The sequence below is a fragment of the Leptidea sinapis genome, chromosome 4, assembly GCF_905404315.1.
Source record: "Leptidea sinapis chromosome 4, ilLepSina1.1, whole genome shotgun sequence".
NCBI classification, from domain to species: Eukaryota; Metazoa; Arthropoda; class Insecta; order Lepidoptera; family Pieridae; genus Leptidea; species Leptidea sinapis.
This window is the reverse complement of record NC_066268.1, coordinates 14,798,443-14,931,280: the sequence shown is the minus strand read 5'-3', so window position 1 is coordinate 14,931,280 and position 132,838 is coordinate 14,798,443. Positions and strand designations below refer to the sequence as shown.

General features: G+C 33.8%; 1 protein-coding gene across 1 annotated transcript; it reads left to right on the top strand.

Annotated features, from left to right (window-relative positions):
• The first annotated feature begins 30,560 nt into the window (after positions 1 to 30,560).
• LOC126979921 (homeobox protein aristaless-like) lies at positions 30,561 to 128,879 on the top strand. Its single transcript, XM_050829515.1, has 5 exons — positions 30,561 to 30,904; positions 107,717 to 107,984; positions 112,323 to 112,368; positions 122,876 to 123,069; positions 125,783 to 128,879. Exons 1-5 carry the CDS (start codon positions 30,736 to 30,738, stop codon positions 126,099 to 126,101), a joined length of 996 nt encoding a protein of 331 aa, XP_050685472.1. The 5' UTR covers positions 30,561 to 30,735; the 3' UTR covers positions 126,102 to 128,879.
• Positions 128,880 to 132,838: the final 3,959 nt, after the last annotated feature.

Sequence of the window (132,838 nt, the reverse complement as noted above, 5' to 3'; positions counted from 1 at the left end):
CAAAAACCTAGGTATGAGTCGGAATAAATGGACCGTGAAACCGTTTTTGAAATAATTTAGTGTCCAATAGTCTCCTGTCAAATTTGTTCCGTTTTTTAACGGATATTAATTAAAAAATATAATGTGTCATGATTTGCGTTAGATTGTATTGTCATCTACAGCAATAATCCAAATTAAGAAACAGTTCACAGGTAAATACTGATACTTCTATACTACGTGCCCAACTCCAAACAATTATAACAAAAATAGTAGTGAACCAACCCCGACTCATGGATTCACCTTCACCATTATTGCTCCATGTTAATGCGAGACCACATACAGCATGAGAAACCGTTTTAACTCTTAAGGAACTGAAATTAGAAGCCATTCGTTACCCTCCGTATTCGACAGACCTTGCTTCAATGTACTACCATTTTATTCGTGATTTGGACAATTATCTAGATGATAAAAAGTTCTCTTCTCAGGAAGCATACCAAAATACTCAAATCACACAGTTTGTCGAATCTAGATCACCACAGCTCTATCGCAAAGGCATAAATGACCCTCCTATTAGATGGCAGCAATGTATTACATTAGAGTTTTTGTAATCCCCATACATAGAATCTTAAAATCAGCAACACAGATAAATAATTACCTCACTTAATACAATGAAAGATCGACGATGTGGAACTACGTGCTGTGATTATTGCTCACTTTTGAACTCTAAGGAATGTAGGCGATGCCATTTCATATTGTGCTTACAATAACACACAATCCAAATCAATAGTAAGCTATGATCCAGATCTTAATGCAATATATACCTATAATTATTTGTTTATAGTTACTTTATTGTTTGATACTAGGAAATCTACAAGAAAATATAAGTTTTAACTTCTTATGTGTCCCCGCCCCGATAGCACTACCAACCCATTAAAAACCGACTGTCTGCCTCAGACATGAAAACTGGCGCAAGAGACTCAGCAGGTTTTTTTTAAATAAAAATATGGATAACAATGTAATATCGTACAATAAACATTTATAATTAAAGAGCCTGCGGGTGTTCGCTTCATTCCCAGTCTGTGGTATCATTATGAAAATAGTTTGTGTTATAGAAACCTTTCACTTCACAAACGTTTTACTTTGTTATTACTTCCCCCTATCATGTAACTCTGTAGTGACAAAGGTAAGATAAAGACAAAAAGTTTTAAATTTGGAATAACTTAACTTTACCTACAGTGTCATAAGATTTGGCAGTTTTACCACTTGAAGTGTAGTTACTCCGTGTCGTGAGGAGTAATTTAAGCTACAATTTAATGGAGAACAGCTGCAGCAGGTTCTGAACAGCATTGTTAGTGAAATGGAGGATTTAGGGCAGCTCTCAAAAATCTAACCTCATTAAGTTCAGCCTGGGAAGGGGAATCTGCCCCACAATCCAAAAATTTTGCCACCACGTGAATGTATCGAGTATCTAGGATTTCAACAGCTGGATCGCTGCCTCACTCAACTTACAATTCAAGAACATGTATGGCCTAATGGGATGGAAACCAATTAAAAGAAATTAAATTACTTCTGTACAATCCAGTCATAAAACCTGTGGAGACTCAACTATAGGCGATTGCCAGCGACAGCTACATTATATGTTTAAATTGTCCAAGGGTTCAACTTATATGTTATATGAATAGCATATTATGATATAATTTAAGGATAAACCTACAAAAGTGATAAAGGTAGTAAACTAGATAATTTACCAGTGGGCGGCTCCTTTGCACAGGAGGCCGGCTAGATTATGGGTATTATTCTGCCGTGAAGCAGTAATGTGTAAGCATTATTGTGTTTCAGTCTGAAGGGTGCCGTAGCTAGTGAAATTACAGGGCATGAGACTTAACATCTTATGACTCAAGGTGACGAGCACAGTTGTAGTGCCACTCACAAATTAGGGTTTTACAATAATCCTGAGCGGCACTGCATAGTCATTACAATCGTATCAATTACCAGTTGAACGCCCTGCTCGTCTCATCCCTTATTTTCATAAAAAAAAACATTACATATTTGTCTCTGGGCTTACGGTGAAATAAAATATACAGCTATGCTTAAATAAAGCTAACTTATGAAAATTAAATCTATTTGTCAATTGAACTACAAATATTCGAAAGAGTGTGACTCAAAATAATTGCAATAAATGTCTATGATAATTCAATTAATAAATTCAACCTTCAGTAATTAAATATCAAAACAAGTTATCACGATGTCAAACTAGAACTGGTGTGAATTAAATAAATTATTAGGATTTTATTGCACTACTTGTAATAAATCATAATATCCTAGTGTTATATACCTACATATGTATATGTAGTCGTCAAAGAGATATATGTATTGACAAGTCGATTAGTAAATTAGGTTAAACGTTATAACAGAAAAAAATTACGGGTTGCACTCCGGGAGTGCCGGCACAAGTGAAAACTTGAACATTTTGGAATGGTTAGGGAATTATTTCGCACGGATTGCTTTCTTTATTTATTCAGTATAAAATTACAAGCAATAATGAGGTTAAATACAATATTCATTTATTGCGCTATCGTATACAAAAATGACAATTTATATTACATAAAAATTCAGTAAAACTTCAAAACTATTACAATTTTTTACATTGAAAAGTTTATCTGTCTGAATAATCAACTTTCATCCATATTTTCAACCACTGTCTTACGAATTTTCGATCAGGTCACGTGTCCTGACGCGAGTTTAACATTTTATACCCATCCCAAGAAAAGTGCTCAACGCCGCTAAAGAAATTTCACTTCAAAAATTGAAATAGGCGTTATTTTGAGGAAAAATTAAATAAAACAAAGATAATTAAAACTAAAGATATCATTCATTCACAGACAATTTAAAAATTATTAAAACATTTTTTGCATTGACCATTTCTTATCTTTGTACAAACAACACTAATTGTAATAGATTTGATTGTAACCGATATCGATGTATGAGGAAATATTTTATCATTTACGAAGATTAGATCTAACTAAGAAATATATATTCAGATAATTTACAAATGATTTTATATTTAATAATACTCTTCCTATAAAAATAATATAATAGAACTTATATCATCATCAGCCACACAACTCCTGTTGGACAAAGGACTCCCTCAAAGATCTCCACGATGATTGGTCCTGCGCTGCCCTCATCCAACCTATCCGGCGATCTTGACCAGAACTTAAATAATCTACTAAAATGAATCAATGACAAATAGAATACGTCGCGAAGATCACGGTCGGCAGGTAAGGTGCCCATGAAGCTGGGAACGTTACCTCTCTGTATAGCCAAAATTATCCTCTGACAGAGGTATTTGCCAGACATACGAACAGTCTAACTAAAACTGATTATATTAAAACAGTTGATCGCCAGTATGGGTGGTGCTAAATATAGACAGGAATCGTGATCTTCAGATTTTTTATTACCTCGTCTGCTCTGTTGTCTTCCACATTTCCTTTCAAATTGGATGACTTCAAGAAGTCGCATGACACGCCACAAATGAGGATCATCCTCACCACTTGGATGTGTGGCGGTCCTCCACAGTGAGGTTTTCAAGGAGCTTTCTTCAACGTATTACAAAGCTGATGAATGAGTTTCCTTGTGCGGTGTTTACGGGACGATACGACATGGGTACCTTCAAAAAAGCGCGTCTACCTTCCTTAAAGGCAAGAGGACGTCGGCGGCGGTGATCACTTAACACAGGTGACCCGTACGCTGGTTTTTCCACCTATTCCATAAAAAAGTCACCATTTCTGTGAGCCACTAGGCTTAAGCTGGAGGGTCTTTTAATTACTATGATAGTCGATCTATTATTTTCAGCTTATTATTATTTCCAGTAAGGAAGTGGAAGTGTTAGTAGGGGCGAACTTTGGTTGCTATACACACCCCTATCTTCCATCAAATACAAATATTTCTATTCAAAATAGGATATAATATCACTTATTGAAATTAAAAACTACCCATTCGAAAAAGTATGCCTCAGATCTGAGAAGAACGGGCGCAAGTAACACAGCGGTCGTTTTTTTTTAACAAATTCAATACCTCCAAAATCAATTTTATGCACCATATCACAAAATGGAGACGACAAATACATTTACGTTTTAAAATTTTAAATAAGCACCCAAAATATCAAAATTTATTTGACAAAAATTACATTACGTCTTTTGTTCAATTCGCAATATTTTATAAGTTTCGATCATTTTCGAGTGTTGTTCTTACTTGAAAATAAGAAATCGATAATTTTATGTGATTATGAAATTATGATGTATTATACCAATACTTAAAACATAAGAAAAACATAGTCTAAGTTATACTAGAACAGAATTCTATTAAGTTTGTTTAATCGGATTTTTTTTTTGTTTTAATTTCAAAAGCATTTTTAGGATAGTCCTAGCTTTTCTTTTTTAATACGATCATAGAAGCAGTATTACCGTATTATAGTAAAATATTGTATTTTTATTAAAAAGAGCGCAAAAAACGAATGCTGGGAGAGTTTCTTGCACCACTTCTTCTCTCTCAGAGCGCCATTTGTTTTCGAAGCGATGGTAGTGTTAGACGTGACATCAAAAATAATTCTCAAGGAAAGAAGTTTTAGAAAGTAAATGCCTTTTATGCCTACCTAATAAATTGCTTTTCATTTACCGGCAGTACCAGCATACAGAATAGACTTTTTCTATACTTTCTATGCTAAATATAATTTTACTGTTCTATTTTAGTATTCGGCTTTATTTTAAAGATTTTGAAGTACTATTTATTTATTAATATATTTTTTTCTGCGGTAACTAGTCGACTACGTAGAAGAATATGATTTGATTTTCGAAGACTGCTAAGACTTATAAAATTATAGCCTTAGCATTCCTTGCATAACAATCAATGTAAAAAAAACTGCACTGATAAGACCTAGCATGTCTCAAGTGACGAACGCAAATGTGATGCCGTTTGGAATAGGTATCATTACTATCAAATTTTTTTTTCGAGAGGAGAAAAATACAGGGCCTATAAATCGGGCGCGACAACCACTACCGACAAACAACCTCCTCAATGCTTGTAGCTGGAATTTTTTTCCAGCAAAGCCGGGCGGAGGTCGTGGAGGCCAGACAATTTACTATCAGCTGGACGTATTGCTCGCCTTATAAAAATATAATACATTATCAAGTTTTTTTAATTTTTTTAGGTATAGTTAGTTGGCATCGTAAAACGTTAAAATGTAACAACGTGAGCACATCACTAAACCTGTTCACATACTTTAGTACATCCACGCACAGATTGAGTCCGAGTGTATATTCACCAATATTTAGGTACACCACTTTATGGCCAATCGTAAATTAAACGAAGGTATGAAGACGTTTTGTTGGCGATCGTTGGATGTTTCCATTAAAATAATATTAACAAACAATTTTATGATACTTTTAATAGACTGTACATAATCAATTCATGTGATGTTTATTACTCCATCGCTTAGATATAATTTATATGGGTCTGGGCGGTACTGTGCTAATGATCTTATTTTTTTTTTATGGAATAGGAGGACAAACGAACGTACGGGTCACCTGGTGTTAAGTGATCACCGCCGCCCACATTCTCTTGCAACACCAGAGGAATCACAAGAGCGTTGCCGGCCTTTAAGGAAAGTGTACGCGCTTTTTTTGAAGGTACCCATGTCGTATCGTCCCGGAAACACCGCACAAGGATTCCACAGCTTTGTAGTACGTGGAAGAAAGCTCCTTGAAAACCGCACTGCGGAGGACCGCCACACATCCAGATGGTGGGGATGATATCCTAAATATCTTAATACATTTATACCTATATCTATCCATCTATGTTACAATATACATATCTCTGTACATTTATTATGTACTCCAAAACAAGTTGCAGAAATTGTTGCAACACAGTTGAACAAATTTTTACGAAAATTTTCAGGCAACATTTAAAATTTAGCATGCAAGTGATCTTGTGAAGCCAGCGGAGGAATTAAAAGATTTTTGTGAAATATATTTTAAAGAAATTTGTTGTTGAGGTTCTTGTTCATTCATCTCACGAGCTCTTCATCTTCCGAACATATGGTAGATTCAATAATTGAAATGAAATATTTATAATGACGATTCAAAAGCGATTTTGAGTTTGACTCTAACTTTGACTAACCAAGGTCAGTCTTAAATTAACAGTCCTTGGATTCTTTATTTGGTTTGGTTTAATGCAGTTTTTCTTTATGTATTGTGGTATGAACCCCATAATATTCATCGATTTACAAAATACAAAAACAATATTTACGTCGAAATCTACACGGAGCATTGTCGCGACTCGCGGGTTATTTATATATTTATACTAACTAACCCGACAGACGTTGTTCTGTACATCTATATATATAAAAATGAATTGCTGTTCGTTAGTCTCGCTAAAACTCAAGAACGGCTGAACCGATTTGGCTAATTTTGGTCTTGAATTTTTTGTGGAAGTCCAGAGAAGGTTTAAAACGAATTGAATAAATATAAAAATGCTCGGAATTAAATAAAAACAACAATTTTGTTTTTCCTTTGATGTGTCCCCCGTCGCGACGTTCAGAATTCAAATTGAAAGAATGGTTTAAAATGCAATGTTGCAACCGATAACAATCGAATATAATAATCATTGTAGTACGATATATTTTATGTTCGATTTAACATTTGGTAGGTCTGAGAATCGGTCGTCATCTATTTTTTACACCCTAAAAAATTAAATAATTATTTTTTTTCTTATTACTTTATATGGAAATACAACGTTTGCTGGGTCTGCTAGTAATAAATAAAGTATGATTTCTATATTATGAATAGAACGTCATTGCTCCCTGTTGTCAACTATAATTAAATTGTTTCACAGCAGAACTGTCAAATTGTGCGTTAATAAATTCTCTCATAGAAAATATGTCCATACAAAACAAATATTGGAAATAAAAACAATTATGGGTCCAAAATCGAAATAAAAACAATCTTATCACTCAAGTTGGATCAAACTGCACTCCCTGAAGTAATCCCCATTAAAATCCGTTCATTAGTTTAGGAGTCCATCGCGGACAAACAATGTGTCACGTAATTTATATATATTAAGATATGAGATATGATTATATCTATAAGTGACCATGTTTTACTTGGGGTGATCTGACTTTATGACTGAAATGCTAGATAACGAACTGAAACTATACTATAATTCTAAAATGATCCAATTATGTTAAAAACTCATTATATTTTATAATGGTAATTCATGCAATAACAATTAGTTGTAATAGTACATTGTGATATAACAAGGGTGGACAGTAATCACAAAAAGCTACGGTAAGAAACTCGTGAGATGAAAGAAACTGCCTGCAAGTTTGTTATATATAGCCTACTACGCACCGCTGTAGGTATCACACGACGTTTTTCAATACAGTTATTGGAAATAGTAAAAAAACAAATCATACCTAGTATTTAATGTGTTTATTTCAACATAGGAACATATATACCTACATTGGTAAATGGAAAGATAGCAAAAAATCAATTCTGAAAATTAAGTATAAACATTTGAAAAATTAGTAAAATTCAGCGAAATTTGCTACTGTCGAAGATTGAATTCGTTGACTTATTTTAAAATTACTAAAAAAGCAATGGTCGAGCTTGTAAAAGAAAGATATGCCTATGAAAAGCCTATGCGAAATATTTAATTTCCTTGTCATATTTCTGGCCTCTCAAAGTACGTCGTGCTTAACAACTGTATTGTAAAGTTATATATGACTTAATTATTTTCATCTACTAGCTCTTACCCGCGGCTTCGACCGAATTTACCATTGTAACCATATTAGTTGCTATTGAACACTGCATTCGTAAAAACTTTTTCGTTCGTTTTTTCTCTGACTTACTTTGCAAATCCGACTGACACGAAAAGGTCTTTTATTTTTTTTCTAACTCACAAATAATATGGCTTTCTATAATTTTTCAAAATATTTATCTTCACAAAGTTACCTCTTTAATATATTTGTATAGATTAAAATATTCATATATTATGATACTATGTATAATGATTTATTATATATTGATTAGTAAAACGACCGTGCCGACTTAATTTACATTTATAGAAAATTAAACTTAATTGTTGACTGTCATAATTTAGATGAATAACCGGTTTAAGGTATTTATTAGATATAATGATTCGGTAAAACAAAATTGGTAAAATAAATATTATTTTGATACGCATACAAAGATTGAGGATATTCATAATTAAATGATAATAATTTAAAAGACGAAGAAGCAGAAGAAATTATCTAACACCTGGAATTCAATAATCTCAAAATTAAAACTCAAAACTACACATACCAAGAAGGAAGAGGACAGTTTCAGTAAATTTTGCCAAAAACTATGTGTACTAACTATCTCTACAACAATTACCACCTTCGAGGCAATAAATGGCGTTAAACTTCACACGACTACTAAGACAAATACTATCTTGTCTCCCGTCAACCGCAGTCCCCCTGAAACGTGCTCTGAAAAGGTCACAAAACGTCGAGATAAATTATACAGTGCGGTTTTCATGGAATTTTCATCCACGTACAGTATGCGGTGTTTTCAGGTCGATCTGACATGAGCTCCTTCAAAAAATTGTCATTATTTACCTAAGATTCCTCTGGTATTACAACAGAATATTGGCAGCGTCGCTACCAGGGGTACCGTCGCTACTACCTGGTATTTCTTTTTTTACGAAAATAAGGGACGGACGAGCAGGACGTTCAGCTGATGGTAATTGATACGCCCTACCCATTACAATGCAGTGCCACTCAGGATTCTTGAAAAACCCAAAAATTCTGAGCGGCCCTACAATTGCGCTCCTTGAGACATGAGATGTTAAGTCTCATTTGCCCAGTAATTTCACTAGCTACGGCGCCCTTCAGACAGAAACGTTGCAATGTTTACACATTACTGTTTCACGGCAGAAATAGGGTACCTATAATCTAGCCGGTATCCTGTGCAAAGAAGCCTCCCACTGGTTCCTTTTTTGTCTAAGAAAAAAAAACTCATTAATTAATTTTTCTCATATGTGTGCATCAACTCTTCTAAAACTAGACGCAAGGCTTTCTGTCTGACCCTAAATCTATAAACAACACAGGTAATTATGTAAACATAGATAATATTCGAAGAACTGATGGATCATAAACATCTTGTTAGTGCTAATGATAACATATGGCCCGCCGATGGGAAGCGGTAACGATTATGATTATTCCGAATAATATTTCCTGTGTATTTTTAATTAATTTCCATTTAGTTTACGTCCAGTTTTACGACCTCGTTTCGATGATTTGTTCAGCTTCATTTGTTTTTGTTTTTGAAGCGGTCTTAGGATGAGTTTGCTTTGAGCATTTGAACCAAAAACTAGCAGAGTTATATATCCAAAGTGAGGGTATTAACAATATTTATAAAAAATACTGTTTGCACTCCGGGAGTGAGAAGTGAAAACTTTAACATTAACGGTGTGCTTTTATTATTTTATTTTTTTTTATTAATATAAAAGTAATTATGTGGTTAAATACAATATTCATTTATTTCGCTATCGTACACACAAAAACGACAATTTATATAATATAAAAAATTTAACACTTTTGAACTATTACAATTATTTTAGAAATTTTATTGAAATTTTAAAATTATTATCATTTGAACAATTATTTTACATTAAAAAGTTTGTCTTTCAGAAAAATCAACTTTCATCCATAATTTCAACGGCTGTCTTACGAATTTTCGATCAGGTCACGTGTCCTGACGCGAGATTAACATTGTATAACCATCCCAAGAAAAGTAGTTGAAGTTTTCACTTCAAAAATACTGTTTGTCGTTTGAATTGACACTTTCTATAAAATATTTATTTATTCCCAAAATTCAATTTCCATGAATTGTGTGAATATTCCGCTATTCGTTAATTGCAGTTCGCTGAATATAATAAATATTAAATACTCTCATAAAATATCGCTGTCAAATCATTCGTCATTAATCGAGAAACACTCAAAACATTATTATGTATTAATACAATGCGCTCGAGCTCTTTGAGAACTCGATAAAAGGTTCAGAGCGAATCGAAATCTCCAAGCAAATACAGTTTACTGATAACGTAACCACGATATTATTTTAAAAGGTCTTAATTGTTTAACAAACCAAACAAATTGCTTCTTTATTGTAACTAACACATAGCCTAAATTCAAATGGGTTGCTTTTAACTGTCACTGCATACTTTTTTCTAAAGGAATCCGCTTTCCATTAGCGGGCACGTGCCGAAATCGGCAAACAAATGACATTCAGAAGGAACACGATTTGAATTCGTTTGAAATTGGAACGTCTTGTCAGACGATATAAATGGCGTCTAGACTCTCTGTCGATAACGTATTAAAGTGTATTTGATTTACGTTTGTACAATATCTAAAGTAGTTTTAAAGTTTTAGTAGACGTAAATTGTGGCAACGAAATATTATTAAATGCAAATAGATAGTAGGTAGCGTCGAACACACGAGACTTGTTGTTAATATTAAAGAAATACATTTATACCCGTCAACGAACGTACTGTAACAAATGTTTGTCTTGAGAATGAGATACTACTTCATAATAAATTGGATTAAAGTTGCATAATTGATATATATATATATATAAGATCTTATAAAAAAAAATTAATCATGAAACAACTTGTATGACAATTCAAAATTTTGTTCGTTCAAAATAGCACACGTTAAGTAACCAAATTTTATCTGTACATACTTTTTGCCAACCCTAATATATTTTGTGCAAAAACACACATTATAAGCAAGGCAAAAAAGGCATAATTTCAATTAACAAAACAACTTTTTTTGAGCAAATTCACGCACAGTAAGTAGATCAAATTATTTGCGCAAAATTGTACAGCTTAAACTAGATAAATTTATTCGGATAAAGATACGCGGCAATAACCTTAAAATGTAACTGATGCTGTGCGTTCTGTTTGTTCAATACAAAGATAGTTCAAACAATCTCAATTGGTAACTAGATTCGAGTAATTTTCGTCCAATTGTCCGATACCACAATACCACAGATAATCACGGAACAAAACAAACATGTTTTGGTTCGAGTATCTAGTCGATAGTTGTTAGCAGTTAGCACCAATTTACAACGATTGTGGTCGCGGGCGCGTGCGATCGCAATTACTATTGTAACGAGATCATTCCGTTACGAAATATTTTCATTTGACAGTTAGTATAAACTAATGGAAATTGTGAATTAAATGCCTGAATACGAAATTGTTATGAAATCCCTTTAAATGAGACAAATTTTTGTTAGCGACGAGACGAAGATTTCAACTACTGATACGCAACACTAAAATGCAGCCTTGCGAAACTAAAAAAAAAACTAAACCAAACTAAAACTTAAAAAAAGAAAAAAGCGATTATATGAAACGTGCAGTGATAAATAGATCGACAGATGACGGCTTTAATATTGTAAAAAACGGACATAGCTGAAATCCACTACGTTTTAAGTAACTGTGTGCTTTCAAACTTAGCCGGAGTATACTTCGTCGTCATATTGTAATTAATATGTCAAAGTTATGTAAAAATTTCACTGCACGTTTCATACTCAGCTGTATTTAAATATTTACTTAGGCAGTCCCGCTTCTTATTAAGTATATTTACATCCTTTTTGGTCAAATGTAGTGTCGTTATGGTTTTCGTACACAGAAATTATTAATGTAATGCGGTACAGTAATTATTGTAAGTTTAAAGAACTCAGCAATTTCAGCAATTACGAATTTACGCCCCGAACATCGTGTGTTTGTAACGCACTAGCACCATCAATTTTTTTTAAAGCAAAGCTCTAAAGTAGACTACAGATGGATTGAATACGGTCGTGAGTTGAATAAGTTTCACGAGCCCGCAAGCCGAGTGCAAGAGTCACTCACTGAAGACTAACATGGTGGAATGGATTAGAATCAGATATGTTAATGAAGTGGTGAATAATGAAAAAAACATTGAGAAGATTGTCCACTCAATTTTCCACCTGGACTAGATTGGCCAGAGATCGAAAATAATGGAAATATAATATGAGGGAGGCGTTTTGCCAGGAAAGGGCAAACACACGAAGATTCATTTGCTATATATTGACCAGATGAGATAGCAGAAATTGATTTCTTATATCATAACCATAATAGACTTATATACTTGATATAAGAAGTTACTTGTACTAACTTCTGTCAGACATAAGTAACAGGATCCGCATAAAATGTATATTCAGGTGAAATGAAAACTCACCATCGATCTTAGACGATAAAGTTTATAAAAAAAAATTGTCAAATTCAGAAAAATGATAAACAGCCTCGGACTGTAGCAGCTTCCAATATTTTTGCCACAAATAATATTAATGTTTGATTTATAATCCACAAATCGATTTAATTCAATCATATTTCACATAAAAAGTACAGTCGAAAGCGATCAACACAAACCAAAATATTAATATTTATAATACAAAAGGTACAAAGGAGCGGTTCCTCGTGAACATTAATTATTCAAGAATCATTATATATCGTGAGTAAAAAGCTCACAAACGGAATGACGAGGCTGGATCAACCCTTTGTGGAGCAAAAAGTTAATGAAGATTTTGAGATAACTCAATTTGGATCAAGTTTGGAGCGGCCGGTAGCGATATAAATATCATTTAGGAATTTAGTTAGGTTATGTTTTGCCTTGTCTCTGGTTTATAGGACGTCTTTACTTGCTATTCCCAGGATCTTGCTTTTTGCAACATCTCCGATAATCTAAGCTGAATGAGAAAGAATAATATTAGCTGTATGGTATTAGTTTTGTACTAATAAATGCAGGTTGCGTATGTAGGAGCTTTTTACTTATATTGTTTTAAGAGATTTATCATGATTTGATTAAGTTTCCAATAAATGTTTATCCAAATGAAATAGCAATACATGAAACTGACGCGCATATTGTGGGAGAGCAGCAGAAAATTTGTAAAAAAAAAGGGTAACGTATTACTTTTACAGTGTCTTTTACCGTATTTATCATAGGAGTGTTCCGAAGAGCTGTTTCACCTGACATCTGCCGCTGAATTCAACCTCTTTTAAACACATTTTTCTGCTGCTATCCCTAGTGCTTAGTCAATTATTCCGCTTTTGGCGTTTAAACGCTTTATAAAAATTTGCGTGCTTAATATACATTGATTTAAAAAAAAATCTATTCGGCAGTTGAGTTATTATACTTAGCTAGTAATATTAACTCATCTTAATAGTTAACAGCTACCAGCTGCGGAGGTGGCGGTCAGGCGGGGGCAGGCATTTGACTCATACATTGTGACTTAGCACTCCTCTTGTTCAGAGGAACAGAGAAATAGTCCTCTATTCCTATTTTTAGTTATAATTTTTTTAGTCCTATTTCTCTGAAGCTAAAAGAGATCTTGGATGGCAGTTATCACTTATCATGAGTTAACCCGCAACCGCAATCCGTTCGTTTGCTCTCCAAACAAAAAAATACCTACTAATTAAATTGACTAAAATATTTCTTATAGGTATATTAATTTTAAACGTACACTTCCAAGTTGTTACTAATAAAATTTCGTTATGACATGAATTACTTTTTTTTTAAATTAATCAAGATATTTCAATCAGCTATCAAGTGGCATAAAAATATTTTTCTTACCAAGAAATTATGTATACTTCGCTTTATAAGCGAATACAATTCACATAATATTCAAATAACGTGATTGCTCAAATGATTATAATTAATATGTTATTACTTTACTGAGTGAATGTACAGCCTCCTTTTTATCGTTTGTTATTTATTTACTTAGTTGATTAATAATCTTTTATAAAATCGCCTATTTAGTAACTGACAATCGATTAGTTGAGTCAAATAAGGCTTGAGTCGGCAGCCTGTTAGTGTTATTACAAAATTTAATATGACCATACAAGCTCCTTGTTTCGCAAATCATCTTACTCATTAATTTTCATGAGGTAATATCAGTGACAAAAGTTATATAATTAATAATTAAAGATTTTTTCAGAAGGATATTTTAATTTATGTATTAGTAAAATATTTAATTTTGTTTGCTATTCATTTCGATATATGTAACATAATTGATTCATTTAGTTATAGGGAGGAGGCCTTCACCTGAAGAGGGGTTCACTAACATATTGCATTGAAATACTAAATACTTATATATAATAATTATAAAAGGGTAAAATTCAGTTTTTTGAAATTTTATTTATTTAGTTTAATTGTAATATAATGTAATCTTAATTCTAACTGCCAAGAAATAAAAGGCTTTTTATTTATTTATTACCATGTTAAGTAAACATTTTATATAGGCAAAGTTAAGCCTACGGTATTCCACTCTATCTATCAACCCCTTACACATGTTCTTGTACTTTAGGTGCCTACACATATTCAAGCCCCTTTCCAACACACATAAATATGATTGTGTTAATGAAACAAAAAGTTCTTGAAATGCGCTGAGCACTTTATTTTGTTTGTACTTATATGTCGCGCTAGACTATTTAACGTTCATTATGTTTTAATATAGAACAATTTTTTTTTCTTATTTGTAATACTGCATTACCTTGATATATTTCTCTTTCTCGTGTGGTGTAAGTAAACACTTTTTATTAATTAAAATACCTAGATGGTTTTAATTTATAAAATATCGCTACTTACATCTCCACTCGACTGTACCAGTACTGAGAGCTATGTAAATTAAATTAGAGGGCGTGTTCACAGTGAGTTGGCGGAAAGTGATGTTACGAATATTCCTCACCGGGTATACCTTCATTGTCTTTATGAAAGCGAAGTGACTAATTGTTATCATGAAAATCTCAACTTATATCAAGTATATATCAAGAGGCATGTCACAGTCATACTACTTACTAATTATAAGTATTTATTATACTATAATAATTTGAACGTTTCGTTGCTAACGTTCGAATCATTTACTTCATATTCACATTAGATTCTTTGAATGCTGGGAGAGTTTCTTGCGCCGCTTCTTCTCTCTCAGAGCGCCATTTGTTTCCGAAGCGGTAGTAGTATCTAGTAGTTATTAGAAATGACATCAAAAAGAATTCTAACGGAATCAATTTTTGAGAAAATAAATGCCTTTTATGCCTTTTATGCTACTTATAGCAAAAATAAGACACAAATCCCACACGAACACAGAAGGAATGCCGTGAAACTATAATATGTACCCTTCAAGGTAAAAATAGTAGTCCACAATTCTAATTTCGTTTACATTTTCGTTGTTACATGAGTATTTAAAATCTGTAATCATTATCAGCTTTAAGTTGGATCATTAATAGCCAGTTGTAGTCTGGGACACTACGTTTTCAAAGTCGCGGTCCTCAGTCATGAACTCATCGACGTTGCTTCTAAACCAGGGACGATATCTTTAAAAACAAAAAAAATAATAGTAAGATGAATCGGTTTCCCATTGGAAAATGAAGAGAGTGTAACGAAAAAAGGGGTGTTTAAGGGTAGAAAACGGTTTATCTCGATTTCCGGCAAAACTACAAGTCCTATGGAAGAAAGCCAATTCGCAAAGTTGTAGGTAATAAAAAGATCTACAACTTTTGCATTTACACTTTTATAACACAATCTCAAAATTTATGTGAAAAATTCAAAAATTTTATATTTTTATCATTTACAAAAAAAAGTATTCATCAACTTGCTTTTTGAGTTATTACATAATTATATAATATAAAGGTTCACTTCAGCTGAAAGACGGCCACTGCTGGAAAAAGGCCTCCAAAGATCTCCACAACAATCGGTCTTGCGCTGCTCTCATCCAACCTATTCTGGGGTTCTTCTTCTCCGTCTCTTCGCTATTGATAGCAATACCGCGTTATCCAGTCCGCCGTCGCACCACGAGGACTTACTACCTGATTAGTATTTGTCCTTCGAGCTATGAGCCCTGCAACCCGCCACTACAGTTTCGCAATGATCCGGTATTATATGGTTATAATCTGTCATGATTCTTAACACGAAATATATGTTATGTTTTTTATGAGTTTTAACTAAAGATTCGTATAAATTTATGATGCATATAGCGATATGTTATTCGATATATTATATACTTACCAACTAAAGAAAGAAAGGCTTTCATCTATAGTCAGAGCCCGTATCCTCAGATACTTCAGACATATCACGCGACGTGGAGAGCATGCCATAGAGAGACTTGTTGTTCAGGGAAGGGTCAACGGCAGTAGGTCAAGAGGACGCTCCCCTATGCGCTGGACAGACCAGATCAAAGCCCTAACCAATACTCCCCTCAACACATGTGCCAGGGAAGCAACAGCCAGGGATAACTGGCGTAGAATCGTTCGTCGTTCGACGTGACCACGACTGCTCTGTCAAGAGTAATCCGACGAAGAAGAACCAACTAAAAATGTCTCGTTGTGGTAGAATAGGATTTTAAACCTATCCGAAATATTGCTTGACCAAAACGGGGTTAAGAAGCTCTTGATAGAGAAGCTAATAGACGGCCAGTAATTACCAATATTTAATTTAGAAGTACAATGAGTCCGCCATCGCTAACAGCGTTCTGGGCTGCGGTTGGCGGTGTCCTTTGAAACAAAGCATTGACTGTTTCAGAGCTGATTGAACTGGAATGACTTGCGGATAACTGGTATACGGAATGACCGAAAAGTTGGAACTTAAATTTAAAATGGTTCCGTAGAAAAAATACTCATACTTAATAAGAAATTAAATTTTTGAATTTTTTTTAATATGATATTAAGGGATGACACGAGTAGTATGTTCAGCTGATGATAATTGATACGCCCTGTCCATAATAACGCAATGCCGCTCAAGATTCTTGAAAAAAACAAAAATTCTCGATGAGACCTATAATTACGCACGTCACCTTGAGATATAAGATGTTAAGTCTCATTTGCCCAGTAATTTCACTAGCTAGTCTATTCTGTAACAATTCTAAAGAATAGGCCAATATAAGGATCGGCAACTACTTGATTCCTCAGTATTTGCGAGAGTACTTGACAATCGTTCCAGCTTTCGGCGAGTTAACAACTCCTGAGGATGGCTTGTGTAGAGACGAGACATGTATGATGTATCTAAAATGTTCACTGTTTAGCCGATTCTTCGGTGAAGCACGCGTTTAACTCCTTAGTATGCCGCGCGGTCGGGGGGTAAATTCTGGTGAGTAACATTTTAATATATATAGAATTATACAAATAATATAAAGAAATTATTACTCTGCAAAATGTTGTTTGAGTGATCGCTCCCTTATTTGACTCGAGCCGACTTTACCCAGACGAGCGTTACATACCTGAGCGTCACAGGTCAGTCTCATTCAATGCTCTCAAATAAAGTGCTTGGCGCACCCAAAGAAGTTTTCACTTCAATGATATTCTGGTGTTATATTATGTAAATAACCATTACATATCGATCTCTAAAATCTTAAGCCCGAGTATCACTTACAAAGCGGTATATTTTCATAATCTATTTAATATTACAATAGCCGTTCTGGCTTCAATCTGTTCATCAAACAGTAGATAAACAGATTCTATAACGGGTTCTCTTATTAAATGAATGATGACTTAGCCAGTTTGATTTCAGGGGCTATTTAGACATAAACTTATTTAAGTTATACTTCTTTAAGCGCGTTATGAATAAATGATGAGAGTGAAATTTTAAGATGCGCGCGCATCACTGTAACACAAAAGTAACAGGTTGAAGTTGGTTCCTAAAATTTTCTGATGATTGCGTCAATCGTTAATTTTTTTTGGTTTCGTCGTCCATTATTAGGACAGGCAAGTTAGGATATCATCCCCACCATCTGGATGTGTGGCGGTCCTCCACAGTGCGGTTTTTAAGGAGCTTTTTTCCACGTACTACAAAGCTGTAGAATGAGCTTCCTTGTACGGTGTTTCCGGGACGATACGACGTGGGTACCTTCAAAAAAAGCGCGTACACCTTCCTTAAAGGCCGACAACGCTCTTGTGATTCCTCTGGTGTTGCAAGTGAATGTAGGCGGTGGTGATCACTTAACACCAGGTGACCCGTACGCTCGTTTGTCCTCCATTCCATAAAAATAAAAAAAGGCAAAGGGTTCAAGCCCATTCAGCCGTATTCATTATTTAATAATTAAGTGTCGAAGCCATCTTTGCAAGATTACAAAATTGTTCTTTCTAAAAACGTAGAATAGCACGAGGAATAAATCAATTTAATGATTTTTGCTTCATTAGGCCAAAGAAGTATAACTTCTTGCGTGCATACATAAGTACACACACACTTTTTTTTTGTGAAGAACGCAAAATTTTTATAATAAAACATAAAGTATTGATATTACATTAGGAAACTAACATTAAAAAAAAACTCATAAATGGTGTATTATTAAAAAGAGCCGTCGGAAATAGCTCATAAAAATTCTTAGCTGAAAATTAGTATACAATTTAAATCCATTTTGCAACTCATACCCAGATAGGAGAGCCGTGTTTTTCCTTCGGTTATACTAAGAAAACTATTGAACCAATGTAAATAATACTTAAACCATATTATGCAGCGTGTTTTGGAGATGGTTTTGATATATAATAGGGTAATTCCTTATTCGGAAGTTATGTTTTTTGACAGAGAAATACAAATTTGTTGCCAATACGAATAATTCAGTCAATGACATTTCATTACATATAACAATTCATACAAAGAGATACTTCATATATATGGCAAAACAACGTTTGCCGGGTCATATACTAGTTGAATATAAAATAATTGATAATAATAATAATATTGACACACTCTTACACAAATTATCATGCCCCAAACTAGGCATAGCCTGTACTATGGGTGAGAAACAACGATATATTTAATACAATATACTTCCTTAAACATACATAAATTAGTTATTTATGCAACTGTTGTGTAATAATTAGGTATTAAAACACGAATGTGGGTGTCACATGAGTACCTAATTATCAACAGTTGCATACAAGACTTTATCTACACCCAGAATATGAATCCTTTATATCAGGCGGTGTGCTGTCAAAACTTCAATCGCTAATTTTTTCAAGAAAAATGGCGGGGTTTCGCATAACCTACTTTTTTTTACGGCGCGCCAGGTTCTGGTAGTGTGGAACGCGCGTAAACGAAAATGTTCTTTTTTTGAAATTCATACAGATACCACGCATCGAGCAATAAGAATGTGGCTTTTTGTTGATACTCTTTGCGCATGAAGGGATCGAAAAAAAAACCAAGGAGTGTTGTTATGAAATTCAGTACAACACTGCAACACTCGTTTGGATGGTGGAATGGTTATTACGACATTGGGTGTTTTAATGTTGGTAATAAGCTAATTGTTTCAGAATCTTTAATAGAGGATTTAAAGCATGAGTGTAGATAAACAAATAAACATCCTTGACGCGCATTTTATAATCGTATAACCGTAGTATTATCTCGCATATTCATCGTATTAACGTTTGCACCTACCGGAATTCGAACCCGGGACCTCTTGCTCAGTAGGCACGGTCACTAACCACGGGCTATAGGGATCATCAAATATCAAATAATAATGAATTCATTGGAGTTTTGTGATCGAACTCCAATTCAGCAGCTTTAATGATCAAAATTACAAAATTTTTAAAATCAGATAATAAAAAGACCTTTATAATTAATTTGCTCGACTCTCAAAGTGAATATTAGCACTTGAAAATTAGCACGCTAACAGCCGCAATACTCCAAAGACAAGAAAGTCTAGAGTTGTAATAAAGATACATAAGTCAACCCTAATCAACACTCATTAAACTTAAGCAATTCAATAAAATCTAACGACGCAATCGAAAGAGCGAGCCTTTCATTATAATCCAACTTTTTCGTCCTCTCATAAATCGGTGTGCGTTCCACCCTTTTTGTATTTAGTAATGAGAGGATTACCATACAAATAGAATAAGTTTGAGCATTGGTATAATTGAGACCGGCGTCCCGCTGCGTGTATACCTTTGTATGCGCCGGCGCCAATACAAACATTATTTTGTGAACCCCGGCTACTTTTTGTTGCACGATCTTGCGATTTGACATCACGACTTTCCTGTCAGTAATTGGTTATGTTGCTATTAATGACAAATTTGGTACTAAGCTTTAGAAAAGCATTCTATCAAACTGCTGCAACATTGTTACTTTTAATTTTAATATCTTCCTTAAAGGTTGGCATCGCTCTTGTGATTCCTCTGGTGTTAGAAGAGAATGTGGGCGGCGGTAATTACTTAACAGCAGGTGACCCTTACGCTTAAAAAATAATTTCGTGGTAAATCCTTAGTATGCCTTTGAATATTATTACCACAAATAAATTCTATTAAAATTTATTGCTAAAAGAATTATCGGAGTGCACATTTAGGAAAATCAATAACTTAAGCTTGTTTATGCATGGATAAAAACAATCCTGTAACGTCGGTCGGTGTTTTTCGATCGGAACTTAAACGAAAGGTCCAGTACCAGAGGGAAGTATACTGGGTCCACTTCTATTCATAATCTACATAAACGACTTACCTAGCATTACTACTTATAACTGTTAAAATTATTTACATCTTATATATCATAATATCCTTAAATTTTAATTTTATTAATATTAATGAAGAATTTATCCGACATGTTTCATTATAACAGTAGTGTGTTGGTACTAAGACAATAACTCTATAACATATTTTGCATGTCAATTGATGAAACACATTGGATTTTTTATAATATTCTGTTAATATTTTAACTACAATGTTTCTTTCAAATAAAATTTCATTTCATTTTATTTCATATCTGAATTCCTAAAACATAGTTTTAACTAAGCTAAACAATCGTTTTAGATTTTAGCACTGTGGCTGAAAACAAAATATGGTGATGATCTTGTATTTATTTAATATAAAAATTGTTAACCAATTTTCTGCCAATATTCATTTATAGTGAAATTCCATACTCGTAAAAGAGGTAAAGAAGAAAATAACAATGCGAAGTATACAAAATAATAATACCGTACAAGTAGGTGGTAGTAACATTGGCTATGGCAGAAGAAGACCAAAAGTAGAATAAATGCGATAGGAAGAAGAGTTTTGCGTGGTAAGAGTGGAGTTTATTTGAAAGATTAAGAAATCACTGTCACTACATAAGAGGGATTAAGCCTGTCTACAAAGCTTCTATGGATGAAAGTAGATTGACTGCACATATTTTTTGATTGTTACAAATTGCGTAGAGATGTAGGTTCTCTTCCAAAGCAGCTGAATTCCACCACCGGACATTAAGAAATTCGTCGACATGCAGACGTCTGGCTTTTTACAGCCGAGTGTTTGGCAAGAAACTTCTTGCCTAAACGCACAGCCGCTTTGTGGAATCAATTACCGTCTGCAGCTTTCCCGAAGAGATAACACATAGGGACCTTCAAGCATAGAGCGTACGCAAACCTTAAAGGCCGGCATCACATCTCTTGACATCAAGGTTGCGGATGTCCAGGAGCGGCCACCTCACCACTTCCAACGCTTTAGTTTCTTGATTATTTATTTATTGCTCCAACAGGGTGAGCACCAATACAATTCCATAACTAACGCAGATATATCTTTTTCGGTGACACCCCAATTATAGGACATTATTGACGTATGGTATTTTTTGTAGCATCACTTTGCAAATATTGTAATTGAAATGATTTGTAAAATTAAATTGAAAATTAGAATCTGTAATACTATTCTGTTTTGAAAAGAGCAAGGAAATCTGCCTTCCGAACGAGCTGAAAGAAAAAAAGACATGATACAATTTACCTACGAAATAAAAATATTTTTGTTTGTTTAGGTACAAAATCGAGATCAAGTAAGAAAACGGACATAAACAGAGCATTACATACAGTTTAGCAGATTAATATTAAAACATTATAAAATTACCAAAAAATATTGAAATAGGGGAATAAATTAAGGGTATGACATCAACATCGTATTTCTTCTACAAGAAACAATATAAATATAAAAAAAAAATATATAAATATACAAACAAATAATTGTTAATACATTAGTGACTAAATAGCAACATAAAATACAACACATATAAAAAATATACAACTAATGTTATGTTGGAAAAGGTTGAATTTAACGTAAATTCCTACATCAGGCTGGAGACGTATTTAAAAGAGGCCAGGTCGAGAGCTGAGAGAGAGAGAGAGAACAAGAGATTGTGCATGAGAGGTCAGAAGAGTGGCTAATACAAGTCCGTAATACCTGCCTACTCCTTTGAGGTACAGACTGTATGTGTGTACGTAAATTATATTCATTATCTTTTTATTCCAATGGATAAATATATAAATATGTTTAAATATTACATAGGTAATTGTTTTCTCTTAGATTAAAGCGAGCATTACATATGTTTATACAAAATACTTCTAAAGTCATTAAAACGCGATTAATTGTTAATATATTTCTCTATCAATCGCAGTCCCTGTGAAAACGTGATTCTGCAAAGGTTCCGTACACGAAACGGTTTGAAAAGAGTAACTATCGATGTAGGTGGAACACCTATTCCTGGCTTTGATGACAAAGCTGTTTGATTGAACAAAGGAAAGAAAAAGCTGAATTTAAAATGCGGAGTCTATTTTATTTTAATCTTCTCTCATTACGGAGCGTGAGGTACTAAGTAGAAATGTTAAGAAACTTGGGTTTACTATTTCGGCAAGTCTGCCTTTACTCAAGACGTGAGCGGAAAACATTTTAAACCTATTTGATAGCTGCGTTAAAGGCGGTCAAAACCGCAGAGTAAAGTATTAGTACAGTATGTGGAAATATTTGGATAACCGATGGTATTTTTAATTAAACTACGTTTAGTGCACTTAAGTCGAACATCATATATCATGTTAATGCGTCTCTGATGGATACTGCACGCTGGACGCCTTTGAGTAAGTAACATTTGGTTTGAGCCCATGAACAGATAACACTAAAAATTTTATATGGCTTCGTACACAATAATTTAAATCCGGCCATGTAAGTGCCTACTAGATATGTTTATTCTATAATGAGGCTGAACTGCTGACAATATATTTCTTTTATATTCATTTATATTTTTCATTATGACCTTCAATATACACTCCTCCTGTATCCACCTTCTTTCTACAAGCCTTCTTCTTTAAGCTCGTACATCACACGTACTTTTTCAATTACAGCTTCACCGTACTCAAAAAGCCTCACCTCTTTAATACCTATGTATGTATGGGTACATACAAATAGTAACTCTCTTTAACATGGTCAAAACGCGCCTGTACTATTGCTACGAATCATTGAGCATTTAAGCTAATTAATTTAAGGTAATAAATTCAGTATTAAAAGAAATTTCGAGTTTTTTTAAATGTTTCGCTTCTATATTAAAATTATTCATTACTGTTAGTGAAACGCAGCCATTTATCTGTGGCGCAGATCTTCGTGTAATATCAGTTTTCAGCTACGCATTTAAAATTAAAATAAAATTGTGTGGTGTGTCGGACTGGTGGGCTTTAGTATAAAAATATACGGAAATAAATGAAAAACATAATCAAAAATTTGCCAACTGACTATACTACTATATATACTTGATCAATATTACCTATAGCCATTAACACAGAAAACCATGAAATCTTGTAGAATTTTGTAAGAATTTTACAAATATTTCATTTGACATCGATTTTAAAATGTTATACGAAAACGTTTGTAGCACGATTAGCTACTCATATGTCAAAGATTATGGTAAAGGCTTACTTTTAGGAAAAATTAGTCACCTGTCATCTGAAGCAGATGGGGAGCATATGGATGGAAGGTAATTTGTCTTCGTGTGTCCTTCGTGCCTTTGATAAACAAAAACATCGATTTGAAACTTCCACGAAGGAACATGATGAATTTCGAAAAATTGATAATTTTTTAAAAGATTTTTAAAGTCCTTAATTTTTTTGATAGAATTAACTTTTTATGTTGTTAATAATAATGTGTTTGCATTTGTTAGATGAATATGAATGTTTTTGCTCGAGTCATGAATTTTTACATACATATATGTATGTTAGAGCATATATTTTGTATTATTAAATATAATAAATATTGTACATGATTTGGGACTAGATAATACTATGTTTGGAATACGTCAATTATTTAATATTATATTTTGATAGATATTTTATTTTACCATATACATACATACAACGGAATACATTGGATGAGTTCAGCGCAGGACCGATTGTCGTGGAGTTCTTTGGGGGACGCCTTTGTCCAGCATCCAGCTGATGATGATGTACATACACACTGTAAACCCATATTGTAAACAATTGTGTGTTCTTCTCTTTCATACAAAAAACCTCTGAATACAGTACTTCAAATAGAAGTAAACAAAATAGCGACAAAACAGTCTACTACTATGCTGGATTGAAATAAAAATAAAAATTAAATTCCTTTACTTTCAAGGCAGAAAATGGTCATCCTCTATTTTTTTTTTAAATTCAAATTACTAGACAAACGCTCTGCTCTGCCCAAACCAAACCAATTCATCCCTGGACGCTGGCTTACCATAACATTAAGGACATTTCATCATATTTGTCCCACCTTAAACTAGCTGTTATACGGCCGTTTTCAATAACCTATCTATCCTTAGTTTAACTTACGGATGCATTGCTGTCACCGTTTAATAATAAGATCTTATCTATCCATAGTTATAGTCCAATGGTATCTGTCAATAGGTTATTGAAATGTAAGTAAGCGTAAAAGGATAGATTTGTTTACCTCTAGTAAGTTAAACTAAGATAGATAAGATAGGTTATTGAAAACGGCCGTTAGACAATGCAAGTTTATAATGTTCAATAATGACGTTCAGCTGATGGTAATTGATACGTCCTGAACATTACAATGCAGTGCCACTCAGGATTCTTGAAAAGCCCAAAAATTCTGAGCGGCACTACAACTGCGCACTTTGAGACATAAGAATTTAAGTCTCATTTGCCCAGTAATTTCACTAGCTACGGCTCCCTTTAGACCGAAACAGTAATCCTAATACATTACTGCTTCACGGCAGAAATAGGCGCCGTTGTGGTACCCATAATCTAGCCGGCATCCTGTGCAAAGGTGCCTCCCACTGTTTGTCTCACGAAAGTTTGAATAATTTGACCAATTATCATATTCATTTAATTGAATTGGATTTTACTTCACACATCTTTAGTGATTTTAATCTTGCATAATTTGTTACCATCTAAATACTCCTCTCAAAATGGCGGGGTTGCATCATATTAGCTATTATAGTTTTAATTTAATTTAACATGAACAGTAACGCTGACTTTAACAGATTGCAGAATATGTTTGCATTGTATACCTTTGAATTTCCCATTCTTTGAATTTTGCTCTCAATGATTCAAAAAACCATTCCTAAACAACCTATTAAAATTAGATTTGGGGCATCTTGCTTGAAAAGGGTCGCGTTTTGAATTTGATTTATAGTTTGATTTATTTGATTTCGTGTATTTGTCTTAACGCTTCCAATTTGTTTTTTGTTCTCCGATTTTAATTTATGGGGTGTTCTATTTCATTGTGTAGTTAATTGATACCAAGAGTTATTTAGTAGTTAATTTGATGTATTCTGCTCACATTATGTATTTCAATTAATGAAAACTTTTTACAAATATCAATATTGACTTCATATATGCGTAAGATACAAATGTTCATAATAAAATAACTCTTGCGAGTGGAAAATCGTACAATTCGCTCTTACCTGACCTCTACTTGGCGAAAGGAATATTCCTACCAAAGTTTCAGTTCGCCTTATGGTTCCAGATTATATCGTGATAACTTAATACAGTGGGAGGCTCCTTTACACAGGATGCCGGCTAGATTATGGGTACCACAACGGCGCCTATTTCTGCCGTGAAGCAGTAATGTGTCAGCATTATTGTGTTTTGCTCTGTGTGTGAAATTACTGAGCAAACGAGCACTATTGTATTGCCGCTCAGAATTTTTTTGTTTTTCAAGTATTCTAAGCGGCACTGCATAGTAATGTGTAGGGCTTATAAAATACCATTAACTGAACATCCTGCTCGTCTCGTTCCTTAATTTCATTAAAAAAACATGGGTGGAAATATCTTATTATAATATATATAAATGTGCCTAATTTGTTATTTATTAACATGGTAAGTCTTAAGCGCGAATAAATGTTGTAAATGATGAGTTTTTGTGATTTTTGTATATGAATTTATTATATTCTCTCTTTTTGACTAAAATTTTGAGAGATCCGTATTAAGTCTAGTCCTGTTGAAAATTTATTTGTGAAATGAAGAAATATGTTCTGGGCTGGTCAGGGCACATCATGCGAATGAATGGAGAACGACGGTGACATTCTTCTTCTTCTTCTTCACAGTCGTTCCCTCATTGCTCGTGACTCCGCTTAAGTTCATCTTCAGCTTTCCTCCATCTATTTCGGTCTGTCGCATGGTGGAGTGCGATTCTGATGGGTTGATTAGTCTGCTCGGATATTTGATCAGACCAGCGTCGTGGGCTCCGGCCTCTTGGCCTCTTCCCCTCAATTTTCCCGGTAGGGAACATAATAACAGTTATTATACTGTTGCCCCACTTGCATTACAATCTAGCATTAACTTAGACTAATAAGTAATTCCACTTTAGCTTAATCTGCTAGATAGATTAAACAAAGAATCTGTCCATTAACACATTTCTTTATGTCTCTATTAAGGGGAAGTTACTTTGTTCATGTGCCTTTTATAAATGAAGATGTATTCTAAAAAGATAATAGACTATAGGTCTTCACATATCTGCAGATCAAGTGAACTAATGATTTTGGAAAGGCAGAGCAAATATTATAGATTATTACATTTTCCTTGTTGTTTAAGTGTCAAAGTGAAGCAATTTTATAATGATATCATTGTTGTAACCCACATTGATCCATTTGAATTTAGATGGCAATTAAATAAAAACGATTAATTTCCAATTTATTTCTGTAAATTTATGTATAGGTTTCTGTAATGTATTAACTTTAAATCTACTTAAATATTTAACTAGCTGTATTTAAAAGTGGTAAAACAAGTACAATTTACCATATAATAGGTACTAGAAGAAATTGTTGTCGTCTTTTTAACTCACAAACTCTCGCAGCGTCATTGGCTTCCGAAGACTACCTTGGCCTTTTTAATGTAATAAAAAAAATATAAGAAATAATTTTGAGAAAATAAATGCCTTTTAAACCAATAGCGTGCCTTGAATACATTTATTATGCTCAACGCCAGTGAACAAGTCATTTGATGAACAGCAACACTGAAAATACAATATCTTGAGGTTAATTGGTAATAAATATATTTCTAGCCTCTGGTGAAATCTGGAAAATACAGACTTAACTAGAATTTATTATACCTATCTGTGATTATTTATATTAATATTCGAATAGATACTGGTAATAACATAGAAGTGTTTTTGAAATTATCAAAAGTCAAATAGATAGATACTAGTGCATCGTTAGGATAATTTATTTGTTTTGTATTTCATAAAATCTACAGCACTTTACATCACTTATTAGCTACATAAAATAACAAAAAATATTGGCCAACAATGATTTTATATAACACTAGCTGACCCGACAGACGTTGTTCTGTATATAATAAATAAAATACTGTTTTTTTATGAATTAGTCAATAATATTTCGTAAAATATGCTCCCTGTTGTTATAATGAAATTGTTTCATACTAGAACTGACAAACCGTGCGTCAATAAATTCTCTCATAGAAAATATGCTCCATGTTCCAGTGAGGTCCAGAGATAATGTGGCTTTGTAGTAAATACCAAAAACCCATCTTCTCAAACAACTCATGAGCAAAACTATGTAGAGTCGTTTATTTATATTATTCATATTGCATCGACTGCACCAGTGGGAGGCTCCATTGTACAGGTTGCCAGCTAGATTATGGGAACTACAACGGCACCTATTTCTGCCGTGATAATAATGTGTAAACAATACCGTGTTTTGGTCTGAAGGGCGCCGTAGCTAGTGAAATTACTGGGCAATTGAGACTTAACATCTTATATCTCAAGGTGACGAGCGCAATTGTAGTGCAACTCAGAATTTTTAAGTTTTTCAAGAATCCTGAGCGGCACTGCATTGTAATGGGCAGCACGTATCAATTACCATCAGCCGATCGTCCTGATCGTCTCGTCGTCTCGTATCATCTACTAATTGTACGCTGTGTATAGTCTGTAATGTCCCTCCCCTCTTCTCCGTACTGTCCGCCTGTGAGACCAAAACTTTTACTTCTGCGTTTTCGATGGCGCCACTAAATATTTTAATTCTTAAATAGTTGTTATTGTGAAAGCTATAATTATTTAATAATTTTGATTGTTCCTTGTTAAGCATGCGTCATATAAACTATTAATAATTTAATTGTTAATTTAATTTGTTTGATCTTTTGCATCAATGTGCATAATCAAATTAGTTATTTCTGTGAATGTTTGCGTTTGTGACTTTTTGTATTTTTCTTTTTGTTATTCATGTGTCTGTGAAACTTGTGTTTGTCTATATTATTTATATTTTGTATCTCTTTCTATATAGTTCAGTTCTTGTGATGTTAGGTTATGTTTCCTTACAATAATCTAATTATATAAAAATTAATTCCTGTTCGTTAGTCTCGCTAAAACTTAAGAACGGCTGGACCGATTTGGCTAATTTTGGTCTTGAATTATTTGTGAAATCCAGAGAGGGTTTAAAAGGTGAATAAATATGAAAATGCTCGATATTAAATAAAAACAACAGTTTTCTTTTCCTCTGATGTGTTCAGAAATCAAATTGAAAGAATAGTTTAAAATGAATAACTAATCAGAATGTTTGTATCGTTCTAACTTTCTCTCTACATTAACTACAGTTGCTAACCTGGCCTAGGTCGTCGCAGTCAATCAAATATGCGAAGAAGCCCCCCTAAATATACTTTTTTTTATTTTTTTCGCTCTTCTACGATCTACAACTATTTTTAACCGACTCCAAAAAAGGAGGTGGTTCTCAATTTATCGGTATTTATTTTTATGGTTGTTACTTTAAAACTTTCGACTGGGTGAACCGATTTTGATAACTATTTTTTTATTTGAAAGCTGGTGCTTTCCGTGTAGTCCCATTGTAATTTGGTCCAGATCTGACAATGGCATCCATAAGAAAACCATAAAAGTCTTAAATTTGCTATACATACGTATAGCAAAGTGTATGATAAATTTACGAATAACTCAATATCGTGCTAACCTATTTCAATGATTCTTTTTTTATTGGAAAGGATATACTTTAAAGATAGTTTGATGAGAGTTTGGTTAGGTTCTGATTACGGAATCCATGGAAAAGTAAAGGAACTGTTCAACTAAGGGCTTACGTTCATTGCTGCATTGAAAAATTTAGTATATCTACATATATTTAGACAAATTCTTAGTAAGTGTACTTTAAATTCACTAAAAATAAAAAAAAAATAACAACAAAACAAACGACTTCAAATACGCAATTCCAAAACAATAGATATAATATGCACTAAGAAGTATTAAAATAATTGCATATATATTTTTATACAATCTAATTAATAAATCTAATTCTAGTTTCGATTATTGTAGTTTTTGGAGTCGGTGTCATCCAAGATAGGTTTCTAACTACACACATAGTTATAGGTGAGATGTGCTTGAGTAGTGAGGAGGCGAGAGGAGAGAGCGGGTCGCGGCGGAAGGACACCGATTCCAAAAATAACAATAATCGTAACTAGAATTAGATTAATTAATTAGATTGTATAAAAATACGCAATTATTTTAATACTTTTCAGTGCATATTATATCTATTGTTTTGGAATAGTGTTTTTGAAGTCGGTTGTTTTTTTGTTAATTTTTTTTTATTGTATCCCTATTTTTATATTATTTTGTTCCATCCACAAATCCGCAATAGGGTTGCAAGATAGCAATCGAATACAATAATTGTAGTATTATATATCTGGTGGGTCTGAGAATCGGTTGCCTCTATTTTTTATACCCCAAAAACTTTTTTCTTATTACTTTATATGGCAATAAAACGTTTGCTGGGTTAGCTAGTAAATAAATAAAATAAACACGTCAATGTACCAAAAAAATGTAAATCCAATCACAAAGATATAAATATTCAATTTATATAATATTAAACTATTATAGAGCTATAATTTTATATAATTCTTTATGTATTTGATAAGTTAATGTTTGATCCAGTTTGAATAAAAACTAAACTGCATTAAAATTAATTTGCACTAAATTTTTTGAATCCCCTTCATTTTCAAATCAAGATCGTAGATACTCATTTAAATTTTATAGTGCATTTATGTACTGTTGTATTACATTTGACATAATATATTAAAATGAGATCGCCAAGCACTCTAAATTAAAATCTACATAAATAATTAACTCCACCAGACTTTTCTCTGAGCTCTTTTTCCAAGTTGTATCGTACGAAAACCGTTGTACCGAACAATGTGTACTCGTATGAACTGATCAGTGGGCGGTCGCTCCGCCTCGGAGGGCGTTGGGAGGAACAAACGACCGCTCGACTGAGGAGGAAAGAGGACCAGTCGCATTCACTTCGGCAAACACATCGCGCGCTATCGCATCCTCGCTAAACACGTGCTAAAATCTTATCAGTGCTATCTACTACTGGCTGTTAATATACTCAAAATGAGTTTGCAAATAGAACTGACTGGTGCATAAAATGTCCGCGATAGTTTTTCAAATTTCGAATAGCAGTGGATTTTCACAATGGACTTGACGACGCGGAGGGACGATGTCACAGTGAACCATGAGTGCCGTGAGGTGAATGGAAACATGGGGATGGCTTCGGAAGTGTCTTCGAGGAAATCTTCCTCGTTTAGTATACGGAACCTAGTTGGTAGTGCGGATGACAGGCCAGCCGGCGGACCCGCGAACGGTAAGTCAGCTGCTTCTAATCGTCAAAACAATTTGCTTGTAATTAGTTACAAATTACCGAATGCTAAAAGTGTATTTTGCACGTTATGTTTGTCTATAGGTACTTATCTCGTATATTTAAATAAATAAAAACATATTTAGTTTATTTCAAAGATTGCATTAATATACATTCAAGTTGTTGAGACTTCCCAGTAAGTTGTCTTGGGATACTTATATTGGGAAAATCTTGCAACTTCCTTAGCAAATACATAAAAGGCATAAATGGCATAAAAGGCATTTATTTTCTCAAAATTGATTCTTTAGAATTCTTTTTGATGTCATAATACTAGTTAAACAATATAGAAATAAACAAAAATAATTAAAAGCTTAATTTTACAATTATCGCACAATTAAAACAAATCTGTAAACTGTTTGTGTGAGTGAGTGTATGAGTCTGTGTATTATATTATTGTAAAATTATATTTTGGTCCCCTTATTCATAATGGTCCGATAACTTAAAACAGCTGCTATAGAGTGTTATTTCTCATTCTGAGTTAGGTCAATAGAAGAAGACAGAGTGAGAATTAGCAATGCTTTAAGTTAGCAGACGATTATGAATAAGGGGGTAAGTCTATATATAGTGCAAGCGATTCGCACGGTTCACTGAGACTTTTCTAAAATACCGTGCTATTTGTAACTTACATTTTTTTTACTTTAATTGATAACAATTTAAAATAAAGAATGAAAATACCGCCTTACACTACTGGTTAATAATAACAACAAAGTTTCCCAATCTAATATCTAATATATATAATTCTCATGTTGCGGTGTTTGTAGTTAAACTCCTTCGAAACGGCTTGACCGATTCTCATGAAATTTTGAGTGGTAAATTTTAAGGGTTGTTTACGCCAAATTTTTTTTTATTGACATTTTTTTTTAAATTTGTTTGATTATGAGTCAGCATTAAAAAATACATACAAATTCAAATTTTCACCTATCTACGATCAACAGTTACTTTTGTATCGATTTTAATATCGGCAATACAGCGTTTGCTGGGTCAGCTAGTAATTTTATAAAATTCAAAATGTTTATTATGTAAGTAGGCCTCTATTTTTTTGTGTTTTTTTTTTGATGCAGTTTTTGTAATAAATATAGAAAAAAATTAACACAAACATTTAATATCTTACTTTAAATTCAACTTCAAATATTTTTATTCAAAACAGGATGTGACATCACTTATTGAAAGTCAAAAAACTACCACCCATTCCAAAATGAATGCCTCAGACCTGAGAAGAATGGGCGCAACAAACTCAGCGGGTATTTTTTTTTTAGTTTTCATAATCCCATTGTAAATGTTATAGATCAGTATCTATTCTCTATCTCTATCTCTATATTTCTCTACTCAAAAATGCTAATTAAAAGATTCGATCAATTGTTAATTGTAAGCAATGTTTTGTCGTACGACCACTTTTTCTCTAACTTTACAAATCCGGCTACGAAAAAGACACGAAAAAGGATTTTCATTTTTCGGATTAATATATAGGTACCCTATGTCACTCACATAATGTAACGTGACTTTCTATTGGTAATAAAACTTTCAAAATCAGTTCAGTAGATCCAGGGATTATTACCCCCTACAACTTCACAACCTTACAAATTTTACCTCTTTATAATATAATTATAGATCAGCGATGTGCAACTTATTAACTCTAATTTAGATAAGTATGAAACACAAACATCCTGTATATGTCGTAATAAAACTACCTTACCCTCAACGGAGAACAATAATACACAAACGTAAGTGAATTGGAGGGTACTTGTAAATAAGTATGTGGTAAGAAAGGTTTGTTTGTAATTTTATATAACAAGTTTGTATAAATTAGAATAAGTGTTTCATATTATTAATGCTTTGAAGTCATATTGTAATTAGTTTGAAGTACTGATATTATGTCATATAGTATATTCTTAGTTTTCTCTTAGTTATTTATAACATGCGACGAGTGTAGTACACGGTAAAATCCGAATGGGTTTATATTTGTACTTAAATTTAAGTAAATTGTAAAATACTTTTTTTGTGTGTAAAATAAATAAATAAAAAAAAATAATCAAGAACTCGATTTTGTGAAAAGAAATACGTTTGAAGTAAATGCTTCTGGGTACAGAACTGGGTAGTTCGACTTCGAGTCCGACATAAGCAAATCGTACTTTATGTAATAGAACAGTACTTTAACTTCACACGAGAACGCTCAATCGATGCACGCACACATACACATAATTTACACGACCGCTAAGCTATCTTGGGAAGACATAACTATTGAGTGCCACGCCGTACGCCGCCGAGACTGGTCGCTGTCCGACTTAAATTAGCTGCGCCGTTAGCCGCTAGTTTTCTACCAGTAGGAGGCTCCTTTTCACAGGATGCCGGCATGAAAATGGTTACCACAACGGCGCCTATTTCTGCCGTGAAGCTGAGTTTCAGTTTGTAGGACGCCTTAGTTAGTGTTTTTACTGGGCAAATGAAACTTAACATCTTATGTCTCAAGGTGACGAGCGCAATTGTAGTGCCATTCAGAGTTTTTGGGTTTTTCAAGAATCCTGAGCAGCACTGCATTGAATTGGCAGGGCGTATCAATTACTATCGCCTGAACGTCCTGTTCGTATCGTCCCTTATTATGATAAAAAATACTGGAGCGACAGAATCGATGCACGCGCACATACACATGATTCACATGGCGGCTAAGAAATCTTGGGGAGACAAAACTATTAAGTGCCACGCCGTACCGTAAAAAAAAACGATATAAATTTCAAGAAGACCACTGAGTTACGCTTCTGTACTATTACTTGTATTGTGGTGATGGTGCCCTTATTTGTAAAGCGTTATTATTTGCATCTTCGGAATTCAGTTAATCGAAAATGTTTTGTCAGTTCTATAGTATAATGATTATTTGCTTCTCATCATTCAACCCTTAATTAGCACTCATACACAAAATTCCATTTGTGTATGATTTGTTCATTATGTGACGTATATCTTGTCAGGCGACTCACGCTTGGCCGGTTCGCATTTATAATTAACATTAATCTTTTAGACATAATTGTATACTATTAAATAACATGAGTTATGGAAAATCCCTTCATATAATGCATTAGTTGGACTGCCAGATGATAATGTTGTATTTACATCAATAGCGATGTGTTGCAAGTTATATACACACATCAAAAAAGTCGAAGCAACATGCATGATATTACAAATTTACCATTTATATTAATTAATTTCTATGTCTTTATTCACTCAAAGTGCATAGGTATGTAATTTTTTTTGTTATTGATGGCATACTGGCTGGTTGTAAAAAAAAATTTCGATTATGTTTTGTTTTTTCCATAAAATTAAATGAAAGGGAATTTGTTTGAATTGAGTGCCTTTTTTATTGCTACGCTCAGTCTTGATTATATAATTTTACCAACCATTTAAATAAAGTTAGCGACAAAATTGAATTGTTAGATATTCTATTCTATTATATTTGACACTGTTGACACACTTTTACACAAATAATTATTTAATATTAGTCCCTTGGGTGCAAGACAACGATATATTTAATATGATATACTCACATAAATATAAATACATAGAAAACATCCGTGACTCGAAAAAATACCCATGTTCATCGTATAAATGTTTGCACCTGCTGGGATTCGAATCCGGGAATTCTAACTAGGCCATTATAGATGGGTCGTCGAATACATAAAATATATAAAAGGCATAAAAGGCATAAAAGGCATTTATTTTCTCAAAATTGATTCCTTTAGAATTCTTTTTGATGTCATTTCTTATACTACTACCGCTTCGGAAACAAATGGCGCTCTGAGAGAGAAGAAGCGGCGCAAGAAACTCTCCAGCATTCTTTTTTTTTGCTTCTTTTCAATAAAAGTATACAATATTGTACAGTTGCTATAAAATAATCACAATCTAGTCCCAGGCTGTCCGATCATTTAGATATTCAGCAGTGGAGTAATAGGATTTACGACAGAGCCATTTTTTTATAAAACATTTAAATTTATTTATAGACAATGCCTGAACAGTGGCTGGGACTTTATTGTAGAAGTGTATAAATTTACCCTTAAAGCTATTATGTATCTTATGAAGCCTACTAGAATTAGTTACAAGCAATCCCTTATTTCTAGTGTTATAATAATGAAAATCACTATTAAGAGCAAAAAGGTGACGATTTTTGTGAACATATATTAAATTTTCATAAATGTACTGACAATAAACAGTCATAATATTTATTTCTTTAAATTTTTCTTTGAGAGACTGTCTATAACCAAGCTGATATATAGCACGAACAGCTCTCTTTTGCAGAGCAAACACTATATCAATGTCAGCAGCATGACCCCATAGTAATATACCGTACGTCATGATGCTGTGAAAATAACTAAAGTACACTAATCTAGCGGTCGCAACATTCGTGTACTCTCTAATCTTTCTAACTGCATATGCCGCAGAGCTGAGTCTATCTGCTAGATGGGTAATATGTGGACCCCACTGAAGCTTTTTATCTAACGTGATACCCAGGAAGACCGTAGTGTCCACAAGTTCCAATCTCTGGTCATTCATAAGTACGTTGGTTTGTACCTCCGCTGTGTTTGGTGTAATGAACCGTAAACACTTTGTTTTTTTACTGTTTAAGTGCAGATTATTCGTCTCAAACCAACGCACTATCTTTGAGAGTGCATTGCTTACCTCGTCATCAATATCCGCACGTCGCTTCACTTTAAAAATAAGTGAAGTATCATCAGCAAACAATACAATCTCATGGCTATCATCTACCACAAACGGTAGATCGTTAATATATATAAGAAACAAGAAAGGACCGAGAATAGAACCCTGTGGAACACCTATTCCCACAGGTTTACCCGAAGACCGTTTGCCATTTACATCGACTATCTGAACTCTTTCGCTTAAATATGATTTTAACAGATTTAGGGCTCTATTTTTCACTCCATAATGCTTTAGTTTTAGGAGTAAAGTTTCATGGTGGACGCAGTCAAATGCTTTTGACAAATCACAAAAAATGCCCAATGCATCCTGTGACTCTTCCCAGGCGTCAAAGATGTGCTCAATGAGTCTAGTACCCGCATTAATTGTTGATAAACCCCTAGTGAAACCAAACTGATTTTTGTTCATTAATTTACAAAAATGCATTTGTAGCTGTTGAAGCAAAAGTTTTTCAAAAATTTTACTAAAAACAGGCAGCACTGAAATAGGTCTGAAATTAGCAGGGTCAAAAGAACTGCCCGATTTAAACAAAGGTATAACTTTGCTGTATTTCATGAGGTCAGGGAACACACCCTCATCTATGCATCCATTAAATATTATTGCTAATTCAGGTGCTATAATGTCAAGTATGTATTTAACAATATTAGTCGAATGGCCCCATAGGTCTTTTGTATTTTTTAGGTTAATTAATTTGAAGATTTTTATTATATCGCTACCTGTAACATACTTAAATTTCAAGTCAGTAGAAGATACTGGTACGTCTAATTTAAGCATATCATATGCTGCTTTTGGCGAAGAGTTAAGGTATTTGGTCGTGACAATCGGGATTTCGGAGAAGTATTTATCAAATTCATTTGCAATTTCTATTTCCGAATTTATAACGCGATTATTAATATTTAAACAGATAGAGGTGTTACGGCAATTCGATCTACCAGTTTCATTGTTAATTACACTCCAAGTCGCTTTTACTTTATTATTACTGTTTTTAATTTTATCTGCAATGAAACGTGTTTTCGCTTCATGACAAACTATTTTAAAAAGCTTGGAGTATTTTTTTACATATATTTTAAATTCTTCCAATCCTAGACAGATAAAAAAAGACGTTAAGAAGAAAGTGAAGCAAGTACTAGGAAGGCAATGCGGTTATATTATAAAGCCAATCGCCTGACAGTCCACTGCTAGCATTCAAATGTTTCTGGAGCCCTATTACCAAAATTGAAATACAAAGTTTCAGTTGACGGATCGTATATTTTCCTATTTTTATATAAAGTGTTTGGGATCCGAAGATCGATACGAAGTTCGCGATTAGACATTTTGTCTTTCTTCTACCTTATTCCGAAATTCACTTGACATTTACTTTTTTGTTATTTGACATTATTATGATCGTAACTACTACTTCATTTTTTATGGTTATGTCTATACTTCCGAAACTAAATCCATCCGCACTATTTCGATCCGAAATACTTTAGAAATAGGATTTAATTCGAAGTTCGTCGTTTTTTTTTCCGGACCGAAACTTCGGCTTTCGATTTTGGTAATAGACCTCCTGTATCGCACTTGATCATTGTACTCCCGGATCTAACTCATCAACACCGATTTTTCATCATCTAAACTATAATTGATATATTGACTGGGTCTGCTAGTGTATACAAATAGATGATTTCTGGAAATTACATTTATAAATTACTTTTTAAACTGACCCACATTCTAGACTTTCCCTGTCTCGTGGGTAAAATAGCAAAAATATACGAAATACAAGCGCGGCTATTTTCCCATTTCAGACTTTTGACGAATGGATACATGAGGTAAGCTAAGGGAAATATTGTTCTGAACTCAGTGCAGCAAAACAACCCTGACACGACTAATGAAATTCTAATATTGATTTTTTATATAGATTATCGTCGCCAAGGTAAGATGTGCCCTATCATTATGTTTTTTACGATTACTTTGAAATGCATTTGCAATTACATATAATTTATATCGTTCTGTAATTGCTTATGTAATTACTTAGATTACTTATTTCCAGGTAGTATTATCAACAACACTATACTAAGTACTAGTTTAAGGACCTTTGTCTGTAATATATATTTTATCAAGTATTTTTTACGCCATATTTCCTTTGTAGTATAATAGTAATTTTTGATTTATTATGAAATTAAATTTCTTCATGAATGCAATTGACTGTTCAATATCATATATAAAATTTTCGTGTCGCGGTGTTTATTACCAAACTCCTCCGAAACGGCTTTCCGATTTTTATATGTATATTCAGTAGGTCTGAGAATCAGCCAATATCTATTTTTCATACCCCAATTTTTTTATTACAAGTTTTTTTATTAATTGATATGGTAATACAACGTTTGCCGGGTCGGATATTATTAAAAAAAATCCATAGTGAGACTTTACAGGAGCACTGTCTCGCTTTTTTCATCCAATTATTTTGCAATCCCGTAGACAGTACCATTCGTCAATATCAATTTTTGAGTTATATTTATTTTCGAAAATAAGGGACGAGACGAGCAGGACGTTCAGCTGATGGTAATTGATACGCCCTACCCATTAGAATGCAGTGCCGCTCAGGATCCTTGAAAAACCCAAAAAATCTGAGCGGCACTACAATTGCACTCGTCACCTTGAGTTTGACCAGTAATTTCACTAGCTATGGCGCCCTTCAGACCGAAACACAGTAATGTTTACACATTACTGATTCACGGCAGAAATAGGCGCCGTTGTGGTACCCATAATCTAGCCGGCTACCTGTGCAAATCAGCCTCCCACTGGTAAAATCATATATCCTACACATTTTCCCTCTAATGTTTTTATAAAGTTTTCACATCTTTGAATTTAGTTGCACGATTAATTTTTGTTTGTCTTCTCTCTTACTTTAGCTCCAATAACAATTCTTTAGATTCTGCTACATTAATAATAAGACCATTAATTATCCAAATGTTTTGAGTTTTCCTTAGTGTTAATTCCGCCAATATTTGTCTTAAAACAATTTGACACGTGTTTCGCCTCTACACGAGGCATCCTCAGGACATGTTGATTCGCCAAATTCTTCTTTTAAAGACAAATATTGGCGGAATTAACACTAAGAAAAACTCAAAACATTTGGATAATTATGGTTTTCCGCAAAGTAACGCCTACTTCAATAAATTTTATTAATTAAACAAGTTACTTATGGAACGACACAGGAAAGTAAAATATCAAATCAAACTTCGTTTTATAAATTATTTCGATAATGTCAATACATACAATTATAGTGGGAGGCTCCTTTGCACAGGATGCCGTCTAGATTATGGGTAGAACAACGGCGCCTATTTCTGCCGTGAAGCAGTTATGTGTAAGCATTACTGTGTTTCGGTCTGAAGGGCGCAGTAGCTAGTGAAATTACTGGGCAAATGAGACTTAACATTTTATGTCTCAAGGTGACATCCAATACACAATATATCTCTCAATACAATGCAAGTGTAAAGAAAAAGTGATATGGAAAGGTAAGGAATTCACGTGCGTATATAATAACAATAAAGATAATAATATTGACTCACTTTTACACAAATTATCTTGCCCCAAACTTGGCATAGCCTGCACTATGGGTGCAAGACAACGATATATTTAATACGATATACTTACTTAAACATATAAACATCCATGACTCGGAAACAAACATCCATATTCATCATAATATAAATGATTGCACCTACCGGGATTCGAACCTGGGACCTCTAGCTTAGTAGTCAGGGCCACTAACCATCCGGCTATATGGGTTGTCAAAACCTGTATATATATAATCCTGTATATATATATATATATATATATATGTGTTATTTTTAAACATTGAAAAGATTAGACAGTATTACATTTTTCGACAATGGAAGCGTATTAGTAATAGGACAATAAAGTTCAGAAAAGTTTTATTAATAATCGTAATATGATATTGCTGTTAGCCATAAAGGGGATAATTAAAATGAGTTGAGCGCCATCGGTGCCAGCCGTGTGACGTCAGCTCCCCTAACTAGAGGCTTCCGGGGCTAAAGCGAACACCAAACGATTACGCCAACACAATACAAGGGGTAATAGACAGGTGATTTTGTTATATTTAAGCCGTTTGTATTTTATCGTTCATGAATGTTAGCCGTGAAGTTATTAGGCAATCATCAACCGAGACATTTTTTTTAATTTTTTTAATTTTTTTATAGAATGCGAAAAGAAAATCAAATCACTTGACGGTAAGCGATCTGTTTTCGAATCAGTCCAATCAGATTTATATCTCTGATCTATATTTAGTTATTAGTGGCTGTCATAACAGATGGATGTGTGGCGGTCCTCCACAGTAAGGTTTTCAAGGAGCTTTCTTCCACGTACTACATAGCTGTGGAATGAGCTTCCTTGTGCGGTATTTCGGGATGATACGACATGGGTACCTTCAAAAAAAGCGCGTACACGTTATATTGAAGAATCAGTCAACATTTATCAGGTGAATACCTGTAAAATGTTTCTTTAGTAGGATTGTTGTTATATATAACAATATAATCTAATACAGAATACGAAACAATAATATTTTTTAGTTAATATCCGTTAAAACACATAACAATAACGATAAAAACACGAAATTAAAATAAATATAATAATAAATTTGACAAAAGACACTTAATTATTGTTATAAATGGTTGCATGGTCTTCATCTATTCCATCTCTTTCTAACACCTAGGTTTTCATCTAAGGATAAATTCAAATTCAAATTCAAATATTTTTATTCAAAATAGGATGTGACATCACTTATTGAAAGTCAAAAAACTACCACCCATTCAAAAAAGAATGCCTCAGACCTGAGAAGAATGGGCGCAACAAACTCAGCTACACATAGATAGTTATCTCACTCTCTATTTATGATTCTACTTCACTCCTACTCCGCGGCCGGATGTAATTCGACAGAAGGAAGAAAGATTTGAAGCGACAGTAAAAGTTTAATTTAAAGAACAGTTTAAAACATGTATTCCGTTGGTCCACTCATAGGACATCCTGTATAATACAGATGTAGGTATCTAAGTAATTGTTATTATTTATTAATTCACGTAAAGACAAAAAACCTAATTTATTTTATAACAGTGTTAGATAACCAAGTCAGGCTACACAAGATAAACAACGCTGTACGGAAATTAACTTTAGGTTGAACTTGTTCGATACCCGAAGCGATCCCCTTTAATTAATATATTAATTTGGCTATCTTATCACCTTATTTGCTTTTAAATTAAACCTATTACAAGCTTCTAAATAGGTTTGTGTAATAAGTTTGGAGAGTATCCGTTTTAAAGCTTGTCTGTATTCCACACTTTTACAGCTTATAATTCATAATTCTATATAACTAGATTAAGGTCTAAAGAAAAATATGAAATGTCATAGTCAATAGTCAAATAAACTTAATTCAAATAGGCTTAAACTAAGCACTTTTAAGTTGGCATTATAAATATTTACTTAAAGTTACTGAATCTATCACATGTTCGGAAAAAGTAGAGCTCGTGATACAAGACATTCAACGGCCAGTCTAATAAATTGTTGAGTATTTTACAATAGCTGTAACACATAATAAATTTGTTTGTAAGGTGTTGCATCCAAAATATTAAAGACAAAAAGAGTTTTAAATAGGTATATTATATATATTTCATTTAAATATAATAAAAAATAAACTGTATTAAAAAAATCAATTTTCATGCCAATCCGGTATGAGAATTATCTTGCTTCAAAGGTAAGATCATCCACAGTATATATGAAGATTTCTTACCATTTATATGTACAAATTGGTGAAAAGTTGAACGTAAGGATCATGAAATGAAATTCTTAACTTTGATCATAAGTCCCCCTAAAATGTGCTCTGAAAAAGTCATGAAACGTCAGGTTAAATAAAATAATAGTAAATATATGTAACTTTTACGCAAAAACCTAATGTAAGACACAGTTACAATTACACGCGTTTGAATCCTTTAAAAAGTATTTTATTTTAATGTGTAGCATCCGCGTTACTCCAAGAAACTAGAAAAAAAGAAAATTTAACAAAAACACAACCAACTTCAAAAACACTATTCCAAAACAATAGATATAATATGCACTAAAAAGTATAAAAATAATTGCGTATTTTTATACATTCTAATAAATTAATCTAATTGTAGTTACAATTATTGTTATTTTTGGAATCGGTGTCCTTCCGCCGCGACCCGCTCCCGCCTCTCGCCTCCTCATGACTCAAGCACATCTCACCTATAACTGTGTATGTAGTTACAAACCTATCCTGGATGACACCGATTCCAAAAATTACAATAATCGTAACTAGAATAAGAAAACAATGGGACCACACAGAAAACACCAGCTTTCAAATAAAAAAATTATCAAAATCGGTTCACCCAGTCGAAAGTTTTGAGGTAACAAACATAAAAAACAATATCGACGAATTGAGAACCTCCTCCTTTTTTGAAGTCGGTTAAAAAGACTGGATAATGCCAAACGAATCAAAAGTTTATAATACCATGACAGCTCTCATCATTCTCAAAATAGAAATAATTACATGTGAATAAAATCATTTTAAACAGATCCATAACAGCGTTGATGTTTATAAACACTTGTAACAACATGTTAATAAACTTATGTAAAAAATGGGAATATGAAAACAGTAAAATTTTAGCATAAATGGTATTGTAGGCACATTAATAAGGTACTGTTGAATTAATTAGTCATTATATTAATAGAGTTTTTGTTCGCTCACGTTTCCAGTAAACAGGTGATTTCGCACGCAAAACATAATTTCTTCTTGATGTGAATTGAACCTATTAATTATGATATCATACGTTTTTGTTACATGAGTGCTTTTATGTCGATTTTTATGTATTTGTATGATGAGTAAGCAATTCAGATATATTCATCGCAATACAAATAAGATAATAACACCAGAGGTCGTATATAAGCGTAATTAATGCGTTTCGGTATATAATGATAACACACCATACATAATAATATATTGATTCTATCACATTTTGACAAAATAAATATCGTGACGTGTAACCGTTAAATAAGAAATATGAATTTCAGCTTATAATTTCGATCTAAACTGCTAAACTTAAAAGCTGTGCATAACTGTTAGATGTATTCAATTTAAGAAATTTGAAATTATATTGAGTCATTCTTGTATATCTAGTTGGTGAGGCTTTTTAATAAATGAATAAACTAAACTTGAACAAAAATTATTGATGGTAAGGAAATACAGAATATCACATAATTCTGTAGACACTATGCGAATTAATGTTATCTAGTTTGTTAAACCATGGAGAAAATCTTTGAAAACCCGCAGTAGATTAAATTCAAAATCAAAAACACTTTCAAAATCATTCAAAATCAAAAAAAAAATCATGTAGGTCACGGAAATGACACTTATTAATGTCAAAAAATAAATAAAAATATTGTTTCTTATTGAATTTACCGCTTCTTCGTAAAGGGTTGAGCTAATGAGAAGAAGTAGCAAGAAACTCATTGCCACTCTTTTAAGTCAAGATTTACATTTTAATTGTTTTACAAATCATTTCAATTACAATATATGCAAAGTGACGCAACAAAAATACTCAAATGTCAAAAACTGAAAGGCTTACACGAGTAAGTCAAAAAAGAAAAAAAAAAGTAAATTAATACTTATAAACACAAGAGTTATTGAGTATAGTAGATGCATCAATCCACACATACCGTAAATAAATAGAGGCATTATGTGAGCATTTCATAAAATAAAATATATAATAACTTTAACTTTAAAGGAAATAATAATAATAAAAAACACATCAAGCAGACCTCCCGGTAACAATCACCACGAGTAGCACCCGTACACGAGCATGACGCATGGACCAGCCATCGCCTCCCTCGTAGATAAAGTATTCAGATGGTGTCGTTCAGAGTCGATGGTGCAGGAATCAGCACAGACTCTGCTCACAGCTCTGCCGCTTTCAGAAGAGGCTTAAGATTAAAAAAAGTTGTGAATTTTGCGGCTTTGTCTAATGGATGGGTATCACAGAAATTGTTATATAACGACATATTATTTATTGTAGAAAATTTTATATTTCATTTAATTTATAGCTGATCATACACGACCTACTAGTTGAAAATAAATAATAATTCTTGTCATCTATGCGCACGCTACATAAATGTGCATTGTAACACACTGCAAGTATTAATACAAGCAGGTGCAATGCAACAGGGTTACATGCTGACTTTGAACCAACGTCTTCTTAAATATATATTTAAAAGATATATTATATAATAAAAAGACAATTCGTTAATATATAAACAAGAAAAAAAACTTAAAAATCGGTATCTATAACTCTGAGCCAGAGATGGCAGACGTTGTGTTTAAAGATGCGTTAAGGGTACGTTTTAATGTTTTTTTTATGAAAATAAGGGACGAGACGAGCAGGACGTTCAGCTGATGGCTGACCCATCAGGCTCAGGATTCTTGAAAAACCCATCAATTCTGAGCGGCACTACAATTGCGCTCATCACCTTGAGACATAAGATGTTAAGTCCTTTGCCAAGTAATTTCACTAGCTACGGCGCCCTTCAGACCGAAACACAGTAAGGGTTACACATTACTGCTTCACGGCAGAAAGAGAAGCCATTGTGGTACCGATAGTCTAGCCGGCTTCCTGTGCAAAGGTGCCTCCCACTGGGTTGTCGTCTACTTCTAACAATACGTCTACTTCTTCTTCTTCATGTGCCTCTCTATTACTGGAGTCGACAGCTCAGCGAGCTTCGTCCTGCTTTGTGCTAAGTGTAAGAAGTCTTCCTTTCTGTTGATGTTTGTCCATTTTGGATATTTTGGAGCCATGATTTCTTTTACTTTATTGTTATGTTAACCGTTGCGGAGTTCATAGTTAAGTTCTAAAAGGATGTAACCCTTATGACATAAGAGACAGAATTGCTAGTTTTCTTGGCTTTTGAGCTTTTTAAACTGATTCCCGCTTCGCACCTAACACCACAGTCTTAAATAGCATCCTCATCATTTACATAATATAATGTCACCCAACATCTAACTGTTAAATAAACCTTTCCGGCTGTGACGTTTTCAACAATAATCAAAATTGCCCATACATCTGCTTTAAGGGCTGGCTATGCATAAGTGATTTTACAGGTACTGCAGGAAATAATGGCGGTGATCACTTATGTCCGATAATCCGTACACTTATCTGTCCTATTTCGTAAAAAAAATATAGTTCCAAAAATAAAATATTATCCAAAAAATCAAGAAGTCTAATTCATCTACAGCTTCCAAGGATGTCTGTTGGTTAGGATTTGATGTTAATTTCAAAGCGAAAAAAAATCTAGAGTTCCTTTTAGAAAAGGATAATAAACTGATCCTTTCAGGGCACCTGTTTTTTTACGATATAAAAGGGCTGTGGTATGATGTAACATCGGCTACCAAATACCACTTTAGTGATAGTTAGTAGATAGTGAGTTGTATCGAAATATTTAGTTTCTCATCCTTCATCCCAAACATTTAGTACTTCAGCATTTAAGTTAATTTTGATGCACCATAAAATAAAAGTATGTGTGTACTTATGTATGCACACAAGAAGTTATACTTCTTTGGCGTAACAAAGCAAAAATCCTTTAAATTATTTATACCTCCTGCTATTCTACGTTTGTAGAAAGAACAAGATTGTAAAACTCTTGCAAAGATGGCTTTCACAATTAATTATTAAATAACGAATACGGCTGTATGGGCTTGAACCCTTTGCCTTTCCTAATAATGGACGAAGAAACCAAAAAATATAATGAATGACGAAAACGTCAGAAAATTTTAGGAACCAACTTCACCTTGTTTCTTCTGTGTTACAGTGATGCGATTTTTAAAATTTCACTCTCATCATTTTTTCATAACGCGCTCAAAGAAGTATGACTTCAAAAATACTTTCAGGTCTACAACCAAAATATTAGTCTATAAATGAAGAAGTCTAATGCACCTACATCTTCCAGGGACGTATGTAGTTTAGGAATTCATGTTATTTTCAAAGCGAAGAAAACAGTTTTAAGCTTTTTCTACGGACGGCTAATAAGGTAATAGTTAATGAATTGTTTAGAAATATTTGGTTTCATCCCATACATTTAGTATTTCAGAATCTACGGTACCTTTGATGTACCTGCATAGTTTAATTGTATGTTGTTGCTGGTGATATAGTATTAGGTATTTAAGAAAATTTTATTATTAACTCTAGTAATAACTCTCTGCACCTTACCTTTGCCCTTTCCATTATTTCCAAATATGTTCAATAATCAACCCTTAGATATGACATTTGTGAAAACGTCGAAAAAAATTGTATTAAGATTGTTAGTGTGCGCTCCAAATAGAGGTTCTATTTGGAGCGCACACTAACACAAAGTGTCATACAAATCGCAAGTGTTTAAGACGTAGCTTGTCACACACACTAAAGTGCGCACCTGGCCTGTTTTTATCGGTTTTCTTACAGCAACAGACTCTATCTAGAGGTAATACGTTTAATAATATACTATCTAATAATAAAACTTTAGGATGATGAAATCGTTTCGTAGACGTCGAAATTGATAATTTGCAGTAGATGGCGCTATTCAACCACCAACTTCTCATTGTCAAATGTCAAAATCATTACATAAGCCATCAAATCTAATGTTTTCATCATTGATAATATAGATTTAATGATTTTCAAGCTTTTCTTAACCTTATAATCACAATTCTTCACAAATTCTAAATAGAATAAAAAATAAAATTATTATAATCAAGACTGCGTTGTAGCTTCGTACTGGTAGTTTTGTTATCTGTGGTAAAAGATTTTGTTTAATCTTCTTGAAAATAATGACCCGCTAAGTGTAGAAGCATATTAACAGCAACGTTTATATTTAACGTTCACATCCCATACTTAACTTGTATTTTAAATGGCGTTTTGACATGTAATATTAAAAAATTACCGCGTCAAACACAAGTGTACATTCGCCGCGTAATTATCAGTTATTATTGAATATTATTCTTGAAGGTGTCTTTTAAATGTGGCCTTTAAACTGACCTTTCTTTTATAAAAACACGAATATGTATAAAAATGAAGTGTTTTCCATGATCATCGGTTGATCATGACATATCTGCAACTCTAGATATATATCTCTCGACTGAGGAATACGTCAAATTTAGATTCAGAACTATATTTTTCTCGTTGTTTTTCTCTGCAATGGATAGTCTACAGCCTGCTTGATCTGTCCTTACGGATGTACGTCTAGTCAAGGTCCTGTGTACAACTGGAGTACTATTATAGATAGTCAAATAAACTTTAAAAGGGCTTTTAAAATATTCTAAACTTTAGTTTCGACATATCAATTTTTTTTAATCTTGCTACATATTGCCAATCCAGATGCTTGGCAAAATATATCTCGACAAATTCTGCAATAGTGTATATATGCCTACGCCAATCTTATTTCTTCCGTTTTCTGCCATAACGGCGTAAGTTTGCTTTAGCTGATACCAAGTACCTTGGCACCAGCTAAAGGGGGCTTTGGGCTGTATACAATCAGTTCACACCTCTTACCAGTTTGATGTCATTCAACCACTTTTAAGTTCTTCTTCTTGCGCTCATCTCCCTCCCAAGGTTGCCCTAAAACCGAATCACCGCATCAGGAACCTTTTTTTTATGATAATAAGGGACGAGACGAGCAGGACGTTCAGCTGATGCTAATTTATACGCCCTGCCCATTACAATGCAGTGCCGCTCACGATTCTTGAACAACTCAAAAATTCTGAGCGGCACTACAATGGCGCTAGTCACCTTGAGACATAAGATGTTAAGTCTCATTTGCCCAGTAAATTCACTAGCTACGACGCCATTCAGACCGAAACACAGTAATGCTTACACATACTGCTTCACGGCAGAAATAGGCGCCATTGTAGTACCCATAATCTAGCCGGCATCCTGTGCAAAGGAGCCTCCCACTGGTAAACCTTCTTTTCTCGTATTGTGATCAGCCCTTTGTCACTTCAGATTTGCAATGCGTTTGATGGCATCTTCAATATGCTTCAAAACACGTTACAATTATTCACGTGGCAAACCTTATACAACGAGGAAGAAGGTGAAATGATGACATGATGGCATAAACAACAAAATAACTCCACAGTAATACTGGAACATGTTTGATAATTTATCTGACATCCCGGAAAACCTCAAAGAAGTTTATACATGTACTGGCTGACCCAGCAAACGTTGTATTGCCGATATTAAAATCGCGATACAAAAGTAACTGTTGATCGTAGATGGGTGAAAATTTTGTAAAAATAAAAAAAAGTCGTGTGATCACCCTTAACATTTAGGGGGATGAAAAATAGATTCAGACCTACCCAATTTGCACTCAAAATTTCATAAGGATCGGTCAAGCCGTTTCGAAGGAGTTCAATGTTTAACACCGTGACACGAGAATTTTGTATACATGTATAATAAAATGTTAAGCTGGAATATACTGGTAAAGTTGTCGGAAAATTTCTTACAGCCCTTATTGCAGTAAAATACTGTTTCGAAGCACCAGAGTAATATCGAACGTAAGAAACATATAGTAGAAAGAATAGTAGGCACAAGAACACAGGTCATAGTAGTTCTTATTACAAGCTTACCTTATTATTGGCTTACGTTCACGCTGCAATTATTTTTTCAGTATTTCATTAATATTTATGTGTAAAAATATTTTCATTGATATTATATTTTGTGAGAAATCACTAAGTTGTATTCTGTTAAATAGATTAGATAAACGTGTAAAATTTGTTTGTGAAATTAAACATGAGAGAAATGTTTGATGCAAATATAGGCATAAATGGCATTTATTTTCTCAAAATTGATTCCTTTAGAATTCTTTTTGATGTCTACTATTTGTCTCAATATTACTAATAACTACTAGATACTACTACCGCTTCGGAAACAAATGGCACTCTGAGAGAGAAGGAGCGGCGAAAGAAACTCTCCCAGCATTCTTTTCAATAAAAATATACAATATTGTACTGTCATTTCTATCGCTATAAAATAATCACAATCTAGTCTCAGGCTGTCTGATCATTTAGATATTCAGCAGTGGAGTAAAAGGATCTACGACAGAGCCATTTTTTTTATAAAACATTTAAATTTATTTATAGATAATGCCTGAACAGTGGCTGGGACTTTAATATAGAAGTGTATATATTTACCCTTAAAGCTATTATGTATCTTATGAAGCCTACTAGAATTAGTTACAAGCAATCCCTTATTTCTAGCGTTATAATAATGAAAATCACTATTAAGAGCAAAAAGGTGACGATTTTTGTGAACGTATATTACATTTTCATAAATGTACTGAGAATGAAGAGTCATAATATTTATTTCTTTAAATTTTTCTTTGAGAGACTGTGTATAACGAAGCTGATATATAGCACGAACAGCTCTCTCTTTTGCAGAGCAAACACTATATCAATGAAGAATATATATAGAATAATGAATTCCCAAAAAAATTAATGCCTCACACTTACGACGAAGTACAATTGTCTTGACATCTATAAAAAGAGGATATGCCACTTCTCTTAAACACAAAACTTGCCTCATTTACGATGTACTTATCACAAACGAATATATTGCCATTTCAATATAAGAAACTGTTATCTGAAAACGAATTTAACTTAAATACATTTAATACCCGTTTAATTCGTTCAGTATCTGCAAAGCATTAATCTGCTTTTATTAAAAGTACCTACCGCTAAAATCATTAAAAGCTTCAATACTATTTGCTCAATGCATTTTATGAGGGCATTAAAAATTAACAAAAAAATCGATTTTAACGACAGCCTTGTATGTAATTGAAAAATTATCAGTAATGTAAAAAACAGTATATATACCTATTGAGTTTTACTTTTTATACCAGTGGCGTCATATTAAGTTAATTAATTTGTAAACAGTTTTGCCAAATGTAAAGTCATTATTTTTTTTTAAGTAACGGAAATTGATAAAACTATTTGCAGAATGACTACATACGTAATGCATATAGGTATTAGATAAATAAGCAGAAATAAATTTAAATGTACAATAAGGAAGAAAATAAATAAATATAATACTCCAAATTACTTTTAAATATATAATACATTATTTATGACAATAAGGGCCTGCTGATGCTAATTGGTACGCCCCATTCTTGAACAACCCAAAAATCCTGAACGGCACTACAATTGCGCTCGTCAGCTTGAGACACAAGATGTTAAGTCTCATTTGACCAGTAATTTCATTAGCTGCGGTGCCCTTTAGACCAAAACAAGAATGTTTACACATTACTGCTTCACGGCAGAAAAAAGCGCCGTTGTTGTACCCGTTATCTAGCTGGCAACATGTGCATAGGAGCCTCCCACTGGTAAATGCTCTTGTCGCCTCTTACGACACTCTTGGGCCTGGGGATATATAATAGAAATCATTTTGTAATGGCACGAAACTAAAAATAGTTAGCCTTACGCTATTTATAAAAAATTGTCATAATTTTGACTATCGCAATTATCTTGCCCTCAAACAAAAATCATGTTAACATGATATATAATAATAATAATATTGTCACACTTATTACACAAATTATCTTGCCCCAAATTAGGCATATATGTATTATGGGTTGCAAGACAACGATATATTTAATACAATATACTTACTTAAACATACATAAATACATATAAACATCCATGACTCGGAAACGAACATCCATATATATAACATATATTAATATAAGTTGATTATAAAATTTACAATATTACTACTGTATACTTATTATGATACAAGAGATGTGCCTGCGACTTTGCCCGCTGTCCTCGGCGAAGTGACGTCACGCAACTATCACGCAACCGTTATATTATAACACGCGTGACACGACGCGGGACGCGAATCAATGTAATTCTCACTTACTTTAAAAAAAAATATCTCAAAGTTCTGTTCATCGATCTTAAACAAAAATCAAAAATTTATTTATTTAGCATTTTAGTAAATAGTATTTGAAGGACTTTCCTTTTAAGTTCGCAGAACCTGTGTTAGGGAAGACCGCTCTTTCCAACGGATAAGAATGCTTACACATTTAACATAAACATAAATTATACTTAAATCTTAGGCAGAAAATAAACAACTAAAAATTGTTTCATGATGATTGATTTTTGATGAAGTAAACAAAATGTTACTTGAAGGAATTTTCACATTTATCAGTCATTCGATTTTGGAGCCAGTGAGTAGCTTCTATTTGATGCGAGTTTAAACATACAAACAAACCGACGAACAGACAAATTTTTTTTGTATGTTCTGTTACTTATTTATAATTTGCTACAATTATTGCTGGCAATTATCTATAGTATACAGCTTAGGTACATACATTTGCCGTTATTAATGTCATTTACACACAAACATGAAATCTTTCACAATATTACATTGCCTTCCATAAAATGAAAGAACACTAGCATAATGTAATTAATAAAATAATAAAATACATGTAACACTTCTAGTTTAAAAGCAGTGTCACTCAAAGTTTTAAACGACCTTATAAAATCCCAAACATCCAAAGAACGCAACGAACAAATTGAATGACACAAATCTTGACTCCAAATAAAGTGCTGATAACTTTACAAATGACTTATATTTCTGGAATTTCAGAGAACAAATTGTGCACTCAAATATAGTGTTTATTGCAGACGAATAAGGGTTGTATTTGCGTGTTGTTAAAAATTTACTACGTCAAAGGTATAATGGTAATAAAAGGATTGAAAAGTGAGAGTTATCACGGTGAGCCATTAGGTCGCACGCGCGGCCCCACGTACTCGAAGGGTTAAAAAGCAAAACAAAAGACATGTCAAGAGAGAGTTGTATTGATTGTTTGACAGTTCCGTTCGAACATCGCCAATCTGATTTTTTTTTTATGGAATAGGAGGACAAATGAGCGTACGGGTCACCTGGTGTTAAGTGATCTACGTCACCCACATTCTCCTGCAACACCAGAGGAATCACAAGAGCGTTGCTGGCTTTTAAGGACGGTGTACGCGCTTTTCTTGAAGGTACCCATGTCGTATCGTCCCGGAAACACCGCACAAGGAAGCTCATTCCACAGCTTCGTAGTACGAGGAAGAAAGCTCCTTGAAAACCGCACTGTGGAGGACCGCCACACATCCAGATGGTGGGGATGATATCCTAACTTGTGGCGTGTCGTGCGAAGGTGGAATTGCTGAAAGTGCGAAGCTGATTAACAGAAACGCCTTTATTTTAACTAAAATAAAAAAAGTTAACTAAAGTTAGTTATAAAATAGGAAGATAACTGAAATTGTGCACCATTGTAAATTTGAGGATTAAGGCGCGGACTGACTAGGATTGTAAATGCTACAACTAAAGCTACAATAATTGTGTTGATTAACCCCCTTATTCATAATAGTCTGCTAACTTAAAGCATTGCTAATTCTCACTCTGTCTTCTTCTATTGACCTAAGACAGAATGAGAAAAAATACTCCTAAGCGGCTGTTTAAAGTTAGCGGACCATTATGAATATGTGGATAAGCTGCAAATTTTATTTTTATTTTACTGGTTTTCGTTTGATTTTTCAAAATATACATATTAAATACATTAATTGTTTGTTTCGAGTTTTAGAAAAATACGATTTCTATTAATTTCCTAAAAAAAAAGAATGTAATTAGCGCTGAAAATTCAGAGATGGGAAGCAAATTCCAAATTTTTTATTGGATATTTCAAATTATATATACATATTCTATTCGGTTCAATATTTTTTTCAAGTCTTTCTTTGTACACAATTTGTTGTAATCAACTCTCTAAGAAACCAATTTTTGTGGATGTTGAGGTATGAAAGCGCCTAGTAGTTTTAAGTTTGATTACGCTTTATTTTTTTTTCATATCAAACCAAACCTAAGTTCCAGATTTAACAAATTGCTTTAAATTTAGCCACAATGACAATTACTTATTCTATATCTATGTTATCTAATTCTATTTCATTATACAATATAAAATAAAAAGTGTTATAGAAAAAAATATGTATACTCATTTTGGTGTAAATTAAAACATTTATTGAAACAGAAAGTATTTATAAGAGAATTCTCCTCTAAAAATTATTAAATAGAAGCTTGCCAAGTCGCATTATTACCTCCTCGTATAAAAGCTGGTTGGTACGTCTTGATATCTCAAGACTACTTATAAATATAGACGAATCAAAGAAGATGTAAATACTACGTAATAAGGGGCGGGACTGCCTAAATAAAAACTGAAAGTTAATTCAGAATGAAACGTGCAGTGAGATTTGATATAAGTATGAAATAGTAATTAAAATATGGCGACGAAGTATAATCCGGCTAAGTTTAAAAGCGAACAGTTGCATAAAACGTAGTAGATTTCGGCTCTCTCCGTTTTTTACAATATTTTCACCATCGGGACCTTAACATCAAGTTCGTTGACAAAGTTATCCAAAAATACGCTGAAGCTCATCAACATAGACTTCATCATCACGTGAATGTTGAGACAATCCAGCTCCTTGACAACACTGATATAAGAAGAAGACTTAAACGAACAATACCATTTGAGTTAGTGGTGTGCTAGTGAATTAGTGTAGAACAGTATAAAAATATGTATTAAGTGAAATTATAAAAGACACAAGAATTGTGTGTGAGTCACACTTCCCCTTAATAGAGACATTAAGAAAAGTGTCAATGGACACATTCTTAGTTTAATCTGTCTAGCAGTTTAAGTTAAAGTACAATTACTTATTAGCCTAAGTTAAGGCTAGATTTTAATGCAAGTGGGGCAACATTATAATAACTATATTATTATGTTCCCTAGAGGAGAAAAAAAAATTACAGTATTATCGCCGTCATATGTCAATCTATCAAATCTTTTTTCTTAGCGAGTTTCTCTAGGCTGTACACGGATCTCTAAACTGCGTGTAAGCAATGACGTCACTCCGAGTAATGTCCCAGCCGGCTCCTGTCTTGCCCCTCGATAACAAGCAAGTGCTATGACAGGGTTAGGGACACTCGGACGCCCTCTCAAATTCCGGGCATTTTATTGCGTCGTAACATAGATACGGTGTAATTGACGAATGTTTTATGTATACGTCATGTTACGTTTGAATTTTAATTTGTTAAATATTTATTGATATCGACTAAAACTAGCAGTGTTATTACAAAAACATAATTTAAACATGGCTTAAACACGTGTTTTGTTAGACAGTGACCGAATTATAACAACGTCAATGACCTAACAATAATGACGTCTAAAATGGAGTTCATCGTTTTTCTATTTCAAAACAGCTAAACACTTGTGCTTAACTAAAACTTCATGCACAACATAAACTGAATGTGTGTACAGGAACAATTACTTAAAGGAACGGAACGCAATTTTTGACAGCTGTCATCTATCTGTCATCACATAATGTAAACCTTCCTTATTAATATACATAATAATCTGTTCGTTACAACAACAACAACGTTAGACAAGTTTCGACTCTTGTTTAAATATAAGCAATGTCTGAAGATTGTTGAACGCAAAACAACAATCGTAGAAGTGTGACATATTGTGACAAGGGGCGGGTGGTCCCAAAAATTGTGACGTCACGAATCAGAAATAATTTCGGAACACTGCTGTTTTAGTTTTATATGTAAAATTGTAAGGAATGTGACACTAGGTGGGGAGTGGGGATCACAAAAGTCAGGTCCAAAAATTATGAAATTCGTGTGACGTCATTTATGATAATGAAAATAAAGATTGCGAAAAGAAAGAAACGGAGTAAAATATCAATAGCAGATTGCCAATTTATGATAGCGATTCAATATAGGAATCGGCGGTTAGGAAATGGCTTTACTATTTAATCAGTCAGCACAATTTATCATAAAGAACAATTTCGCAATTGCAATAACAAAATGGCGCCCTTCGATAGCTATAAAGCTACTAGGTAATTAAAGTTAATTCGATAATTGTTTGTTTAAGCAATAAAGTTGATTTAAGAATGCTGCCGTCGATTTATGCGACGTAAAAGTCCACTAAAGGGCGGCAAATATATCTCTTTACCCTAGTTGTAAGTAAGTATTTTGCTAAAGGTCAGCGTAATAACAAGGTAATAATTATTACAATTTATTTTTAGATTTTCGGCTTATTCATGTATGTTATGGCATATATTAGATCCCAAATTAAGTGTATTTTACAATGACAATGACGTTTAAAAATATCCATAAAATTGTGAACAAAATTGAAGCGTCAATCGTTAAAATGCTAACAAATACTTCGAGTACTCGTAAGTCTTAGGCTGTCGCTTGTATTAAGTAATATAACGTATCTGTAATAAATCATTTTATGTAACCCTTCTTACAATAAAATACTTAGATTTCGATTTATTATCCAAAATTTACTCTTTATTACAACTTCTTCCTAAATTATTTTCGATTGTTTGATATTATATATTTACATAAAGTTTATACATGTACATATAATAATAATAAAAACCTTTATTAACAATCTATAAATAAATGCAGTTACATTACTTATCTTAAATCTACTATTTTAATTTGTTTATATAAAAGTACTTATGTAATAATTTTTCTATATTAGACACCGGTTTCTACATTATTTTGCTTTTCAGCATAGGCCTCCCCAAGTGTTCTCCACAAAGATCTATCTCTTGTTGGCCTCATCCAAGTTGCACCTGCCACCTTTTGAAGATCATCTCCCTTTCTTCGATGCTGTCTTCCTTTATTTCTGGCATTATACCTTGGACACCATTATGTCACTTCTTTAGTCCATTTCTCAGTCTTACTTCGTATCATGTGTCCAGCCCATTTCCATTTCATTTGTTTGATATGATATTTTATATCTATGACATTGGTTCGTTTTTTTATTGTTGCTAGCCTAATTTTATTTTTAAGTTTTAACTTTAGTACACTTCGTTCCATTCTGTGTTGGCAAGTTTCCAGCGCTTTGATATTTTTGTTTGTGCAGTTCCAAGTCTGACACCCGTAGGTGATACTGGGTAGAACCACAAGTATTAAATATATTTTTTTTTCCTTCTTTGGTATTGGTATATGCGGGTTTTTCACGATATCTTTTAGGGCCAAATATCTCTTCCAGAGGTCTGTAGGAGATATTATTTGGCCAAGGTATTTTATTCCTCTACATATTCCAATTTATTGGCGTTATTCGGTTTATTATGAACTTTCATGTACTAGTTGTTCTATCATGTTTTGATGGTTTTTGGGTCTTCGCTTGTAACACAAAACTGGTCACGTGATTCATATTAACGGACTGACAAAAAATGGCAGCCCTACTGTCACTTTTTAAATGACATCATGACTTAGAAGCCCAAGCCACATGTATGGAATACACTAATATTTATTAAACTTTAAGCACGAATTCCTTAAAATGTAATGTTTGTAGCTTGGAACGTTTTTCAGGAACTACGCGTCCATATAAAGAACAGTGTTAGAATTAAGTTATGAATTTCATGCTTATTAAATCCATATCTTAAATATCCATGCTTATCTTCACACTCTTCATAAACAAGGTGAAATAGTTAACAGTTATGCAAAACATAATTACCTGCGTGGAAAATCTCACTGCAACGCCAGTTCCGGTAATTTTACATACAAGACATTAGTAGATAAGAGAAAATAAAATAAAACAAATAGCTATGCAGGTAATTTGCTACCTAATGACCTGGCTTATCTAACTAATTAAAATGCGATTTAGCACACACATGTTTGCTAAGTGACATCTTATTATTGTCACGTCGGCTTGATGAATATCACATGATTGCTGACTGTTTTCTAGGAATATTCTTTTAGAAACTAGTGTCGTATGCAATCTGTTACTATTGAATACATTCTAAATATCTAACATCTTTTAACACTTTTTTTATGAATATGTAGGCAGGATGCCGGTTAGATTATGGGTACTATAACGGCGCCTATTTCTGCCATGATAATAATGTGTAAACAATACAGTGTTTCGGTCTGAAGGGCATCGTAGCTAGTAAAATTACTGGGCAAATGAGAGTCAAATCTTATGTCTCAAGGTGACGAGCGCAACTGTAGGGCCGCTCAGAATGTTTGGGTTTTTCAAGAATCCTGAGCGGCACTGCGTTGCAATGGGCAGGGCGTGCGTATCAATTGCCATCAGCTGAACGTCCTGCTCGTCTCGTCCCTTTGTGTCATAAAAAATAATCAATTCACTGTCGTTTAATTATTATTTATAAATAACTATTTTTTATAACTGACATCGGTAACCTTCGATACAATTTTAGACAGATTACAAGAAACAAGATTAGATGATGGACTTTGCAACTTTTTTGTTGTCATAACACTATACTTGACACTTGGATCTCCTTAACTCTATTCAAATGTTCAATTTAAGATATCACCCACAACCACACAACACAACACCTTCTAAGGCCTTCAGGGTATATAAAAGCATTGTCACATGAAAACGAGCGCATCTACATACTTATGCACACTTCTACAAATAATCTATTTTATTGTGGAACATGAGATTGTGAGACGTACACTTTTGGATTGTCTATGCTATTTCAAAATATAATATAGTACTGACTTATTGTTTGCATTATTCTCGACGAGACAAACGTAATATCAAATTTATAGTAAAAGATGAGAACACACGCAAGCATCAAAATGCCTAAAAATTTTCGAACATTTCAAATTACCTAGTGTAATAATGAGTATAGGAGAAAAGACAAAAGCGACACATAATTTGCCGTAATAACAACCGACTCTTCCACTGTGGGAGAGTACCCTATAATAAAATTCAATTTATAAAATAATCGTAAACGCGTCAATTTTTACCCCTTTTTTGACACATCATGGTAATGACATGCAATTGTAACAATTTCGTGTCAAGATAGGCGACAGTTTTTTGTGAAAATTCAATTATTTTCAAATTAAACGTCAGCGGTCGTTTGGAAAAATTTAGTTCAAACTTGATAAATTAAATTGAAATTCTACTTACATTAGTGTGTAAATAACTTTTTGTTTCTTTTTTACTTTAACTGTTATATTGTTTATTTGTATAACAATGACATTTTATTATAGAATTCGTTTCTGCTAGCTTTTTGCTTCTAAGCTTGTTTTTGTTTGTAGAACGCGTCTTTCATTTTGTTGTTTTTTTTTTAGATTTTTTTCTTTCGCCAATTTCGACAGAAAGAGTTATTCGATTCAGACAATGCTCGATTTTACATTCACAGGTTGCGAAAGAGAAATATGTGTATACATTTTATTTTATTTAAATAAATATGAAATCTAAATATCACAATTGAATTTACGTTATTTCGAAATACGTTCATTTCTCTCAATATGTAGTAAGTATATTGAAAATAGTCCACCAATAACTTTTTTCTTAAATTATTATCTATATTTAAAAAAATACTTTTTACAATAGTAATTGTAACTGTAGTTATGCATTCGATTTTTGCGTGAAAGTTACATTTTTATTATTATTTTATTTAATCAGTGTTTCGTGACCTTTGCAGAGTAAGTGTTTTATTTAAATGTGTACATAACAATCAAGAAAGATATTATTATCAAAATTTAAAAGCTTATAAATATCGTGAAATCACAAGGTTCTATAATATTGTTTTTAAAAATACAGAAAAAACATGAGTGGCGTGCAATACAATGAATGACGCCACTAGTTATACAACGTGTCGCATTCAATATTTTTTCACGACTAGGTAGTATAAATAAAACAAAAATTAAACAAACAAATATCACAAATTTTCGAGTTGCCGCTTAAATTTGCGGGAAATGTAGTGTATATATATATGTACAACATTAAGGGTATGTTCCGATATGCACTGCGAGCATTGCACAGTGCTATCACTGTAGAAAAATTCGTTTCGTTATGGACTGCCAGTATAATGCCGCAGTATCCTAGGGAAATGTATGACGTCATAAATCGCCGCCGTATTCTACTGTGAGCACTGGCGTTTTCGAGGTAAGGTACTCGCAGTATAAAAAAAACTGTTGTTGGAGTACTCTCCAACAACAGTTATTTTTATAATTAACTAGAAAACTTTAATACACTCATTTGAATGCTACGTCAAAAAATGCGGCTGACAGTATACGGGATTGCGTTCAGTTTTAAATAGTAACCAGTATAACTATATATATATGCTATAAAGGAACGGATTCCCAGTATACTAAATAGACGTCACAATGTACAGTGGTCGCAGTGGATAAAGGAACATACACTAAACTTATCTCTGGTGAGTGTTTTCATTTTCCCTTCATCGAATGGCAAAGGTACACCCATACATCCAACGCAGGAAATGTGAAAATTACAAAATATACCTAGCAGCATCCTGGCAAATTGTATTTACAAGTTTTTTTCTTAAGTGGGCATTAAAGTGTTAAGTCTAATGATTTAATCATGAAAATATAGTATGTACTACGTATTACCTGATATTTCTATGAACCAACCATACTTAACTTAGATTTAGTTGTCTGTGGCACAAAAATAACTGCATTTTTGGCAATATAGTACGGTGCAATGCTTTTACTCGTATAACTTATTTATTAACACGGCCTTACTCACGATTTATCGGGGGTATTGACTAGCTTCGGACCATTTGGTGGTCCTTCGTCAGAGTCAACTCGCCATATCGCAAACCCACTACACTCAGCCTGATGAAGGACCTCCGAATGGTCCGAAACTAGTACGGATAAATCAGTCATGTCTCACGAAAGTTGTAATTCAAATGCTTTTTTAGGCCGTAGAGTATAGACTTCTTCAAACACTCAACAAAGTATGTACTTATATATTTAGTAATCGTGGCTGTATAAATGACAGATAAAAGTAGAGGAGTAGAAAAAAGTATAAAACATTCACAATTCAAGTCTGTGGTCGTTTTTACTGTTCCCCGCATCCGTAATTGCAGCGACTTGAAACTACAAAGCATCTTAAACGGAAGGCTAGTCGCTAATCGGTTCCATCGCGTCACTAATGTTGTTTTAATACAGGAGCCGGGTAATTTGGCAGCAATGGATAAAAAACTCACTTTGCCGGTCACCTGGGCGACTGATGTTGAACTAATTATGGTCGAGTTTGTGAACGGTGAATGGTTTCGACGTAGGGTCGACGTGCTGACGGCTCTCTGACCAGTTAACACTCTTCATTATCGTGGTCATGAACTGATGAACTAACACGTAAATAAATATAAGTATTTATAAATTGAAAACAATCTTCATTGATCCGTTTGATTAATAAATAGTATTTTATGTCAATATTAATATGTTAAAAAAACCGCGAGTAGGTTGTATGAAAATTTTCTGTCAACTACATATTATATAATTAATTAAGAGGAAACTGCTTTGTATATTGTTCATAAAAAGCTCTTCAAGCTCAAAAATATAACATCTGTTATTTAAAGCTCAAAGAGTTAGCTGTTCTATGTTTTTGAGCTCTTCGAGCTTAAAAGTCTGATAAAAGTTAAATAAAACGCTTTATAAATTTTATTTTTCAAACGGACATACATACAGACGTGCGGACACCATCGCGGGAATAGTCAGGGAAGCTTCATGCCTTAAAAGTCGAGATCTGATGAAAACTCGATTTTTAGAAAAACGGGGCAAACCTTCCTTAATTTTTGAAAATTATCAATTTTCTTAGCGGGAAGTTAAAAAAGTAAGTCCCTCTCTTTAAAAATGCGTTTCCGCTAGTTTATTTTTATTTGGTACCAAACCTACGCATTAAAAAAAATATAACGCAATTTGTCGATTACAACTATCAACTAACTCTATCAGAATGTAATAATAAATGATTCAAACTAATCACATTTGACAAACAATTAGTTCAGACCACTAAATATGTTTGTAGTGGCGTTCCCAAATAATACCATTACTGGCTGACGTTACTAGATTTATGTTCCAACGAAATAATGCTTATGCTTCGACTGTGCTTGATAATAGTGATAAATTATTTATGAATTACTGCGATCAAACATTACATAAATGTCTTAATACATATTAAAGCGAACTCAAATATGTTAAAACGGAGGCACTAAAAATATATTTTATGATCGTTGTCATAATATTAGAACTGTCGTTTACTTTTTAGTATTAAAAATGGTGCCTGTCTTTTGTTTGATGTCGATCTTTTAGCATTTTGAATTTTTAATGTGCGAGAAAATGTCCTTACTGGTTTTTTAAGCATAATGTCTCATTATACAGCTTCAGAGTTGAGAAATTAACCATACTCGTCGATTTGATAAAAAATAACATTAAAAATTAGGTGACTACTCAGTAAGCCAACTGAGAAATCACTAAAATAGCATACAATTGAAACCATTTTTTGGCGGTTAAAGCTTTAGGTTAAACTTTTAAATTTTTTATAGACAGTTCGAAAATACGAAAATACCCCTAACACTTACAGTTGCCATGTTAATCATTCAATCTACATAAAAATTGTACGAAAATTTCATGAACATGACATCATAGTTTTGTTAGTTTTGTAAAGAAAATTGTATTGTGTTTGTAATAAATTAAAAAATGTTTCTAATTCTGAATTATAACTATGGCGACTTTGTTAAGAGAAGTAACCTAGTTCCGCATGATTCCTCAAGACCAACCTACCAGTTGTCGCAGGTAACCTGAGTAGAATCCCATTTGACATACATTGTCACATCAGTGATAATTATTCGGTTTTATTTTAAATATTTTTGTACCTATACAATGTTTTGGGTGTATGTCAAATAAGAGGTTTTGTTATTATTTTTATTAATGAGCCAACACATGGTCACCGCCTGGAAACACGCTAAGATAGTGGCGGGAAGGCCTGCACGCAAACCTGTTGGTGCTTGCGCTTAAGTAACAAAAATGCGTTGATTTTTCTACACTTAATTAAATAATTAAGTACCTTTATATAATTATAATGACTATTGAGTACCGAGAACTCTCCTGAAATATAATATGTGTTTCACCAGTCGTACTGTTTTAATAATACGCTGTTGAACAGAACCAAAGTTACCAACATAGTCCAAATGAAGTGAAACTGAAGTGGCAGTGGGAAGGGCACATAGTTCGACGGACAGATGGCCGTTGTGGCAGTAAAGTTCTCGAATAGCAACCACGTACCGGAAGACGTAGTGTTGGTAGGCACCCTACAAGACGGACCGACGTTATGGTCAAGATTGCCGGAATACGTTGGATGAGGGCAGTGCAGGATCGATCGTCGTGGAAATCTTGGGCAGAGGCCTTTGTCCAGCAGTGGACGTCTTCCGGCTGATGATTATGATGATGTTAATGATTCTGATAAAGGCAATGACGTTCTATACATAGTAGAACGTAATTGGACAAAGGATACAAAATTTGAATTTAAGTTCACATTGTTAGCTACTAACACAATCGAATTACTAAGTGACAACATAACACTAATAAAGAAGTATCACGGAAACGAGCGAACTTTTGAAACACGCACTTAAATAAATCACGTCATACGGCAGTTATGTGGTAACTCATTGGACGATTTGGATCACGAAAACAACACATTTAACAAAGTAAGTCATTACCTACAACCGAATGATATATACTTGGGATTAGTAGGTTAACTTAATCCAACTAGCTGATTTTTAACGTGAGTATTGTTTGAAATTATAATGGGAGGTCCTTCATAATCTCTTTTTAATTGGTAACTAGCTGTATGTACTTTACGTGCGTTGCTACGCCACTAACTAAAATAAATTTGATGGAAAGACATAAAAAAAGAAACCTTCGTGTGGTCATGCACAACCGATTTTTTGCTGAAGATCACCACATAATCAAATGCATAGTTTACGATTCTGTAAAGGACATACAGAAAAACATTCATTTTCATATTTAGTCTGGCCATAAATAATGTTACAATTAAAAAGAAACAAAATGTTACATTTAAATTTGGAATCTGTAATTTTTATATGATTGTTCATTGAGTTTTCACATTTTGGCGCCAATACATTGTACAATATTTTGCGATATTATAATGGAGTGGGGTGATAAAGAGAACCGGTTTGCTGTGATTGCATCACACAAAATAGATATGGAGCCAAATGCAACTTTTAAAACTCTCCATACGCTTGGTATTAGTAAAATGTTTGTATACCGGGTGTACCTATTAATAGGTACAACGAGACCTACTCTGTAAGTGACAGAAAAAGATTTGGCCGTCCACGTAGTGTTCGCACAGAAAAGGTAGAGTAGTAAGGGAAAGAATTCGAAGAAAGTTTGGTTGGGATATTAGCTATGAAGCAGTGACTGAGCCACACTTTTGTGAAAAAGGTATCAAAATATCGCCACAAATATATCAAGATACAATTCTTGAGTCCCCTTAACAACATGTTCAATAACCAAGAATGGTCCTTGAACAAGACTCGGCGCCAGGTGATAAAGCTCGGTCTACGCAGTCTTGGTTGGAAAAGAACGTTGTGGACTTCATCAGTGCTGAAGACTGGCCGTCGTCTTGTCCCGATCTTAATCCGCTGGATTATGATTTAAGGTCAGTTTTAGAGAGTAAGGCTTGCTCTAAACGTCATGATAATTTGGAGTCCCTAAAACAATCCGTACGATTGGCAGTGAAGAATTTTCCCATAGAAAGAGTGCGTGCTTCTATTGATAACTGGCCTTAACGTTTAAAGGACTGTTTTGCAGCCAATGGAGACCACTACGAATAAGCTATTTATATTTAGATTTTTTTTATATTAATATATTAAACTGACACACTTTAAAAGTAATTAATGTTATTTCCAATAGAAAAACTTTATTTTTCTTAGTTTCAGTATTTAGAGTAGTAGTAGTTAGTATTAGACTAGGTATAGATAAGGTTCATATCGTAGCTCTTCAAAATACTTTTCCCGTGATGAACGATCAATTTCGCGACGTCTCTACACATCAAGACATTAAGCTGTAGTAGGACTGTCGCCTTTATATGTGTATAATTATATACATTGCTACGTATGCTTGCAACGCTCCGGTTATTGTGGTGCTTGTGCAGCGATGGACTGCAAATGACGGCCATGTGAATAAATTAAGAATCTCAAAGTGAAAAATTGTGAATAAAATATATGGTATTTTATTGAAAAGAGGCAGTTTAATTACAAAAAGCAATTATACGAGTAAGTCAAAAAAAGTAATTGTAAATTGTTATCATCATCATCCCCACAGACCGTAAATAAATAAAGGCGCGCGAACATTAGGTATATTAGCGATCATAAAAATATAATCGGCACTCAAATAGTTTTCTGTTAATATTAAAATTATTTTTTTGCATTATTATAACACATTATGAAATTATGGTCTAGTCATTTATATTTATAGTAATCAATCATAAAAAAAGATTGTAGGTAGCTACGGCGTCCTTCACACCGAAACACAATAATACTTACACATTACTGCTTCGCTGCAGAAATAGGCGCCGTTGTGGTACCCATAATCTAGCCGGCATCCCGTGCAAATTAGCCTCTCACTGGTAGTGTTTAAGGCAACTCTCTAATATATTTTTCTATTCATTTTGGATCCTATTCTTTATTATATTTATAGAGAGTTGATATTGTATTTACATTATGCTTGCGGTCTAGAAGCACCTCACCACATCCGGCGCGCGCGGACAATCAAATCAAATCTAGTTGGGACCGCGGAAACCTCAAATCGAATTATTCCTCTCACTATTGCCAATAATGGGGCTATTTGACGTCTTGAGTTGTAGTTAAGCCGTAAATCAGGGACAGCCACCAATTTATATTTGTTTCTGGTTGGAACAGACATTTTTTGCATTGCAGAATAATAACTTTTCAACTTCAAGATGTTCGTTACCACTCAGCACGGCTGTAAAGTGCTCGAAATGGTGCAGTTTATAAAATGAAATAATTATTAATTTGTCACGGATGAGTAAATAAAGAAGGACTCCGTGTCACCTTACATAACAGTGAGGCACCAAAACAAGCCTGTAAACGTGTAAATACATAGCCCCACGCATACACTTACACTAATACAAGCCGATCGGCCGCCATTATGAGATTTGCCATCGTCTGTGACAGATCGGCCTGCGTCACAATAAAATATTTTAAAAATGCCGTCGTGCGTTGTGAAAAGGTGTAAAAACAATACGATAAAAGTATTTGTGGATATATGATTATTTAAGGGAGAAAAAATTGTGTAACTGGTATACCCTGTAACCGCACACACACTAGGATAAAGGTGCTTCACTTGCTAATATCACGGCGCGGAATCTTTCTTTTTTTACTAGTTTTGTTTACTTTCCTTTGTTTGTTATTTTTGTTGCAAACAGTTTCTATGCTATTACAAAAAAGTTAAGCATGTGTTGAACACTTGTTTTAAAAAGGTCCTATTACTAAGCTGTGTCTTTCTGTTATTTAGTGTTCATCAGTCTTTAGACATTGCTTATATTTAAACACGGGTCGAAACTTGTCTTAGGTGTGCCTAACGGATTGATAATATTCTTAAGGAAAAGTTAGATTATATGATGACAGATAAATGACAGCTGACAACAATTTCGTTCCATTTCTATAATTTTTCCTGTAAATTTTAGTTTATGCTGTGTTTAACAACGTTTTAGTTAAACACAAGCTTAACACTGTTTTGTAATATACAAAGATAAACTCCATATTAGACGTCGTTATTGCTAGGTCACTGACGTTGTTATAGTTAGGTCGTTGATGTTGGTATGGATTAAATTATTTTTTGTTGTCGTTAGTTTTAAAGTTGTCCATCTAACTTGCAGATACTCAGTTCCAAGCTTTATTATCCTCTACCAATCCTTATTAATAATTTTAGTATTTAAAAAATGTTTATCGAAGAAACATTTTAATTTCAACACATTTTATTCAAAATCACACACATACATGTATACTTTCGTATGTATTTACTTTTTATCCCCATAGACATACAACACGTGTGTTAAGGATTCGTAACTAATTAAATGACCAATTTTAATTTTGTTACCTACTATGGAGACAATACACTCCATATTAATGTCTGCATAATAGTTAATATGATAATTTAAGAGATATTTAGGAACCTACTTTTGTGTTACAGTGAAATAAACAAAAAGTCAGTTCAAAACAAAATTATAGAAAAATCAAGATAAACCGAGCTCGCCAAACAGTTTTCTGACTAAAAAAATTTATTTGTTTTGATCGCTTATTTTAGTTTACATATAATATAATATTTTTTTGTGAAGACATGGCGACATAATGAATATATTGAAACTAATTCTATTTAGTATCTGACAAATAGGTAAAAATAAAAAAAATTCAAAATGTTCAAATATGAATGGGAATATAATGATAAAATAAAACATATAGAAACCCTTGCACAGATTAACGTTAAGCTGCAAGTTTCGTGAAGACATTGCACCTTTCTGGCTTAACGAAAGCCTTTGCCATTAGTTTTTTTAGTATAATGCCATCCCATGATAACACTTTTATTAATCGGTGGTTCGAGACAGCAAAATGAATAAAGATATTTCGATATCGATACCTATAATATACTCAAATGTCAGACTATTAAATCTCTTTCGGACCTACTGCTATTCATATTTGTAAAGAATTTTTTTAGCATGACAAGTCTTTCATAATACCGACCGCCCTTCGAGAGGATCAAGAGGACCAATCATTAAGAACACTAAAATGTTGTCGTTTAAAATTGATTTACTAATATTTTATCGTCAGGAATCATTTTGTGAAAATGGTATATTATACCTACTCATTTTTAACACTTATCAATTCCATGAATTTTATGTTGCTAAAAGATACAACATTTTTGTTTTTTTAATAATATTTTATTATTCATACTAAAAAGTTACTATATTTTTTCAAATTGTAAATCTAATCTTGTATAAAAGATCCATTACGGTTTCATCATTTTGTTGATATTCATAATAGCTATAGACTGCCCGCATGACAAATCAGGTGTTATTAAAATTTAAAACGATCGCAAAATTTAATATAATACGTTGAGCGCTAATAATAGTTTTTCCACTTCTCGAACAAAAAGGCACGCAATTTCCAATATTTTTTTTATTTCTCATCACTTTTGCCGTTCAGCACACAGCTTTCGAGCCCCATTTAATTTCCAATCAAACTAGCCGAACAGAAAACATTAATAACTAATAGAAACACCCACCTGTTCTTCAAAAAACAGCTTGCCCCATTTTTAGTTCTGAACTCAAATTGCAAGATGGATCGTGTAAAATTGATAAATTTTCGACCAAATCACCATAAAGTTTGCCCGTTGGCACTGAAAACGATTGGGCTATGGTTATTTAGGAGACAAAGATGTTCAACAGAAACAATGCAGAACTGATTTTAGGTTAATGAATTTATGAGTTAACAGATTTCTTTAATCGGCAAATTTCTTGAGATAGGTTAAGGGATCAAATATAATTTCATAGATGATTCGTATACAATATGAGATAATAACAAAAACTGATTAGCTATTATTGTGGTGATGATACCTTGGTGTAGGATTGGAACGAATTGATTTGCCGTCTTCCGTGACGTTTGTTTAGTAGAACGGTAGCAGAGGTCGGAGATGAAGTAAAAAGTGTGCGCGACGCAACGTCATTGTTCAAAAAGAAATTATGTCTAAGTTTTGATGATGGGAAAAAAGCGGAAAAAGAGGCTTATGTGTTCACACATTATGATATAGAATTGGATTGGATGGATGACAAGAAATATATCAATACAGCTGTGTCATACAATCTTAATAAGTTTCTTTTACTGACTGCCATTGCAGTCTTTTGTGTAATATATATCTTTACTCTTTAGATGGGTTAAGATTTTTTTTAATATTCTATATATACGCTAAAAATACTTTGACAAAATATGCAAAAGCACCCAATTTTTGAATACTTATATCAGTTAGGTATAATTCAATTCGTCAAAATTGAATCCCAAAATATTACATCGTTTAGAAATTGCCACACTATTAGTGCTGATAAAATTTCATATTTAAGATCTCATCCATTTGAATATATTTCGAGCACCGTCTTACATATTTTTATACAGCTTCAATCATTTTCTTGATGAGTTACGGATAATGTTACCCATAAGATCCTAAATAAGAAATACACAAGTGAGTTGATTTGATGACAGAGCAAACTTCCGGACCACACTTGAGTACAATACAACCTATCATTAGCAGAAGATATACGTTCATTGTCGGTACGACCTGAAAACTTAACAAAAGTGAATTTAAAACTTATGTATACGATTTAGAGTTCATACTTGTACTTCGTTCTTATAAAATTTGGATTCACACCATTTGCAAAAAATGGCAAAGCTACTGACGGCGCCCTCTTATTTAGTGACTTCCGAAGGGCATAATTTTTTGCTACGTCTAGCGGCAAGCCTCAAAAAGGACAACAAACTGACAAATTGTGCCAACAAACAATAGTCGAAGCGAAAAAGAAACACCCAATACTTCATAAAGGCAGATTAGTTGAACAAAGTTTGTAATTGCTTCTGAATTTCCATTGTTGTAACAAAATTTAAATTCGTTTCTGACGAAATTATTTTTTCTAATAGCTTCTGTTAAAGGATTTGTACAATTTAAATAGCTGACGAAATGATTGAAGAATGAAAAATAATGGGAATTTGCGCGTTTTAGAAATCTGTAACCATTGTTTGGGTATTTACATTATTTTTTTTAAATACAGAGCTTCTTGTTGTTTACGCACATCGTACCTACGTTATGAACTCAAAGAATTGGAAACAATCTTTGGTCATTGTCATGGTTAGTTCGTGTGTTTTTCAAACATGTTTGAAGCATATAGGTAGCTACGATTAAACTGCAACTGCTGTTGTAACTGCTAATCTAACCATTATTATTTATACTTTTTAAATAAGTAGATATTTTTAAACTGTTAATTCGTTTCTTCGTCTTTCGTCTGCATTCATTAATTACTTACCAAGATAGTTTAAAACCAGATATTTTACAATCCCTTGGCCTCACAAATATAAAATATTCATAATTAGTATTTATATAAATATCGTGTAGAAATCAATTAAGACACATTGCAAAAAAAACAAAAGTCTGAGTAAGACAAGCTCGTGACTGTCACGGCATTGAACCCGGATCAGCTTCAACAATCCAGTTTATCTCAACGTCGTTACGAAATATTGCTATTGATAATTCTGTCACTTATGGAATTTCCGGTTGATATAAAAATCAAATAATCTAATGCTTTAGGTTAGAGTCCACCACTTATAATATCATTGTAAGTGTATACGGAATGGACATTCATTTTTTAGGATTCCGTAACCGATAAGTAACCAACGGGAGCTCTATTACTAAGATTCCACAGTCCGTCCGTCCGTCCGACAGCGAATTTGTCTGTCAGTGGGCTGTGTCTCATAAACCGCAACAGCTGAAATTTGTGTCTTACTGTTGCTCCCATGAACCAAGACTGTTAATTCTGGATATATATTATGTGCTACTTCAATTAATTAAATTCTAATAATTATGGCTAAATAAAAAAAAACTAACGTACAATGGTACAAAACCCTTCGTGTGCGACTCCGATTTATTTATTCTGTGGCCAAGATTACGTTGTAGATATGCTATTTGGAGGTAATGAAATATATAGAAGTAGAAAAACGTGTTTATTTCAATGAGATGGGTAGGTTCGCTATTAATTTAAATTTACATGTAATCAATCGGCACCCACGAGTAATTGCGGCAAGCCTTCAACATGAACAATTATAGCGGGATAAGTAATGTTGGCACATATTTATTTAGTGATAATGTTAAATGAGGCCAATTCATTCTAGTATAGAGGGGGATTGAATTTATAGCAGGCGGAGTTGTAAAGTGAGACCGTTATGGAGCTATTGGCCGGTGTCCCTCAGGGGCGGAGTCTGGGCCCCATGTTGTATTTGAATTATGGATGAAACAAGTTACGCGACCGCTTCCTTAAACCAGTTGTAAACGTGCACCTTCGCGTTCACTCGCCTCTTGATTTCTAATTAATTAATGTTTTCATTTATTAACTCTTTTGTTATTGTTCCATTAATGTAATAATAGTGCTAGAAGTTCATGAGCAAGATCTTTAGCTTTTTCTGTGCTTTTTGACGAGGTATGTCTTCTTTTTATCTAAACTTAAGAATAAAAGTAGCTTCTTAATAAGCAATAAGACACCATAATGATGTGTTTTATAAGATGTAGAATTAAAGAGCCAATAAATTGGAAAAATTAATTACTAAAAAAACATTTGGTCTTTGTAAATTCAACTCCTTTTTAAAACTTTGTGTGAATTATGATGTTAGGTAGGTACTTTAAGCCTTCGTATTTATAGATACCTAACTATGAAAACAATGAACGCTATTGCAATAATACTATTCTATTACGTTTCAGAGAGTTACTTAAAGATACAAACGTAGGTTGACATACTTATAAAGTTAAATACTAAAATATTTAATAATGTGAATCTACTCACAAACTCGATCACCTGTCATCAGTGCTATAAAAAAAAAGAAACACGAAGCAGTATCACATTATAATATGCTTTCCAGCTTTTCTAGCAAATGTTTTGTGTTACTGAAACAAGCTTTCATCAAATTTTAAATTTGTTAATGCAAGAAATATATTATATTTTATATATCAGCATTCCTTATCGCTCCTCCACTTATTGTATTCTTTTTCTCTTTTTGTTTGTCGTTTCGAGGTGTTTTGATGGTTTGTACATACACTTGTTTCAAAGAAATTAAAATAATATAGATAATTGTCAGTTAATTTACTATTTATATTTTATCATAAAATCTTATTTACTTTCATAAGCCTGTATTTTTCATAAAAGGAGTACAAACCAGCGTTTGGGTCACTTGATTTAAGGTTATCTTCACTGCCCACATTCTCCTATAACACCAGTAGACTCATAGGAACGCCCGGCCTTTAAGGAAGGTGTGCACGCCGCGGTATCTTCACCCATCTCGTATGCTGTTGGAAATTCCGCGCAACGAAACTCATTCCACAATTTGGTTATACGTGGCAAAGTTCCTTGAAAGCCGCACTTCGAAGGAACACCACTTATCACTGATTGTGCTACAGAAATAAAAGATTGTGCTTTAACAAAATAGGCATACATAGGTATGTGTCACCATTACATAAACACTTTAACGAAAGTGACGTTGGTGCGGTGCAGAACGCATCTTCAAATTACGCTAAAATAAAAAATAAAAAGATTTGTCTGACATAGACTGCATTAGTTTTTTTATTCTTCCATGAGAAAGCTATACAATTTGATTTTTTTTAAAGAACACAACAGATTTATAATAATGATGTGGACTTTTCTTATTTGTGTGCCGACAGGAATAAAATAGACAACTTATTGCTAGGAGCTTTCAACAATACTTCAGTGGAAATTAAAATTGGTATAGCCTACACCATTATAATTAGTTCATTTGGAAAAATATTCAATATAGGTACAGACACGACGTGTCTAAGATTTACAGGAAGTTAGCGAAATTTTAAGGACACTATCCTTTTTTCGGTCCCCATGTTAATACTAATTTGAAAACACTGCTGATTGAAGTTTTGCAGAACCAAAATTGGATTGTTCGACGAAGAATGCTAATAAAATATTATTGTTTGAATAGTTTGTAACTTATATTTTGTGCAAGTAAAATAAGGATTCAACTTTTATTAAAGGCATGTAGTTATAACTTTCCAAAATATGTAAGTAATTAAAGAAATTATTTTCGTTACTGCCTTCTTATAAGGTCATGAATCATAATATATATATAATAATCATAATATATATTAATAAAAAAAAATGGGCAGTTTCCACTGAAATTCTCTGTCTAAAATAAAAAAGTGTGTGTTAAAAGTGGGTGTTTTTACGCATGCACGCAAGAAGTTAAGCTTCTTTGGCGTAAAAAAACAAATCCTTAAAATTATTTATTCGTCGTGCTATGCTACGTTTGTAGAAAGAACAATATTGTATAAATCGAGAAATAAATTATTGAATATTAACGTATACGGCTGTATTGGCTTGAACCCTTTGCCTGTCCTAATAAACCTTTATTATACCGAAGAAACCAAAAAAAATAATTGATGTCGCAAACGTCAGAAAATTTCTGAAAACTGTTATTTTAACGCGCAACGTAATAGTCAAAGAAAATTATCTGTACATGTTTTGCTTTTATGTAATTGTAATTTTGCAGTTATAAACCTATTTAAATATGATTTAAATATTCGTTTATTGTATTTTGGTTTGGTTTGGCCTTGTTACCAATGCTGTAAATAAATAAAATAAACAATCAATGTGATTTGTCAGAAATGTGTCAAATGTCAATAATTGTTACTTGACAATTATTTATATTATAATAATAATTCTTCGTTCTAACAATCATTTATCTTTATTATATTCATATCAGAAATCAGCTAAAAGACAAATTTTATATACACAGACCCATTACTTTAAATCTTATTATTATTATAGAAATTATTTTCCAATCTTTAATAAAACTAAATAAATCTCACGGAATTCTAACAACACTAATCACTTAAATTGTAATATAAAAGGCCAATCATAAATATGAACTTCGTTGTATTGCGAGCATAGCTTGCTTGAATAGGACAAAAACGAGAAAGAAAAATTTGTGACAGAGGCACGCAGCCATACCGAAACCAGATAACCCTAAAATGAGAACATAACAAAAACACACGGGCGAAATTAAAAGAAACGACGAACAAGCAACTAACACACGCTCTTACATTTTGTGATAAGGTTGTTGATTTTTTGGAGCCGACGTAATTTGTCGAAGGCGCCGAAGATAAAGGCGAGAGCCCAAGGAATGTCCCAGGAATGACAGTTTCGTCGCTACCCGAACCAAATCGTAAGACCTCGTGTTGGATTGTAGATGTTCTGAGAAACTCTTTAATTTCGCAATAATTGTGATGTCATTATTATAAATAATGTCATTATTATTATGAATTATGACATCATTATTATGAATAGTGTCATCATTATTATAATTGTAGTAATTTGTTTCGATTCAGTTATTAACAATTTGATTAAAAGTTTAGAATGTCCTAGTGTATTTTACTTAAAATTTATTTTAATTCGATACGTTTACTATACTATATTAGAGCTTACTTTATCATGAAGATGTTGATTTTAGATTGAAGCGGTAGGTGTCATCAATCAAATATCATCGTTAACTTAACATCATTATTTAAAAAGGATCTCATCATCCGTGCACAAATTTAAATTTAACTGTGCAATTTCACATGCAGATTATGAGTTAATTGTTATTAACTTAGAACACTCACATTGAACACAGAGTACTTCGGCTCAAATGCACTAATTTGTTTAAAAAAAATATATTTATTTAACTGCATTTGGAAGCATAAAAATTAAAAAAATAACAGTAATATTTATTCGCAGACAATAATTAAAGAAAGGATTTTAATTTAATACCAAATCTAAATATATTTTAAAATAAAACCATGATAACTTACGAAGATTTCATTCGTTCTACACCTCAATTTATCTGTATAGAGCCAAGAATTATGAGTCAAAATATCTGGTGATAGTTATAAAGTCAACCAGATTTATTTTATTTATATTTTTATCTATCCAGAAAACAAATTTATAATATCACAGTATAAAATCATAGTATAGCATATCGTCTAAATCAAACAACATTAAAACAACGTAAAGCAAATTAAATTATTAGTCGTAAGTGAATAAAATTTTGAAACAAACATTTCTATGTCTTACTTGAAGCCTTCATCTTCACTGTGTAAGCTTGTCGGGTGGTCGCGTGGCCACTAATTATACTTGACGAGTTATCGTTCGGCGACTCTAAACCTCTTAGCGATGCTCCCAGGAATAAATCTCCAAATATCTTCGTTTGTGACGCCACGCTCGAGAGACTCGTCTCGTGTAATTATTGCGAGCGGGTGACGAATGTTTATAGGAAATTCTTTCTAGATGACTGCATCGTTTTCAACATTTGGATTAAAATACTTTGCTAGATCGACGATGCAAATGCTGCTGGCAATGTATTGCTTAAATTGTACTACTGCCAAATTATTTTTGTTTTCATTGTTATGATTAAAAAAAACAGTGACAATCCGGGAGTGCCGATAGAAGTGAAATTTCAAGAATTCCGTGTAAAATTTACAGGAAATATATATAAATAGGTAACAGAGTCGTGAGTACAATTAACTTTATCTCATCTCAAAAAATGCCCGCCACGCCCAAAGAAGTCTTCCCTTCAAAGCTTTTCATGTGGTACATTAAATATACCTTGTACATATTATGAAAAGGCATAAAAGGCTTCAAGGGCATAAAAAATTCTCAATATTGATTCCATTAGAATTCTTTTTGATGTCATTTCTAACAAGTAACACTGCTACCGAAACAAATGGCGCTCTGAGAGAGATGAAGCGGCGCAAGAAACAATGTGACCATTCTCGCCAATTTATAGCACATAAATATTAGACTATCGCCCATTTCGCTTTCGAACAGTGGTATTATGTCGGTTGTTGCATATAAGGCATAAGTATTTAAAACAAAATGGAGAAAATAAACTCCATTCTGTGACAAATGGCGGTCAAGAATATCTAAATCAAAATAATACAATACCAAATCTTTGAAAACAGGCGCCATATTAATTTGCTTACAATCATGCGTATATAAACAGGTATCTTTGACTGCTCAAAAATCGTAAAGATAAAGTTAAAAGCAAAGTTTTGCAAGCAAAAAGCCGGTGCATTAGAATAAAAGCCAGAAACGACTGGCGCATTCATAAGCAATATTTGCTTTAATGTAATTTGCTTTAATAAGTTTTAATCAAAGCGTCCTATTTATAAAAATATTATTCAAATTCAAATATTTTTATTCAAAGTAGGATATGATATCACTTATTGAAAGTCAAAAATTACCACCCATTCCAAAAAGTATGCCTCAAACCTGAGAAGGACGGATGCAACAAACTCAGCGGGGTTCTTTTTTTTTCATAAAAAATATGGTTACAAAGTAACATTGTTCAATTAAACTTATTATTTAATAGCCTGAGGGGCAGGGCGGTTGCTCCATTCCCAATCTGTGGTATGATTAATAATGTCATTTATGTTATAGTTACCTTACAAACGTTTTGTAACAATTCTTTTGAATTTCGTAATACATCTTTGTCAAAGTATATATATATGCGACCACTAATAATATTGACACACTTTTTTGCACAAATTATCTTGACCCAAATTAAGCATATATAGCATGTGTTATGGGTTGCAAGACAACGATATATTTAATACAATATACTTACTTAAACATACATAAATACATTTAAACATCCATGACTTGGAAACAAACTTCCATATTCATCATATAAATTGCTTGCACCTACCGGGATTCGAACCCGGGACCTCTAGCTTAGTAGTCAGGGTCACTAACCATTCGGCTATATGGGTCGTCTAATAATAATGAATAATGTTTCTTATCAAGTGTAATGCAAATAAAATATTTCAGGTGGTTTGTGTCAAAAATTTCTACCGAGATTATAACTTATTAAAAATTCAAAAGTCAGCTTTTCAAACTTGGCACAAGTCTAAATGTGCTGATATAAACAAAGAGAGTCACAACTTTTCTGGCAACATCAAAACCTTTTGATATCAAAAAACAATTTCCTAAAATCAGTTCGCTATTCATTACATGTTGTGATGAAACCAGTTATGTTTCAATAAGAAATTATAAAATAAGTTTGATCGTCACAAAACCGGCTGGTCGGCAAAGGATCGCTCACATTCACAGATTTTCAAATCGTCCATAATTAAATGGAATTTGCTTTTTGTTTTGGCATTTCGCATTTCATAAATTCCAATTTCGGGTCGCTGTTTTAGAGCTGGTCAGCAAAACAAAGAATTTGCCACCCTGTTAGGTATTTGTTAGGATAACAACTGTATTTTAATATCGCTACTGTTAACTACAATAATAGATGATTTACATCATATCTCTCTAATATATAAAATTCTCGTGTCATGGCGTTAAACATTGAACTCCTCCGAAACGGCTTGACCGATTCTCATGAAATTTTGAGTGCAAATTGGGTAGGTCTGAGAATCGGACAACATCTATTTTTCATCCCCCTAAATGTTAAGGGTGGTCCACACGATTTTTTTTTATTTTTTTTTTACATTTTTTTTTAAATATGTTTGATTATGAGTCAGCATTAAAAAATACATACAACTTCAAATTTTCACCCATCTACGATCAACAGTTACTTTTGTATCGCGATTTTAATATCGGCAATACAACGTTTGCTGGGTCAGCTAGTATTATATATAGATATTCAAGAATTAAGATAGCATCGTTAAAGTGAAGGATAATCTATACATATAAATAAAATTAGAGTGTCTGTTTGTAATATTGAAATAAAATTTTTTACAATTTTTGTCTGTCTTGTTCCGTTAATGTTGGTTGTTTGTTCCGGATAATCACTGAAATGGCTGGACCGATTTTGACGGGACTTTTATTGGCAGTAGCTGATTTAAAAGGCGACTTAGGCTACGTTTATTTTAGATAAAATCTTTTTTTTTTTTTTTACAAAAATAGAGTAATGTTGCAGTGTCCAAGAAACGGTCTAACTCTAAAAATAATTTATATGGCAAAACAACGTTTGCCGGGTCAGCTATTATTTTATAGTTAAGTGGGTAGGTATATTATAATGATAGACATAATAGAGACATAAATATATATATATATATATATATATTTATATATATATATATATATATATTTATGTCTCTTTATATATATATATATATATATGTCTCGCTTCAGTCAAGGATTTATTAGTAGCTGGATAAAGCAGTTTTTTGAGTGGAAATTCAATATTATGTTACTCAACTGAGAGGATAAATGAAAATCAACGAACTAGTCAGAGATTAACCTAGATTTAGAATAGATTACATTTTCATAGTGTTCATTATTATTTACTACAGACCGTTACAACTTTATTACTTTTAAACAGAGTAGTTTAAATTGCTCGCTAATGATGTAGTTTTCATAAGTGAAATAGCCTGTAAAATCGGTTATGTTGTTTGGAGTTTATCCGTTACACATATGAATTCAAAAATCATAACTAATAATATGATAATAATTTAAGCAATTAGGACATTCAAAAGTTTATTAAGTAAGTTATTCAAATGTTTACCAAAGCACTTGACAAAGGAGGGTAAGGTGAGATATGGATTTTACATAGACACTTTATCTCTGGTACTACTGGTCCGATTTGAATGATTCTTTCAGTGTTGGGTAGTCCATTTATCGAGGAAGGCTATAGGCTATGTTTTTTTTTTCAAAATTAGGGATCCGTAATAAAATTGCTATTTTGTAACACAAGGTGTAAAATCGAAAACCTATTTTTGCGTGCGCTGCAAAAACTATTGACAATAGAACAAAATGATGTACAGGCTATAATAAAGGCAATATTTTATTACTTATAAAACTATCGCGTGAATTATACTTTATATGGCAAAACAACGTTTGCCGGGTCAGCTAGTTATTCATATGAGGCAACCTTAGATAAAGGATTGGTCTCCACTGCGCTCCAACTAGATACCACAGGCGTAGTCGCAGAGTGTGGCAATTAATACTACGCCCAAGTGGGCGTACTAGAGCCAGTCTCGAACAATGTGTGACGTTGATGTGGCACATGTTCTGTTAAACTTTGCTTATAATTGAAACTAAAATGCCGGGTTGCGTAGTAAAACTTTGTAAAAATAATACTACAAGAAATAAGAAAGACACTGGGATCATCTGTAAGTATTATGTATTTTATTAATTTCAATGTATATTATAACACGAAGCGTATGTTACAAAATTTGAAAGATGCCATTGAGTGTCAAGATGCCATGCACACAAGCATCTAATAGTTGCCATAATAAAAAAACTATTTTTCTTAGGAAGTGCTGTATCACCAATATATAGTATAAAGAGACAACAAATGCAATGATAATTATTTCTATTAACTTATTTAACTTATAATAACAATTAGACGAATATAATATGGATCTATATCTTCTCCGAAATATATAATTCCTTTTCTAGGTTTCTGAAATACAAAAATTTTGACTGTTTTGTTAGTATCGTGGACACATCTTAAGATATAAATGTCATAACAATTATTTTAATTTCTCTTACGCAATTCAAAATCAATCGAAGAAATACTGGATATTTCTTTATAATAGTCCCGAACTGATACGACTTAGAGACATTCAAGTATTAGGCTTAGATCTGTAGAGCTTACTTAGATTTTACTTACGTGAAACTTAGATGAGTGTAATCTAAGCATTATCTTTTATTTGGCTTTTATAGTCAATATCCAGACGACCGAGCCTTGCTTAGCTTTTTAAGAATGTTCAAAACTTGAACAAAAAAACTCTAATAGGACATCTGGATTCGAACCGGGGTCTTCTGCTTTTCGGATCACCCAATGCCCCATCTAAGCTATTATAGTCTTGTATATATTGGCGAAATTTACCTTTATATTCTAATGATATTGTACCTGTTTCTCATTAAAACACGGATAAAACTACATTTTTTAAAATTTGAACCTAGCTAGATCGATTTCTGTATACTAAATTTTATGAAAATCTTTGGAGATGTCAGCCTTAGAGCATACCTTGCTGGCAACGCATCTCTTATCTCCTGCTATTGAGGATGTCAATGGGTGGTTACACCACCACTCCCAATAACGTGGGACTCTTGCCTGTTTACCTCTTCTAATATATAAAAAAGTGTGTGTGTACTTATGTGTGCACGCAAGAAGTAACAAAGCAAAAATCGTTAAAATTATTTATTCCTCGTGCTGAACCCTTTGATTATTAGAATAATAATCGACGAAGAAACCAAAAAAAAAAAAACAGTGTCGCAAACATCAGAAAATATTAGGAACCAACTTCAACCTGTTACTTTTGTGTTACAGTGATGCGCGCGCATCTTAAAATTTCATTCTCATCATTTTTTCATAACGCGCCTAAAGAAGTATAACTTCAAAAATCTGGCATGAAAAATTGTTTTATGAAATAGTTAGAGTTTGTTTGTGTTCAAATTATTTGAGCATATGTGCGGTGGTAAGAATAAAAGTACTCGTTTCTTCGTAATTTATAATAATTAAATGAATACCATGAATAACAAACAGTATAGTTATTACAATCCTCTAACCTGTAGTAAAGAGTATTTTTAAACATCATTAAACTCGTGGGCTACTACCATACAGTCGTCGAGTTCTCCGAAGACTATTGTAAGAGAAACAAAGTTGATTGTCTAAGTTTAATTAAATAAACCACTTCAGAGTAATGCCTTGGGTGCTAGCCGAAGAGCTGCTGTTCAAAACGTACAAATATACCGAAACACTAAAACTCGTTTTTACTAGTCTTGGATACATCCGCGAAAATTAAAATTAAGAATCAGCCCAGCCGTTTAGGAGGTAATTCAATTATGAATCTTAAACATCCTTGAATCTACTTGAACACACACAGAAAATTTCATTCAAATCGGTCCAGCCATTTAGGAGGAGTTCACTGTCAACACACGGACAGAAGAATTATATATATAAAGATATGACAACATATTTTATATATTTTTAAAGAATTTCAATAAGTTGCATATTATTAATATATTTTTTGCTAACCCAAAGCCATAAATTTAATGATTTAATTAAATTGATTCATATATTTTGTAAACTTTTGAGATGAGTACTGTCCTGTACTGTAGAACTTCTTTAAACCTTCACCGCTTGAAAAAAGGCTTTTTCTCTTTCATCAACTCTCTGAAACGTCAATAACACGTTTAACTTTTATTTTCCTGTAATACCGGATTAATCAGGAACCCAAATTTTTTAAATCTCTCTTAAAATACTCTTTTTAAATACTCTTTTCACTGGCTCTTAAGCTATTAAGCTCCAACCATTACGTGTCAGCTTGCTCAAGCTGTTGTTAACGCTGGCTGCACTTGCCACAGGCTAATAATATCAGCTATTGTAATCGCGATACCTTACATGTAAATACAGAATAAATAACTACTCTGTGTTTTCCTCGTAATTTAATGAAGTTCATTCTATTTTTAAAATAATGAAATTAATTAACTCGATTGCAGATACGTGCAAAAACTAAAACGTATTTCCTTATTTTATGTATTTTATCAAGTAAAGTTTCAACTAAAATTTAAAAGTTTCTAGAGGTGAATTAGACTTCGTAAAGGTTATTGTTCTGTGTCCATACTTCATTCGCCCCAGAAAAAAACTCTTGAAATATATTAAATTACCTACAGATTCTTTTGACACTTCAGGATATCGCAATATTTAAAAAAAATATTAAGTCCGTTTGATAGAAATATTTGAATAAAATATTTAAATAATTATGGTGTTAGTCCCATGGGTTCTGGAGCGGATTTAGACATTGTACTTAAATTATCTATAATATGGCTTACATAGTATATTAGGCGTATACACGAACAAAGCTAGCAAGAATATCCTTAACAAAGATACAGCAAGATAGAAAAGAAAAGTGACCCTATTGTACCTGTAACCACTTTTGTTGAAAATTTGTTAATTAGTCAGCCACGCTTGAAATATCTCCTCAGAATTTTTCAAGTCAAACCACTCGCTAACGCACGCATTAATAAATCAAAATTGGTCACACATTATCGAGCAGTCAGATCGTATATACGCTAGTATATTTAAGTAAGATAATGGATAAAACTTGGATAATGCGTGTGCCTAGAGATAAGACAGGGATAGATCTATCTTTCGCCTCATAAATCACCATATACGAGTATAAGGTAATTAAATCAAAATCATTTAATAGAAATACATGAAAATATACAAATTATATTTACAAGAATTGCTCTTTAATATTATAAGATAATCTCAGGATGAATTCATGGTTAGACTTTCATTGTCTCTATTATATTTTGACAAAAATATACTTCACATTACTTACTATTGTTACTTTTACAATAATACGGGCCTTCATAGTGAAAGAGTGAAGTTTACACGTTAGAAGTAATTAGTAACAAATGGCATTTAAAAAAACATCTGAACTCTAACAAATTTTTTATTTATTCTCTGCATATAATTTATTTGCTTCTTCTGAGTGAGTTTCCTTAACGCGCACTGAACACTTTATTATGTGGATACTGAAAGACACTGAGGTGTCATGCTCAGATATGAAGCCCTTGTCGATAAAAGTAGGCTTGAGCCGACTAAGGAAGAAGGGAAACTACTTCAGCATTTTAGTCATTATTATTGTATTGTATAAAGTTTTCACTTCTTCAGAATTTCTTACGATAGCCTGTTTTCATTCATTAAATAATCAGAAGATTATTTTTTTATAAAACTAAATAATTGTTAATCAAAAAAGATGTGGTGTCGTGGGAAGGACAAGAACCAGGTAGGAACGAAGTTCCTTCGGCTAATGTACAATCGACACAAATTGTAAAAAAAATCGTGTTCAATTTTATGTAGGTTTTCTTGATTTTTCTCTTAAATTTTGCAGATTAGTTTTTATTTAAGTACAGGAAAGTATTTAGGAAATTCAGTATTTTAGGAAGTAATAAATTACGTAAAATAAAAAAAATCACAATCCAAATTATCAATTAAAATAACAAAATATGTCTCTTTATTTTTGTTTGACAACATAAAATTACATAGAAATAGAAATAATTACAAAATTATACACTACTCGCTTGTGTATACGACTGTCGCGCCTGCGTACGTCTCATTTAACGGTTTTATTCCACGAACTTTTTCTTACGGTTTTACTATCACATTTTTTCAGTTCGGTCCCGCAGCAAAATCCCTATCTCCTCCAAGCCTGCCGTAAGGAACTTCGTTCCAAAAAGTAATCAAATAAAAAAAATTTGGTCACCATCGGCAAAAATATGCCCAAAAAGATGTGTTCCCTCTCTCTACTATGTAAATTAAAGAAAATTGTAGCATTTATCGCTACCTCTTCGCACTTGTACCACAGCACAAACTTATTAAAGGCAAAGTCACGGATACAAGTAATTTCCTTTTCATTACGTTTGATTGGTTTAATTATGATTCTGACTTCAACGTGATTTCTAGACAATCTGTTTAACCAATATTTAGTTTAACTGTTACCATTCAGTTTATGTTGAAGTTGTTTATGAAAGCTATGCAAACTTGGTTGTGAAAATCTTTACACACACATTGTTCGCTCGATTTCTATCAAATTCTAAATATTATTATGCTTTTAGAAAAACTTACTCAAAAACAAGTTTAGTAGGTTTTTCTTATTACTAAAAGTATAACACTTTTGTACGAATTATTAGAAATTTCAAAGAATTCAAAACATGTAAAAGAATTGTAAAATTAAATTTTAAAATTTCAAAACATAGTAGCTATGTCATGTCAAGTATAATCTTTGATATTCTAAGTAAAATCGTAAATTTCACGAATGTTTATTCGAACAACGTCTCTATTTTTTATTAATCTATGTCGGACTGAACACTGCAGTAGTAAATGCGAAGGCCAGCAAATTGCCTGCTTTCAATTAAGTTACATTAAAACGTAATTTAATAAACATGCCAAGTATTGCGGTTACGTTGAGATATGTAAGGCCGAGTGACTTTTTAATACAATCATGTTTCAACGTTTTTGTTTCGTATTAAACAAGTGTTAATTTAGTCATTTTGCGTTTCACAGTTTACTTGACCAATGATTAATAATTTCAGGAGTTTTAGGCACAATATTTATGTAATAATTACGTGTAGCTTCTGCATATTACAATTTTCTAAGGCATATGCCTTAGTACCATTTGCTTCTTATTTAATATTACTGACTGCATATACATATATATTGTTAGCTAAAACTAGCTCTAGACTTTGAGAATTCAGAGTTATTTTTACGAGAAAAAGTTACAAGCGATATTTTTTTTCCTATATGAATATTATGTAAAACGGTGCCGCAACAGTGACAAAATGATTTGGATCGATTTGCATCGAATAATTTGCCTAAAGCGTAGCATACCGTGACCACATCCCACTGTTAGAAAGATCATCGTCTCATAATATGATTCATATGCCAAAAATCAAGAAAAATTAGAATGCAGTTTCGCATTTAAAGGGGTACCTGCAACAAAAAAATAAGGGAGGTCTCGTCTCTTCTTTTATTTTTTTTTAATTTATTTTTTTTTTACTTATAAAATGCCCCTTATAATACCGGCACCAAAAACCAGCACCTATGATGCGTTGCTTAGTATAATCAAAAAAGCTCAAACTGTATTTTAAATTTAAATTACAGTTTAAAGGTAATTTACTCCCATTCTTACAGTAAGTTAAAACGTGGTTTGATTTGTGCATAGTTTTTACTGATTTCAATTGCAACGATGAAAACGCGACAGTAAAGTCAAAATTCAGAAAATTATGTATTGGCTCATGAATTTTTATGATTCAAAAAAGGTATAAACGATTTTGATGCAACTGCGCAGCTAACGTCACAACATGAAACTTTTTGCTCGATAATCCGCTTATTCGAACGTAAGCATATAATTGTACTTAATGATCAAAACGGACCTGTCAAAGTATTTTAATATTTGCGTTTATAATTCCATGACTGACAAATCCTTTTTTCAAATTCACATTATATTGTTTTGATTTTATATCGAGTTTTGATTTACTTACTACCGTGGTCGGTAAGCTGCTTTGTGTTTTATTATCAGGTTTTAATTAAGGATGTTACCGATGGATACAATTTTGACTGAAATTTGATAGAAGAGAGTTTCACCATGTATAATTTCTTCATAGAAAACAATGCTTATTACTATATTTACAATACTATGATGACATTAAATTAAAACTATCATTACCTTAGAATACTGGCAGCAATTCCGCGTTGGATAGCTTACGTCTTAAATCCTACCTCTCACATGAGGAACTTTATTTTTGTTATTTGGTCGAGATCCCGTGACAGGCTTCATCATGCACGCTTAAATGTCTATGCTTGTGGCGGCGACGTAGGACGGGTCGTTCCCTTCCCTAATATATTGTCAAGGGAGGCGATGACTGGCCCATGCGTCATGCTTGTGGACTAGCGCTACTTGTGGTTGCAAGATCATCCTGTAACCAGAAACTCGGCTTCTTGTTTTTAAATTTAAAGATATTTTATTTTTTACAATCGCTAATGAAATTCTCACAAAATACCCTTATTTATTCATGGTGTGTGTGGATTGATGCATCTACTGTACTGAATAACTTTAGTTTTACTGTATTACAAATTAATAAATTTACAATTACATTTTTGATTTACTCGTGTACGGCATTACTTTAAAGTATTTGACGTTTGTGTATTTGTTGCGTCACTTTACATATATTTTAGTTGAAATGATTTGTAAAACGATGCAGTTGTAAATGTTGTTTTAAAAGAGTGGCAATGTTTTTTTGCCTTTTCTTCTCATTAAAGCTGAACCTTTTGGGAAGTGGCGGAAAATGTAAAAAGAAAAGAAAACTTGACATTCATAAGTGTCATATCCCTGACCTATATGAATACAGCAATTTTGATTTGATTTAATATAATTTTTAGGGTTACCTGAGTATTTCAGTGTTATTCCACATTATACGTAATCCGTGATCACGTTTGGGATGGCTTCTAGAATACAGACCTTAGAGTAAAAATCAAGGTCAACCCTACATGAATAAAGTGATTTTGATTTGACTCACTTAATTACAGAATATTTGTGATTTATATTATAAGAACCCTTGCAAAAATCTTTATAATTAGACTACTACAACAATTTACTGCAAACTAATTATCTTGCAGTAAGCTGTCCACAATTTAACTTGTGAACGTTGAGCAGAGTACAATTGTGAAGTAATATAGCTGGTAGATAACCAAATGCAACAAGAAAACTTAGGAATTTTAGCAGTTATTAATCAATTTCATGCTCAATCAACCGCTAATTCTGTTCGCACAACACAGTTATCTTGCAAGCCGAGCTCCTTAATCATAAATAATTCATTGAGAATTATAAATGTAATTTGAATTTAAATGCCTTCTTTACAAACAATTATACGAAATCCATCTAAAAGGCTTCCTGCGTAGTAATTTATTTAAAGTGTAATGAATAATTTCTTTTAAGAAATTGCCCATTTTCCAATGGTGAAAATATTTTAAATATTATTCGATTTGTGAACATCTGCCTAACTGTCTCAGCCTGCTTTCAAATCCTTGCATCCGATAGATAAACTGATTTCATTTGATAGAATTCCCTAGTCTGTAGGTAGGGAAATAAAAGTTGAAAAAATTGGATTGTATTTGGCGTCTAGCGTTAACAATATTTCACGTTGGTCCATACACTTCTGATCCAAAAGTCGCACCCAACCCTCATCCGTGGTCTGGCTAACCCTAGAACCATTTGACCACGTATAAGGTAGAGCTGCTCCAATTAGCGAATTGTCAAAAGTCAATTAACTTTTCCCCTAGTACATAATCGATCATCATATGATAATATACCGAAAAAGCCCAAATTATTGCGAAACTGAAGTGGCAATGGCCAGCATATAGTTCGACGGACAGATAGCAGTTGGGGCAGTAAAGTCCTCGATTGGCGATCACGTACCAGAAGACGCAGTGTTGGGAGACCATGTGACCCCGATGATCTGGTCAAAATCGTCGAAATACGTTGGATGAGGGCAGCGCAGGACTGATCATCGTGAAGATCTTTGGTGAAGGTATTTGTCCAGCAGTGGACGTCTTCCGGCCGATATGATGGCGTTTATCGTTAGCAATATTTCACGCTGGTACATACAATTGTGTCACAGCTTTACCTTCATTACCCTCATCCGTGGTCTGGCGAACCCTCGAGCCATTTGACCGCGTGTAACGTAATGCTTCTCGAATTGTCGAGGAGTCAAGTCTCCTTATTTTGAGTCTAGTTCATTGTCCATGGAGTGATCTAAAGTGCTTTTTAACAAATTGCTGCCGTTGATGTGGCATTCACTTACCTTTAGGTGGCCAAATTTGTCTTATATTCCCTAAAAATATATTTGTGTTGGCTAAATTGAGGGTAAGGCGTAATCGATTAAAAAAAATGGTCAAAAGCCTGAAAGACAATATACATTATGCCTTACCTACACCATCGAATGCAATGTCAAAGCTTTATAATATTATGTATTTATCTCGCGAGTCCATTATCGCTCCATGTTTAAGCTGACATAAGGAGGACAGGGTGTGCATTGAAAGACATTTATTGATAAAGGCAAGTTATGGTATTAGTTTTCTAAATCAAGGAAAACGGCATGTTACCGCTTACGGGTGATTTAATTAGTTTCTATATATACGCTACCATTAGGTTAATCTATATTTTTAGTATTGGAGACTCTGTAACTTTCGTCTATGGTGTGCCGAAAACTTTCAACATGAGAAACTATCTGATCCTCCTATAAGTCCTGGAATTAGTTAACATTTCGTATAACATTGACTTGAGTCTAGTGTGTAGGGTACAAAAAACCTCATTGTACTATCACTTGCATAGACTTAAAGTATACTAACGTATAGACCACATAGACGTAGGAGACCAGACAGCCCGATCATTATCGGTGTGGCGTGATCAATTTTGATTTATCGATCAATGTTTGCGTTAGCTAGTTAAATACGCAAAATACTATGGTGCTAATTCCAAGCGTAGCTGACTGTGTGCGACTTGTGGATCAAAATCGGTTACAGTAACAATATATTCGCTTTCCTATTCTATCGTTTTGTTAGAGATGTTCTTCTCTCTAGCATCCTTTGGTTGTACGCTAATTTATTGCAAGTCTATGATCACATGTAAAGTTTTGTTCCCGAAAAATTTACTATGTTCTTTCTCCTTATCTCTTGAATCATCAACATCATAATCAGCCGGAAGACGTCCACTGTATCTCATATATATATATATATATATATATAATATAATAATAAGTAATTTTTAAATTTTATGCCTTACTTTTCCTTTATGCTTCTTTTGGAGCTGCAACCCTTTGTGTGTTTATGGCTTGCTTATTATTATATATATTATATATATATATATATATATATATATATATATAATATATATATATATATATATATATATATATATATATATATATATATAATATATATAATAATAAGTAATTTTTAAATTTTATGCCTTACTTTTCCTTTATGCTTCTTTTGGAGCTGCAACCCTTTGTGTGTTTATGGCTTGCTCAACCATTCTTTTCCATATAGATTTGGCTTTGGCCTTTTTTCTCCAAGATACCAAACTGAGCATTCACAAATACTTCGTGATTCTGCCTCTAGATTTTTTGCACTGTGGGATTAAAAATCCTCATGAAAATATTTTAAACTTCGACTCCATAATAATTTTGAAGTGTGACCTACCATACGCTAAGATCACAAATATTTTCATTTGATTTTCAATTTCAATGTCCTATGTTTATAATCTTGTAAACAGTTTATTTTCAAAATTCTTGATTAAACAGTTAATATTAAGTGTCTTATTGGTAATATTTCAAGGTGCACACGTAGCATCTATGATAAATATAGTTCTTCAAATAGTTAACGAAGGCAACGTGACAAAATGTGATGAATGTGGCTAATCAGCTCTGTAGTATCAAGACATTGTATCTATACAGGTTGCCCTTAAAAATAGCAGCTTCAGAGAAGTTCAAGTAATACTTACAGTAATTGTAGACAGGTCAAGGCCTTAACGATGTTTCAACTTGTAACTAAGGAACACCCGGCGCATGAACCTGTTTTAAATTACATGTAAACGGTTAATATACGTGTAAGGAGTGTTGTAGAGTTGCAGAGCGCATGTGTAATTATGACGCACCCGCCGGGGACGAAGTACGTACGATGGTATCGCCAGTCGGTGGTGAAACGAATACAGACGGTCTGAGTGAAAGTGAGGGTTGACGCGAAAACTGGGTTAGATAGTACTTTCGATAACGACCTCATTGTTTTTCAAACTTTTGTTTGTGGAAGACGAGGACAAATGAGCGTTGGGGTGATTTTAAGTGATCACCGCCGCCCACATTCTCTTGCAACACCAGAGGAATTACGAGTATTTTTTTGAAGGTATCCATGTCGAATCGTCCTAGAAACACCGCACAAGGAAGCTCATTCCACAGCTTTGTTTTACGTGGATGAAAGTTTCTTGAAAACCGCACTGTGGAGGAATGTCTCACTGTCATTAAATGAATCCCATGTAATTTTTTTCATCACGTAGCTGCCTGTTATTCTACAACCACGCGTTTTACTAGAAGCTTTTTGAGTTAGGAACTTTCAAGTTTAAAGCCTTCTCCCAGAGTTTAGTTTTTCACTGTTCATCATCTTGCCATTAAAAAAATTGTTTTGTTAAAACCTGTTACAAATGTGATAGATAAAATTTTGAAAATTATTAGGAAAAATATTAGAAATTTGAAATTAAGTACCTTCGCCCTAAAATCAGATACAAATTAATATTTGCGTAGGTATTATTACTATTAAAATATACTGGCATAAAACATTATTTTATGTTACAGTCGAATGCAGGGTCGTCAAGGGTTCAGTATCAGAACCGGTTATGGTGCACTCACTAATAGAAACACTATAATTTTTTCTCGCAATAAAAATAACCGTTAGAAATGATATCAATTTTTCTTGTCAGCGCGAACAATTACCAGTTACAGGCAGTGGTGGGTATTTACTAGATATAGCATTCGTGAGAGTGTGTTACGTCTGCTTATAATTGCTAATATCGATCGTACACCGGCCGTGTAAATATAAATTATACTTTGTTTAATTGTTCATTAGCACGAAACACCGCAACGTCTGTGTCAACAGGCATACATTTAAACATGAGTTTATATACAGCGTATCTCGAAAAGGGCATACATCATATAAACAAGGATAGTAGACGTAGTGCTAGACAGGACGTAACATAAAGTAGGTATATTACAATTGTCGTTACTTTGTGAAGCGGTTTTGGATGTACAAAATAATCCTCGCCTTAAAGTTGGTTTTCATTTGTGTCATGAGGTTTTAGATATACCAACATAATTATCAACAAAATAGAGATACAAAAAATCTGCACATAAAAAATGCTATCCTACTTTTTAAGAACATAAATTAAAATTAAATCGATAATATTTATCTAACAATTATATCTGTGAAGTTGATCATCCACTGTGTGCCTCACTTCCTCTGACATAAAAACATTATGAGATATCATTGATTTATTGATCATACATAATTGAATAATACTCTCTGATACGCATCATGACTTTAATTACTCGTGAAAATGCATATTCTGTTTATACACGATTTAATCAAGGTATTGAAATTACATAATATGTATAGGTGTAGAAGGGGTTGGTAATTTAAACGGACTTAACATTGAAATATCTGTATTTTACACTTTCCACTAATAACTATTATAATATTTAATACAATTTGGGCAGTGTTACCCCTTACAATTCACAATGTGTTTTGTTCTCGGTGTTAGGTTTGAACTGAGCGCTCTGGCTTATATAGGGCACGACTGTCACAGTGATTATGTATCTTATCGTGATTATTATCTACCAACTGTTAGTTGGCACTACTGTAGTGCCTTACACGAATCAAGTTAACCAAACATTAATATGCTATTCTAGTAATTTCTAAAATTATAGTTATCATTATATAAAACAGTACTAACAAAGTATGTCGTTAAATAAATGTTATAATTAATTGGGATGTCTAATCTCATCTAATGTCTATGTCAAATAATGTCAAAAATGTCAAATGTCTTATGACAATTCATGATGTTGGTAGCGGTTGTAAACACATCAAGCTGACATAGGTTAATTGATTAATTAACTATTAATATTAATATATTAATTATTATTAATTATATTATAATAAAATCGTATCAAATTTAAAATTTTGCATAAAAAGAAACACAATATTTTTATTAAACGGTGCGATACATTTATCACGAAACTAACAGGCATAGTATTTTTTGCTGCTTTATAGCATCCACGTGGATGGCATCGCGGGCAACAGCTAGTTTTATTATAAACTCATTTTAAAACCTATCAATACAAAATACTATAAATTAGATTATGAATTAATTACATTTGTCAGTGTGAAAGCGTTGAAGCTAATTTATCTCACAAGTTTTAATATTACACTACCTAGCTATATAAATGAATTCTGTATTTTTGTATTGCTTAACGACTTTCTCTCAGGGGTATTCAAACTTATTTGAGTTTCCTAGATTAGACACCTAGATTCAATAAGATGTGTAAGGCCCATATTGCCCAAGACATACTTAATTCCTGATTAAGTGTATTTGTCTCATTTATGGATAGTTCTAGTGCTGTATAAGCCCTGATTTCTACATATTACAAACTAGTTTAAAAAAAAAAACAACAAAAGAACAACTCAGTTTTACGTAAACTAGATGAAATGAAAATCTTGAAAATCAATCAATCGCGGTTAAAGACGAAGCGATTACACCAAATATATTAAAAGCGCCTTCACGAAAACCGATTTTTCATATTACCATAATCAATAGAATGTATCATAGCGACTGTGATAGCTCTTAAACGTGACCAAATATTTTAATCGGCCAAAATTCAGCGCTCAATTTTTAAATTCGCTTAATCTACAACTGCGATTTTGTTGGTGAAATGCGAATTGAAACTGTTAACTCGTTTACAGGCGTAAACTTAGTTTAAATTGTTCTAATCGTGTTCTGCTATTTGGTGTAATCAGCCCTTACCTAGTTACACCCAGTCTTAAAAAAACAAAACATATTTGATCACAGGCTACATTTTGAGGCAAGATCTGGGATACGGACCTAAAATTCTAAACGTATTGTTTACTAATAAAATATTGTTTTGTAATTATCATTATATTTTTTATTTAGTTCTTTTTTTCGGAAAAGTAATCCCTCTCTTAACTGCCATGTATATATTAAATAGAAAATACAGGTACATAGTAAAAAAAAATAAGTGCCAATATTGGAGTCTTCATATTCTCCAAGATAACATCAATTACACAACGTGTTATTATTTCTTTAGGAATTCTGTTTCCAATTTCATTGTTCGATGCATTCACCTCGAATGAATTCTACGTGTTAATTGATGGTAATTTCTGTAAAAATAAAATAATAATAAATAATAATTTCACATAAAAACATTCGTAAAAATATGTGAGAAACAGTGATCAGAAACGAAGATATAACTTGGTTTATATCTGTTAGCATTCCTATTATTATTCTTTCCGTTGGTAAGAGCGGACTTCCCTAATACAGCTCCTTTTTTAAATAGTGTTCTTTTTTTTTTATATTATTAGCCTCGAGTTGATGTTGGTTTTTACTTCTTATGCTAATACTTCTTTCACTGAAATGCTTAATAAAAAAAAATTAATTTCATATGACGTTGATCACGTTTTAAATTATATTTTATAAGTATAACGTAAGACTTGACTAACAATCAGTCTGGTTTCGACTATTTCGGAAATCTGAGTGATTCTGGTAAGCGGGTGATTAGTTCACTATATCGTACCCACATTAGAGGGGATGCCACTACAGAGCCAACGGAAAGTCTCAGTCGCTTTTGTGTGAATTCTGTTTTGAGTCAGAGAATATTTGCCTTTTGTACTGCATCATCTGCTCATCTGCACCATAAAGTTGGTATTCGCAAAAAGACCCGTATGCAGCAGTTTCCAGGAGAAACAGTGGACTTCATTGACCTTCTATGCACAGGATGCCGGCTAGATTATAGGTACCACAACGGTGCCTTTTTCTGCTGTGAAGCAGTAATATGTGGGCATTACTGTGTTTCGTCTGACGGGCGCCGTAGTTAAATTACTGGGTAAATGAGACTTAACATCTTATGTCTCAAGGTGACGAGCGCAATAGTAGTGCCTCTCAGAATTTTTAGGATTTCAAAAATCGTGTGCGGCACTGTCTTATCAATTACCATCAGCTGAACGTCCTGCTCATCTCGTCCCTTATTGTTATAAAAAAAACCCTCAGGAACGTGGATGACACGGACTGGTTAGGGTCTGCATTGTTAGTGATGGCTTCTTGACATTTTGTAGATAATGCTGTTCTACACTTACCATTAAGACCATATTCATATCCTCTTAAGATCACACTAACATGAGTGAAATATACACAGAATAGGTACTTTAAGACATTCAAAATAAGGAATCGAGTATATTATATTCTGTTTAGGGTTTACGCTTTAGGATAAAAGTAATTCTGTTGTGGGGCATTGTATATGTTTTTACTAGATGATCCCAGAAAATGTTCAAAACAAATAGTATGTTACGAAATTCAAATGACTTTCTTAATCCTACCATAGATTGGGAATGGCGCGACCGCCGTCAAGCTATTTAAATGACAAATTTTATAGAATCGAAATTTTTCTTAAAAAAAAGAAGCTCACTGAGTTTCTTTACAGGTCTGAGGCATTAATCTGTGAAGGTGGTAGTTTTTGATTTTGAACAAGTGATTTTATAACCTATTTTGAATAAAAATAGTTGAATTTAAATAAGCTTGTAGCTATACAAATTAAATTTATGAACAATGCGTCACTCGAATCTATGCCTCTTGAGTTCCATCCGAGCGCTCTTAACAACGGAGCCAACCGTTCGAGTGACGCATGGTTCGTAAACCTATATGCTATGTACAAGATCTACTTTACAATTGATAACCTGTTCAACCCCATGTAATTGTATTTATATTAGGAAATTGATTTGAGATGTCGCTCTTCCAATCTAAGAGCGCTTTCGGACTACATCCGATCAACGTCCGATCCGTATCCATGAAAACACGGTCCGGAGTATTTGTAGAACTATTTCTACGGTTGACGGAAAGAAATCGGATGACGAAAAGCGGATCTCGTGCGTAAACTACCATAGAAATAGTTCTACGATTACTTCGGACCGTGTTTTCATGGATACGGCGATCCGTGGTGCGAAAGCGCTCTAAGTCTACTTCGGTAATTTATGTATTGAAAAAGATATTAGTAACAATAAGCTAGTATTAGTAAATATCATACCATTACCAGTGGGAGGCTCTTTTGCACAGGAAGCCGGCTAGATTTTGGGTACCACAACGGCGCCTATTTCTGCCGTGAAGCAGTAATGTGTAAGCATTACTGTGTATCGGTTTGAAAGGCGCCGTAGCTGGTGAAATTACTGGGCAAATGAGGCTTAACATCTTATGTCTCAAGGTGACGAGCGCAATTGTAGTGCCGCTTAGAATTTTTGGGTTTTTTGAGAATCCTGAGCGGCACTGCAATGTAATGGGCATGGCGTATCGTTTACCATCAGCTGAACGTCCTGCTCGTCTCGTCCCTTATCAAAAATATCATAAAAGAAATATCATAATATGCTACAATAACACATCTTTATAAACATTGAACAACGGATACAGTACTGTATCATTAGACGCAATTCTAATACTTTTTCAATTTCATTCCTGAACGCGCTTGGCTCACATAAATTTCCATTAATTACGACTCAATGTGGCGCGCATGTAATGGACATTGTTTAAGTAATGTAATTATGCATATTACCTTTACTACTATAATAAAAGCTGATTGTGGTTGCACTTGCATATATATGGAAGTTAGATTAATAACATCTCTTTTTGCAATTTAAAAAAGTCTATCGAACCTTGTATCTACGCATATTAATTAGAATTGGCGTAATCCCGTTACAAGGATATTCATTTTTTGAACTCCTTACCTCAAAGGAAAAATTGAATCACTTTGTTGTCCATCCATCCATCCATCTGTCTGTCAATACTGATTATCTCGGGAACGCGTAAAGATATTGTATATTAATCAAACATCTAAGAATATGTGAAAGAGAGGTACAGCTTAAGATGAAAGTGTTATTGATTCTATAAAATCTTTTAAGATGAAAAAAGATAATTCAAATTTTACAAGAAAAGTTATTCGACTATGGTCTATACCATGGCTTAGTGCTTTTCTATATTGAAGAATTTGTTCAGCTATTGTTATGTATATCTAAATCGAATATTTAGCTGTACACTGAAGTGTTAAAACATCAAGGAAAAATAAAAAAAAATGCATTATATTTCTTTTATATAACAACGACAGAACGCATTAACGAAATATTTGTTTGTAATGTATTTTAGTAATATTTGGTGAAGCGTCAATGCCTATTTTCAAAATATTAAAGTTTTTTTTTTTTTTTTTTATGGAATAGCAGGACAAACGAGCGTACGGGTCACCTGGTGTGAAGTGATCACCGCCGCCCACACTCTCCTGCAACACCAGAGGAATCACAAGAGCGTTGCCGGCCTTTAAGGAAGGTGTACGCGCTTTTCTTGAAGGTACCCATGTCGTATCGTCCCGGAAACACCGGGAAATAAAGGAAATAAGTTAGAAATAATAATTTTCATATTTATATTAGCTTATTTACGTATTTAATATGTTTTAAGAACAATTGTAAAGGTGTAGGCGTACACGCCTAATCAATATTTTTAAATTAAAAAGAAAATAGGTTTGATTGTTAAAAGGTTTCATTCGGTATTCTACAACTTAAAATGTCCTACTATCTGTGTATAATAAAGTAGATTTTAAACTAAACTAACACATTAAAAAATAAAAAAGGTTATAAACCTGTCTAAAGAAATTACGACCACAAAAGCTAGCTGTAATAATCCATCCTAATAAAAACAATAATTTATTGCGAAAGTAATTGAAGTGAAATTATAACGATAAGTATGGGCACCCTCCGGTAATGTTAGGGCTGCCTACTGCGTTATTTTAACATATAAAAGTGCGTATATTAACTTATCACTCAGACCATCTGTAATTGCTCGTGAAAGTTTTTTTGCAACGCAAAATGCAGACGGTTTTAATTCGAATGAAGTAATTGTTTCACTTACATTGTAAACGAATAAAAGTAGCTAATATAAAATGAATATTAAGAACTGTTAAAATAAAAAGTAGTTAGATTAGATTAACATAAAATTTATTGAAGTTATACTTCTTAAGGCGCGTTATGAAAAATGATGAGAGTGAAATTTTAAGATGCGCGCGCATCACTTTAACACAAAAGTATCACGGTGAAGTTGGTTCATAAAATTTTGTGACGTTTGCGACATTCGTTATTTTTTTTTTTTTTTTTGGTTTCTTCGTCCATTATTAGAATAGGCAAACGGTTCAAGCCAGTACAGCCGTATTCGTTATTTAATAAATAATTGTCAAAGCCATTGTTGCAAGATTTTTACAATATTGTTCTTTCTACAAACGTAGCACGAGGAATAAGAATTTTTAAGGATTTTGCTTTGTTAGGCAAAAGAAGTATAACTTCTTGCGTGCATACATAAGTACACACACACTTTTTTTTACATATGGTCAAGTTGTCCTTGGTAGTTTTACACATAATCCAAGTGTAGCTCTCGGAATACATTTAGAAGTTGTTAATTAATTAATCTAGCAAAACTAAATCTATGCATATAAAACTTGCATAAATTTATGTAATAAATAATTTTAATTTCGGTGAATAGTCTCCTGAGATATTTATAGACAAAATACATATAGTATTTGACATTTGATCTATGTGTATAATAAACTCGAAACAAAGTAAGGACTGTACATTTAAGTTTTTTTTTAAAAGAATACCTGCTGTTTGTTTTATCACTTTACCACAAAGTAGGGTAAGATACATACTTAAAGTTCAACCGAAACTATAATTTGTAAATTTTTCTAAAACTTTCTTTTTGTTTCTCCCGTTTGTGATATCGTCATAGGACGTCAGAGCGTGACTCCCAAAGCGAAAAGCCCTTAGTCGCCTCTTACGACAACCTTGCTCCTGAGTAGTCTCAAAAGAATAGGGTAGTCCCTATTCTTTTCATTTTACACTACAATACATAGTAGTTTATTGTTTGATTCTGCTTCATCATTCATCATCATTTCAGTCGGAAGACGTCAACTGCTGGACAAAGGCCTCCCCCAAAGATCGCCATGATCCTGCTTAAGCAATGTAATAATTTAAAATTTTAATTAAAAAGACCTCCAACCAACTCTTGTCGCCGGGACAACATAATATGTACATATCATTACGCTAGATGCAGGCATTTTATTTTGTGCTTTATACCGTCCATACGGACGACGTCGCGGTCAACTAGTAATGATATAAAATAACAATTTCATGTTTCAATAACAACATTTACCAGTGGAGCCTCCCTTTGCACAGGATGCCGGCTAGGTTATGGATACCACAACGGCGCCTATTTCTGCCGTGAAGCAGTAATGTGTAAACATTACTGTGTTTCGGTCTGAAGGGCGCCGTAGCTAGTAAAATTACTGGGCAAATGAGACTTAACATCTTATGTCTCAAGGTGACTAGCGCAATTGTGCCGCTCAGAATTTTTGGGTTTTTCAAGAATCCTGAGTGGCACTACATTGTAATGGGAGGCGTATCAATTTCCATCAACTGAACGTCATGCTCGTCTCGTCCCTTTTTTCATAAAAAAAAACTTCACAAATGTATTCTAAGGCCCTTACAAATAAACTTGGTATAAAGTTATATCTGAGAGTACACCAAGTATATGCTAAATCTATATTTGTCTGTCAATACAGTGATAATTCTGAAGTTTTCCGAGTAGCAAGCAGCCTTGCAAATGAATGCGGTTATACGTCCGAATAAAACAATCATCTATTTGTAAACATTTTGCATACTCTTGGTTTATTCTCAGGTATAACTTTATACCAAGTTTATTTGTAAGGAGGTATATGTTAAGAAAAAAAAAACAATAAAATATATTTAGTTGATAACCCTATCTTGAGGCACTTGATAATATAATCTTTTATAACATATAAACATAAAATGTTTCCAATGCTAATTATCTGGACGCTAGTAAAAACCCCACTGATTTATATCCGTTCTAACAATGTTTGAAGTATATTAAATAAAACATTAATTGTTATGTTTGATGATACTTGGGCTACTGTGTCTGAGCACAGACCACAAAAATAACACAAACATTAAAAACCACGATTAAAACCTATATAAAATAACTTTAACGCGATAAAAACTACAAAAAGATTACGTTATTTGATTAGACCTAATTACATTTCTGAACATAATTAACTTCCACGTATCATTCCCTTTGTTTTATGGGTAACATGAACAAATATGTTTTGCAGCCGACGTGTCGTGGCGGTGCTAATATAAACTTTATTACATTGATTTACGAGTCGACGAATTGGAGTGTTGGTTTTGTTCGTGGTTAGATGTCTTAGGTCATGATAAGTCGGCAATAGACGGCATGTTATTACAGAGTAATTTACGATGCAAATTATTACTATTTGTTAAGTTTGGTCAAAGCTGTTTTATTGTGCATTAAGTGTTATCAAATATATTTCACAAGTACGTATTAAGTATTGGTTGGAAATACACACCTGAATCACTTTATTTTCATTAAGTACAAATTAAATTGAGCAGATAGTCATAGGTATACCAACAAATAACATAATATGAGTTAAATTTGATAGAAAATTACAATTCTTACCGTATTTGGAAGCCATTTTTTTTACGAGAATATCTTAACGAAGAATAAAAACCCTTCTGGTCAGACCGTTTGTAAAATATTGGTTCGGAAATCACCTTTTTAATTTATTTATTGTATATAATATTACTAACCACGAATAAAGCAATAACAGTCGTATCGCTTGTCAAAAGTATCCCACTGAATGTTCACTTTATCGCTTCGTTACTGAATGACACAACGAATCCAGTGTGTCTATTTATAGAATTAAGGATTTTTATGCAATGTTCTCGAACAGCGTAAGTAGTAATACTTATCGATGAGCAAGAAATAATCGGTGCCGATTTCTGCCGTGAAGCAGTAATGTGTAAATATTACTGTGTTTCGGCCTAAAGGGCGCTGTAGCTAGTGAAATAACTGGGCAAATGAGACTTAACATCTTATGTCTCAAGGGGACGAGTAATTGTAGTGCCGCTCAGGTTTTTCAAGAATCCTGAACGGCCACTGCATTGCAATTACCATCAGCTGAACGTCCTGCTCGTTTAGTCCCTTATTATCATAAAAAAAAGTTGTTTTGTAAACAACTCGTTTTCAAAACAGCTAGGCATATCCAGGTCGATATCCTTTACGTCGGTAGATATAGCTCTCGCGGAAAGCGTTTGAACTGACTACCTTCTACAGTATAAAGAACATACGAATGTTAAACTCTCACGTAGTAAACCGTGAATTTTACTTCGAAAGTAAATTGCACAAGTCAGACAAATCTATGAGTAATTCCGTTAATTCTATAAACCATTTTTATTGTATTAATCTCGTACTTTGTAACACAGTAATATGACATTTTGTTATACAGTTACTACTTTGTTGCGGCCATGTTACTTAAGGGTTAATAAGCAATAATAAAATGTTTATTACATATGATTGCAGCCGATGGTGCCCATTACCTTCGTTTGATTATTTTAATAACCAATCTAGAATCATTGCAATTGGTGTTATAGAATGGTCGTTTACGGGAATTACGGGCAGTCAGCTTTACAATATTTAATTTAGAAATTGATGTTAGGAAACATTTTAACTTATTGATCCATGTCAATTAATTGAATTAATTATGAAATATATCGCGTAGAATCTCCGCGTGAAACGATGGGGACGGGTTGCCATCTTAGTAACGTCAGATCCACGTTATTTCGGGTAAGAGGGCATTCGAATCCAACTCGGATGGGCAGCGTTTGGGAAGCTACGTAAATTCTTCTCGTCCCAAATACCACACTGTATGAAGACGAAGGTTTTTAACCAATGTGTTTTGCCAGTGATGATATACGGAACGCAGACATGGTCGCAACTATGGGCCTTATGAGGAAGCCCATGGTTGCTCAGAGGAGAGGGCTATGCTCGGAGTTTCCCTGCGTAATCGGAACAGAAATGAGGTGATCAGTAGGAAAACCAAAGTCACTGACATATCCCAGATGATTGCGAAACTGAAGAGGCAGTGGTCAGGACGCATAGCATAGGCAACGGACAGATGGCCGTTGGGGCAGTAAAGTCCTCGAATGATGACTCTGAATCTGGTCAAGGTCGCCGGAATAGGATAGATGAGGGCAACGTAGAACCAATCGTCATGGCTATCTTAGGGGGAAGGCTTTTGTCCAACAGTGAACATCTTCAGGATGAAATGATGATGAATTACCTGCGGACTCGCAATTGATAATTTGAGACTACTCTTAGCCTGTTTCAACGCGCAGAACACCATTATTTGTCAAAAAGGTTCAGCCCGTGTCTATACTTATAATACTGATAAGAATAAGTAAAATTAATTCTAACTTATACTATAAATACAAAAGGAAGTTTGCATCTTTACCTGGTTAAGTCATCGTCGGCACACAAGCTGTCAAGGGTGCAGAAAAGGAAAACTAAGAGAGATTTTCACTTATACATAGTAATGCTGATACGGAGTTTCTACCTCGAAAGTCAATTACGTCACACATTATCAGATATCAGTTTGTTTCATAATATCAATATCTTATCCGTTAATAAAATGGAATTTCCATTTCCGTTGCCGAAGTATCTGGCTTCCTCTTTGCTATCAACAATATCGGTTTGATAAATTCTAAAAACGATATCGGCTATCGAACTATCGCTGTTTTAATCGGCACTTCCTTTGACTTGATTTATAAATAAAATTACTTTCAAGTTCCGGCCAGTATTGAAAAAAATATTTGTATCTGGCTTTGTTTGGCGTTCATTGAAACATAAGACTACTGGTTTTGGACTACAGTTATTATGTATATCCCGAGGGATCTTTTAGTATATATTATCCAAATTAAGTATCGGAATATGTCTTTTATACTCCTGAAAACGTTGTTTGGGTTTGTTAACAATGAAATTTTATAATTTAATACACGAATTCTACTAAAAAATTAATTGTCAAAAGACAAGTTGTTTGTCTGTATTTCCTTTTATAATGATTGATTATATAAGATATGAAAAAAATATAACGATGTAAATTTATTACTACCAATGTAATTTATAAAAACATTATTAGAACATTTGAAAAGGGGTTCAGTTGACATTGAACCCATATCGGACTGGGATTCGTAGAGAGCGTATATTGGTCGTGGTGTATCTGATAAAAGATATGATAAGAAATACATATACTGTTAATTTATTACTAATTGTAATAAATGTTAAAATATTACTAATTAATTTAATTTAAATCAATATATATAATTTTGAGAGCATCTTTAAAAAATGTTAATTCCGGGCCTTTGTCCAGCTGTGGACCTCTTCCGGCTCATGATGATGATCGAAATAGCAAGGACATTTGTAGCGAGGTGAGGGAAAGAGTAGGGAGACATTTGCATGGCTATAATCCGCCACCATTTCTTGCTTGTGGACAAGGAAGTGATAACAAAGTCGCGGGAAGAACCTAGTATAATGAAAATATCAAAGGCTCAATGTCATATGGATAATTATATTTCGCGGCTTGCACAATGATCTTGTTATAATAACTCATTCAATTATAACTAAGTATCAACTAACAGTAATTACTTACGTAGATAAGTGACTCATTGTTTTTCCACTTTATGTTTTACCCCGGTATATGAATCAGTCAAATACCCGAAACTCGAATGAATATAAGGAAAATTATACTATATTTTAAAAAAATACATAAATTGATGAAACAAGTTATGTCATATTCAACCTTAGTATGTGAGTCATAAGGTCGAGATTCCCTTCCGCCGGTAGGTACACGTATCTAATTATCTCTCTAAAATTTTATATGTGACCTTCGTAATAATAATACATTTTAACCCTATGTATGTATACGGATATGTATAATTGCAAGTAACACACAAGCAACCAAAACATGTAAAGTATAAAAATTAAATGCTTATAAAAGAAAAAAGAACCAAAGATTAGATAAAAGGAATCAGATACGGTAATGTTATATTTTATAGCACATCAAACTTTTTATCGTAAAGACGATAAAACAATTATTTGCCTGTCTATCTTTGTAGTTTAATAATTTAATATGATAAAATTAATCAATTATAAATAGCAATAAAATTACGTCAAATCTTAAAATTATTGTTATGCAAATATCCTTCCGATATCGTGATTAAATTAAGTACAATCATGTTAACTACATATGATTGAACGCATATATTATGTTAATTAATATTAAATTTAAATTATCTACAATTAATAATTCATGTGAGCTATATACGCAATACATAAATTGAATTCAGTTTTTGTTGATATAACCGTGACTACGAGTGAAATATTAAGATTTTTTTATGACATTAGGGACAAGACGAGCAGGACGTTAAGCTGATGGTAATTGATGCGCCCTGCCCATAACAATGCAGTTCCGCTCAGGATACATAAGAAACTGAAAAATTCTTGACGACACTACAATTGCGCTCTTCACCTTGAGACATAAGATGTTAAATCTCATTTGCAAAGTAATATCACTAGCTACGGCGCCCTTCAGACCGAAACACAATAATGCTTACACATTACTGCTTCACGGCAGAAAAACCGCCGTTGTGGTACCCATAATCTAGCTGGCATCCTGTGCAAAGGAGCTTACTGTTAACATGAGTTTAATGTAAATTGAGTAATTTTTTATGGAAGAGGTGGACAAACGATCACACTTGACAATAAGTGATCACCGCCTCCCTCACTCTCCTGAATCACCAGAGGAATCACAGGAGCGGGCTGGACTTTTGGAAAAGTGTACGACCTTTTGTTTTTTGCCCATACTAATAGATATAAGTAGTGCTTTCGTATTTACTTTGAAATCTTAAACTTGTTTAATATCTTAAAGACTGTTCATGTATTACATATTTAAATATAAAACAGTTAGTAACATTGAACCTATTTTGAAATCAACAATTTTTTTTTTCAAACTTTTAACTATTTTTTGGAGATTACAGGCGAAATAAATTAACTGTTTTAATTATAATTAATACTTAACTAATAGTTGGAGAAATGTTTTCTCTGAAAGTAACCGGCAAGTTTTGTCATAGTCAAAGTCAGATACAGTTATTCCAAATAGATATTTATCATTTGAATCGTCGTTATAAATATTAAATTTAAATAACTGAACATCATACAAAAAACTCAACAACCACTATTTAAATGCAATGAGTATTTTACAATAGCTGTAACTTACCAAATTAGCCAAACCACGTTCACAGCTAAAAAGCGTTTTAAATTTCAAGTATTTCATAAAATGTAATAAAAAATAAATCGTATATTGGAGGTACCAACCTTAAGAGCTTGAATGCTTTATTTGTGTAAGAATGGTTCGAGAACATGATGGTCGTGATTACTGTCATGATTAGTAATTGCATTCAAGGAATACGTGGATTTACTAAGTATAGAACGTCGACCAGGCACCACAAGCAGCACTCGTTCACGAGTTGACGCATGGATCAGCCATCGTTCCGTTCGCACATATTTAAGGGATGGAGACGACCCGGCACACGACGCCGCCACAAGCAATGTAATAGCATACCTACTCATGATAAATACAAAACGCATTACCTGCTTTTGCCGTAATTATTCCAATATTGACCCGTGGCCTTGGAAAATAGAAGAAAAAGCCTGGTCAATATTAAATCTTATCAATATTCCAGCTTATTATCTTTCCAAATAGCATTAACGTAGCCCTACGATATTTTATAAATATTTTGACACCACAGAGCATAATTTGCATAATTGCATTTCAAACGCAAGCGAATGTAATTTGTAAATTAAAATTCTCTGTAATGTCTAATCACATGCAATCAGCACAGGCAATATTAATATTTTCTTTATTTTACTTCCGTTTTTATTTGAAAGAGTTAACGATGTTATTTTTTCATCTTTTTCCGAAAGGTTTAACGGAGCGTAACGCTTACTGATAGAAGAAGAAGATGAAGGTAGATAAATATTAGTATAATATTATGGCTGAGCACTTATAGGCAACTTTACGCCAATACCTCAAATTATATAAAAAATATAGAGAAATCACGAAATTGATTTTTATATTTCCAAAATTATAAGTGATTTAATCAAAAATAGTTTTACATGGGGACATTGTGATTTTTTATATTTAGATAATTTTATCTAATTGTGTTTTGTTTAAAGAAATCTGATATTTGAAATAAGAGAACAACAGTGTTTCTTTTTTCCAGCGTACGAGCTATTGTAGACTTGATGACGACACCTGCGATTTTACTTTTCTCTCTTAACCATGTGTTAGTTTTTTGGTAATGGAATTTTTCAGTCTGCCAGTTATTTTTTCTTCTGGTATCTAGCAGAGTACGTTAGTTATATTTACGCAAGGATTTCCTTGCGTAAAGCTAATTTACTCTGTGCTAAAGCTAATTTACTTTACTTAAATGTAAAGATATTACATTACAAGCAAATGCTTGTAATGTAATATCTCAGATTCTATATTGAGCACCGTGACAATGCCAAATATTACTGATTGTATCATTACAGACTGCCCACTTTGATATCGGTTCTACTCCCTTACTGATGTTATGGTGGAATCTGAAATGTTACATAATAAGCGATTTTTTCCGGTGAGGGAGAACCTTGAAAATATTTTTATTTTTGAAAATAGTTATCTCTATCTCTTCCTGATTCTCAAGAACACTCTCCGAAATTAAATCTCAACATTTCGATAACTTGCTTGCAAGTTGACGATTAAATATTCGCTCTTGAATCGAATGTTTTCCTATAATTGCCCAAGGGTTGTATTGGTTTTGTAAAAACTCTGCTCTTGAGATATCCCCGCTGTGAGCAATCGGGAGGGAGACATTCCTGGATTTCGTGGTGGCCATTTGCCGTACGACCTCCATAAAAATCATATCAAAAATATTTTATTTCGTAGGTTGATTGCATTACTCTTGAAATATGTCATTTTTTCATACAGCTCATTCGGAAGGCTGATTCCCTTAGAGAAGAACGAGCAAGAAACTTTAAGGTTGCTATTTTCAAGACGGAATGGTATTACAAGTTCTTATTTTCAATTAAATTTACAGACGTAACAGTTCCATCCTACTTAATCCACAAGGGCAAAGGAATTGTACCCATCAATATTTTAAAACTTGGGACCTAATAACGCACCCTGCGAGATTCCATTTTGTAAAAACATCAACAGTGAACTTTGGTATAGCTCATCCTGTATAACTGATTAATTATTTAATTGATTTTGACTACTATTTATCGTGATATTATTAACGTAACAGATAATAAATAGATACTTCGTACCTGCATTATAGTATGATGACAAATCGCACCATATTAGATCGATTACAATCAACAATAATTGTTATGTCTTATTTTCCCGATCACGTAACTGCGTGCCAATTATACTCACTAATTGAGACATAATTAAGTTAATAACATTAACTCTAATAACAAATGATTGCGAGAAACTGGAGGTCGAAATTAACATTGTTAGGTGGAAGTTCAGCACGACTGTGTTACTGAATATTATGTTTTTAATTAAGGTATGTGATCACTTTAGTCATGACTATTGCAGATGTAAAAAGGCATAAAAGGCATTAATTTTCTCAAAATTGATTCTTTTAGAATTCTTTTTGATATCATTTCATTAGAAATGATATCAAAAAAGTATATTAATACTAGATACTACTATCGCTTCGGAAACAAATGGCGCTCAGAGAGAGAGAAGCGGCGTAAGAACCTCTCCCAGCATTGATTTTTTGCGCTCTTTTTAATGAAATAAACAATATTGTACTATCATTGCTATTGCTATAAAATAATAATGATCAAGTCTCAGGCTTTCGGAAGACTTAGATATTCAGCTCTGGAGGAGTATGATCGATAGGTAGGACGACAGAGCCATTTTTTAATAAAACATTTAATTTATTTATAGATAATGCCTGAGCAGTGGTTGGTACTTTACTATAAAAGTGTATACATTTACCCTTAAAGCTATTATGTATCTTATGAAACCTACTAGAATAAGTTACAAGCAATCCCATATATCTAGTGTTATAATAATGAAAATCACTATTAAAAGCAAAAAGGTGACGATTTTTGTCGACGTATATTAAATTATGACAATCCATAAGTAAATATGAGAAACACATCTTTACACGTACAACGATCGGCTTGACTCTTTGGCGTTGTGTAGAGATGTCAGTTCTCTCTGCAACTTTACCGCATATATCATGGATATTGGATAGTGCTCAGAGGAATTATTCAGGTTGATACCAGCAGCTTATATCCGATGATGCCATGGCGTCCGTGATCCGTTGTCAACGAATACGTCCGTGATTTCCAGTGTCGGCACTGACACTCAGCCTAGCGAAACTCTCTAAGAAAAAAGCGATTCAATCGATTGTATGAAACGTGCAGTCAATCACAGATTGACAGATGACGGCTATAATCTAGTAAAAAAAGGGCATAGCCGAAATCCACTATATTTTAAACAAATGTTTGCTTTCAAACTTAGCCGGATTATACTTCGTGACCAATCGCGATACTGTAATTACTACTATTTTAAACTTATGTTGAGTCTCACTGCACGTATCATACTAATCTTAATGTCAATTTTTACTCAGGCAATCCCGCCTCTTATTACGTAGTATTTACATCGTCTTTGCCACCAAGAGCACTGTACAGTCACTGACACTGACAAGTGAAGATGCGGCCATTGAATAACGCATCACCAAATGACCTAAGGAGTAGTCTGCCCAATGCTTAACCGACAATGTTTCATGCGGCTTTGTATTCTTAACGTAACGGCATGGCGAAATAATTATAGTATGCCTTAACATTGCTGGAAAAACATGGCAAATGAAGACCACAATTTTTTTTTATGATAATCAGGGACTAGACGAGCAGGATGTTCAGTTGATGGTAATTGATACGCCCTGCCCATTACAGTGCAGACCCACTAAGGATTCTTGAAAAACTCAAAAATTCTGAGCGGCACTACAATTGCGCTTAACATATTAAGTTTCATTTGCCCAGTAATTTCACTAGCTACAGCGCCCTTCAGACGGAAACACAGTAATGTTTACACATTACTGCTTCACCGCAGAAATAGGCGCCGTTGTGGTCCCACTGGTAAAAATAGAAAATTATCGAAGATACTCTGATCTGATATTTTCAGATGCTGTAGAAAATATTTAGATATCTATCACTTATCAGCAATATTGGCTATTTATATAAGCCGACTTGACATAAGATTACTACTATTTGAGCCGAGTTTAAGTGCGAGATAGCATACCTGAAAGTATTATTAACCGACTTCAATAAAGGAGGAGGTTCTCAATTCGTCGGTATGTTCTTTTTATGTTGATAATTCTTTTATTTGATTTGAAAGCTGGTGCTTCCAGTGTGGTTCCATTGTCGGTGTCAGCCAAGTTAGATTTATATTATAGATAACTAGACACATAGTTATTGGTGAGATGTGCTTGAGTCACACGCACGACGTGAGGAGGCGAGAGGAGAGAGCGAGGCCGCGGCGGGAGGACACCGATTCCAAAAATAACAATAATCGTTATTAGAATTAGATTAATTAATTAGATTGTATAAAAATACGCAATAATTTTTATACTTTTTAGTGTATATTATATCTATTGTTATGGAATAGTGTTTTTGAAGTCGGTTATTATTTTCTCTAGCCTTGACATATTTCAGGCCACAACCAATTCACTTTCGTAATGTTCGCGTAGTGGTTTTATAAGAGCGAGGTTTACGTAAAGTAACATTAATTCGGTAAAGTATTTATTTTAGTTTTGATTTCTATTAATAATTATAGTAGTTTACAACTTAGAATTGAGACTTAATATCTTATGTCTCAAGGTGACGAGCGCAAGTAGTGCCGCTCAGATTATTAGGTTTTTCAAGAATCCTGACGGGCACTGCATTGTAATGGGCAGGGCGTATCAATTACCATCAACTCAATATCCTGCTCGTCTCGTCCCTTATTTTCATAAAAAAAAAACTTACTATTCTAGTATCTATATTATAAGCGATTCATGTTTTAGTACACAAAACTTCAAGGGTATGAAATAATATCGATTCAAGGGATATTTCAAGTTTCCAGTATTTTTTCATAGAAATTTTAAAAAATTTTAACACAACAACTGATAGCGACAAAAGAATAATTGAAAAAAATTTGACTTTTTTTTATGACAATACTAGTTGATAATACATTCAAGGTTAATAAATTAATATATTAAAATATGCTTTTTAAACGATAGAATACAAAAAAATATTAAATATTGAAAAAGTAAAATTACTTAAAAATTACCCAACCAATAGCCGAACCGACACTTAAATTTTCATAAAAAAAAAATGATTGCCGTGGCGTGTATCCTGGGTATGTAATATGACGTCATAGTTCAGTATAAAAAACACAAGTGGAGGGAATTAGTTAAAATGTACCCTAAATGGCGCCGCTTTTACAATTACATTTTCTCACAGTTAGTTTGTAAATTTAAATTATTATTTGCTTGCAAAAAAATATCTACTATCATATTGGTATTGGCATAGTTCTCTATGTTATCTTTAAAATTCTCTTGTCATGGTGTTAAACTTTGAACTCCTCCGAAACGGCTTTAAATCTATTTTTCATCCCCCTAAATGTTAAGGGTAGTCCACTCCAGATTGTTTTTTTAAACTCACTTAATTATGATTCAGCATTAAAAAATACCTACAACTTCAATTTTCACCCATCTACGATCAACACTTACTTTTGTATCGCGATTTTAATATTATTCTAATCCATCCACAGACACGCAATAGAGTTGCAATATGGCAATCGAATATAATGATTATTGTAGTACTATAAATATTATGTACCTACGATATATTTGGTAGGTCTGAGGATTGGTCGTCAAAAATTTTAATTAGTGAATTTCTTTATTACTTTATATGGCAATACAACGTTTGCTGGGTCAGCTAGTGTTATTATAAATATATGATTCATACTATGCTTATATTCTATTAATTTTGTTACCAGAGTACTACGGTCAAGATTACCAGAAGTACACAAGCATGGGGATATCTGAGGGTACAAAGGACGACTCCCCGCGGACCACACCAGAGTTACATCGCTCTGACCAGTCTCCATCTGAGCGTCTGCCCCCGGGCTCCGCAGACAGCGACGATGCCGACGACTTCGCCCCAAAGAGGAAACAGAGGCGATACAGAACAACGTTCACCAGCTTCCAATTGGAGGAGTTGGAAAAGGCATTCTCAAGGACGCATTATCCTGATGTCTTTACCAGGTGAGTTATCCAGAACTCTCCCTACCAATTTCAACATAACAAAATTTTTGACAGTAATTTGGAAAGGCCCTTTCTCAGTTACAATAACTCCGATATTTTTAGTGCCTATTGATAATATGGATATAGCGATCTGTGGAATAAATCCAACTGATATGTAACCTCATAATTATTCGATTTGAAACAAGCCTGCCGCAGTTGATGAGTATAATTTGGAAATAATTTAGTTTAATATAACGGATATTGAAGATCTTGTAAAGCAATGTATCGACACATATTTTATTTGATAGTAAAGCATTTAAGTTAAAAAAAAGACCGACCGATACATTAAAAATAACTGGACAAGACCCCTCTTGTACCTTTGTAGATTCGATCTGTACAGTTCAAATATATATTTCTACTAGCTGCTCCGACAGACGTTGTTCTGTAGATAATAAAAAAAATACTGTTTTATAGGAATTTGCCAATAATATTTCTAAACATTTTAATTTTTTCACAGTTATTTCGTAATTCCCTGTTGTTATAATGAAATTGTTTCACAGAGGAACTGTCTAACCGTGCGTCACTAAATTCTCTCATAGAAAATATGTCCATACAAAACAAATATTGAAAATAAAAATAATTGTGGGTCCCAAATCGAAATAAAAACTATCCTATCTCTCAAGTTGGACTAATCTGCACTCCATGAAGTAATCCCCATTAAAATCCGTTCATTAGTTTAGGAGTCCATCGCGGACGAACAACGTGTCAGGTAATTTATATATGTTAAGAAGATTTGATCGCAAATCCAGAACATATCATTTTAGCAGTTATAACCAGATTTTACCAGTTTGCAAATAATGCCGTCCAGGTATCGGATACCACAGTAGCGCCTTTTTGTGCCGACAACTGCAGTAATCAAACATTGTCGTTTCGGTTTCAAAGGTGTAGCTATTGAAATTACTATTTACCTATTATGTATATATTAAATCAAAGTCGCTCTGCAATGGTACTTTTTTTTTAATGAAAATAAGGGACGAGACGAGCAGGATGTTCAGCTGATGGTAATTGATACGCCCTGCCCATTACAATGCAGTGCCGCTCAGGATTATTGAAAAACCCCAAAAATTCTGAGCGGCACTATATCTGCGCTCGTCACCTTGAGACATAAGATGTTAAGTCCCTTTTTCCCAGTAATTTCACTAGCTACGGCGCCCTTCAGACCGCGACACAGTAATGCTTACACAATATTGCTTCACGGTAGAAATAGGCGCCGTTGTGGTACCCTTAATCTAGCCGGCATCTTGTGCAAAGGAGCCTCCCACTGGTAAACGTGCTTCTCACCTATCATAAAATCATTAAACAAAAAAAAATAATTACAAAAAAAGGGTGTGTAATTGTATATTCACGTTAGAAATGAAACTTACTATCAATATGTATCTGCAGTAAATGTATAAATCCATTGAAATTAGCAAGTATTAATTATAACGACTGTGAATTTAGTAAACAATAATACCTATTTACTGTTTCAAATTCTAATCAAACAATGAAAAAAGCTATAATATTTTATGTATTGTACGAAACTGCAAAATACCACCTATGTTTAACTTCAAAAATTCATTTAGAATAGATAATGTATTTCATAAACTATGACAGAGTTGTCAGTTGTAACAAAATGGCGCGTAACCGAAAAACGTGACGATTTGCTATAAAATTTCTCTCATACGTCGTTTAGAAAACAATGAGGTTTCACTTCAATAATTATTATATATTGACGCAACAAATAAAATGTGTTCATCGATATTAATGTGATATAATTTGATAACAGTGTATCTTAAGCTAATTAATTCGATAATCGATCACGCAAAATATTTTGCGATCGGAAATGAACAGTGCTGTCCGATTAAATGGATTACATTTATCAAATTTCACAACATTATTTATCAAGACAAGAAAGGAAACACCTTATCTAATAAGTATAGACATCCGGTTTTAGTTTAATAAATCCAATTTAGATATCAGACGATAGGAGATTACGAATTTATATCCGACCATGTGTTGGTATTTTCACGGTTTGGATAAAAATAGAGTCGAAATATGACAATAATTAAATTACGTATTTTACTATCAATAGATTATATTGTTTATTATTAAAACTAATGAGATTTGAAGCAATTGTTGAGTTATCTATAAACTTATCATTTTTTTATTATCTATAATTTTTTTTTTAAACTGGCTGGACTCGTCCAGATAAAATAACATCATCAGCCGGAAGACGTCCACTGCTACTAAAAGGCCTCCCCCAAAGATTTCCACGACGATCGGCCCTGCGCTGCCCTCATCCAACGTATTTCGGCGATCTTGACCAGATCGTCGGTCCATCTTGTGGGGTTCCTACCAACACTGCGTCTTCCGGTACGTGGTTGCCATTCGAGGACTTTACTGCCCCAAGGGCCATCTGTCCATAAGCAACATAATCTGTCTTAAGGCGACACTAAATGCCAGCGACCTTGAGCGATATGAGTATATGTATATATATATATCACGGCTGCTGGCCCGCCATCTATGTAACAAAGCCAAAAAGGCTCGGCAATGTTAACTATAACCAACAGCAAACATTAGCAACCTACAAATAAGACTTAAGGATATGTGTAACAGGATTAAGTAGTGTTCATAGCTTGAAATGCTATACTTTCACCACAAAACTTGTCTAAAAACACCACGTTTGCATGTTTTCGGCTTACTCTTCGCCTTACGTCCATCTGATGAAGTAACATACTCGCACAGAAAACCGTCGTGATCCGTCATATATCGCATGGGTTAGTATCAATGTCCGGAGCTCTGCCCCCCCGTCCTTCCATCACGATATGGCAGCGGTCCTTAAAGAGATTTTACCCCGTGAGGTATCGGCTTGCCCATAGTCATGGAATCCCTCCCAGAGCATTTTAATTCGCGTCACCGGTCGTATTCAAAAATATAAATATAACTATGTAGGTAATGAAATAATTTCATTACCTTACTACCTATTATTGAAATTATGTGCGTATGTGAGTACATTGATACATTCGAAACAGCGATCTCCATAGGGACCTTAAGATTAAGTTCTTTGACAAAGTTATCTAAAAATACGCTGATGCTCATCCACATAGACTTCACCATCACGTGAATGTCGAGGCAATGCAGCTCCTTGACAACACTGATATGGTAAGAAGACTTAAACGAACAACACCATTTGAGATAGTGTAGTGCTAGTGAATACAATATAAAAATAGTGATATTATAAGACACATGAACGACGTGACTTCCCCTTAATAGAGACATTCAGAAATGTGTTAATGGACACATTCTTTGTGTTATCTATCTAGCAGTTTAAGTTAAAGTAGAATTACTTATTACTCTGTTAAGGCGAAATTGTAATGCAAGTGGGGGGGCAACATTATAATAACTATAAAGGCATAAAAAGGCATTTATTTTCTCAAAATTGATTCCTTTAGAATTCTTTTTGATGTCATTTCTAGTATACTAGATACTACTACCGCTTCGGAAACAAATGGCGCTCTGAGAGAGAAGAAGGGGCGCAAGAAACTCTCCCAGCATTCTTTTTTTTGCGCTCTTTTTAATAAAAATATACAATATTGTACTTTCATTGCTACTGCTATAAAATAATCATAAACTAGTCCCAGGCTGTCCGATCACTTAGATATTCAGCTGTGGAGTAATAAGATTTACGACAGAGGCATTTTTTTTATAAAACATTCAAATTTATTTATAGATAATGCCTGAACAGTGGCTGGGACTTTATTATAAAAGTGTATACATTTACCCTTAAAGCTTTTATGTATCTTATGAAGACTACTAGAATTAATTACAAGCAATCCCTTATTTCTAGTATTATAATAATGAAAATCACTATGAAGAGCAAAAAGGATTTTCGTGAACGTATATTAAGTTTTCATAATTTAATATTATTATGTAAGGAAAGGAAAAAATGTGAGTTTGTGTGTTTTTGTTACGGTTTTGCGCCTAAACTACTCCTTTGGTTATTATTAGTTATTTATGCAACTGTTGTGTAATAAGGGGTATTAAAACACGAATGTGGGTTTAGGTGTGATAATAGTATAAAATGAGTGTTTTAATACCTAATTATCAACAGTTGCATACAAGACTTTATCTACGCCCAGAATATGAATCCTCTATAAAAGATTCTGAAACAGTTAGCTTACTGCTAACTTTAATAGAGGATTTAAGTTTTAAAGCATGGGTGTAGGTAAAAAATATTACACGCACGTTGTCAGTGGTACCGAAAAGAAAATACATTTTATTCCGAAGTTTTTATGTTCATATTTAAAACGTTTGTTTCAGAGAGGAACTAGCAATGAAGATAGGACTTACAGAAGCGAGGATACAGGTATGGCTACTATAAATAAAGAATTTGATACTTAATATTAAATAATTATAATTAAGTGTCGTTTATCGAACATTATATATAGCTTCCAGTGGTACGATCGTGAAATCACTTGTAATGATGTTAGTTTTGCTATGTGCAAGTGCCATTCAATTACAAATAAATCAATGACATGAGTAGATCCGTAGGAGAACTAAAGTCACCGACATAGCCCCAATGATTGGCAGTGGGCAGGGCACATAGTTCGACGGACAGATGGCCGTTGGCGCAGTAAAGTCCTCGAATGGCGACTACGTACCGGAAGACGCAGTGTTGGTAGACAAGTTGGACCGACGATCTGGTCAGGATCGCCGTACATACATTTTTGAGAGTACAGTTCCCAATTGTTACGGAAATAGGTGCGACATGGTCATTTGACATGATCTTCGTGTTGTCCATATTCATTTTAAGACCTACTCTTGGGGAAGCTGTATTAAGGCCATCGAACGTGTGATGAGTTGATGTATTAGCCATTGATGTTGATGCCAAGTCCGTTCCAGTCCAGAAGCTTAAAGATATGTTCCAACGCAGCGGTGAACAGCTTCGGTGATATGACATCGCCTTGCCTGACTCCCCGCTGCAGTCGGATAGGCGATAGAGATCTGATCCTGGAGACGGACTGACATGGTGGCGTTTCCATACAAATACTTCAGCGCTTCGATATATTGATAATCAATGTGGCAACTCTGGAGAGACTGAATGAATAATAAGCTGAAATCATGCTGAGCTTTAAGCTATAATAGTCTAATGCAAAAGTCAAGTTAATGTTTTATCACATTCAGCTAAATTTTACGTAAGTAAAGTCTGAGAAAAGTGTAAGTACGCTCTTTTGATCTCAGCCTCAATTTCTCATGAAAACAGTGCGTTAATCTATAAGATTCGTGGCCAGACAGATAAAAGAACTGCTTTAAAAGCCAACGGTAGTCATTACGATACAAAATATTTTTATTTTATTATTTAGACTTCAATAAATAAATACATATATCTTATACCTTTAAACAAGCAATTATTGTATATTTATAATCTGAATCTCAAAAACGGCTCCAACGATTTTAATGAAATTTTGTATACAGGTAGTTTCGGGGGCGAGAAATCTAGCTAGGTTTCAATTTTAAAAAATGTAGTTTTATCCGTGTTTTAATGAGAAACAGCTACAATAACAATTAACACTAGAGTACAAAGGTAAATTTCGCCTCTATATAGAAGAATAAATTATATCGTATATATCTGCTTCACTTAACGTCGATTCTCCTAATAGGCACTTTTCAAGGTCTCCTGTTCTTGATCACAATACAAAGCAAACTACACTAAATACTCTCTCTAATTTCATGAAACAAGCTCCTGAACCTTTCTCTTTCGTACCTTTTACTGAAAGTGATGTCAGGAATAACTTACTATCTATTTCCTCAAGAGCCATAGGAAGCGACTGTGTAGGCCGAAACATGATTATTCCAATTATTGACATTCTTCTTCCTATAATAACCCACATCCTTAATTTTTCGATTAAATCTAATACTTTCCCAGAAACATGGAAAGAAGCTCACTTAATTCCTTTACCAAAAATTTCAAACCCTCTGACTTTTCGCGACTATCGCCCAATATCTATACTTCCTTTCCTTTCTAAATTACTGGAACGGTTAGTTTATAAACAACTTAGTTATTTCCTTAATAAATACTGTCTTCTAAGCCCCGTGCAGTCAGGTTTTCGTCCTGGACACAGCACCGAGACCGCTTTGGTCAAAGTTACGGACGATATTCGTCTCGCTATGGATAACCAACAGCTTACTATCTTAACCTTACTTGATTTTAGTAACGCAATTGGTTCTGTCGATTTCGACATCTTAGTGAAATCATTATCTTCTTTAAATTTACCAGCAGATACCGAGAGTTGGTTCCATAGCTATTTGATAGGGCGACGACAGCGTATTAAAGTTGCGGATATACAATCATCCTGGGTTCATGTTTCTGCCGGTGTTCCACAGGGAGGTGTCCTTTCTCCCTTGCTTTTTTCAATATTTATAAACTCCATCACTAGCAATCTAAATTCTTCTTTCCACTTATATGCTGATGATGTTCAAATTTATAGGCACTCCACGTTATCTGATTTACAATCTACAGTTCATAGTCTTAATAAGGATCTCGCTACCATATGCGAGTGGTGTAAAAATTATGGTGTAATGATAAATCCAGGAAAAACGCAGGCAATTATCATAGGCAGGCAACATCTGATCTCTAAAATTTACTGGGATGTACTGCCTAGACCTCGTGTCAATGATGTTTTAATCCCTTTTAGTAGTAATGTCAAAAATCTAGACTTACATATAGATTCAAATTTTTCTTGGCAGACGCAACTGAATGTACCTAGTAAAATATGTCTTGCGCAGACTTGCCTGCTCTCCATTCTTGATTATGCAGACATTTGCTATCCCGACCTTACCGAGGTTCAGCTGGATAAACTCGAACGCCTACAAAATTTATGTATTCGCTTCATTTTTAACCTACGTAAATACGATCATGTCTCCTCCTACCGAAAAAAACTCAACTGGCTTCCTATACGTCTACGTCGCAATTCCCACATTCTACACCTTCTTTACTCCATAATTTTTCACCAAAACACTCCTCTTTACCTTAAAGACAGATTTGAGCTACTAGGGTCTCAGCATGAGCTTTCGTTGCGATCTGCTGCGAAACAAATACTAAATGTTCCTTTCCATAAATCTGATAGCTATCACTCTTCTTTCACTATTAATGCCATCACTCTTTGGAATCAACTGCCGCTTACTATCCGTCAAGCACAATCATTAGCATCCTTTAAAAATCAACTAAAAAACATTATCTGTCCTCTATTTGATAGAATCTATCTGTATGTATCCACCAACATAATTCAACAATTCTGAAATGTTAATTATTGTTCCTACTTTTTACATATTTTACTTTCTTATAAATTTATCTATATTTTAGTATAGTATATATTATGTGTGTCTATATTTTTGACATTTCTTACCCTTTTAATGTACTGCCTTTCTCTTTTATTGTATTACAAATGGTTGCCTGGAAGAGATCACTATATAGTGGATAAGGCCGCCATTTGCACCATATCATGTAATTATGTATGTTAGTAATTAAGTTATATTTTGTTAATGTGGAGTCAAAAAAGTGTAATAAATAAATAGATATCTCAGATCCCATCTGATCCAATGGCTGATCCGGAAAGCTGAAGGCCCCGGTTCGAATCCAGAGGTCCTATTAGCTTTTTTTTGTTCAAGTTTTGTACATTCTTTAAAATCCGAGACAGGCCGAAATGACCGAGTCATAAAAAAATGCATTTTATTTGTAATAGAATTTATGGCCAGACTGAAATTATGGAGAAACTTTAATTTTTTTTTTAATATAAAATAAACCGTATATTTGCTATTCATTGCGTATTTCACAACGATAATCGACAAAAACAGTACCTACATCTAAAAGCGTTTAACTTGAAATTTCTAGAAAGTAATTTATTTTTTAATGCCTAATGTAAATTAGTAATCTATTGCCATTATTACCTTTTTAAAAGAAATTAATTATTAACTCAAGTCGAATTAAAAAGCAAATTTAAAAATCAATTATTGCAAATAGGTAAAAACTAATTATACGTATTTTTGTGACATTATTTAAGTAAAACCGTAATTTCCTTCTCTATTTTCCATTTTAGAAAATTTCCACGATAATTACAATATGTTTAATTTATTATTCATTAGTCATTAACAATGGGTTTGAAACGTTATGAATACATATTGTTTTCTTATAATACTTATATTAAAATAAAATTTGATTTTGATAAGTTTGATAATTCTTAATCATTAAGAGAGTAAAAGTTTGAAAAAAATAAACATTTAGCTGTTGCCTCTCAATATATTCTTGATTATTTCGATCGGTTTAGTAGTTTTCTAAGTACAACCGAAGAAGAAAAAACGGCTCTCAATACTGGTAACAGTACAGACAAAGAATATATTATATATAAATATTATATATATGTAATATATTAATAGTTCCGATCGCACAGCGCTACTAACCTACATTTTTATTCACCTAGAAGTTGCCTCTCTTTCTATCGCGTAACTCTTATCTCTTCTGACGACATTAGGGTTGACTTCTTTACCTAAAACCGAACCTACCTAGTATATATAAGGTCATCTTAAATCAAAATAGCTCAGTTTTTTCTATGATATAAATAGGTATGTAATTGCAATTTTAAAATTGTATAGATTATGTATATACATAGCCACATAAGCGCATTTTCTAGAAACTGTGATAATCATATTTATGACACCAGGAACAAATATAATCTTGCTAGGCCTACAACTATACAACAATACGGCTTTTGCATGAAGTAAATCAAAAATTGTAATACAAAATTAAATTACAGCATAATGTAAGTAATTGTAAAATCAAATTTTAAACGTAAATATTAGAAGAAAGAACGTAAAAAACGTAGAGAAAGAAGCTTTACGATAACAATTCACAAGTAAGTTAACAAAGCGACCCAGACTGAACATAATTACTGTTACTATCCAGAGCAATAAATTATACAGATAGAGTCTACGAAGGACCAAGCTCACTCTGACAGACACAAAATGAAACATTAAAATTTTGATAAACGTATAAAGTAATAAATTCTCAGCCAGCATGGTTTATCGCTACTATACTATGATATATGACTTGACTCGAGCCGTGTCCAATTCTAAATAAAATGTCTACACTTTACATACACAAATAAAATTTGAAAACAAAATTTTATGAACGATGCGGGACTCGAACCCACGACCTCTGGCGTTCCGTGCCAGTGCTCTGCCAGAAAAACTATGTAGTTACATAGTTTTTAAATTTTTGACGTTCAATAAGTGATTTGAAGTACTAAACTTGTAATTGTTTTACAAAAAAACTTGTAATTGTTTTATTCAAATTTTGAATGCGTTTCTTATTTGTTCTTTTCTACAATAACTTCCATAGTACCAACTTTTTTTGGATGTTATATTAAAACAACATTAATGAAATAGGGTATAATATAGGGTATTATAGAAAATAGAATTGCATTGAATTCAGAAAATTTATTGAATAAGGCGTTACTTTGCGGAAATCCATAACTATACAAACTATTTAAGTTTTCTTTAGTGTTAATTCCGCCAATATTTGTCTTTAAAACAATTCGACACGTGTTTCGCCTCTACACGAGGCATCCTCAGGACGTGTTGTCTCGCCAAAATCTGGCACGAGACTCAAATCTCTCAGTCAAAAGAAAACTTAAATAGTTTGTATTGCATTGAATTCTTTCCTCATAGATAGCTACTATGAGGTGAGAGGAATGCCGTCGGTCATTTTCAAGACACCTCATAAACTTTCGTATATCGTTCTATACTCTCAAAGATCATGAACACTTAAATATATTAAAGTTTGAATTTGATTTACCTTTTCATTTCACATACCAAGCCTTATGAGAAATTAAATTAAACATAAACATTGTTCATGCAGAATTAAAAGATCCCAGTTATGCTTGTAAAAAAACGGTATTAACGTAATTACGTTTAAACACAGTTTAAATAATTATTTAAACTGTGTTTTTACTTGTCGAAACGTCTTCATTAAATATACTAAATAACTAAACAAACAATTAATGTTTCATAAAATTACTTAATAAACGCCGCGGTCATAACATAGTACAACAATGACCAATTTACAGCATTCCAAAAGAGACTTTATGGTTTTAGTATTTAGCGCGAAATTGAGCTGTTAAAATTCGCAGACAACTAAAAGGCTACGGTGCATGACACTTTTTATGGTCACTAGGGTGACCATGTTTACTTCCTTTTTTTCGTGAATTAAAAAGAAGGTGGTATATACATGTTGTCATATAAAATTATTTATATTTATATCTGTACTAACAGCATTATGTTATTTGCAGAATATATTATTAATTAAATGAATTTCACATTGTATAAATTCTAATTTATCTATTCCGCTATTTAGATCATTTCACTATTTAAGATAATTAAGTTTTGTTAAATAGTAAATATATAATAGAAGAAAACCAGTCACGTACAAGTCGGCTTTATACAAGAAGGGTTCCGTTCCATGAGACCAGATATTATGCTTTTGGCAGCCATTTTTAAATTCAACATCTTGGTCTTATTATTTGTTGTAACAATTTCAGCTGTCTAACTAAATTGAATATTTAACTATACATAATTATATACATAAGCTATTGGAGTTGAGGCACAGTTGTACATAATGTATGATAAAGTTTACCTACTGTATGTATTTAATTCTCTGGATCTCCTATATTTTTTTGCCAGTAAAGCTTTTTTTTACCTTCCTTTCATACTGTCTTGTTAATTATGTATTTTTATATTCCTACCAACTTCAACTTTTGACATTATACATTGATTAGCTTATACATGATCAACGTATGATAATCACGCTCTATAACCTACAAGCTCTATAATCCTTATACGCCTTCAGATCATACGACTTTCAAAATAATTCTGCAGTGCAAGTAAAATAACAAATAAAGTTTCAATAAATATCCTCTTTTACGGCATAATACATCAATTTAAAGTAAGATGGAAATAGCCACCTGCATCATAACTGCCCTTTTTATCAACACAAAACTTTTTAGTCCCATAAACGCAAACATCATGGATCACCTAACCAGCATCCATTATACCATTTTAAACTGACATTTAAAGAAACAAGCTGAATTTTTTACACTTATACATTCATCATAAGTGAATTAATTTAAATCAGCATTAAATAAAATTTAACATAACGACTTACTGCATCGCGTCTGTGCTTTTGCAATATTCATGATAAACATGACTCGCCTGAATTTATATAATTCATTTTGAGTTTATTCGAATTTTAAATTGACTAATTATATAGTAATTTTGCTTATATCTGAGAACTCAATAAGTCTCTTATTCGATGCAATGTGTTTTTAATGTTGCCATTTAAGTGACAATTGCGCGCGGTTTAAACCTAATGGGTCTTTTTACACAACTGAATCAATAATATATTGATATTAACATTTTTTTAGAGTCGGCATTAAAATGGATCTTAAGATATTTAGTTTTATAATAATTATAACAACGACGTAATTTGTCGCCTTAAGATAAAAGTGTCTAATTATTTAGTTTGCATGGTGTTTAAATAATTATTTATCCATCTTAATATATATAAATTACGTGACACGTTGTTTGTCCGTGATGGACTCCTAAACTAATGAACGGATTTTAATGGGGATTACTTCATGGAGTGCAGTTTGGTCCAACTTGAGAGATAGGATAGTTTTTATTTCGATTTGGGACCTATAATTATTTTTATTTTCAATATTTGTTTTGTATGGACATTCTTTCTATGAGAAAATTTATTGACGCACGGTTTAACAGTTCGGCAGTGAGACAATTTCATTATTACAACAGGGAGCATATTTTACGAAATAATTATTGATGTTATGAAATATTATTGACAGTTCATAAAAAAAAATATTTATTTATTTATTATGTACAGTAAAACGTCTGTCGAGTTAGCTAGTACTACTATATAAATATAAAAAATCTGTCGGTATGTTCTTTTAAAACATATAATATGTCTGTTTTATTTTTTTATATTTCCATGCCTTAGCTACACAAGCAACCAGAACATTATGCACAGTATATATAATACTAGCTGACCCGACGGACGTTCTGTACATAATAAATAAAATTCTGTTTTTATTAATTTGTCAATAATATTTCGTAAAATATGCTCACAGTAAAACGTATTTTAACAAATCTTTTAAATTTCGTAACATATTTGTTTTGTATATTTTCTGGGATCATATTGTAGAAGCATATACATCGCCCAACAAAAGACTTACTAACTCGACCAAACCGAGTAGTAGGCATAACAAGTTAATGTTTGTTCCTGAAAATTCTGCGAGTTCTAAGGAAGAGCGATTAAGATTTAATGCGGAAAAAGTCACATTCAGAAGTTAAGGAGTTATGATCACGTAAAAGTAGGATTGTTTTAATCTCCATACAATTCTCTCTCTAGTCGTTCCCTCATGACTGAGTATCGTGGTCATCAACCAGTGGTCCACACTTGGAGTGAACTATTTGTTTCCATCGGCTTCTGTCTATCCCGGCCCTGATCACGGAGCTAAACCTCGGGGACCTGGAGTATTTTATTAGGTCGGTAGGGGATTGGCCTCGGGCTGGCTTGCCTAACAATTCAATTTTCATGGAAAACTTTATCAGTCAAAAGTATACGAATTAAAATATGTTATAGCTTATTTTAGAAAGTTAATTTTTTATAACGGGGAGTGTTCCGAAGAGCTGAGCAGGTTAAACCTGATTCCTGCCGCCGAATTCCACCTTCGCACGACACGCCACAAGTTAGGATATCATCCCCACCATCTGGATGTGTGGCGGTCCTCCACAGTGCGGTTTTCAAGGAGCTTTCTTCCTCGTACTACAACGCTGTGGAATGAGCTTCCTTGTGCGGTGTTGCAAGAGAATGTGGGCGGCGGTGATCACTTAAAACCAGGTGACCCGTACGCTCGTTTGTCCTCCTATTCTACAAAAAAAAGTTAAATTAATACCCCATCTAGATTTAAACATCTCCATATAGTTTCACTTAACTAAACATTTGTTAGTATAAATGATATTAATTTAAGTTCACTTTTAAAAATACCGCTTCCTTGGACCTAAGGGCTTGCCACAACACTGTTATGGCAATGCTAAGCTTGTTCCCATGGTTACAACTAGGGTTACCAATCGTAGTCTAAAATCTAATATTGTACTCTATATCGTGTAGGCCTACTCAATGATCTATAACACTGATAGAGTATGCTAAAATATTCTTTTTTACACAATACTTTTAAAAATCATGAGCAGTAAAATGAAAAATTGTTAGAATGTGCTGCAAAAAGTACAAAAAGATACCTTTTTAAAAATATAAAATAAACGAAACTCTTTTTGGTAGTAGTAGTTGAAAAGAATACTGGGAGAGTTTCTTGCGCCGCTTCTTCTCTCTTATAGCGCCATTGTTCCGAAGCGGTAGCACAGACTAGTAAAAAAAGAAGGACTCCGCGCCGTGATATTAGCGAGTGAAGCACCTTTATGCTAGTGTGTGTGCGGTTATGGGGTATACCAGTTACACAATATTTTCTCCCTTAAATAATCATATATCCACAAATACTTTAATATTATTGTTTTAATACTTTTTCACAACGCACGACGGCATTTTTAAAATATTTTATTGCGACGCAAACTGATCTGTCACAGACGATGATGGCAAATCTCATAATGGCGGCCGATCGGCTTGTATTAGTGTAAGTGTATGCGTGGGGCTATGTATTTAAGCGTTTACGGGCTTGTTTTCGTGCCTCACTGTTATGTAAGGTGACACGGAGTCCTTACTTTTTTACTCGTCCGTGAGCGGTAGTAGTAGTAGTATCTAATATATTAGAAATGACATCAAAAAGAATTCTAAACGAATCAATTGTGAGAAAATAAATGCCTTTTATGCCTTTATTTCTTCTAATAAAAGTTCGCAACCCTATTCACAACTGTTTTGCAATAACTGTCAGACTCTTATGGTGTTGCAGAACAATATTTCTTGATACCAGGCCACTGCTTGCTGGTTTCACTGAAAAACGTAATCGATAGTCGAACAAAAAGCTAATTTAAAACTCGGTGGCTCGAGATCGAACGAACATAAAACCATATGAATTATAAACGAAATCCATCAACGGGGGGTTTGTGATGCCTCATTATGATCAATGTGTACTTGCTGATCGAAGTCCAGTTTATATCATGTTATTGTTTCGAACTTAGATAATATATACGTATAGATAGAGCCTCTTGCTGCTAGACAGTGGGAGGCTCCTTTGCACAGGAGGCCGGCTAGATTATGGGTACTAGTAGTATTATTGTGTAGACATAATTGTGTTTCGGTCTGAAGGTCGCCGTAGCTAGTGAAATTACTGGGCAAATGAGACTTAACATCTTATGTCTCATGGTGACGAGCGCAGGTGTAGTGCCGCTCAGAATTTTTGGGTTTTTCAATAATATTGAGTGGCACTGCATTGTAATGGGCAGGGCTTATAAATTTCCATCAGCTGAACGTCCTGCTCGTCTCGCCCCTTATTATAATAAAAAAAATATCACATAAACGTTTTTTAACAATTGTTTTAAATTTGGTAACACTTTTGTTCTGTACATTTTCTGGGGTAATGTTGTCGAACTGTCGTCGTTATCATCAACTCGACTTAACCGAGTAGAAGGCATAAAAAGTTTATGTTTGTTCCTCGTAATAACATTATGATTGTCGCAGTTTCTAGCAAATTCGCCAATGTACTTATAAAGAACATTATCGAGAATATATTGAGATGCAAGTGTTAAAATGTTTATTTGTTTGCATTTGTATTATTTATAATTATTTCCTTTCGCAGGTCTGGTTCCAAAATCGTCGGGCTAAATGGCGTAAGCAAGAGAAAGTAGGACCACAGGCACACCCTTATAACCCCTACCTTCCGGGGGGTGGCGCTCCTCCTCAATCCGTGGTGGCTTCTATGCCAAATCCGTTCTCGCAGCTTGGCTTTGGATTCCGGAAACCTTTCGATGCGAACGCTCTAGCGTCCTTTCGGTAAGAAACAATATATTAAACTATCTTCTATAGATCTAGTTTTATTAAGAAAACTAACTGATTCAAAGTATTGAATTGTTATTTTTTTCTGGTTTTTTCGTCCATTATTAGGATAGGCAAAGAGTTCAAGCCCATACAGCCGTATTCGTTATTTAATAATTAACTGTCAAAGCCATCGTTGCAAGATTTTTACAATATTGTTCTTTCTACAAACGTAGAATAGCACGAGGAATAAATTATTTTTAAGGATTTTTGCTTTGTTAGGCCAAAGAAGTATAACTTCTTGCGTGCATACATAAGTATGCACATACTTTACTTTTTTTAAAGTGACGACACAAATCTGCCCATTCCACTATTTCTTCTGGAAGCCCCCAAAAATTTACACTCTTTATTTACACTTATAAACGCGTTAGCACCGGCGTCAACTCAGGGGCACACGTTCTAAGCACGATTGGAGAAATGCCATCCGGCCCGCTCGACTTCCTGACGTCCAACGAAAACAGAGCTCGCCTAACAGTTTTCTGTCTGAACTGTACTTCAGGCATAGAGCTCTGACACCGCCGGATGGTCGGCGGTGTTTCTCCGTTGTCGTCAAGAGTCGAGTTGGAGGCGAAAAGAGCGCACAGGAGCTCGGCTTTCTCTTTTGCTGTATGGGCCAGGGTGTCATTCCTCATGTGCAACGGCGGCATGGACGGCTGGTTGAAGTTACCAAGAGCAGCTTTCGACAACGACCAGAACTTGCGTGTTCCGGTCGGGTAACTGGAAAGCTGCTCGCCGATTTTGACGACTTGCTTAGACTTCGCACGGGCGATTTGCCGCTTAAAAAATCTGGAGGCACGGTTATATTTCCTCTTAAGAACTTTGCAGTTCGGATCCTTTGTGCCCAGCGCCGCAACCCAAGTTCGATACGCCTGTTTTTTGCAGTCAGATGCTGCTTTAACTGACGCATCGAACCCGGGCTGTGATCTGCCACCGATCGGTACTACAGAACTTGGTATAAAAATATCCATTCCCTGCAGTATCACATTGGCTACTGCAATGGCGCAGGCACTAGGATCATCCGAAGGGAAACAAACCTTGCCCCAAGGGTAGGATGCAAAAAAGGAACGCATCCTATCCCAATCTGCTGACTTGTAGTGCCAAACGCGGCGGGTCGCTGGTGGTCTGCGACGTTGGCGTCGGATAGGCACTACACTCCTGACCAGGCAATGGTCGGACGTTCCGAGAGGGGCGTCGACAAAGACCTGGTAACTATCGGGATGTGTAGTCAGCAGAAGATCTAATAAGGACGGCATGTGGCTATCCACATCTGGGAGCCGCGTTGGCGACTCAACCAATTGGGACAGACCATACGCCAATGCAAAATTATGCACAGATCGCCCTGCGTAGTCTGTGGTACGTGATCCAAGCCATTCGGCATTGTGCCCGTTGAAATCACCCAAGTCTACGATTTCAGCGGAGGAGATCTGTGCAAGCACGTCGTCAATTTCCGCTTGAACGCAGCCCATGAGATGATCGGTTTCTGCGTTACCACTATGGGACCTGTAGACACACGCATAGATACGGACGCGGTCGTCTAAATCTACGCGGAGCCAGAGAGTAGACAGGTCCCTACCCTCAAAATTGCCGAGACGGCGACAGCAGATATCCTCCCTAACGTACACACATACCCCGGCATGAGGCAAAAAGTTGTGCTCAATTTTGAACCCGGGGTACGTTAAATATGACGTATCGCTAGGTCGAGATATCTGCGTCTCCGTAAGGAAACACAAGGCCGGCTGCGCCGTCTCAAGGTGGTGGTGGACGGCGTTTAAATTGGAGTGAATTCCCCTGATATTGCAAAAGTCCACGTTGAGCGTGGAGCGGGGTGCCGTGGTGTTACTGCCTCGTTTGTCCTCGGTCAAGCGCGGTTCTGTGCCCACCCCAGAATATGAAGGGCAGCCCGAGCGAGAGTGCTCGGGGAGGGATTCTCCGGCTCTGGTAGAGCCTGTACCCTCCTGGGGTGATATCTTTTTATGGACCGCTCTCATATTTTGTTGGGAGAGGGGAAGGGATGGCCTCCGGTCCTCGATACTAACCTATGCGAAACATAGCGGCACCAGGCCGCTACTTCACGCCGGCATTCTGTGCGAGTGTGGTAATTAACCCGGACAAGTCTGGCCCGATTGTGCTGACGTCATACGACGGCAGCGTGACTCTCCCACTTCTAAAAAGCCCTTTTCGCCTCTTACGACACCCATGGGCCTGGGACTCCCCTATTCTTTTTACGCCCCGGGGAAAGTACAGGGCAAAATGTTATAAATGATGGTATTATAAATGATGTTAATTACGCTAAATTTTACAAAATCGCTTCGACATATTATATTTCGTCTCTAAACGAGGCATCTTCGTGAGCTGTGCGCTCTCCAAACGCTGTAACGAGAATCGTCTCTAGTAATTAACACTGGAGACCAAAATGTAACATTTTAAATATAATAATAAAGAGATGGGAAAGAAAGAGTAAATTCTACTGTGTTCTTTAAATGTTTCGTACTCTCATGTATCCAAGATAATTAATAATTTATTGATGAAAGCAATGCGAAAGGAAGTTTAATAAAAGTATAAGAAGATAATTAAATACAATAAAATCAGAAATTCTAACCATCTTATACATCAATAAAGTTGTAGTCACTATATATATATAATGGAATAACCTATTTGTTATTGTCTCCAGGTACACAAACAACCCAGTAATCGGATCCCAGTATCTCAGTGCACCACTCTCCAGACCTCCCCTATTTGCGGCACCTATGTACACGTCAGCGCCTCCCTTCCATTCTCTCTTAGCTGGTCTCGCGGCTCCTCCGCGACAGTCACCTGATCCACCGCCAGTATCTCCACCCATATCCCCGGGAAGCGAGTCGCCTCCGAACCATCCTCCTGAAGTTGAAAGGAGAAGCTCGAGTATCGCTGCTTTGAGAATGGCTGCAAGGGAACACGAACTAAGACTCGAACTGCTAAGACAGAGACATCACACGGACATGATTAGCTGAACTTTATCATATTATCCAATGGTTTTAAATATTGAGCAATAGTAGCAATGACGCGTTTACATATATGAAATAGTGTAATTGTATAGCTACATAGATTCATAAGCTAATGGATTGACCAAGGATCATATCACGGACCAATAAGTAGAATAAAATATAATCACGAGGACCAGTTTTAGATAATCTATGTATACGGGTCGTTAAATATTTTGAGACAATAAAAAAATTGAAATGGTTTTATTGAAACTATAATTCGACGGAATTATCATTTTATTTTAATACAAATTGACATTAAAGTGTATATTTTTAACACTTAAATAGTTAATTGATTGTGAACCCGTGAACATGGCACTAACGACTATGTGGATATATCTCGGGCATAAGGTTGAAGTTTAAAATACCTTAATTTTTTGTTATTTTAATAGAATTCACAAGATCAGACAAGTTTAAGTATGATTAACGAAATAATCCGAATATTAAAGCCGTGGCGATAGAATGTTTAGTGATAATAATAATGCGTAATGTTATTAGTATTGATTTATTTTATTTAAAATATATTCTATAAGAAGTTACTGCGTCCGTCCAACAACCTTAACGTTATTTATTACAATGTAATATAAAGTTATACTGTAGATATAAGAATATAGAGTTAAGAGATTGTGCAATAGTAAATCCATTTCATCATCATCAAATAGCCTAAAAAGTTACGTCTTTGTTTGATAATGATAAACTGTTGCCTAATTTAAAATCTATATTTAAGAGTATTGTTACACACACAATATTATATCCGCGATTTAATTTCTCCTAAAACACCTGTATGAGGGAGCGAGCGCGTAAACTCGACAATACCACTCCCACATATTATGACTGTGCATGTCATGAGTTTCAGCGATAAATATATCCATGTTGTGAATTACAATAAAGACTTATAAACAAGCACGTACAAAACAAGGAAACTTATCATTTTATAGGAAAGATACTTTTTATACTAAATAATTAATTTAATGGAGAAGGACCTGAGTCCATCTGTATTATGTCTGTTTCCTTTGAACCTCCATACTTTGATAAAACAATTCCGAATTTATTTTTCATCCATAAATGTTTTTAATTTTATTTTGCACAATATCGACATTATTCAATGAATTATTTATTAATCCTTGACCCCAAACCTGCCCAAAGATAATAAAATTTGCAGAAAGCAGTAAATGGAAAACTCGAATCTGAAGCCGGTTTAATAAAAAAAAAACATATAACTTGTCCAATTAACTGGGTTGAGACGCCTCCTTTAATCACAATAATATAATAACGACGATAGTAACAATAAGTTGTATGTCTTTTTGTAAACAATAATAATATCAAGCTCTTTTAAGTTATACTTCTTTTGGCGTGTTAGGGAAATATTATCAGAGTATTAAAATATTTATGAAGCGACAACCAAATTCAACACCCTTACGTTAATAGGTCAACTGGTGGGAGGCTCCTTTGCACAGGATGCCGGCTAGATTATCGGTACCACAACGGCGCCTATTTCTGCCGTGAAGCAGTAATGTGTAAACATTACTGTATTTCGATCTGAAGGGCTCCGTAGCTAGCTAGTGACATTATTTGGCAAATGAGACTTAACATCTTATGTCTCAAGGTGACGAGCGCAATTGTAGTGTAGTTGCGGCACTGTGTTGTAATGGGCAGGGCGTATGTATCATTTTCTAGCTACTATAATAGGAAAGCTAGCTACTATACTGAAAACCGCGATCTCTCGCGTTCCGTGTGAGCGCTCTTCCACTGAGCCAACCGTTCGAGTGACGTAAAGTACATAAATCTTGAGATCCTCATAAATGTTTTTGTTAAACTATCTACAGGATCTACTTTGCAGTTGATAACCTGCTTAACTCCAATATTTGCATATTAGGAAATTGACATGAGATGTCGCTCTTACAAATTAATAAACGACGAATATTTTCTTATTGATTTTGTTTAGTTACGCCAAAGAAGTATAACTTCTTGCGTCCGTACAATAAGTACAGATCTTTTAGAACTTCTCTAGTTTTTATAAGCAGTATTAGTGGTCTAAGAAATGCTGGAACGTTGAACAGATAAATGGAAACGGGGCACAGAACGAGCTTTTAAAAATATAACGGTCGTAAATCGTAGTAAATATATTACGCCCAAGGTTTCTTTACCTTTTAATGTTATAAGTAGGCTTACATTAAGAGAGTACATATTATTGTCAATAGAGAATATACATTGAACTACATCACTCACAAAAACAACTCGATGTTAAAAATAGCGAAGCTACGCCGATACTTTGAACGGCGGCCATTTTGGCGCGCTACATACGTACAATGACGTCATAGTTCATAAAACAAATAAGATAAGAGGATTGGTTGAAATTTGACATTTGTCGCCATTTTTTACTTAAAATTCACTCTGAGCGTCGCTTAAATATATTTTTTTTTACTCAAATTCTATCAGGCTAAAAGTAATTTCTTGCTCAACCGAAAAAAAGTTATCATCAAAATTATTGATATAATTAGACTTAATTCTAATCTCTATTATATCAACAATGAAACGACTGCAAAAAAATACAGTCTTCGTTCTGCACCTGTCATTTCCATGTCATTACCATCGTTTATTTTGTTTTCTTTGTGGAATATTTTTATAGCTATTTTTCACCAAAGAAACTTTCCATATAGATCCAATTTTCATTCGTGTGAGAGTTTTGTTTTTATTTTTGTGAAATATCAAGGTATATAAATACCGTGAATAAATCTTTGAAACATTGTGATTGTTTTATTTTGAATTACGCCAATTTAATTAGTTTAAGCAATATCTATTCCTACGAGGATGCAGCTTGTGGGCACAAAGCGAAGCTGTTGGCTTCGACTTGGAACCGCACTTGAGACCAGATGAATCTTAACAGCGTTATCAGCCAGGTAGGTTTGTAATTTTATTGGAAGTACCCATGTCATATCTCCGTGGAAACACCGTACAAAAGTCATGATACAGTTTGGTTGTACGTGGGAGAAAGTTGTATAAACTACACATTATAAACTTCTTTTTATGTAAGAGGAGCACAAACGAGCGTACGGGTCGTCTGATGTTAAGTGATCACCGCCTTCCATATTCTTCTGCAAGACCAGATGAATCATAGCAGCGTTACCCAAAGAGGATGTAAATACTTACCCCCTTATTCATAATAGTTTGCTAACTTAAAGCATTGCTAATTCTCACTCTGTCTTCTTCTATTGACCTAAGTCAGAATGAGAAAAACCACTCCTAAGCGGCTGTTTAAAGTTAACGGACTATTATGAATAACGGGGTAAGTTATAAGAGGCGGAACTGCGTGGTAAAAATTGAAATTTGGTTTAGTATGAAACGTGCAGTCAGATTTGGCATAACTTTGAAATAGTAGTAATTAGCGTATGGCGATTGGTGACGAAGTGTAATCCGGCTAAGTTTGAAAGCGAACAGTTGCTTAAAACGTAGTGGATTTCAGCTATCTCCGATTTTTACAAGATTAAAGCCGTCATCTGTCAACTTATCAATCACTGTACGTTTCAACTGAAAAATTGGAAATACCACCCGCATTTTGTTGACGACTGGCACTCTAAAACCGTGCATTTCGCGAGGAACTTCTTGCCTCGCACAGCCAACACGACTTATGGGCCTTTTTTTATGACAATAAGGGACGAGACGAGCAGTACGTTCAACTGATGTTATTAATTTGTCCTGCCTATTAAAATGCAGTGCCGCTCAAGATTCTTGTAAAACACAAAAATTCTGAGCGGCACTACAATTATTGCGCTAGTCACCTTGAGACATAAGATGTTTAGTCTCATTTGCCTAGTAATTTCACTAGATACGGCGCCGCAACACAATAATGCTTTCACATTTCTGCTTCACGTAGAGAGAGGCGCCGTTGGGGTACCCATAATCTAACCGGCATCCTGTAGACCTGGGACTTCCCTTTTCTTTTTATGCCTCGGGGAAGTACAGGACAAACCTTCGAAATTAGAACTTGCTGGTAATGCATCTATTGACTCATGACTTCCAGAGGAATAACAAAAGCCTTTTAGGTGCTTGTACGTTTCCTAAAGGAACAATCCCATATCGTTCTGAAAACACCGCGATAGAGGTAAATAACGTATTTTCATAGTTGTTCATGGATTAAAGTTCTTAGAAATCCGCTCTGTAGAAGATTTACATGATGAAGATAATATATTAATTCGTAGCGTGTGTTGCAATGGTGAAATTCGGAAGCAGAGATCAGGTGAAACTGCTCTTCGGAACACATACCATGTTTTTTTTAAATGAAAATAAGAGACGAGACGAACAGTGCGTTCAACTGATGGTAATTGATACGTCCTGCCCATTACAATGCAGTGCCGCATTATATGATGATTACATGATAAATGCAGTATAGACGACCTGACAGCCCGTACTGCTTAAACTACTTTGATTTCAAGTGTGGCTGACTGTTAACGACATGCCAATCAAAATTGGTGACAGTAAGATTTGATTCGTTTACCTTTACTATCTTGATGCTCCGTTACAAATATTGTAGGTACGGAAGTCTCACTCCGCAAAATCAATTAAATAAAAAGGGACTCTTGCGGTCATACAATAAGGTGTAATTCAGATCGCACAGCGCTACTAGCCTACATATTTATTCCCCTAGAAGTTGCCTCTCATTCTATCCCGTGACTCTTAACTCTTCTGACGACATTAGGGTTGACTTCTTTACCTAAAACTGTATAAGTATATACTAACTTGTATAAGGTCATGTTATAAATAACACAGTTTTTTGTATACTATAAATGGGTATGTAAACATAATTATAAATCAATATTCTTTCGCTGTAAAACCTACATTAATTGCTGATAGCAGTACGTAATGTATGTGTTAGAACACCACAACATAGTCAAACCTACTCAGTATATTGCAGGTCATATATTCAACTAAGATCAATACACAGGCCCCAATCCTCGAGCATCAGACCTGCTGTAGAGCACCTCTATATAAATAAAGTAAAGCAAAATATAATAAAGTCCCAGTCACTGTTCAGGCAATAATATATAAAATTCTCATGTCGCGGGGTTTGTAGTTAAACTCCTTCGAAACGGCTTGACCGATTCTCATGAAATTTTGAGTGCATATTGGGTAGGTCTGAGAATCGGACAACATCTATTTTTCATCCCCCCAAAATGTTAAGGGTGGTACGCACGCCACGCATTTTTTTTTTATTATTTTGACATTTGTTTTTAAATTTGTTTGATTATGAGTCAGCATTAAAAAATACATACAAATTCAAATTTTCACCCATCTAAGATCAATAATTACATTTTGTCTCTCGATTTTAATATCGGCAATACAATGTTTGCTGGGTCAGCTAGTCTATAAATAAATTTAAATGTTTTATAAAAAAAAAATGCCTCCGTCGTAAATCTTTCTACTCCACAGCTGAATATCTAAGTGATCGGACAGCCTGGGACAAGATTATCATTATTTTATAGCAATAGCAACAACAGTACAATATTGTAGGTATGTTTTATTGAAAAGAGCCCAAAATAGAAAGCTCAAGAACAATTTTCTAAAATCTAGGTACATATTAAAGGCTTACAATATATGATGCTAAAACAATAATTGTTCCTCAAAAATTTCTCACTAAGATAATTCTTGTGCCGCTTCTTCTCTCTCAGACGACCTATGGTTTTTGAAATGGTGGTAATGTTTGAAATTATATCAAAAAGTATTATAAAGGAATCAATTTTGAGTAAATGAAAGCCTTTGATGCCTTTAGCTTAGTACTGATTCTCCCCACGTCTTCAAAATGTAACCAGTGGGAGGGAGGATCCTTTGCTCAGGATGCCGGCTAGATTATGGGTACCACAACGGCGCCTATTTCTGCCGTGAAGCATTAATGTGCATTATTGTGTTTCGATCTAAAGGCACCGTAGCAAGTGAAATTACTGGGCAAATGAGACTTAATAATCTTATGTCTCCAGGTGACGAGCGCAATTGTAGTGCTGCTTAGAATTTTTGGGTTTTTCCAGAATCCTGAGTGACACTGCATTGTTATGGGCAGGGCGTATCAATTACCATCTAACGTCCTGCTCGTCTTGTCCCTTATTATCATAAAAAAAAATATGAAGTATATATGTACCTCAAAAGCACAACCCTAATTTACATAAACGTGATCGTTTATTGATTTGAAAATGTGCAAGTTAAACAGGTTATTAACATTCAATAACACGAGAAAGTTGAGCGTTGAACGAGAAAATTAGAACTCTACACCAAGGGCTGCCACCGAAATAGTTTTCGTTAGATTACGATTAAGTTTTAATCTGTGGGTTTTTGCTAAAAGTTACGCAAATATTTTTTATGGGATAGGAGGGCGTACATACAAACGAGCGTACGGGTCACCTGGTGTTAAGTGATCACCGCCGCCCACATTCTCTTGCAACACCAGAGGAATCACAAGAGCGTTGCCGGCCTTTAAGGAAGGTGTACGCGCTTTTTTTGAAGGTACCCATGTCGTATCGTCCTGGAATCACCGCACAAGGAAACTCATTCCACAGCGTTGTAGTACGAGGAAGAAAGCTCCATGAATACCGCACTGTGGAGGACCGCCACAAATCCAGATGGTGGGGATGATATCCTAACTTGTGGCGAAGGTGGAATATAACTAATGTTCTTTTGTAGCACAGCTATTCTGCAAGCCGGCCCACATTCATCTCTGG

What these genes read in the sequence shown, in the direction of transcription:
- LOC126979921 (XM_050829515.1), top strand. Translation starts at nt 30,736, where the DNA reads ATGGACTTGACGACGCGGAGGGACGATGTCACAGTGAACCATGAGTGC. An exon ending in AGCCGGCGGACCCGCGAACG is followed by an intron (nt 30,905 to 107,716) that starts GTAAGTCAGCTG and finishes TTTTGTTACCAG; the next exon opens with AGTACTACGGTCAAGATTAC. An exon ending in TATCCTGATGTCTTTACCAG is followed by an intron (nt 107,985 to 112,322) that starts GTGAGTTATCCA and finishes CGTTTGTTTCAG; the next exon opens with AGAGGAACTAGCAATGAAGA.